At 34.4% G+C, this 129,516-nt stretch overlaps 17 protein-coding genes and 1 pseudogene across 30 annotated transcripts; 10 read left to right on the forward strand and 8 right to left on the reverse strand.

Annotated features, from left to right (window-relative positions):
• Positions 1–487: 487 nt before the first annotated feature.
• Positions 488–1,351, forward strand: LOC118035651 (uncharacterized). Its single transcript, XM_035041260.1, has one exon. The coding sequence runs from the start codon at positions 488–490 to the stop codon at positions 1,349–1,351; it is 864 nt and encodes a 287-aa protein (XP_034897151.1).
• A 3,883-nt stretch (positions 1,352–5,234) lies between these two features.
• Positions 5,235–9,285, reverse strand: LOC118035667 (serine/threonine-protein kinase BSK1). The gene is made up of 9 exons (XM_035041277.2): positions 8,742–9,285; positions 8,498–8,633; positions 7,863–7,996; positions 7,637–7,742; positions 7,412–7,497; positions 6,951–7,139; positions 6,250–6,414; positions 6,051–6,164; positions 5,235–5,687 (listed from the first exon to the last, which is right to left on the reverse strand). Exons 1-9 carry the CDS (start codon positions 9,054–9,056, stop codon positions 5,433–5,435), a joined length of 1,500 nt encoding a protein of 499 aa, XP_034897168.1. The 5' UTR covers positions 9,057–9,285; the 3' UTR covers positions 5,235–5,432.
• Positions 9,286–13,936: 4,651 nt separating this feature from the next.
• On the reverse strand, positions 13,937–19,623 carry LOC118035665 (uncharacterized). Of its 2 annotated transcripts, none has more exons than XM_035041274.2 (4): positions 18,080–19,623; positions 17,719–17,912; positions 16,956–17,179; positions 13,937–15,342 (listed from the first exon to the last, which is right to left on the reverse strand). In XM_035041274.2, the coding sequence occupies exons 1-4, from the start codon at positions 19,380–19,382 to the stop codon at positions 14,598–14,600; spliced, it is 2,466 nt and encodes an 821-aa protein (XP_034897165.1). In that variant the 5' UTR covers positions 19,383–19,623; the 3' UTR covers positions 13,937–14,597. The 2 variants fall into 2 exon arrangements, with proteins under 2 accessions (XP_034897165.1, XP_034897166.1); XM_035041275.2 differs by having other exon boundaries at positions 17,719–17,909; positions 18,080–19,620.
• A 15,066-nt stretch (positions 19,624–34,689) lies between these two features.
• LOC118035652 (protein HIGH CHLOROPHYLL FLUORESCENCE PHENOTYPE 244, chloroplastic-like) lies at positions 34,690–37,545 on the reverse strand (annotated as a pseudogene).
• A 1,775-nt stretch (positions 37,546–39,320) lies between these two features.
• Positions 39,321–43,939, reverse strand: LOC118035671 (protein ROOT HAIR SPECIFIC 17). 2 transcript variants are annotated; one of them, XM_035041282.2, is made up of 11 exons: positions 43,500–43,939; positions 43,271–43,336; positions 43,072–43,153; positions 42,625–42,701; positions 42,392–42,480; positions 42,111–42,294; positions 41,150–41,331; positions 40,849–40,951; positions 40,428–40,759; positions 39,606–40,079; positions 39,321–39,496 (listed from the first exon to the last, which is right to left on the reverse strand). In XM_035041282.2, the coding sequence occupies exons 1-10, from the start codon at positions 43,689–43,691 to the stop codon at positions 39,638–39,640; spliced, it is 1,749 nt and encodes a 582-aa protein (XP_034897173.1). In that variant the 5' UTR covers positions 43,692–43,939; the 3' UTR covers positions 39,321–39,496; positions 39,606–39,637. The 2 variants fall into 2 exon arrangements, with proteins under 2 accessions (XP_034897173.1, XP_034897172.1); XM_035041281.2 differs by having other exon boundaries at positions 39,321–40,079.
• A 4,871-nt stretch (positions 43,940–48,810) lies between these two features.
• Positions 48,811–52,624, forward strand: LOC118035645 (glycerol-3-phosphate acyltransferase 9). 3 transcript variants are annotated; one of them, XM_073411338.1, is made up of 13 exons: positions 48,811–48,997; positions 49,145–49,202; positions 49,664–49,782; positions 50,083–50,182; positions 50,343–50,438; positions 50,552–50,648; positions 50,970–51,057; positions 51,139–51,235; positions 51,320–51,405; positions 51,540–51,659; positions 51,810–51,908; positions 52,347–52,396; positions 52,479–52,624. In XM_073411338.1, the coding sequence occupies exons 1-12, from the start codon at positions 48,879–48,881 to the stop codon at positions 52,393–52,395; spliced, it is 1,128 nt and encodes a 375-aa protein (XP_073267439.1). In that variant the 5' UTR covers positions 48,811–48,878; the 3' UTR covers position 52,396; positions 52,479–52,624. The 3 variants fall into 3 exon arrangements, with proteins under 3 accessions (XP_073267439.1, XP_034897146.1, XP_034897145.1); XM_035041255.2 differs by having other exon boundaries at positions 52,499–52,624; XM_035041254.2 differs by having other exon boundaries at positions 48,812–48,997; positions 52,347–52,624.
• Positions 52,625–53,170: 546 nt separating this feature from the next.
• On the forward strand, positions 53,171–58,324 carry LOC118035646 (lysM domain-containing GPI-anchored protein 2). Of its 2 annotated transcripts, none has more exons than XM_035041257.2 (4): positions 53,171–54,376; positions 57,541–57,661; positions 57,765–57,955; positions 58,080–58,324. In XM_035041257.2, the coding sequence occupies exons 1-4, from the start codon at positions 53,731–53,733 to the stop codon at positions 58,181–58,183; spliced, it is 1,062 nt and encodes a 353-aa protein (XP_034897148.1). In that variant the 5' UTR covers positions 53,171–53,730; the 3' UTR covers positions 58,184–58,324. The 2 variants fall into 2 exon arrangements, with proteins under 2 accessions (XP_034897148.1, XP_034897147.1); XM_035041256.2 differs by lacking the exon at positions 53,171–54,376 and adding an exon at positions 55,479–56,411.
• Positions 58,325–59,124: 800 nt separating this feature from the next.
• LOC118035662 (protein DETOXIFICATION 45, chloroplastic) lies at positions 59,125–65,798 on the forward strand. Of its 8 annotated transcripts, none has more exons than XM_035041269.2 (15): positions 59,125–59,190; positions 59,668–60,080; positions 60,485–60,627; positions 60,738–60,881; positions 61,006–61,181; positions 61,368–61,503; positions 61,723–61,819; positions 61,912–62,012; positions 62,161–62,324; positions 62,739–62,810; positions 62,907–63,023; positions 63,125–63,220; positions 63,305–63,426; positions 63,667–63,747; positions 65,484–65,798. In XM_035041269.2, the coding sequence occupies exons 2-14, from the start codon at positions 59,728–59,730 to the stop codon at positions 63,731–63,733; spliced, it is 1,788 nt and encodes a 595-aa protein (XP_034897160.1). In that variant the 5' UTR covers positions 59,125–59,190; positions 59,668–59,727; the 3' UTR covers positions 63,734–63,747; positions 65,484–65,798. The 8 variants fall into 8 exon arrangements, with proteins under 8 accessions (XP_034897160.1, XP_073267544.1, XP_034897161.1 ...); XM_073411443.1 differs by lacking the exon at positions 65,484–65,798 and adding an exon at positions 64,224–65,135; XM_035041270.2 differs by lacking the exon at positions 65,484–65,798 and adding an exon at positions 64,285–65,135.
• A 160-nt stretch (positions 65,799–65,958) lies between these two features.
• Positions 65,959–68,305, reverse strand: LOC118035663 (probable flavin-containing monooxygenase 1). Its single transcript, XM_035041272.2, has 5 exons — positions 67,727–68,305; positions 67,347–67,584; positions 67,089–67,264; positions 66,657–67,015; positions 65,959–66,524 (listed from the first exon to the last, which is right to left on the reverse strand). The coding sequence occupies exons 1-5, from the start codon at positions 68,165–68,167 to the stop codon at positions 66,182–66,184; spliced, it is 1,557 nt and encodes a 518-aa protein (XP_034897163.1). The 5' UTR covers positions 68,168–68,305; the 3' UTR covers positions 65,959–66,181.
• Positions 68,306–72,324: 4,019 nt separating this feature from the next.
• On the reverse strand, positions 72,325–74,269 carry LOC118035653 (beta-amyrin 16-alpha-hydroxylase CYP87D16). Its single transcript, XM_035041262.1, has 5 exons — positions 74,266–74,269; positions 73,812–73,864; positions 72,924–73,244; positions 72,686–72,835; positions 72,325–72,540 (listed from the first exon to the last, which is right to left on the reverse strand). Exons 1-5 carry the CDS (start codon positions 74,267–74,269, stop codon positions 72,325–72,327), a joined length of 744 nt encoding a protein of 247 aa, XP_034897153.1.
• Positions 74,270–81,142: 6,873 nt separating this feature from the next.
• Positions 81,143–84,346, forward strand: LOC118035666 (zinc finger protein WIP3). The gene is made up of 2 exons (XM_035041276.2): positions 81,143–81,782; positions 83,425–84,346. Exons 1-2 carry the CDS (start codon positions 81,210–81,212, stop codon positions 83,857–83,859), a joined length of 1,008 nt encoding a protein of 335 aa, XP_034897167.1. The 5' UTR covers positions 81,143–81,209; the 3' UTR covers positions 83,860–84,346.
• Positions 84,347–88,811: 4,465 nt separating this feature from the next.
• On the forward strand, positions 88,812–89,775 carry LOC118035668 (early nodulin-93). Its single transcript, XM_035041278.2, has 4 exons — positions 88,812–89,107; positions 89,196–89,257; positions 89,371–89,446; positions 89,543–89,775. The coding sequence occupies exons 1-4, from the start codon at positions 89,014–89,016 to the stop codon at positions 89,638–89,640; spliced, it is 330 nt and encodes a 109-aa protein (XP_034897169.1). The 5' UTR covers positions 88,812–89,013; the 3' UTR covers positions 89,641–89,775.
• An 841-nt stretch (positions 89,776–90,616) lies between these two features.
• On the forward strand, positions 90,617–95,919 carry LOC118035677 (protein ADP-ribosyltransferase PARP3). Its single transcript, XM_035041287.2, has 18 exons — positions 90,617–90,962; positions 91,382–91,683; positions 91,775–91,970; positions 92,056–92,163; positions 92,252–92,309; positions 92,403–92,472; positions 92,904–93,078; positions 93,167–93,300; positions 93,382–93,619; positions 93,736–93,863; positions 93,951–94,027; positions 94,100–94,260; positions 94,342–94,551; positions 94,641–94,743; positions 94,826–94,908; positions 94,985–95,128; positions 95,213–95,395; positions 95,490–95,919. Exons 1-18 carry the CDS (start codon positions 90,867–90,869, stop codon positions 95,535–95,537), a joined length of 2,514 nt encoding a protein of 837 aa, XP_034897178.1. The 5' UTR covers positions 90,617–90,866; the 3' UTR covers positions 95,538–95,919.
• A 131-nt stretch (positions 95,920–96,050) lies between these two features.
• Positions 96,051–97,840, reverse strand: LOC118035673 (beta-1,6-galactosyltransferase GALT29A). The gene has a single exon (XM_035041284.2). It carries the CDS (start codon positions 97,450–97,452, stop codon positions 96,310–96,312), a length of 1,143 nt encoding a protein of 380 aa, XP_034897175.1. The 5' UTR covers positions 97,453–97,840; the 3' UTR covers positions 96,051–96,309.
• Positions 97,841–101,277: 3,437 nt separating this feature from the next.
• On the reverse strand, positions 101,278–102,374 carry LOC118035670 (zinc finger A20 and AN1 domain-containing stress-associated protein 3). Its single transcript, XM_035041280.2, has 2 exons — positions 102,154–102,374; positions 101,278–102,054 (listed from the first exon to the last, which is right to left on the reverse strand). Exon 2 carries the CDS (start codon positions 102,017–102,019, stop codon positions 101,540–101,542), a length of 480 nt encoding a protein of 159 aa, XP_034897171.1. The 5' UTR covers positions 102,020–102,054; positions 102,154–102,374; the 3' UTR covers positions 101,278–101,539.
• A 4,668-nt stretch (positions 102,375–107,042) lies between these two features.
• Positions 107,043–112,139, forward strand: LOC118035664 (protein SUPPRESSOR OF K(+) TRANSPORT GROWTH DEFECT 1). 2 transcript variants are annotated; one of them, XM_035041273.2, is made up of 9 exons: positions 107,043–107,732; positions 109,066–109,171; positions 109,430–109,628; positions 110,068–110,136; positions 110,223–110,297; positions 110,410–110,508; positions 110,616–110,771; positions 111,156–111,318; positions 111,735–112,139. In XM_035041273.2, exons 1-8 carry the CDS (start codon positions 107,267–107,269, stop codon positions 111,279–111,281), a joined length of 1,296 nt encoding a protein of 431 aa, XP_034897164.1. In that variant the 5' UTR covers positions 107,043–107,266; the 3' UTR covers positions 111,282–111,318; positions 111,735–112,139. The 2 variants fall into 2 exon arrangements, with proteins under 2 accessions (XP_034897164.1, XP_073267453.1); XM_073411352.1 differs by lacking the exon at positions 111,735–112,139 and having other exon boundaries at positions 107,044–107,732; positions 111,156–111,561.
• Positions 112,140–113,572: 1,433 nt separating this feature from the next.
• LOC118035655 (subtilisin-like serine-protease S) lies at positions 113,573–116,316 on the forward strand. The gene is given in 8 exon segments (XM_073411258.1): positions 113,573–113,581; positions 113,643–113,734; positions 113,818–113,870; positions 114,118–114,150; positions 114,153–114,272; positions 114,396–114,507; positions 114,727–115,273; positions 115,406–116,316. Coding segments are annotated over 8 exon segments (1,086 nt in total). The 3' UTR covers positions 115,526–116,316.
• A 1,085-nt stretch (positions 116,317–117,401) lies between these two features.
• Positions 117,402–118,728, forward strand: LOC118035672 (uncharacterized). The gene has a single exon (XM_035041283.2). It carries the CDS (start codon positions 117,796–117,798, stop codon positions 118,663–118,665), a length of 870 nt encoding a protein of 289 aa, XP_034897174.1. The 5' UTR covers positions 117,402–117,795; the 3' UTR covers positions 118,666–118,728.
• Positions 118,729–129,516: the final 10,788 nt, after the last annotated feature.

Consider the following 129,516-nt stretch of genomic DNA (forward strand, 5'->3'; position numbering starts at 1 on the left):
ACATGTTAGACTCAAATTCCAGTATATTGAAAGAAATGAAAAATTAGATGGCTGTCTTTCGGTTAGGGGGAAAGTGGAATCATCCAGCGATGTTATTGAGCGGCTACCCGCATCTCTTATCGTTATGCTACAACTTGGCTAGAGATACTGAAGCCAAAGTTGCGGATCTTGTCTTCCTTAATCCCAATAGAGATTTCAGGACTTGGCATTGTATGCATTAATAAATGACCACTCGTGTGTTGCAGATGAAATGCTAGTATTCAATTCAAGAGAGTTGCTGAATTATTGAGCAAGAGACAATGCGTAGACATCAGGGCTGCCATTTTTCTGAAACATGTTACCGCCATTAATAGTTGAAGAGGATGAGATTCCTCATGTCTCCCTCGCCCCAATATATATTCAGTAGATGTCAACAGATGGAAAGCACACAGAATTGAACCAATATTTTCAGCCATCAAAACTTCTTTTCTACAAGAAAGAAATAAAAATGGCTGCCTCCCCCATCCGTCAGAAAACTAGCTTCCATGCTCGATCCAACAGTCTACCCTCTAGACTACATCCAATCATTTCGGAATTTGATGAGAATATTTGCAGAGTAAGAGATTCACAGGCCACCTCTAAATCATCTCCATCATCATCAATAGGACACAAACTAAGTAGCCTTCAGGATTTGTATGATTCTGTTGATAAGTTCCTACAACTTCCACTTACCCAACAAGGCTTGGCACAACAACGCAATCAGAAATGTGTCGATGAGCTCCTAGAGGGATCTCTCAGGCTCTTGGATACGTGCAACTCTACCCAGGATGCACTGTCGCAATCAAAAGAATTCATTCGTGAGCTTCAATCTGTTATTCGCAGAAGACAAGGAGGCGTTGACAGCGAGATCAGGAAATACATTGCATCCAGGAAAGTAGTAAAGAAGTCAATAAAAAAGGCCTTGAAGAACTTGAAGGGCATGGAAAACAGGCGCACCTTCTCTAATGAAGAATACCCTGAGATTATCATGTTAAGACAGGTTGAGTCCATCAGTCTTGCCGTGTTCGAATCATTACTATCATTCATTTCCGAACCAAAGTCACAAGCAAAGAGAAGCGGCTGGTCATTGGTTTCCAAGCTGATGAACCACCACAGAATAGCTTGTGAGGAAGAAGAAACAAATGAGATTGGATTTGCAATGGCTGATTCTGCTTTACAATCTCTTATCAGTTGCAAAACAGATAAGATGATGGATGTGCAAAAGAAGCTAAAAATTTTGGAGTTGTGCATTGAAGATCTTGAAGATGGAATTGATGGCATCTTTAGGCGCATGATCAAAACTAGAGCCTCCTTTCTCAATATTTTCAGTTAGTGGCCTGCAAAATCAGCCAAAATCATATTTTGTCAATGGATGAAATATTCTTGTAAATATTTTTTATATATAATTCACATACTTTTTAAGAAACTATATATATGTGCTCCTTATGAGGTTCTTTCTATTATGGTTTTAGGACATCCATTTTTTAGGCCAAATTATTCATTACATTTAATTTGCACTCACTTAAAAATTATTCATTACTTTAATTTGTGTTTAGTTAGTGTTTTAGAATACAAGGAAAAACTATATATATATAAAAAAATAAAAGCATGTTTAATTAAAAAATAAAAACAAAGATATAAAATAAATATATTTATAAGACAGTTTTGAAATGATTTTTTTGTCCTTTTAAAACAGAAATGACAATGAGACATGTCTACTCTGTCTCCACTATCTTCCTATCTTTAGTTCAATATAAAAATTCAATTAATAAGATCTTTTCAATGCAAAATTCCCAAAACAATTGAATGCAAAATATTTGGATTCAATTTCTTAATGCCTGGGAAAAACTAATTGCACTTGCGTTTTGGGAAAATAAATTAGTAAACTTTTCTATTGCAACTTGGAAGTAATCTAAGAGTTCTGAAATATTAGGCCAGTAATGAATGCTGCACTACTAAGTTTTCTTTAAATTTACGTCAGTATGGTTACTGTCAAGACTGTATTGTCTCAAAAGAAAAAATCTTTGACAATAGATTGTCAGAATAATGAAAGCTTTTGCTAAATACTCTACAGTTTATGTTTAGTATGTGGACTGTATGTATGCAAGTAGTTTGCACTGATATTTTGGAACCTAATCTGATATAAAACCTGATGTGCATGGAGTATGGTTTGAGATTGTAGGAGATGGTCTGTACAAGCTGCTAAATAAAAGCTAAAAGTCTGTCAGATTTGGTATTGATGCAGGGGATCTGAACAGTTGTATATGGATCTGTTATAATAGCAAAGATAAGTGGATCATATCTCAAGTTCAAGAAGAGACCTAGTCATTCCAAATAATATATCTAACAAAAACAATTATAATTTTTTATTTAACTATTTGATCACCCTCAAATTTTGACAGGAAATTCTATTAGCTGCGTTCTACAGGGGGCAGCCGACTTCAATGGAGGACATGGGGAAGGCCTTATAAAAGGGTTAGAAGATACTGTTTGATTCAGTTTTATTATTTTTCTATTTAATTTTGGATTTCTAACCTTAATTTTGTTTTTATTTCTCCTATCTATTTAGGTTTCTAATTTTTCTTCTTTGTAAGGTCATTAATTTCATGTAAATCTATTTGGAGAGGCAAACAATCAGAGAATAAATTATTTAGTAATAAAACACGGTTAGGGTTCTTGCTTTAGATCATTTTCAGAAATGATGTCTTCTTTGTTCTAATCCTAATATGATTAGGTTCAGCTGCGTCAGGTATTGACTTCCATGTGTAGAACTGTCTCTTCCTAGCTTTCTCTATGTATTATCAGCTATGTAACCTGCAAGTGGTAGAACAGAAATGAAAGACTTGGAAATTTCACTCAACTTTTCTCTCTGGTTTCTGTCTTTCTTGTTCAAAAAACCAACAAAGGTAATCGCTGGCCTCGCAGTAATATCTAAATTCTAATATAGCAGAGAGGCATCACCAAGTCATGTATACGGATCTTGCCTGCCTATTGAGCAACAATCAGACCTGTGATTTAAGAATTTTATAAAGGAATTGCATGTTTACATGAATTTTTATATGACCAATTTGATTTTCAAACAGTTCTCTCGTGCAGGCATGCTTGAAAAATGGACGTTGCCAGGCCACCTGTGTCTAGAAAATTGGTGTCAAAGCCATTCATGTGCGCGATAATTAGGTCAGTACTCTACCTTATCTTCTGTCAATGGGCTATGGTAGTTGTCTTGTGAGTTGGAGGTGTGGTGAGGGAGGAGGCATTGGCAAACATAACTGATATGAATTTTTTATCCAAATCGAAATCGTGTAGAAGAGATTCCTCGTGTCTCCCTTACTCCGCGGTGTATATTGAGGCAATGATAACACAAGAAAGGCAAATTACAATGTGGTCTCAGATTTGAACCCTGGATTGCTCATATGATGGTCACTGGAGGCTTATATCGTCGTTAACTTCAGGGCCCGTGGGATTAGTCGTGGTACGCGCAAGCTGGCCCGGACACCCACGTTAAACTAAAAAAAAAAAAAAAGCAAATTACAAGACTGATATTTCATATTCACCTTCTTTAATCTCCCCTATGAGAAAGAAAAATGGCTTCATCTTCTTTAAAAACTCTATTTAAGAGAGTTATGCAATCAATAAAATATTATCTTCTATACAAGTTGTCCTTCCTTAGGTGTTGTTCTGCACAATCTATTATAGGGTTCAACAGCCTCTACCTTCTTGGGTAGAAAACTAAGCAGCCTTCAGGATTTGCATGATTGTTTCAACAAGTTACTTTTGCTACCACTGAACCAACAAGCAATAGCCATGGTATGTAATTCTGATATGCATATTTTTTTTATATATCATTTGATATATATTTTTTGTTTGGTATTTAATTTATATAATTGTATTTAATTATCTTAAAATATATATTAGCATGTATTATAATTATTACATTTTACTGAGTGTTTGGATTCACACTTCCATTTATATTTTTCAAGTCTTTAGTTTAGTTTCGGTAACAGGATGTTTTGATTGTGTTCTTCTTGCTTTTTGAGTCAATATGTCTAGTTTGTTTTTCAAGATCATTAATTTATTCTTTATTTGTTATTCATAGATACTCCGCATAATAATTTTAATTATGTTTTGAATTTGTTTAGAATTATTTATGAAAAAGTTGAATTTTAATTTATTTGTTAAATTCCTTAATTTTGAATATATTGTTTTATACTATGTTATTTTATTATTTTTATGATATTAAATGTGTAAGTTCTGGGATATACCACAAATAAAACACATTAATGTGCTACATTTATGTTACTATTTATGAGTTTGAGAATCGGGTTGTGACACCACACCATCATCTCACCATGTGATGAGTGTATTGGCAATGTAAGAGATTCACATGCCCCCTCAACATCATCATGAACTATGAGTAGATCTAGAAGAGGGCATTGAAGGCTTTTCTAGGCGCATGATAAAAAAAAAAAAAAAAAGCCTCCTTCCTCAATATTTTCAGTCAAATAACTGAAAAATCATTGCAAATCATACTTTGCTAATGAATTGATTCACTTGTTTTTTTTAAAAAAAAAACGATGCCTACCACCCATGCTTTCTTCAAACCATGTGCTGCTGCTTATGATGCAATGCGATGAATCCATATATGTGATCAATTTAGTCCCACACGGACCAAGCTTATCTAATAATAATAATAATAAATAATTATCTTTCTTCAGACAACTTCATATTTCACGATAAATCATTTCATGGATCCGGTACTTCAGTCCAAGGAATAGAGCAACATTATGCTGGTGTGCAAGGAAGGCCAATATTGTAATAATTTTGGGTATAAGAGGCAACTACGACCTAGAGCAGATTAGTCCAAATTACATGAAAACTGGAGGGCAGAAGTAGCAGTTTTAGTGGAAATGCGATAGGGTTGCACTTGCGTTCAGCGGCCGAGAAAGACCTCAAGATTACATTTCTCATTTTCTTCCCTGGCAGCTTCATTAGCCACAGCTATAATCTTACCTTTGTCTAAATCTAATAGACTTGAACTTAACAGATACTTTGATTTGGGGTTAATCAAGATAGCCAAAACAATTCAACTGCTAAGGATCAAGCTCATAAATACAAGTAAAGCAGAAACGTCTCGGTCATCTCCACATAACATATATCCATAACCAGGCTCATTGAAAAACTTGTAACAAAAGCTCCATGAAAGAACAAATCAGATCTTCAGAACCCCAGTAGAACGGGAAAAATTATACATGCATTAATGAGCAAGTGTTTTTTTCTTTTCTTCTCTACATTACATTGATGAAAACAAATTCAATTCACGGCTCAAATTTTACACAAACTTGGGGTAGCCTCGATGACAGTGGCTAGTGGTGTGTGGATATTTTTTATTATTATTATTATTATATATCTTATCCTCATGATCCTTTTCCACCTCTTTGCTTCTTTTCTTCTAATGCAGCAGCTTCATTCAACATATCGGCGGCGTCATTGTGCATGTCGAGTTTAGCAAGGGCAACTGACTGCATGTAGAAGGCTGTTGGCCAATCTGGATAAACACACTGTGCTTGCATTGCATCTCGAAGAGCAGCATCTGGTTGATCACACAAAAGAAAACAAAGACTGCGCCGAGCAAAAACAGTCGGGGAAACCATGGTTCCTACATCGATGAACTGCATAAAACACAAAGCTAGAGGTTATGAGAACATATGTTCAAAAATCTCATGTCTTACTAATGCTTGTGCATATTAGCACATAGGGAAAAGTTGAGCTGTTCTGAGCACTGCTTGAAACTAAATAATATAACATCATTTTCTGAGAAAACCAGTACGCTCCGTAACTCATTGACAAAAATGAAAACAAAGTGTCTGAAATACATGTCTCAATGAACAAATATCTAATCAATGAAGATGTGGAATATAAAATGAAAAGGCATGCTTCAAACATGCGTTACTAGTTTGGGTATGAAGCCATCCTAAAAATAACCAACTGGCTGAAAGTTCCAACGAGTAACCAAGTACCTTTCAAAAACATACCTGAGAATAACAGTCAATGGCAGTTTTAAAATCTTTCTCACGAAATGCAAAGTCCCCTCGCTTCCTCGATTCCAACATATCTCTCATCTGCTGCGTCCACTCTTGGAACGATAACTGAACCAGACCATGTTTCACAAAACCTATCAGCATAAAATTCAACAATATAAATAGACAAGATTTCCTTTTCTAAAACAATTACCTCATTTGTTCCCTCATCATCTTTGTAGTGTGTCATAACCAAGATCTGATGAATTGCTGTTAGGTCCATCCGTGAACAGGCCTCCCCCATTGGGGAGAGGGGGCGCTGAGGAGTTGCTGGGGCTTCCTCATGCTTTGATATTCCGAGCATTACATATGATGGAACCTGACAGCCCAGAACTACGATTATTAGTTTCTCAGCACAAAATGATGCTGCTTTGATCTTCTTCGAACAACATGACTAATATGTGAAGATGATCCCATATGAAAGGGGAACAAAAAAAAGGAATGGGCATCAAGGAACTTAATTCTATCTGTAAATCTTTTTCTTTAAAAAAAAAAAAAAAAAAAAAAACAGAAGAATATAGTATCTTTTTATCAGAATGTGATTTACTCATTGGTGTAAGATACTTCAAAGTCTTTGAGTTGTGATTTGAAGCTTGAGACATCCAAGACATTTGTTAAATTGACAGAGTAAATAACCTAAGGAAAATCCAAAAGTATTCTGGCACTGCATTGAAAGTGTTTGTAGATACATGTTATTTCCAGACCAAGGTTTTCACCAACGCCAAATAAGAAAGCAAAATATCTTCCAAATACATCCAGTGACAGGTCCAGAATGTTTCAATCTCTTTAAAGGAAGGATAGCTTAAATTGATAATTGAAAAACCAAAATAGATGACATCCATTGAATTTCCTTACATCAGGTTTCGTTTCCAGTGGAGCTAGTGTTGTAACAAGGTCCTTTGTACTAGGCCGTTCCCTAGGTTCATATTGCAAACATTTAGAGGCAAGCCCAACAACCACAGTTGCTTCTTCTGTAGAAAAGTTTCCTTCCAAATGTGAATCCATCAAGAGAGTGATGTTTTTTTCCCTTATCATATCAATTGCCTGCAGTGCAAACATTAAATTAATACCCAATGATACATCTTATAAAAATCAGCAAAACTTGAAGAAATATCATCATATCTATGTGATCCATGTATAGCAACCAGCAAAACCAAGGTGAACTTTTGATCATACTAAAAAAAAAGAGATGAATTTTGGTGATGCCTGATGCTTTTGCTGAAAGGCATAGCAACATTAATATATGCTTTTTTTATTAATAGAATTAGTACAAGATTGAATCGCAATGCAATCTGCTATGAGCGAAGGTCACTTACATGACTTGGAGGGATATGCTTTCCACTTAGCAAATCCAGAAGGACAGTACCAAAGCTGTAAATAACACTTTCAGGTGTGACCCTTCCTACAAAATTCAAGTTAAGGCAAAAAACAAGAAGCATTGAGCCAAATGCATGGACAAAATACAGCTATTCAATTTGAAGAGATGAAAAATATCATAACACGTAACAAGCTTGCCGATATAAAAATTTGACAGTAATTACCATTTCTTAGATACTCTGGAGGGGTGTAAGCAAGATTTGTACTATAACTTTTCCCATCTCTACTATTTTTCATCAAGCCAAAACATGAAAGGCGTGGATCACCATCCTATAAGGTCCATTAAAGAGGATTTATAAGCACCCTAGATGGCAATAAATGCATGGTATTTATGAACATAAAAGAACCATGATACTGAGTGATAAGTTCTTAGAAACTGAGAAGGAATACCTCATCAAAGAGAACCCTATAGGCATTCAAGTCATGGTATAGTGGACGGCCCTCAGAACTACAATAATCTAAGGCTTCAGCAATGTAGAGGGCTACTCTTAAACGCATTGCCCATTCAATGGTTTGATTTTCCCCTGTGAAGAATGAAAGAAGACTCAAGTTTAGACTTTGATATCTCAGCATAAAGCTCATATCAACTAAATCAAGGACCAACCCCAACAATGTCACAACACATGGAAAACATTTTCTAACTGCAACCAAAATCAATTCTGCAATGAAAAGGAAAGGACCAACCCCAACACTGTCATAACACATGGAAAACATTTTGTAACTGCTACTTGATGTGAGTAAATTCAATAATGCATTGATTAGGAGCGGAATTGGCATTATTGAATACATTACTTGAACCTTGAACAACAATTCAAGATTTCAACAAACTAGAAATGTAGCAACAGGGAAAGAAATCTATTCCTCGCCGCCAATCAAACAATCATTTCATTCATGGATAAATAATGCCAATCATGATTATACTTCAAGTTCAACACAATAAGACTATAACAAGCAATCAATAATGGAAGAAAAGTAGTCAAACCAAACAAAAGATTCAAGAAAACCATACACACACAAACACATACAATGGAATAAATGCTTAGCTAGGGTGTCATTAGGCATGTACTCAGCAACAAGCAGCCTCTCATCTCCATCACAGCAATACCCTATCAAATTAGCCAGCTTTCTTTGCCTCAACTTCCCCACCCCCCATGCCTCCTCCTATAACGACAACAACCCAATTCACAAAAGCCATCAAAAAATCACGAAACCATATAAAGAAACGAACTTGATAAGCTCAAAACTCAAAGCAAGAAACTTTATGGATACCGCAAACTGTTTAGGATCAGGCCAAGCCATCTTAGTAAACTTTTTAACAGCGATCCACCTCCGGTTTTGAAGCCTGCCTTTGTAGACAAGATTAGGTGCCTTTTCACCACTTTCAGAGACTATGTTATCAGGACTGAAGTTATTCGTAGCTGTTTTGAGGTCAGGGAAAGAGAATTCACAGAAGGAAGGGATTCCTGTTGCGGGGTCGAGTACAATTGAACCTGATGGATTAAGAGGATGTTGTTGTTGATGGGTTTTTTTGTGGTCTTTTTCTGGATGAGTTTCAGCTAGAATTGAAGAAGAACAACAACCCATGATAGTACTATGTGTTGTTGGTGATGACTGGTGATGGGTTTCTTTCTTCCTTGATTTTGATTTTGGCTATGGATAGAGAGAAAGACAGATGAATTAATTATTATTATTATTATTATTATTACAAGAGTTTTATAGTTTTAAGAAGTAGTTGTTGTTTGTTGTTGTGTTCTTTCTCTTTGATCCTTTGCCATGTTTTTCCTTTCCTTTCTTCCTTTTTGGTAATAAAGGGAAGGGCTTCGCAATTTTAACAGTAACGGAATATTATTACAAATAAAACTAAAAATTCATCGGTGTTTCACCGTAGATTATGCACAGTATAATTTATAGTAAAACGACTGAAAAGTTTTTCGACGATAAAAAAAGAACACATACTTAAGGTAAAATTATATTTTCTCATGTTTATTATATAATATAATTATTTTTATGTCTTTTTAAAAAATAATTAATATTTGAGAAGTATTTTTGGATTTTTATATTTTTTTGTATAGTTTAATTACCACATAACCCTTGAATCAACTTTCTTTTCTAAGGTCAAGAGCATTTTAGGTTTCTTAACTTTGATTTTTTTAGAATTATTTTGTGGGGTCAAATATATTATGGTCTTTCTATCATTCAAAAAATAAAAAAGGGTGGTATCTTCAATCTTTAAGCGACGTGTGTGGCACCTCCTAGTGGTCATTGGTAGCTTCTGTGACTGCATTCAAAGTATCGTGCCACCTTCAACAAGGTAGGTCGCCTGGTGTTGGCCTTCATAGCACAAAGAAGCTTTAGCGATAATTTTTTTTTTTTTTCCTCCTAGTTAAATTTGATGTTCATTCTTATGATTGCAATTCTTTTTATTTTAAGTTCTCTTCTTGATTAATTATTATTATTTTTTTAATTTCATCCCTTATTTTTTTAATTTCTTTGAATTTTCATATTATACTTTGTGATTTTTTTATCATACTTTTAAAATCCAGCCCAGTTATCGACCTTCATCATATCCTAGGGTTACTAGAGTCAATCAGAGTTTTTATTGTGCAGGAAGTAAAAATAACATTATTTTGATATAAAAAAATAATGACAAAAAACAAATTTATGGATGTTGACATGATTTTTTCCTAACTAATTGCTTGATTTTTTTCCAGCTAAAAATTAAAAATGGTATTATTTTAATAAAAAAAATAATGGAGAAAAAAATTCAAGTATGAACCTCTCTCTTTTTCATTAATCTTAGGTTTTGGATTATGTTTTTTTAGATTGTTTTTTCTTCTAGTTTCACCCCTTTTAATTTGATTTTGTTTTGTTTTGTTTTTATATTAAATATGGTGCTTATTTTTTTTATTGTTGTTTTTTTTATCCTTTTCTTGTTTTTTTTCCCTTTCAATTTCACCCCTCGATATTTTATTTCATTTTTTTTTCTAGATTTAGTTCTTATTTTTTTAATTGCTCTTTTTTTATTATTTTTAATTTATCTTTCAATTTTTTCCCTCAATATTTTTTTTATTTGTTTTTTAATCTTATTTTAATTCTCATTTTTTAATTGCTTTTTTTTATCCTTTTTCTTTTTTTATTCTATTTTTTTATTAAGTTTCTCATTATTTACTTTCATTTGTTTTTATAGTAGGTTTGGTTGTCGTTGTTTTGATTACTATTTTTTTTTTTTGTCTTTTGTATAGTTATCTTAGTTGCATGACTAGAATTGTTGGTTTGAAGATTAACCCGATTTAACTTCTATCTTTTTTAAAATTTTAATTATTTAATATTTAATTATTGAACCTTGAGCTTTTTATTTTTTTTATCTTTTCTTTCTTTGGGATTATCCTAATAGCGAAATAGTTAAGTTAACCTAGTTTCATTCATGTTATCACTATTTAAATATCTTTTGTATATTAGAAAAAAATTGACTCACCTCGCAGCAAAGCATAGGCAAAAAAATTTAGTTAGCAGTACTATTAGTTAACTTCTTACTTTTTAATTGTTGTTTTCAACAATTCAGAGGTAAAGTTTTTAATAGGTATCAAACATGACTCGAGATAACCTAGGACTTGGTTGGAATTTTAAATCTATAGGTTAACCCGGATTTATCTTAAAATAATATTGTTTTGGATAAAAAATTTTAAAAAAATCATTAAAGTTAACCTGATAAGTTTTATTTAAATTTGACAAAATTAATTAGGTCTCAAATTGACTCACCAGATCATCTATATTTGATTTAGCAAACTCACCTTGAATTAGGAGGATCCATATCGGCCAGATAAAACTGTATTTGGGAACTCATTTTTATAGGATTACAACATTCTCTTTTTTTTTAAACCCAGTTTATCTATTTTCCTGATAAATGTGTTATAAGTCTTACACATTTAATCATCTTGCTTTGAAGATTAATTAAAATTAAAATAACTTGCTATAATTAAAACATTTCCACTTGCATAATTAATTAATTAATTTCCATAATTGAGTAAAATCCCCATCCCATAATTCAATATTGTTGAACATAGAAATTAAATTATATCATCCTTTAAAAAAATATTAGGAAACTCATTTGATTTCCATAGAATTTTTCTTATTCAAGTGGTATTTGTTGTTGTTAAAGGAAAGAAAGTTTCAGAGTTGCCACCAGGGAAATTATCCATAATCATAGTGTAATCTCAAAAATTATTTCATGAAGTATTTGACCACCCATAATGGATACTGAGGTTAGGCTTCGTTTATATATCCTGTTTATTTTTATATTTTAAAAATTTTAATTTTTTAATTTTTTATTTATTTTTAGATTGTTTTGATATATTAATGTAAAAAATAAATTTTAAAAAATAAAAAATATATTTTTTCAATATTTTTTCAAATAAAAAAAATATTTTAAAAAACAAGCACTATCATAATATCAATGAGCTAAGAACCCATGTTTGACATAAAAAATTAATAAATTTTAAATAAGTTTTATCTAAAATCAACTAAGTAATGAGTTGACCGGGATTTTTAACTAGATATTGTTAAATTACTCTTTTTTTTTTTTTTTCAATCTCATTCAAGAAATATTTAATCCTTAAGCACTAAATTAATCAGCTCCTAGGCCGTCCCACCATACCTGATTAGTTTTAAAACAAGGATTAATGGAACCAGGATTAATCTCTTTATGATATTGTTGGAGAGCTTTTGTTGGGCAGAATCATTGGTGTACGTATTAAAAAGGTAGAGAAAATTTTGGTGTTCTTTGGTGTCCTCTGTTCTTGTTATTGGCTCTTATCGTTAGATACCCAAGAATGTCATCGTGTGATTTTTATTTGTTTTTAATGCGAATCATGACACTTATTATGCATAAATTGATTGAAGGCATATATTCTGTAACAGGTGGTCTTATTTCTTTTTTCAAATTACCCTACGCCATCTCGCATATCTAACTTAGAAAATTAGTATTTTGATATATTTTTAATTTAAAATTATTTTTTAAAAAAGCTTCTACATAACCAAACACGCATGAAACAAAAAATTTGATTTTATGATCCAGGTTATAAGACTAAGATAATTTTATATCAAATATATTGAAACAAATTACGAAATTTAATTCTCAATTAACTCAATGTTAAAGGATGAGTTTAAAAAAATCAATTGAAAAAAACAATTTGAGTCAATTCGCCAACTCATGACCTAGATTATCAGACTGTAATAACTTTATATAAATAAAATAAAATAAAAAATAACTTGATTTAACTCAGGTTAACCTGCTAAATCCACGCTTTGATAATAAGACTAAGATAATCTCATTAAGAGAAAATAAAAAAAAAATTATGAAGTTGGGTTTCTAATCACCCTTATCGAACTCAATATTGAACAATTAAATTTATAAAAAATCTAATTAAAAAATGGTAGAAAAATGAGTCAAGCAACAGGGTTAACCTGTTAAGAACTATTACTATGTCATAAGATTGTAATAACCTAATAAAAAAAAATAAACAAATCATTAAACCTAACTCTCAATTAAATACGACATTAAATGATGATATTGAAAGAAAAACCAATTAAAAAAATTGAGTCAATTGGGTTAACCTGCAAAACTCGCAACCCGGGTCATAAGATGAAAATAACCCAATAAAAAAAATCCAACATTGAAAGACTTGTGACCTAAACTATGAGACCGGGATAACTTTTTAAAAAAGAAAATAACCTGATTTAACTAGGGTTAAAATGCAAGAAGCCGCAATTTTGATCATAAAACCAGAATACATAGCAAATAAATTAAAAAAAAATTATGAATTTCAATTCATAATTGATCTAATATTAAATAAAAAAATTAAAAAAAATCAATTAAAAAATAACACAAAAAACCTTGAATGAACTCGGATTAATATGTTAAGCACTATTTTCAAATTATTAAATTAATTTAACATAATAAAAAATAAACAAAATAAATCTCTCTTTTTCACCCAAGAGGCGAGATATGCCATGAATGTTAATTTAAACCTATATCAATTTGTTAATTTTTTTAATTATCCAATTTATCCTAAGCTTAGTCGTGAATAGATGATGCACCGTACCCCTTTCAAATCTATCACCAAAATAATGGCATTTGCGGGATTCTGTTCTAGCATAGCATTAATTTTTTTCAAAAAGTTGGGTGGGAGAGCCCTGCATTTTTTGTGCAAAGCATACAAGACCAGATGTTGGCTTGTTGCTAGTATGTCAGCGAAATGCCTAAAATGAGAAAACATAAGTCATCAGTGTGGGACCAGCAAACATGGATCCCTTTCCATAGCCACATACACCTACCGCCCAGAGCTGCATAACCTGTGCCTGTGCAAGGGCTAAAGCATATACAGCCCTGCAATTTAAAATGTGATGATAACAGCCCAAAACTGCACTTAATTCTGTGTCTGCTACATTGTTGTGTTGGCAACAACTTTGAAAAAAACTATTTATTGAAAGCAGTTCATTGAAAAGTTATGTACAAAAATAAATAGTGTCAATAAATATTCTAAGGAAAGAAGTTATTTTACCATACATAAGATGTCTCTGGGCATTTCCATGACTTGCGTCAGACATGCCGGTGAAGCTACAGTAACTCATCCTCTTTCAAGATACAGGGGAACGATCGTGAACTTCTCAAAGATTGGTCCTTAATTCCTTCCCGAGAAGGGTCGTTGCCGAAACTTCGAGAATGCCAGAGTGGATCGATTTGGTTTTATAACATCATGAGCTTACTGTCTGCTGCCCGCCCCTTTGTATCACTTGCACATTGTTACCCAATTGTAATTGTTACATGATGCAGTTAAATTCTTCAGAGGTGCGAGAAGGATGATTCTACTCACAAACTTGGCGATCCTCCCAAATCTAAGCTACAAAATATGGCTTACCCCCTGTTGAAGAATTGAACAACCTGGAGTAGTCCATTATGGACCACATTTGGAGTAAGAAAAATCCAGTGAGAACTGAGCCAGTTGAACCAATTTCATGGATTGTTGAAGATCCACCACCTTATGCAGGTTCTCATAGGGCTGCAAGTTCTGGACTCAAAACAAAGTAATGAATAAGAAGAATGAAAGTCAATTGCACCATGCAGCTCTATGAAACTCTTTCATGTTCTCGAGCAAGCCTTTCTTCTTCACTACGTTGCACAAGCTCCTCGTAGGCCTTCATTGAATCAGCCATGAATCTCGCCATGGCCTCAAAAATCCGTTGCAGGCTCCCCTGGAGACTACTATTACTAGTGTCACTTTGATATACAATTTTTCCAGTTACTGATGGACCATTACCATCCCCAGCAACCAGGACAATTTTCTTGTCCAGTGCCTGAATCTTCTTCTGTATCTTTTGATCCTTTCTATCTAAGTCCCTGACTTTACTCTCCAAATCCTTGTTTGTCATCAGTCTCTGATGCATTTCTAATTTGTCATGCTCCCAGAGTTGAAAAACACTCGAAGCAAAAATACGCATTGCATCAATTACTTCCTTTTCAGATATTCTATCCATAGCTTGTGCCCACTGATTACAGATTACAAACACGGGGGGTGCACCCATCCTACCAGGAGAGAAAGGAACTATGCCATCTGGTGTTTCTTCTGGTTCGTAAAGAAGACACTTAACAAGCCAATTGTTCAAGGATCTCACATAACCTTTCTGGGCACCAATCCAACTAGAGAAACTGGAAGTCCAATTAAGCAGTTCATGCTCCAGCTGCATTGTGGTATATAGATGATCATCACCGTGCTTCTTACCTGATCCAATGGGACCTAAGCCTCTGGCTTCTCTAATTGCTTGACACTGATTGTGATGACATTCAAGCATGCTATTCCACATTCTGGTTAACCTGAAAACATAAATGGCAGAAAAACCATCATCAAGACTATGATGAATATTAACATTGAGTCACATCCACATGGAAATTGGAGTCATAAAGCTTAGCATCCAAAGAAGAGGGCAATGATATGCACGTAGGTTTGCTCCTTAAATTTAATTAACGACAATGCAATCTACAAGACCTTTCCATAGGAATCAATTTAGCCTAGTTCTGTTGTGCCTGATATTTGTGATTAAGACTTTGCAGATAATGTTGTGGTGGTGGTAGTGTGCCTGTAGAATGCACAGTTAATGCAAACATCATCATAACCATCATGTGCACCTGCCCATATATACATGACTAACATACAGTTCAATGATAAACACCAACACCTTTCTCTAGACTTCAACCCGCCAACGTATTTCCTTTAGTAAGCATTTACATTAAATCATGTCTTCTAGATGATTAGGCATATTGAAGAACATCAAATAAATTCAAATTTTTCCAAATCTTCTAAACTTACCTACGTTGAATTAGTTATATCACTGTATCTATTGATACGAAGCACATCTACAGAACATAAAGGAAGGGCTACAATAACAGTGCTTCCAACACTAAACAGACAGCTTCCAACAATTAATAACTGAGGTAGATTTTTCATTTCCACGTGGTCCCTGCCTAATGTATATATATGGAACAAAGCTTGGCTCATGAATATGTTCAGATCAAGATTCATTAATGCCAAAACAAACTTCTATTGACAATAGTTAAAGTTAAATAGCTGCTAACCTCAGCCAGTTTCTATATCCAGTTTTGCTGGAAATTATATGGGCAAAGCAAATTACACTTGCTTACCCCAAAATGAAGCTTAAAGACCACCTTCTGCCCTTTCTCAGAACAGATTAAGGACCTCTCACTCCTACACCAACTCCCCTATGACGACAAAACTGATTATAAGCCTTCTCCTGCTAGATGAATAAATGCCTTACAATAGCTACTTAAAAACAATGATGGGATACAAATGTTTATAGCCCATGGCCACTCATATTTGCACTCAAAATAAAGTCCTCCATCTCTGATTCTTGTTTATAAATTCTAATTTTGACATTCTGTTCAAATATATCTTTGTTAAGGATGTCCCTTGTTACTCACTCTACAATGAAAAGTCAAAACATTTTAGCCTCTTCAAATGTCATTGATTGCAAGTGTAATAAACAGCCCACACTTTATCAAGAACTTTTGCTAGCTAGATCAGCACCATTGGATTAGGGCACCTGCACACATTACACCCTCTGTTCTTTCAAGGCCTTGAGTATAAGAACCTTGGCACATTTGTTATTAAAAAGAAAGAACCTAGATTATGAAGAGCGAAGGCGAAGTTACAAAACGAACTCTAATACACTCCAAAGACAACTAGAGTGGAATCCCATGTACAGATTATGTAATTCATATAAGAATATTGAAATACATACTGGCATCAAGAATAAAATGGAAGATTAACATCGCAATCAGTCCAATTTGGTTATAAGCACATATGCTAGTGTTAGAACTAAGAAGTCAATAGCGAAGTACACAGCACATGGTAAGATTTGAAGCAGCTAAAAAGGAAATGGTTCTTAAAAAGAAGGCGCATGTTTACATACCCTTGAATCAATTCATTTAGCTGCGGCCATAGCTCTTCATCCCTAATCTTGTTTATTGTAACCGATATCTTGTCTACAACTTGAATTGCCATTCTTATTTTTGTTGACAAACTCCTGATTAAAGTTTGAGTTGAGTCAACTTTGTGAGCTTCAGCACCCCTCTCATCCAAGTGCTTCAGCTTACGAAACTTTTTCTCATGAGCCACCCGCATTTTCTCCTCAGCCTGCAAAAAAGCAAAACCGTGAAACTTCAAGTCCTCTAGCTTCAAGATAAATATTCACAAAAAGAGATGAATGGAATATTAAGTGCTGCAGTACTGTGCTTTCCGATTCCACCAAATGCACAATACTGCCAAAAACCAAGTAACGTGCATCACATGAGATATTTAGCTATTTGAACTTCCTGATATAGCAATATGTTCACTGAAATGAACCGTGACAGTATTTGCACAGAAATAGCATAGCTTGGCTGGTAAGTTCTACTCGTTGGAACAAAGAATTTATTCATTGGAAAACATTCTAAGAATGTACTTCCCGGTCGGGTGATTCATCAGATTCCCAAGCAAATAGGTTGGACATGAATCGATTCTTTACATTGTTTATGAAAGTGTGGGGAGGGGGAGAACAGATCAGGAACCATGTATTTATCATGTACAATCTATTGAAAACGTATGAATTAGTCAATAAAGTTAGCAGCCTCAGTCAATTTAATCCAAAAGGATGATTCCCTGGTAATGATTGCAAAGAATAAAGCAGAACGCACCTTAACTTCTTGATAGAGCTTCTTCTCCCAAAGATATAGCTTTTGTAAGGTAGAAGAAAGATTTTTCGACCTCATCATCAATTCTTCATCAATCTCCAAGGAAGGTGGACCAGCCTCAGCATTTCCAGAAGTAGACGGCTGTGAAGATGCTGCAGGTAATGGCGGAGTTACTCCTTGCAACATCTTGGAAGCTGCTTCACACGGATCCAGAAAAAAAAAAAAAAAAAAACATAAAAACTATAATCCATTTAAAAGAAAATTTCTCTCCGCTTCCACATTTAGGACAATAAATAAAGCACCAAGAGAAAAACCACTCGTACAGATCACAATTATGAGCAATCTATTATCTTTCCACGCCTACCATGTTTGCGCTGATACGGGAGCTTTCCCACTTCAAGCATCTTTGCAATTTCATTCCCGCACTCTGAAGCTCTCTCAAATTGAATCTTAATTTCAATTGCCACTTCCAGTGGCCCGCCACCCTTAAATCCAGCATTGCCACGCTCCTCCGATCTCTCATTATCAACAATTTTCTTATCCACCACATGTACCTCATACTTCACTCTATCTTCCTCAGTACCCACACTTGGCCTAGCTTGATAAAGTGAAGCCTCAGGTTCACCTCTAACCTTGCCATCCTCATCATTCATTACTGGCGATTTTGAATAACTTTTATCCCCGTCCATATATTTCTGATCCCCATGAACTTCCTTCACAACCTCATGTTGGTAATCCTCATCTTCCAAATCCGGAATCCCCTCCTCTTCTCTCAACTCCTTGGAATCCCTACTCGGCGTGTACTGTGGATAACTATCATAACTCTCAAATACATTCAAGAAATCCCAAGCTGAAGCTCGCACAGGTGAAGGCGGAGCCGGAGGCGGCTTCGACGAGGAAGCCACAGCTGCAGGCGGTGGAGATGAAGATCCATACTGATTCCCAGGCCCATAATAACCACCACCACCACCACCATAACTTGGATATCCAGAGTAACCGTAAGTGCTTGGGTTAGTCATTCCATAACCGCTATTCGAATAATTACTATGATAAGCAGAGGACGAAGATTCACCAAAATGAACAGTCTCAGAACTCACTGGCCTTTGCTCATAAACAACAGACGGAGTGGTGCCTTTATTCTTCATATAATTCGTATGAAAAAATGTACCTCCGCCGCCCGGAAACGAATCTTGATCCATATTCATATACTCCGAGCTCATATACTGAATATGACCTCCTCCTCCACCCCCACCATCATCACCACTCCCTTCACCGTGGCTATGCAACGGCGAGGAGTTATCAGAATAGTGAAGATGAGAAATATCATCCTCATCATCTTCATCTGAGTGAAATTGAATATGAGAGCCAGAATTAGAATAAGAATGATGGTGTCCTTTCTTCGGCGAACTCGATTTAACAGCTTTTAAATCTTCACCTTTTTTATCCGGAGGTAAATTCAGCTTAGTAGAGACGCCGGCGGAACTAAAATTTTCTTTCTCAATAAAATCATGTAACGAACTACCAATTCTCTTCAAGGAATGTATATAAGCAATATGAGCTTCCGCCAACGCAAACCGCTGCTGTATAGCTTCGTCAAGAGAAGCACAGCGCTCACGGCAAAGCGCAACTGCCGGTAGATCGTCGAGTTTCGAAGTAGCACAACCCATTCGAAACAAATAAAATAAAATTTTTTATAATATTAATAACTATTGTTATTAATATTAATGTTTAGTTGGTGAGAGAATGATTTAGGGTTTGAGAAAGGAAAGGAAAGTTAGAGGAGGAGGAGGAAGAAGAAGAAGAAGAAGAAGAGAGAAACGAAAGATGGAGGAGGAAGGAGAATCTTTTTGCCAGCGGGGAATGTGCGTCGTTTGTATTGTAGCAGAAAAGAAGGAGAGAGATAAAAAAAAACAGGAGAGAAAGTGTGTTTGTATTTTACCTTTTTTTAATTTATTTTTTTTTAAGTTTTGGAGTTTTTTGTTTTTTTAAAAAAAAAAAAACTGGAATTTGGTTAGTTACTAGAAGGCAACGGATAGCTAATTTTTATGGAAAACTATATTTTAGTCCTTGTAAAGGTAAAATGTTTACTTCGGTACTTTATAGTTTAAAATTTTTCAATACGATCCTGGCGTGTCCAAAATGTTTTGAGATTGTGTTTTATTGCTAGATAGTCTCCATTTCCAAAATGTTTTCAATAGGCAATGGATAAAAGATGTTTAATGCTCAAGTAGTATATTACTAAATGTAGAGGGACTAAAATAAATTTTAGCCATGTTCTATTTTTGATGGCGGTGTTTGGTTTTGACGGAAAGCTTGACGTCAAGTTGCCACCATGACGTCTGATTTCTTCGATCTTCAGTCTTATCATAATGTTTCATGTATTTGTATTGTTCGAAAAACAACCTTATTAGTATTTGAGGAACGTAACTACATGGACGGTTCTTTTCTCTCTTTTTTAACGTCAGAGCTATGAAGTTATGCAACGGTGAAATTGTTAACTTGTTGCATTTTTGTTAAACCTTGATGCATAGAGAAATGTTGTAACGGACATATGATCTGTTGAATTTATAATGGACTTGTGATTTATTCAGCATTTGAGTTATTAATGGAGATATTCAGCGTAGTTATTAGAATTAGCTATAACTTGATGAGGGCTTGAAGTCACTGAAACGTATAATTAATTTGTGACTCGTTGAGTTAACTCTGGTAAATTATTTTTTATAATGAAGAATCAAATATTTTGTTCTGAGACAGCTCTCAATTACTGCCTGTTTGAGATTTTTGTTATAATTATTTTTTAAAATGTTTCTTGCTTAAAAATATATTAAAATAATTTTTTTTTTATTATTAAAAAATTATTTTTAACATTAACATATCAAAATATCTAAAAACATGAAAAAAAAATATTAATTTTAAATAAAAAAAATATTTTTTTTCAAAAAATTTTTTAAAACAAAAAAAATTAAGGTAATAAAAAAATCCACTTTATATCTTTTGATCAAAATAAAATTGCATTTGAAAAGATTAATCGAGTTGTGATTTAATTTATCAATTCATCCAGATTTAATTGGATTAATTTTTAAATTGACCGAACTCAACTCAAAATTGAAAGGGAAATCATGCCTACTTTCCTTGAATAAAAACAAAAATAAAAAAAGGATTTGTGCATGGATCAATGTCCGCCGCGATAGAGAAGGTAGCGGAGGCTTTCGTCAGTCAGGGCTCCATTTTGTTGAATTCCTGCAAAATCCAAGGAGCCACAAACCGTCGCCGAGAAAACTGATTCCTGGGGTGGGCTAATCCTGCTCCAGATTCTCTTCAAAATTACTTGTGTCCTGGTGGATCTCTTCGTGCAATGATAATTATGCCAATAGCCTCTCCATTTTCTCAAGGCTTCCCGGCCAAGTAGTTATTTTAACAATTAAATTATAGCTACTGATCCCAAGAAAATGCAGTCATAGGACCAGCTCGAGAATTACCATATGGTGAGTTAATGATATACCGTATTAAAAATAATTTTCAAGCATGTTCAAATTATTATCCTCTAAAACAAGATAAGAAATAAAAAAAATAATTTCAAGATCAATTCCGTTACACGTAGACGATGACAAATTACGTATACATCAAATCTCATCAGACATACTTATCAATTTAAGAGCGATTGTAACTAGAATATAATTAATGTTCACTAACCTAGGAGTTAAGAAGTCAACAATGTACAAAGTCACTATCAATCACTGTTCAGCTAGACGTGTTAAACTGGGTGTTTGTTTCCTGACCATAGGCTTTGCTTGGCATCTTCCCAACTTTAAAAAAAAAAACAATTAAATATTTATTTTTATATTTTAAAAGTATTTAAATTTAAATTCTTTTATTTTAAATAAATTCTTTTAGTTTTTTTAGATTGTTTTGAATGTAAAAAATAAATTTTAAAAAATAAAAAAATATATTTTTTATATTTTTAAACAAAAATTATTTTAATAAATAAATGTGGTTACGAAGACTGGGAGGTGGGAGTCTAGCCTTGCCTTCTGGGACACTTTCTTCAACAAATGACTTCATAAAGAAGCAAGTTCCTGGACATTTCTTCCCTTTTCTACTCGTTATTCAAGATTTTCCTGGAAAAGATTACTTCCACATTCTCCACGAAATCCCTTTATTATCAGCTTTTACTGTGAAACGACCATCAGGTTTTATGCCCATCGTCTTGTTATTGACAAGTTTGCCACTGATAATTCCAATATTTTATATCCGCTAAGAATCCAGAATTTAGAAAGGTTTTAAATTTTAAATATCATTTTATTGTAAGATACAGTTCATCTCGACAATATAAGTAGATTATAAAACAATAACTTCTGATGAGTTAATTTTTGGTTAAGATTTTTATTTAAAAAATCTTTTTAAATAAAATAAGTCTATCAAATATACTATACACAACATATTTGGATTTATTAATTAATCAAACTCAAGGTTATATAAATTTTACAAACATATCATATTCGAAAAAAATAAAATTGATAATCAATCAAGTCTAAAAATACATGAATCTGATAAATATATCACATTTATAAAATTCAAAACTTGATACTTAATTAAATTCAAATATGCGTGAGTTTGATAAATATATTTTAATTATCAAATCCAAGAATATATATCTGATAGCAAATAGATTTGTTCTAGTTAACAAAACAATGTGAAATAATACAACCATGCAAGGCAAGATAGTAGAAAATGCTCTAGCAAGAGACCAACATTTACACAAGACATCCTCTAAGTACTTTTTTCCTCTTTATCTTTGTTCTAAGGAAGGAAGTGGTAGGCGTGACCGGGGACATGTTCTAAAGTGGCCTAAAGGACTTTGGCAGGTAAGATTTGGTGAAGGCCGGCCTCTGCCTCGGAACATTCAAAGACAGAGAAACCTCTAATTGAACCAAATTCTATGGATTACTTTTTCTATCTCGAAACCTTTGAATTGGAATATTCAAATTCTTCTCCCACAAGTACACGTGGGGAGGAGGTTGCCTCACAAGAATTCCTAACGAAGATTGACCTGTTCTACATTGCACAGCAGCACCAAATTGGAAAGTTAATTTGAACTCGAATTCCTGACGAAGAATTTGAAATATCCATTGTAGAAAAGTGACGAGCATTACAATACTTTTATTCAAGTGTAAAGCCCAGTCTTCTCTCTTCAAATATTTGTCATCTTAATCTAGTTATTTACGAGCATTAGAACACTCACTGTGCCCAAACTTAGTATCATTTTATTAGTTATTTTCTTGTATTTGTTTTTTTTTTTTAACAACTCCATGATTGATGGCAGTGGCATCATATGAACTCTTGCATCAATCCCCACTAGCTCATGCTTCAGATCTTTAAAGTCTCGTGCATAATTAGAAAAAAAGGAAAAACGAGAGAGTGAAAGTAACAAGTATTTACATTGTTTCCGGAGTTGTTGAGCATAAAGTGATTTTTGATCAAATTGAGTAATTTCTTTCTAACAAGAGAGTGATCAAGGATTCCTATGGTTGTTAATCTACTACTATGTAGTTTCTTTTTCACTCCTTGTATGGCTATCCTTGCTCTAATATTCAAGAAGTTAATTTAGCCAAGTTAGCGTAGTTTGGTAGCTGAGAGCTGGACTTTAAAAAAGGTTCTCCTTTTTATTCCATGGACAGCTATGATCTCTTGCCTTTAAGATGGGCAGAAATAAATGGTTTCTGTTCTTTTCAAAGGCAAACTTTTTTTTTTTCCTCTCTCGTTTTATTACAATCTGCAAGAAAAAGGTTTCCTACGTATTTACACTATTGAAATCATCCAAACCACCTATCAATTCTCAACGGAGTCTCTAAACTATTTATTAATCTTTTCAATTGGATCCCTAGTTTTTCATCATTGCGTATCTCATGCAATGAGAACGATATGTTTCAATGAAAAACTTGACATTTTATGCTTGATAATGGGGATTTTGAACGGGAGACTCGTTTTGAAAACCTACGATGGATCGAAGACCTGATTGATAATAATTCGAGAATTATTCTAATTAAGAAATAGTATAGACTCTGAAACCACAAGCAACCTATTCTGGACTCGCGTATCAAGTGCCAAGGATGGGACAAATAGATTTCCATTATTTCTTCCTTTTTAAAGATGTGTTATCCAGCAAGTGGAAAGAGTAAGTTTGGTGTCAAAGATAACTATATGAGAGTGGTGTAATTTAATTAGTTAGATTTTAAATTTATTTTTTAAAAGATTATTAATTCAAGTGTTACAAATCTCAGGGTTATTGAAGGTTTATATAATTGTTAATTTTAAAATTTATTAAATTAATTGAGATACATATAAATTAATATGAAAATCTATATTAATTTAAAAAAAAAAAAAAAGGTTTCTTGTCAAAGATTTTACATCACAAATTTTGTCGAGTCTGGCATCCTTGTCAGCTGGCCAGAATTATATTTAGTGGGGTGTCGAGAAATAATAAGTTTTTTTATCATTTTATAAACGTTGTAGATCTTCTTGGGATCCCACAGCTTAATTTTGCTAGCACACTCTATTTAATATATGCTGGAAATTATTGTCATCCATCCAGTCCACAGCAATACTGCCTCGTGCAAAAACCCTACATTAATGTTGGACCATGAGTTAGATACATTAACCAAATCGCAATGATGTCTTCTAGCTAGTTCAGTAATTGTATTGAGCATTATAACTCGTACGTAGCTTGTCTTTTCCTTTGTGTGTTTTCTTGTTTGTCCTTAGCTTGACAACACTCTTCAGGGTACGTAAATCTCAACTTGCCCCAAAAGTGGTTAAATTTCATTTTCATCCCTAAAATTCATGAAACATTTTAATAAAATCATGACAATACACAGACCATAAATAAATGACAAATAAAAAATTCCTCAAGATCTTTATTTAATGTGCTACCTGAACTTTCCCTTTATCCTATTTTAGTATTTTCTTCCATGGACGTGGCTTCATGTCTCAACTTTCCTGCAAAATCGATATTTGTTCTTACGTCTTAAAACTATTAATTTATTAATATTAAAAATAAAATTTAAAAAATAAACAAATATTTTCAAAAACTATAGTTCTCCGGATTACATGGACTGGGAAAGCTATAGCCAGGTAGGAGAGACAGTGACTCGATGATGGTAGCCTTTGTGTGGTGAATACCTGGGGTGATTTTGGACCTCTTTTTTGCCTGTTTTTGAGCATTAAACTCGTTGGTCACCTACTCCTACTACTATAAAAGAAGAAGGGTCAAATGACATGATTGCAAAGAGTCACCAGCCAAGAATTTAATGCCATAATAATATTATTTATGTCCTTTTAACCTTTGCTTTGAACACAGCTCCATGCTTTTCCTTTTACACACAGTACACACGCTATTCTTAGAAGATCATAATGGTCATGCGAGCCGCAGCCTGCAGGAGATACATCCCACTCCGAAGTGTGCAGAGCTCGTCCTAGCCTTGATGATCGTCAGCCCCCGTCCTACACACCGAGCTCAAATGGGTCCTAGAAGTGTTTTTTCTTTCAATTGGGTCCTCAATGTATATATATACAATGTAATATTGTAGTTGTTTTCTTATATTCTCTGGGTGTAAAACTCAGATTTTTCTAGTGATTGTAGTTGTTTTTCTTGTTCTCTCTTCGTATAAAATTCAATTTCTTATAGCGATATTGGCGTTTTGTACTTCTGGACCTTTTTATAATTAAAGTGCAAAGTAAAGGACTCACATGAACAGCTTTCGGTAAATGGGTATCAATGGAAAAGTCATCACCAAGAATAAAACTTTACAGTTTCGGTGTCCAGAATTCAATGAGAATCCTCATGTGGTGCAACAGGATAAAAGGGTTGCAGTCATCAGTCTGGTGTCGAAATTGAAAACAGGGCCATTCTGGCATATATATGAGCAGATGGCTAGGAGGACAAGCCTCGTTCTCAGCCAACATGGTTTAGATTTTAGGTCAGACTGGGAATAAAATTGTGCTGAATATTATAATCCAATGACTTCTTAATTGTAATTATAATTATAAAATATTTCAAGTAAAAATAATATTTTCCCATGTCCTTAAACTCATGTGCATTATTCATGTCATTTGTAAAATATACTAAAAGGTATTTTTTACCGTATCTCGAGACCCATGCGCGATGTTCATGTTACTACTATACATCGCTGTAGCGCATATTTTATCATATCTCAAGATTTATGCGCATTATTGGTGTTACTGTATATTTTTATACGCATTATTCGTGTTATTGTACATCACAATGATATATAGTAACACGAATAAAGCGTATAAATCTCAAGATACAATAAAATATTATTTTTAATATTTAAGTGTGTGAACAAATTATTTTTTCATAACTAATAACTTATTTTCTTCGTAATTTTATATTTAAAGTTTTAAATTTTATATGTATATATTTTTTTTTGGTGTGGACATGAAAAGTTGGCAAGTTCTTTTATATGCCAACGAGAGTGTCAGCTACCTAAATGTAAAATAAAAGAAAAAAATAAATCTAAAAATGACCTTAAAATATAGACAGTCTTAATCTTTCTCTCTAATGAATTTTTATATTAATTTATCTCGTTTTCACTATAAAAACAACGTTATTTTAAAACAAATTTAATGTTTTTGTTATAATATTTTAATAAAAGATTCCAAAAAAAATGAAAGTTATTTAAAGATAAGATTGATGTAAAAACTTGTTTAAAGAAAAATCGATACCAACCAATTCCTGTAGGCATTTTTGTTAGGATTGTGCCAGAAAAAAAGAAAGCAGAGGTATCTTCAGTGGCACAATCAAATCACACAACAGTCAGGCCAACAACGATCGGGCATCATGACATGATCTGTTTACTTTCTTTTTTTTCATGATTAGATGTGTTGTTGGCAAATGGCAATTGACCACGTACAGAAACATGAAATCTTTTCCTGGTAGAGCCAGAAAAAATCATTTTTATCCTTGTTGGGAATCTTCTCTTGCTATGATCTACCATGATTTTTCCTTGGAGAAAACCAGGGCTAGAAAATGAAATCTTCCTGGAGAATAACATCTTCAAGGTACAAGTACTGATCATGAAAAAGAAAACCAATTAACCCATCACGTTGATTGCCTCGTCAATCGGCAAGCATATTCACTGTTTGCATGATAAGGCCATGACGACTTCTTATGGCTTCATTATTTAAATCAGCAAGAAAGCTAGACCAAATCTCACGCTCAATCAATTGCAAGGAAACTTGTCCTCTTCTCTCTGGGCTAAAATATACCTGAACGCAAACATGCTACTTATTATATTTTTGAAACCCGACCTACTCGATCGGGGATTAAAACTAAACTATATTAACAAAAAAAATTGGTATTATCTTGTTAATTCAATGATTCAATTGATCTAGTTAAAAATTCGGTTATGACTTGTTAATTTTTATTTTTTTATTAAAATAATATCGTTTTAATTTATATAAAAAAAAATAACTTAAACGACCCGGTCAAAATCTAGAAATCTGAGTCTTGAACCAGGCTACTCACGTAAGAAAGTTTTTCCTAAATACTTGCATCAGCAAAGAGAATATCGTTGTAGTTGTTGTTTTTTTAATATATTAAAATATTTTTTTTTATTTTTAATATATTAAAATATTTTTTTTATTTTAAAAATTAATTAGTATATCAAAACATCAAAACAATTAAAAATTAATTTAAAATAAAAAAAAAAAATAAAATATAGTAAGACACAATTTCGAATCTGCCTCAAAGTAGATAGCTCACATACTATGGAGAGCTTGTTCATTCATTGTATATTTAGGTATACAAGAAATTCAATTGTGCCTCGGCTCCTTTGAAGTGTACAACCTGTCACACTACAATAGAGCTTGTTTATTCAGGAAATTGATTTCTTTTAAAAGTAAAATTTGGAAAAGTATTTTTTGATATTTGGCAGTATTATAGAAAATGAACTGGAAAATATTTTTCAATTTAATTTATGAATAAATTAATTTTTTTCTCAAGTTTATCTAATATATATAAAATATTAATCACTTACAATAAAAAAAATGAGATGACATAAATTATCTCACAAAATAATAGAGATCAAATCTAAAAAATTTAAAAAAAATGAAAAATGAAGAAATTAAAATAATAATAATCAACATTTCATAAATTATTTCAAATAAAGAACAATCAAAAGAATCAAATAGCAATTATAAAAATAAGGACCAAAGTTAATCAAAACAAAATATATATACCAATCAAAAGTTTGAGGATTAAATTTAATATAATCAGCAAATAATGACATTTCTAAATTTTTCACAACTTCCAGAAAGTGTTTTAATTTTCAGGAAAACATTTTTCTGAAAACCAAGCCAAATTTTCCTTTTACTGAAAAGTGTTTTCCATTGACCAACTTTCCTACCGGCAAACAAACACAAGAAAGTTTGGAAAGTGATTTCCTAAAAAATTTTCTGGAAAACAAACACAGCTAAAGGGAAAACACTTTCCTGAAAACTAAGTCAAAATTGTTTTTGACTGAAATTGACTGAAAAGTGTTTTCCGTTGACCGAGAAGTATTTTCCGTTGACCAGAAAGTGTTTTCCGTTGACCAACTTTTCTAATGACAAACAAACACGGGAAAGTTTGGAAAATGATTTCCCGGAAACTACTTTCCAGAAAACAAACATGACCTCATTGTATATTTAGGTAGCATTTAATTATTTTTTTGAGATATAAAACATAAAGATTGTAAAGACACATGTTATATATTTTTTTCCTATATTTCATGGTTTTTAAAATATAAAAATGAACTCTGAAATTAATCCCAAAAAAAGACATATTTTATAGATATCATTGATATTCTCCTCTGGTGCATTATACTTTTAGGTAAAACCCTAAGCTCATACACTCAAATTTCTCCATTCTATTCACAATTCATCCCTCTTAACAGCACATAAGAACACACCACTCCATCTCAATATTAAAAAACTATATAAATTCAATAACTTAAACTATCAGGTAAAATCTCAATATATAATTTATATTATTCTCCAACACATATCTTTAAGTAAAGTTTTTTAAACTTGAAACTTACATAGTCTTATATTATCTTGTGTTTGATTTTTATCAAATAAATAGAGGTAGTGAGATTTAAATTCATAACCACTTGATAATTAAAGCTTTTAATATCATGTTAAAAAACCATTAAACTCAACAACTTAAATTATTAAATAAAAATTTTAAAATATAATTTATATTATTTACTCGTAAAAATGCCATATTCACCCTCCGAGAGCATAACCATCACTTAAAAAGAATCCAATGTGTCGCCACTCATACTCCATCAGTGGGCCACCAGGTCCTGGACATTGATCAGCCATGGCAGGTGGGAGCATATTATTACTCCATTGATATAGTATTAATCAAAGATTACTCAAGGCAAGACAAATCTACTAATAATATAATTGAGTGTATGTGTACGGGCGGTCATGCAGTCAAAGAAGAAGAGAACATGATCTCAGCAAATCATGTTTGTGTCACGTGCGTGAGAGATGCTTAGAGTTTGTACTGAACCATTCACGTGCCTAAACTCCCCGGATCTAGCTTTGAGCTCTTAAATAAACCAAAAGGTTCGACTTCCAAATTAAATAAACCATAATATGACATGTTCACGTAAATTAATATGATATGCTCATAATAATGCTATTTTATTTATTTAAAAAATATATTTTATATTTTATTTTTAATTAATATGAATATTCGAATTAGTTTATATGTATTTTAATTAATCTTATAAATTTTAAAATCAATAACTATTTAAATCTTTAATGACTTAAAAATTTAGAAGGCTTAAATAAGTGATATTTAAAAAATAAATATAAAATCTAACAGTTGAGAATTATTTTTTATTTACTTCGTGTGCTTGTGATCCAAATTCTAATACAGGTCCTATTAATTCAAATCAAATGTAATTATAATTCTTTATTAAATCCAACTCAAATAAAAACAAAAGATTTTAATTGCGCTCTGTTTGCAAAGATCCCGGGCCCTAACCCATCGGGATTGGTATTGTTTTGTTTCGAGTATATAGTTCAGTAGCATGGGACCTCACCTCTAATTTCATGAGTGCTGTCACATACATAATTGAACTTAACAGAACTTTGTTTGAATATTGTCACATCATTTTCACAATTATCTTTTGTTTTTTTGGAGCGGTGGTGGGTAAATATATTATTTTTAAAAAGATATTTAAATACTATTTTTTATTTTTTTAAAAAATTATTTTAATATTAACATATTAAATTATCTAATAAATAAATAAATAAATTATATATTTTTAAAAAACATCATTTGTAATAGAATTTCAAACAACTACGGTGTTTGTTTCTGAACATTTACCCTGTCTAAGGAATTGAAGTTTGTGCCAGTCGAGTGGATAAAGAAAATAAAATCCATTTTATCAAACGAAAAAGAATTTAGTTTCAAGCCATACACTGATTGAATAAATTAATCGAATTATCTGAGATATTTTGTTAAAATTGATTTGAAATTAATTAAATTGAATGGATTTTAATATTTTTTTGATAATTTTAAATAAAAAATTAGATTCAGTTCAATATTGGTTTATAATTTAGAAATAAAAATATCAAACTGAGCTAGAGTAGAAAAACCCACTATAAAATAAATATTAATAGATCAAAACCCGTCAAAAATAGCCCAATTACAAGGCTAATAAATTAAATTAAACTTATTCGGTTTTTTTTTTTAAAAAAAAATCAATTATTTCGTTCAATTCTGTTCTGTTCGGTTCAAAAAATTTCAACAAAATTCAGTTTTGAATAGATTTTTTTTTTTAATCAAAACTGAACCGTTTAAACCGATAATCACCAAAAACCCTCCCAGTCAATGGTGCCCTTCAAGAAGTCTTTACACAGAGCTCCTCTCCCTCTCCTTCTCTCTCCTCCTTCTCTCTCCGTGCTGATCCTAGTCATTGACGACATGCAAGAAAAACCAAAAGAAGGACGGACAGCTTAACATGCAGTGGGGGCAAAGGGGGTCCTTCGAGAGGGAAGTATGCATGTGACAAAGTATACTTGTTTCTTCTTTTGAGTAATTAAGAGCCTATTAATCTGTGAAAAGTACCGAGTGATCAGAGAGATAGGTGAAGACTCTTAACACTCACTTTCACTTTGCATCTCTGCACCCTCACGTTCAAGAAGTGGAGCAAGTTGCCATGAAAATCTTCGTTATTGGAAACAATGCTAGGTCTTTTCCTTTTTTTAAGGTTCAGTTTCCTATTAAATCTTAATCTGTGGTCTTGTCTTCCACTGCAGTTCTTCACCTCGATCCAAACTAATCTTGATCCCTGTCTTCCACAATCTTTCTCCTGCGAATCGAAAGGTGCCGTTGGGTATGCGAGGTTTGAGTTATGGATATGCACCACCGACTGGTTCTTGAGATTAATTCTGCTCCCATTCTCAAATAAATAAACAAATAAATAATCTGATTAAACTCCCTTTTATTGTAGCTAGCTCGCCAATCTGAAAGAACTTTTTTAAAGATTTTATGCAAAACAATGCCGTTCTAACTTTAAAATAAAAAATGGTAAAACAGACAGCCCTAGTTCAATTAAGCCGGATCATAGGTAGGGTTAAGTTCAATGACTCTCCTCTCTCTTGCAGTAAAGTTTAGAAATGGGAAAAATATATGTATTTAATATAAGCGTAGTACTACTGTATAAAACATGTCATGATGAAGAGTGCTGCGATGATGTTCTTAATCAAAGATTAGCACAGTGAAGTCAAAACAAAACATAATCAAAGTCAATAAAGGAATATTGAGGGTGAGAATATCCATACCGACCTACCAATCTATAGAAAGCCTAAAGTATAATGGGGACTTTATGCAGAATCCTCCATAGACATCCACCTTTTCAACCCCACTAAACCAGATCGTGAGGCCAGTTTTAATCATATTGCTCTTTTAGGAATATGGGAAAGCTGAGCAGACCGATCAACATAATTTTTTCATTTTTTCTGGGCGCTTCTAAACTCTAAATCTTAATTAGTTAATGTCTGGCTTCTTAAGGGAACGAAGTATTCCTAACGCCATGATTACTACAGCATCAAAAGCTGGAAAATTTTGAATTCTATTGTATACCCTCGAGTTTGGATATCTTAACTTAGTACTGCATGGTCAGGACTGATTTTTATCTTGTTTATTTCTATCAGTTTTTTTTTTTGTAATCCTCGAACACTAATAAGAGGCAACTACAAATCTTATTACAAGGACAGTCTCCACATGGACACACAAGACCTAAAGAAAGAGTGCTTTGCTAGGGAGACCAGGGCATGTGTTGTCGAGTAACGGTGGCTTTGTGCTGGCATTGCATGCGCATTTCAAGATAAGTCCTTGTTAATTTTGGTACGTTATGCATGTGAGAGAGAGAGAGAGAGAGAGGTACAAACAGTTCACTAAGCATACAAAATCCTTCCGAGCCTCTTCCTCAGTCTCCTCGTTACTCGTAAGTTGTTGTCATTTGGCCTCCGAGAAATCAAACGCCAGACCCTGCAGGCCACGCAGTGGCGAGGCCTTCTACAGCAAATCCACAGTCAATATTTTCTTTTTTCTGATGGAAACCTATTTAGATTTTTGCTCAGAAAGACAATGTTACATATGATATGGGAATTAGGATGTGTTTGGTATACAGTTGCTTTTTGCAAAAACACAATGGAGTCTAAAATGATCACAGCAGTACTCGTTGCTTGTTTATGACATCATAAATTAAAACGATCGAGATTACTCGCAAAATTATACAAACTGTCCTGTTGGTGTGGTGATAGAAACTTGCTCGAGGGCTCGGCCGAGAAAAGGTTCACAGACAAGGGACCTTACGAGGTTTGCCTTTCGCTTTCCTTCTTTCACCAACCAAAGTGATTGGTTTTCATAGGGTCCATTGATCCAATAAATGAGATCATTTGTAGTTATTGAGGAGGAGTTCTAATCAAATCACCGATTACTAATATATTTTGTCGGTTAGAGTCATAGTTGATGCACTAGAAGATGTTTTTCAAAGGTTTTTTTTTTAGACATTAACATAATAAATCGATTTGAAAATATATTTTTTTTTTCCATATCAATAGATAAAAAGAACAAAAAAAACATAAAAAATAATTTGAAACAAAAATAAAATTCAAAAATTTTAAAATCAATTGTGAAAACGTTGTCTCAATCACCCTTTAAATAAATCAGACTTCAGCTTGGATTTAAAAAGATCACGATTACTCATTGGGCCAACTTGATTTGACCTTTTTCAACTTGGAGATGATTTGATATCAAACCTAACTCTAACTCGGATTAACTCTTGAGTCCAATAATTATTAACCTTCCGAACAGCAGCAGTTAAAATCTTGGAAGACATGAAAGCTGGCTTCCAATCAAGTTCGTGTAAGGACCTCCAAATGATTTTGACAGTGATAGAGCGAGTAGTAGGCTCCTCCTCTTTGGTGCGGTATCAATATTTGATGGCCCTCTCCATCTCCTTATCTTTCAGGAAAAACGAAAGAAAAACAGAGAGAGCAATCATTTCTCTATAATTTATTTCTAGTTGCTAATCATGCACCACTCCATTCAATATATTTTTGTTCATTTCTTATCCATTTTAAGATCTTTTTTTTTTCTTAATTTCTATTTCTTGCTATAATCTTTGCTAGCCAAGCTAAATAAAAACTTGCGTAACATAATTGAATGGAGGGTTCAACTAATTAAGGGGTTGACATCCTGGGATTTTCACCTCAAATCTGGAAGAAAAGTTAATTATGAGAGAAAAGAAATTGAAGATTATACGCTTTGTTTATTTTTACATCTGTATTTTGTTTTAATTACATACTTAAAAATATTTAGTTAATTAACATATAGTACAATTTTACAGGTTATACCATAAGATTCATCCGCCGTGTGTCATTAAGATGGCCGCCTCTGAGGAAAGTTTTTAGTAATGGTGGTATTTAAAAGTATAGTAATAATTATTTAAAAAATATATATTTTTAAAACGAAAAAATATACTATAGGTACCAATCATAAGATTTTCGAGGCCAAACTGGGCACGACATGTCAAACATAAAATGGGCGTGGACAGGTGTAGATAGCAGTCCTCTTTAGCTCATTCCTTGTGGATGACAGATAGAGCATCATTATGAGTGTGGGGCTTGCCCCTGATATGGACCACAGTTTCATAGTAGCCACGCTCTACAAGAAGTCCAGGCCCGTTACAGAGACATAGGTGGCCCTTTCTGCTCTTTTATAGTCTCTCTCTTTTTTTTTTTTAAATAATTTATAAAATCATAATTTTCTTTTAATTTTAATATTTTTCATATTTCCTGTTTGTTAAATTTAATCTCTATTATTTTAATTATTATTTATTTTATTTAAAATAATTTATGAAATTAGATTTTTTTTCAATTTTATTATCATTCAATTTTTTAAGGTGTAAGATTTATTTTTTATTATTTTAATAAATTTAAAAAAATATATTAATAATTTATTTTCCAACTCATTTTTCATAACATAACCAAACACTAAAAAAAAAATCAGTTTATTTTTTATGATACTACTAAATATCAAAAAATAATTTACTTTTCAAGAATTTATTTTCCAAAAAAACCAAACAAACAAGCCTTAATTATTTGATTTTGGGGAATTCCAATTCTCAAAAGCTTAACCTAGGGTTCTTGAGCTCTAGACCATGCCTTAAAGCATATTAAATTGGAGAGTGAAGGATTAAGAAATTACTACTGGGCCTCAGAGCCAAGGCATTCAAGAGAATTGAAAGAAAATGCAAGTGGGTGTTTCCCACAAGTCCATAGTCCATACACACAAGTAGATGGCAAAACATGTTACCAACCAACCAAAATTTTCTCTCTGATCAACTCTTACGAAAGAAAGCATTGTAGTTTCTATTTTCCTTTGGTCCCTTTAACCAAAAGAAAGAAAAAAACGAGTGAGATAGAGGAAAGAGTGAATGCCAAGTTGAGGAATATGAGTGGGCTTTACCTATTCATATATTTTGCCAAGCATAAAACTTGTGCTTACATGCATGGTTATAGCTTCATCTAAACCGGTTTTTCTTCATATGTAGAAGTCGCTTTGCTTTGATTGTGCTTTGAGGTCTTTCAATTTCTTTAGAATGTTTGTGAAGTAATCCTGCAGATATTTCTCCAGTGTAACTATATCTTTCTGGTCCACCCCAAGAAGATTGTATGTCCCATTCATTGGAACGGAGAAAACGATATCACTCGTACGAACCTGCGAATTCCCCGTAGGAGAAGGGAAAACCTCAGTTTTGCTTTATTCCATATAAAGCCGGAAGGAAAAAAATCGAAAAAATCATTAGTGTAGACATCTGAAAATTTGTGAGCTTATGATGCAGGTGAAACTGAGACTTTATGTAGTCCTCAAATGGAGGTGATGTGAATGCAGCAGAATAACGGCAGGTGTTCAGTTGATCTCTTGAAGGTTCATAGTATGCCCCCACATATCAAGAAGACTACTAACGATTCATTGTTTCAACAATACAGTTTGCATACTTTAAGAGATCTTCCATAACTATAGTAATCTTAACATGCTTCAATGCAGGACAAAAAATGCTAACTGATAAGACGCTTGCTTTATGTAACATGGCTAGAAGGTGAAACGAAAGATGAGAACTGGTTAACTCAGAAAATGCTAGTCTGTCAGCAACATCATTTGTCCACTCAAAAAACCCAGTCAATTGACGAGTGAATCTCAAGATAGAAACCGGAACAGTAGTAACATTTGCATCCTGCCCTGCCAGCCTCTCACACAATGTTATGACCTAAAACCAAGACAGCATGTTTAGCACAGAACAGGTAAAGTGTCTCACCATTCACTTTGGTCCAACCCAACGCATTGAATATTCACTTCATCACTTGAGGTAAGAAAACCCGGAACTAACAGGGCCTTCTAGCAACAAGACGGATGAATAGTCAAGCATCATCATTAAGTTGGCAAAAAGATTTCAGAAGAATGACATTGTTGGTCTTTATTAAGGGTTAAATTTTCTTAACTATCTCTTTACCTCCTCAGTAGTCCAAGCTCCAGGTCCGGCAAACGTGAGGAGCTTCCCATTAATTTTCTCATTCCGTAATGCGATTTATGTCAATCGACCTATATCCTAATAACACACGAAAGATAGCAAATAGGAAAAAGAAAATCTCAGCTTTAGCTTGACTTCACAAAATTAATTACCCAAGCAATTGAGAATCTTTAACCTGGGTGTCCATGTAAGCAATTCTTGTGGGGGCATCTGAAACAGATTTCTCTTCTAGTATAGTACTGCATATTGCCCAATAAGACCCTGGATAAATTAGCAACAGGCATTTTCAGCTGGATCAATAACATCAGAGTTTGCCGAGGCAAAACCAAAACCATAAAATTAGAAAGAAACATCAACACACGCATACTCAAAACAACTACCTTTTCATATTAACATCATCATCCTGGAACTTCAGGGTGCTTGTCACAGTTGTGAATAGAATAGAACACATATTTCTGTATTCCCATTGCTTTTGCACATTGTATAAGAGCAACTTTTCCTTCCCAGTCTACCTAAACAGAATATATGGATCAGATAAGGCCAACAAGAACATATTAAAACACAATCAGGAACATCCAGAGTCCTAAGAAACTTCTCGGTGCAATTACCTTCAGAGGAAAAATATATAAAGGTCATCGAGGATATTAACCTTTCTTAGACAAGTTCATTTTTAAAGAAGGCATATGCTACTCAATTCTTCTTAGAATCAAAACACTGTCCAGATGGAAAATATTATTAACTGTGAAAAAAGAAAATTGAGGGAAAGAAAAAATATCGAGCAACACATAGAAGATGAGAAAGGTCTATGGGTCGATCCAATCATATTCAATGTAAAAACTAATAGAAGCGGGCATCACCACACCATCTCCAGTTTATGTGGAAGACTTTAGCAGACAAAAGGATTTTCTCTCTCTCTCTCTCTCTTTTTTTTTTGCATTCAATTTCAATACAAGGCAGATGCTATTGCTTTCTTAAGACTATGAACAAACAAACGGTTGCTATTGAGGCAAGGCATTATGCACATGGACATTTCTAGGCTAATAGAGTCCTTAATAGAAACCAAAAATGAAGAAACTAAACAGATATGAACCTTTCAAAACATTACATACCGTTTTAATGGGCTGTTCTGGACGCCCAGTAGCACAGTCAATAATCGTATGAACCCCAACCATTGTCGCAGGTGTAGTCTCGGGTTTACTAAGATCTGCCTGCCATCCACATTTTGAAAACAATATTAAAATCTAAATCAATCCATTTACAACACCATAACAAAACCTATACTGGCAAGCAGAAAACGAGAGTAAAAACAGCTCACATTGACAACAGTGGCACCCCAATCACGAAGGAAGTCAGCAGGAGCAGGTCTTGGTCTAACAAGGCACCTAACATCATAACCTTCATCAAGGGCTCTTCTAACAATTTGCCTGCCTAAAGTACCTGTGGCTCCTACAACTAATATACTAGTTGGCCTAACAGGAGTCCCTGGTCCTAAATTCACTGCCCCTGTTGCCTCTGCAGTTCCACTAGCACTGCATTTGACATGATGCTTTACATTACATTTCCCTGAAGGAAATGACGTGGAAAGAGAGAGGAGAGGTTCTGGTGATAGAATCCTACGCTAGGAGAGGGGGTTAGTTGTGGATCTGGCGGTGAATTTACGGTGGTGATGGATTTTTCCTGGGGTTGCTAGCTGAGTTGGGAGTTTGCATGCCATTGCCGTGGGAGTGAAGCTGAGGGGGGACACCGAGAAGACAGAAAGAGCAGAAAATTATGGACGGTGCAACTAAACGACATCGTTCTACAACTCATGCTCGAAGACACATTATTTGTTTTTCTATGGGAAAAGTATTAAATTATGATAAAAAAACTAAAAAAAAAACTAATTGAGGTATGTAAATGAGCAAGAAAGTTACATAAAGCTAGGGTTTCACTGAAGCTAAGTTCCTGCTGCACGGATAAAATGATGTAGTTTTAGATTATTATTTTTGCTTGAATCGACTTTTTTTTCCAAAAAATTTAAGTGATTTCTTGGGGCTTTATGCATATCTTTTACTTTGGTCCTTGAGTTTTTACTAGACAATCCCTTGACTTTATTTATATTACAGCAAGGTCTATGAGGGAGAAGGTTCGAAATAGAGGGATTTTTTTGTTGGATTTTTAGGGTTATTTTGAAATGTGTTATGAGTTTAAAATAGATTTTTACATGTTTTGAAATGATTCAATGATTTTTTTAATTGAAAATAATATAGAAAAAATGTTGAAATAAAAATTAGTTTGACCTTATAACATACTTCTAAAGCGTGATTTTTATTAAATATTATATTTTTAAAATATAATATTAATTAAATATTGTGTTTTTGAAACATTACAACTTAAAATGTTATATTTTATAAATACAACATTAATTAAAATTTAAACTATAATTTTATAAATTTTTTTAGGTTTAAAACATGAAAATGATCCAAAATCTTATAATAATCAAAATGATCCGACCGTTTTAATTATAATTTAACTATTTTATCAAATATTTAATTTCTTTTTATTTCAAAATATTTGTGAACTATGACATTTAAATAATATTATAATTTAAAAACATGATATATATTAAATTCATATTTTTAAATCATAATATCACATTTTTATAGCATGATATATTTAAATTATGATTTTCACCCAAAATTTTTTAAAAGCTAATTATCCCATTTATCCACAGTAGTGACGGAGTGTTGTTGTAACTGTCATTATTGGTGGCTTGGTTGACAACACGTTGTACACTTTCTTTTTTTTAAAAAAAATTGACCGTATGTTTCCAATTCAAGCACTCAAGCCTAGATGTCACGAAGCCCATACGATCAGCCCCCAGGTATGCCCGGCTCATCTTTCTTCTTTGGTGTTTTTTTTTTTTTTTTTTTTTTATATATATATATATATTATTTTTTTCTTTATTTTTCCCTCATCTACTATTTTATTATTTTCTCAATATTATTTTTTTTTCAAATTTTTTTTTTAATGTTTCCTACATCCTCACATAAAAATAATGATTATTCTTTATGATTTTTACCTTTTTATGTTTTTTTTCAAAATTAGTATAAAAAAGTCATTCTTGTCAGAAAATAATGATTCTTCAGGCAAACTAAAAGAAAAAATGATTAATTTCCAGATTTATTTTCATAATAATCGAGGTTTGATAATTGATTGATCTAAAATATATAGTTTTAAAAAATTTAATGACACTAATACTGAAAAGAAACTGATTATTTTTTAAACATCAGCACTGACCATAGATTAATATATATTAGAAGAAAGAATCTAGGTAACGAGAATTTGATTGTTAATAATTAATCATCATGTGGTTTATATAGATTTTTAGTTGATTAAATTGACGCGAAATAATAATAATAATAGCAAAAATTGAGAATACGGGGATTTTTTAATCAATAGCGATGGATCATTGATTAAAATTAACCACCCTTCCAACATAGATTACTCAAAACAAAACACCCTCGATTTTATTTTCCTTGCTGAGTTGTCTGTCTGGTATATTCTCCATGCTCCTCTACTTGTATGTACCCATCCTACCTTACGGCAAGAATCGCCGACCAATAAGGAAAAACAAATGGTTGCCAAGGCCTCAGTATATACAAAGTTTCTTCACACTATGCCAGCTGCAGAAGATGATGAACTGTTGACATTGAAAAGAAAAGGGGAGAAGGGGGCAAGATGAAGACCCAAAGAATTTGTTGAAGAATTGGGTTAGGTTAAAGAATTCATTACTCTTGTTATGTGAAGAAATGCAGTCTCCTTCCTCAGTCAGAAAAGAATTCCTCCGAAAGCATTTCACCAGCCAGGCCTTTACCTTGGACCGCATTTCCATTGTCCACATAATCCATGTCGGCCGCATCCTGATCATGATCGTCCTCTATTGTGTGCTCATCACTCACATCATTAGTCCCATTCCTCTTGGTATTCTCTTTAACATTTTTATGTCCCTCGTGTGGTAGAGTCTGAGGAGTAGGATTCAGACCTGCCCCGGCCTTAGCTACAGGATCCTCACATATGCAGGATGAAGGATTTTCATGGAACTCACCTCTGCCAGGCTTCACTTCATTTGGCTCTCCCATGAATCCAATTTGGAGAGATCGAACCCTGGACGCAAACTCTTCCCATGTTTTGTTGTGTCGGTTTATGAACAGTTTGTATAGTTTTTTAGCATTTGGACGAATTGTTGGTTTGTGCCCAAAGTATCTCCTGCATTAGAAAAATATGACAAAGTAGCCATGGATAAGTGGGCTGCCATAGCCATAAAGCAAGACTAAAGGTGTCTAGAAAACTACAAGGATGTAGTGTAAAAGATTTTGAAGGCAAATGTAATATACACCAAGAGAACTTTATAATTTTTCCAGCCCCACGAATTGAATACTTCAATGTTTAAGCCGTTTGGACTTGAAAACAAAAACAGGAAGAGAGCATAAACATTTCTAAGAGAAAATTATTCACCAGTTAATAAGGCCTTGGAATTGCTTCTGCACAAACTGTAGGCATAAAACAAAAAGAAAGAACGAACTTCATGCCTTCAAGAAAGAAAGGACTTCATACCTTCGACCAGCTATTATTTTGGCCATGTTTCCATTGTTGTTGGTAGAAAAAACGTCACTTTCATCACAAACAATGAAATCCAGTGCAGCCATTCGAGAAGAAAATGATGAAAATGGTGCCAACTCTCTCTTGCTGGCTAAAGTCTCTTTTGAATGAAAATTCGGAAAGAGAGCTTTGAGTGGTGCTAATGTTGCTTCACCTCCATATACTTCACCTGAAGCCACATATAAGTGAACATCACTTCCGAAACCCAAAGCTCTCAGCGTAAGACCAACTTCCTCTGGTGTGAGAGGGCATTTTCCTTGCCTCCGTTCTTTGTCAGGATTACTTGCCTGCGTTCACATCAAAATAAACATATCAGCCATGCTTCAAAAACCATTTAGGATATGCAATGTGTTCTGATAAACAACAGGGGTCTCACATGCAAAGATTTCCACCTTCTCCGGATCTTGCCGAGTTCCATCCTTTCTTTTTCTCCCCCGCCAAAATAACATCCAGAGAATGCAAGCATGTCAGGTTCAAACCTATAACATGATAACGTTAAATTTGTGTCAATGTTCTGACCCTTTCCTATGTTGACTATTCTAAGCTTAGCATAGGTGAAAAAAAAAAATCCCCCAACACAATTCTATAATAATAAAAACTTGCCAGACAATGATTCAAACAACAATAAAGTTTCTAGAAGAAAACTATCATAAATCAAGCATTCAGAAGGATATTACCTCAAGTGCAGGGCAATAAAGTGCTCACTTTTCATTCTCATTCTCTGAACCAGCTTTTTGCCCATTTCAAGAATCGAGTCTGTGAATTTTAAAGCATGGTAGTTGACTCTACATCTTAGCTTTTGTAAATCTGGGCTCAGCCTATTTGAGAGCCTGTAATCAAACTTTCCGAGCTGAACAACCTATAAAATCAAGGGATGGCCAGCAAATGTGAGTTAACATAAACAAAGAATCAGGAAGCCGAGCAGTATTCAATCAACATAAGTAATGTGTCATTAAAGTTCATGAGTTTAAAATCTCATGAATACCCTGAAACTAATGCTGCAAAACAAGAAACTAACAAAATATTTCAAAATTTTGAAACCAAAATGAACATCCAACAGTTTCAGATATTCTGTCCCTGCTTTCCCTAATTGGTTTTCAGTTTCACAACCGCACAAATATTGTGATCGTATGTCCCTGCTTCTATGTATATCAAATTCTACATTGAAACTAGAGTTTGGCCAAGGATGGTCGCTTTCCAAAATTCCCGGTTTCACCCAAGTAAATACAAACACCGAAGTTGATGAAACTGTAGTAATATTATTTTCCATTTTGTGCATCCTTTCATGAATTCCAACACAATCATGATAGATTGAAATTTTAGCTAAACATTAACCATAATACAACTCATTATACAGATATGTTATGGTTAGCTTGACATATCAAATTCCTCTAGCATCTATTGCTGGTGCAAAGTTGAAAGAATTGAACTCATAAGTCAGTGATTTATATCCATATTCAACCTTTTCATTAATCTACCAAACAATACTAGAAAAGTAAGAGTGGTAAATTTGTTTCCTGTTAAAGCTTTTCATATTATTAGGTTGCACCGTGTACAATCATGAAGTGAGAAAAAATATGAAAACATAGAATTTAAAGAAACACGATTTTCAAGCTCAACTTTTACCAGAAAGCTTACATGCTTCTTATTAAGAACAGGTAAAACTTTAGTCAGATAGCATAATGGAGTACACTTCCTCGGAGCACGCGTTCTATACGGGGTCAAAACTTTCCCATCCTTTGTGGGGAGCTGTTTGATAATAGTAACATCTTTTGATAGGAATGAAATGAACCAGTCAACATCAAATATTTCAGCAAAATCACTGCATCAAACACCAGAATAATATGAACATGCTGATATTTGAGCAAAAAGAATTGAGAATGTTAACAATGAATACAAGTTGTTATCTGCGGACATACCTGCTATCATTCCAGAAAGATTTCTGATCCAGCTTAGGAACAACAAGAGTAGCATTCAAAATATAAGCTGCAACAACACCATCTGTTATCTGCGGCCATAATGGTTATAAAAATCTCAGAATCACAAACTAGTTTGCCGTCCTATCAATTTTAAGGCAAACCACCATTGGCAGTAAACTATCAGCTAAAATTGCATAAGTTTATTTCCAAAACTCAAAATGTAAGAAACTCACCCCTGTTCTCTGTTGATTTAACCCTCCACTTGTAGCTATCAACAAGTACCGATTACTATTCGTTTTCAAATCAGCAGCTACATCATATAACAACATAACTCCAAATTAATGTCTAAAGTCTTCTGATCAGATTAGCAGACAAAAGTAAAAGAAAAGAAAAAATACTCCTTGATATATCTCAAAAAATTAAAAAGATTGCGTAGCATAACTCCATAAATGAACAAGATTAGACATGAAATCTGTTGCCACTCCCCGATTAAAACACATGGCCGCTTTCTAATTAAGACCAACTTCGTCATCTTTTTTTAATAAATTTCTCAGCGTGATTAATATTTAATATTCTAAGCATTCCTCCAATAATTCATAAACAAACACAAGATTATCATCAAAACCAAAAATCTCCAAATAAAGAGGAAAAAAACAGATATTAAAGCCACTAGAATTTACTTTGAAAGCTATCGTTGGCGTTACTGCAGCCATAGTAAAACTTCGATGACCTTGAGTTCCATAAATGACGCCCTGCACTTCTCTAACCATTTCAGAAAACCAAAAAATAAAAAATAAAATCAGGCAAACTAAAGCCAAACACACAGACTGACAGACACGATATGTTAAAGAACAAAGACTGGTCGTATAAGTTACATACCGCAGCACGAAACGGCGACGTCTCTGTACTAAACGTTGATTCGTCTACTTTAGCTCCATTTTTTAACTACCTCACAACACAAAACAGAAAATCATTCTCATTAGCTTGGTAATTACTAATTAATTAATTAATTAAAACAGTAAAAAGAGAAACGTAAACGTCCAGCTCAAATGAGAACGAACAAAATAAACAACCACGGCCGCGAAAATCGGAAAGGCAGAGACAATACCTTTGAGGAGCGGTGGTGGTTGATGATAGGAGGAAGAGGAGAGATGACAGAAAAGGCGGCAAAGAAAAGGAGGAAAGCGAAGATAGCGGAGAGTAACGGAAACTGAAGCAAGTAGTGACGCGTAAAGAAAATCCAATGGAGCACGGCGGCAGCGATGTTACGCTGTTTAGTTTCTCTCTTCTTTTTCTTCATTGTAGAAAAAGAGAGAGAGAGAGTTGTTGAAAGCTGGCTTTCTGAAAGGCAGGAGAAAGAGAGTGTCAAAGCTGATGAGCAGAGCGGAGAAGAGGACAGAGCAGAGCGGAGGAAGGTGATATCTTGCTGTTGCTCTAGCTGCAGTTACGAAAAATACATTTTCGTATTATTTATTTTATTTAATTTTTTTACGAGGGTTCCACGGCAGATTGAGTTCTAGACCCGTTCAGGCGTTCCCTGGAAATGGACTGCGCCGAGACCTTTCCATCTAGTATATTTATACGGGGGTGGTTGGGTGCGGGTGATGTTATGGAAACTGGATGCCGAGTTGGAGTGAGATTTGGACCGTGGGTTATGGATGGTAATGGCTGGTTTGGTTTAGATGATTTTACAGGAAAAGTTGCCCCAATTTTATTTTCTATTCTTAGATTAACGTTCACACATTTAACATGCGATAATTATAATACAAGTTTGCGAAAATATTTTCATAAGTTAATATAAAAAAGCTCATTCAAGTTAAAAAATAAATAAATAACATTTGTGTGCGCTACATGTAATAATTTCAATGCACTTCGAATTCTTGCACCAACACACATATTATTAACTTAAAAAATATTTTTATACTAAAATCGGTCACATACTGCACATGTGATTTTATAAATTGATATGTGATTTTTATACCAAATTTTGACACTAACGAAAAATAATAATTCCACACGAAGCTGAAACGCGTGTAGTTTTTGAACCCGTAAGATGATAGAGATGTTGCCTCACGTGCTATGGAGCGAGTGGGAAAGGGTGTTCGGGGGATTAAACATTGTCGTTCTGGCCACTTTAATAACGCTTTTCGATGTGATTTAAGTCCGTGCTTTTGTTTTCTTTGTATCCGTAAACCCCATGCAGTCCTGCTATTTGTTTTTCCACCTAAATTAAATATTAATTATCTCACTAATCAAAAGAATTTTTTTACTCGACTCGATTTATATCATATTAAAATAAGAAACAATAGTTTACATACAGATGAAAGAGCATTAGAATTCATAAAATTTATCAAATAAAAAAAATAATTCTATCAAGATGGTTTTTCTAATAATATTATAATAGATGTTGTTGACTGAACTATAAATGATTTTAGATAATAGTAGTTTTTTTTTTTAATTTATAAGGTATTTTAGATTTAATCCAAGGAAATAATGAAAATTTAATTTTAACTTTAATGACTAGAATTTTTTTTGAGATTTTTGTAGAGGATAAGGTGTGACAGAGTGACTCTGTTTTGGTGGTTAAAAGAAGTAAATCAAGTCGACTGTGATAATATCTGGAACGAAGCTTGCCAGATAAAATTTGGTGAGCTGTGAGCAATGTGATTTAGATCAACCAGTCATAATTTTGATCAAGACTCGTGATGTGGACCCACGTCACGTGCCAGACTGGAGATAATCTTTTTGTAATTAGTTTTAAAATTAGTGCTGATTAGGTGATGATGTAGGTGGTTAGTTGACGGACAGAAAAGATACTGTACTTGCACATAAACCCACCCCACAATAGCCTCCAAAAACAAATTGAGTTGTTAAACGATGCAGAATTTGTCAAAAGTGATGAATTATTGTTCTCTGAAAATGAAGTTAGCTGATTAAAGTAACTCACTGGATAAAAATTACAATATTGTCCTCGTAAATGGTAACTCGTCCACCACAACCTGATATGTTTTATTTCAAATCTAGATGAGTTGTTGTAGAGCCAATTTTGTTTTATTTTATTTTTAAAAAAACTTCTCTAGAACAATCATGTTTAAGTTAAAAATCCAAAACAATAATATTTTAAGATCAATACAGCAAACCTACTGTTGAGTCAACTTTAAAAGGTATTATTGTTAATTTTAGAATTTATGAGATTAATTAAAATAAACACGCAAACTGAATCTAAATATTAATATTAATTAAAAAATCATTTTCTAAATATTTTTGTTTCGTTTAAAATCCCAAAACAATTATTGTGGATATTAGGCTTATTTTGATAATGTGACATGCATGGTGAATTATTATATAATTGAAAACATCAACTTGAACAAATTTTTCGTCAAGAAAATGGATTGATGTTTTTCTTACAATTGCCGCAAGCACGTTGATGTTGTTGACATTGATGCACTGCTGGGCGTTATGGCTATCATAGTCACAGACTCACAGAGGAGCAACGATTATTGTTTTGAGTATTACTGGTGGTAAAACTATTAATCATGTCTTTTTGTTGTTTGTTTTTTTTTAAAAAAAAAATCACGACGTTGAATACGTAAAGAGGAGAGGAAACATCATATCCAATCTCATACGATACAATGTTTTTTATATTTAAAAAAATTATTTTTAATTCTTTATTTCTTGCTTATCCCTGTTCTTTATATCTATTTTGTTAATTGTAACTTAAATATTATATATATTTTCATACAATAATAGCTCTAATAATTGAGGATTTTCTTACTGAGACATAACTTACAACTAAAGTAACTTTTTTTTGATACATCAGCTTGAATATAAACTATTAGTCTAAAATTAATCTGATATAAGAAATTGGTCTGTTCTTTGATGATTAAGATAAATTAAATGATAATCTTAAGATTGAATTTCAATGAAATATTTAATTCCGTATTAGCCATTCAATTATGTAATGATGATCCGGAAAATGCACTTGATTAGCAGAAGGAAAAGGGATATTAAGAATGACATCCATCATGTATATTTTATATATTCTGTAAAACCCTGTGAACACCTCATTGGTAAGATATTATCATTTTTCTTGAATACGTGCAGCCATGATCGTGCCGCCATCATTCTCACTAGTCACAGTGAAGAAACTTTATGAAATGCGATGTGTGAAACATTATGAAATGCGATGCCACACACACACACACTTCTCTCTTTTCTTTTCTCCATCCCCCCCCCTACACACACGCGCGCGCGTGCGCATACACTTTTTCTCTCTTTTCTTTTCTCCATTTATATTCATATAAATTAGTGTATGAAGTAGAAATGTTAGCAAAGGAACTTTATACTAATTAAATTTAGAAATCAAATTTTACTAAGAAATCTTTTAAGGAAAAATAGAAATACAGATTAAAAATTAATATTTATTTATATTCTAACCATAAATCCATAGTTGTCAAACCTAGAATCAACACGAGAGATAATATAGATCATTGAATCAACATTAATTAATTATTTTTATTAAAATAATATTTTTTTAAAATTTTTTTTTATGTTAGCTTGATTTAGTTTGCAGGATCAATTGAAATTAAATCAACTAAATTTTACTAAGTTTCTATCTTATTCCATTCAAATAAAATTCTGATCTAAATTAAGACTATATATCCTTAGATTTCTTGGATCAACCCGCATAATGGAATCATGTTTAATAACTATGGGTAAACCCATGGCTATTAAGGTAATAATATATGTGAGCAATCTCAATAATAGTCGAATCCAATTTCTTTATCACCTTTTATCATTCCAATGGCAAATTCAGCCAGTCCAAGTCCATCACCATATCCTGGGCCTAAGCCCATAAGGCTCGTTTCTGGTTCGGCTTTTTTTTTTTTACCTGCAAAAAGCATCGGTTTTTTTCGCTTCTCTTCCTTGTTCATTTTTGTTCCATCATTTTCTCCCAGCCTTTTGGCTTAGTTCAACCTGCAAAAAAAATCTGGTTTATTAAATCATCAGGTCAACTCATGAGTTATTAAATCAATTCAAAATAATTATTTTTATTAAAATATTATTATTTTTATAAAAAATTACTGGTATTAACCTAACCAAGTTTAATAAACCGAATTATTAAAAACCTAACCAAATCAATAAAGTTTTACTAGTCAATATCTTTTACAATTTAACTTAAAATCCAACCCGAAAACAGCTCTAAATCACTGGTTTTTCTGTTAATTCATAGGGCGAGGTTAGGTTTGGCAACTATGAGTTAATTAGATGCCATTAATTTGTCTGCGAAATTGACTTGGAGCTCTAGCAAGTAGCAGGGTTAACCCTGATGAAGCTGTTGCCTTATACACTGCCATCTCACTTTCTTTTGTCTTCCATTCTCCTCCCCTCCTCCTTCCTATCAAATATAAACATGAAAAATTCATCATTAATTCATAGTGGTGGTGGTGGTGGTTTAATGCTCAGACTATTACCAGTAAAATGACGTTGGCCTACTCTCGAGACTCCTATATAAGGAAACGGAACGGAGAGGAGTGAAATCTTCAAAATAAATAAATAATAATAATAATAATAAAATGAAACATGACGCCATTTCGACACTACCCATGACAGATATCATGAACGACTAGTGCCAGGGTACAAGAGGGAATAAAAAAAAGAGAGAAAGATATATCGTTAAAAATCTATTTTAAAAGGCATGGTTTGATATTTTATTTACTCCGCGCACGCAAGATATGTCCACGACAATCAATATTATCTGTGGACTTCTTCTTTTTTTTTCATCGAGGTATTTCTCTGAATTATTTTTTCTTATTAAATTATATATATATATATATCTTTTAAAATTTAAATTTTAAATATATTTCATTAATAAAAAATTATTTATTATCAGTGCAATTTAGATCCCACTATTGTAAACCCCACTCAATTTAGTGGTCAATTTTTGGAAATGAGATCAGATAAGTTTTAGATAATAATAATTTATCTGATTAAACAAACTTATATATGAGCTTATTGAATTTGATTTTTTTCTATAAGAATTTCTAAATAATCAAAATAAAATTAATATAAAAATAATTTAATTTTAAGAATTTTTTGAATTAAACAAATAAAATAAATTTAATGATAAATTCTCATAATTTAATTAAATATATATATATATATTTTAAATAACATTATTTAAGATACAAGTGTAAAAAAATAGGATGGGGTATATGTTCTGCTTTTTTATACATATAAAAAGAAAAAAAAAGTGTATGGGTAATTATTTTTTAAAATATATTTTATTTGAAAATGTATTAAAATAATAATTTTTATTATTTTAAAAAAATATTTTTAATATTAATATATTAAAATAAATTTAAATTTTTTAAAAAACATTTTTGAAATATAAAATCATGCTGACTTAAAATAAAACAGGAGTGCCTCTTCTGTTAATCTCTCTCTCTCTCTCTCTCTCTCTCTCTGCGCTTATCAAAACGGAAAAATGGATACTCCTGGGAACTTGAAGACATCAAGCTCCGAATTAGACCTCGATCGTCCCAACATCGAAGACTACCTTCCTTCCGGATCCTCCATTCAGGAGCCTATTGGCAAGCTTCGCTTGTATGAATTCTATCTCATATCTTTCGATTCGGGTTCTGTTTTCGGATACTCTTTGATTTCAAGCTCTGTTTTTTTAGTTTTTTTCAGAGCTTTAAAGATTTGATTCTCAATGGGTTTTGCTTGATGGGCTTTCTTTTTTTTGTCTAGGCGTGATTTGCTTGATATTTCACCTACTCTCACAGAAGCAGCTGGTGCCATTGTTGATGTGAGTTTTGTTGGAATTTTTTTCGTTCTTAAGAAAAAAAATGCGTGAAGGAAACTGTTTTTTGAATGAAAAGAAAGGAACTTTATGTGAATTCTGGATGAATTAGTCTTAATCATGATAAATTCGAGCTTAAACAAGTATTTTAGGCATGCACTGGGATGGCTAGCTTGTTTAAAATGTCTTTTTTTAGTATTATTGAATACTCATTGACATGATGAGGGAACTGTGTATCGGATGGAAAGGGAGAATTTTGGGATAAATTAGATGAATAGTTTTGATCGTGATTAAAATTCCGAAGACTAAAGTAGGAATCTAGGCATGCAATGGTTAATTAACTTTAGCTAGTTGAAAATGACATGCCTTTCTTGATTCAGTATCAGGGAAGTGAATTTAGTGATTTTTTTTTTCAATTTAATTTAACCTGTTTGGATTCAACTCATATTTAACAATGAATGAATCAGGACTCGTTTACACGATGTTTCAAGTCAAATCCTCCAGAACCGTGGAACTGGAATGTGTATTTGTTTCCCCTTTGGTGCTGTGGTGTAGTGATTCGATATGGGATTTTGTTCCCTGTCAGGTTAGTTATTTGCTGACTATAAAGGGTGTTGTCCTACACTCAAAAGGGGTCATAAAGTGATTGGTCTCCATGCCAATTTAGATAATCTGGTTTCCTGATCTGATTCTTGACTTTGTGGAGTTTCAAGATGTCATAATGAAGATATGAAATGATGTTCTTTATCTGTTGCTTATCTTTTTCAAAACTTTGCGGCTCCTGTGAAGAGTCTGATTGATATGATGGTTTATCTTTGAACAAGTTGCTACATTGGTGAACTTGTGTTCATTCTAGCTGGTTGATGTATTTCAATGAAATCTGCAGGGTTCTCGTACTGGCAATTGGGTGGATCATTTTTCTTTCATCCTACATTCCAGTGCATTTGCTGCTGAAAGGGCAAGACAAACTGAGAAAAAAGATAGAGGTGCCAATAATTAATTTGTCAAATCTTTTGCTCTATCCTATATATATATAGAACACAATTGTGAGAAGTTCGCTTTTTCTATATCTGAAAGTTCTAAATTTCTCTACAAGTGGCTGTTACAAACAGGCTGAATTTATTCCTAATGTTAATTTATTGTCAGAGGAGTTTGGTGGAGGTAATTTGTATGTTTTTTGTTGCATCATGGACTGGAGTTGTCAAGTACCATGGACCGAGACCTAGCAGGCGGCCTAAACAGGTTCGTTTCAGTATAAACATTTTGTTGTATGTATTTATGTCCAAGACATGTTTAATTCTTTGTTAACCCTTTGTTGATCTGAGACATAAACTTGCTTATCATGGGTTGCGCAGGTTTTTGTGGCCAACCATACTTCCATGATTGATTTCATCATCTTAGAACAGATGACACCATTTGCTGTGATCATGCAGAAACACCCTGGTTGGGTTGGTAAGTGAGAACTGGCTTCATAAGTATTTCAGATATTTTATCCAATTAACAGTTACACCCTGAATTATATGTCTATCAACAAATATTGAAGGATTCCTGAATTATGTGTAACTGATAATATCCCACGAGTAATTTGTGCTTTAATTTTGAATGAAGAAATAGTGAAACCCCAGCTCTTATCCTAGTTATTTTGTTTTAAGTCCCTTCTGGTGTTTGCTCATAGATAGTAAGCAACGTGGTGGACAAGCTGAAATGATTGTCACGTAGTCTGGCTTAGTGTATTTATTAAATTGAATGGATATATGATTGCTCTAAATGCAGGACTTTTGCAAAGCACTATATTAGAGAGTGTAGGATGTATCTGGTTCCATCGTTCAGAGGCAAAGGATCGTGAAATTGTAGCAAAGAAGTAAGTGTAAATTCTGTTGGTAAAATAACTGTTCATGAAAATGATGTTTGCATCATGATTATATGGAATTGTATTTTTCAGATTAAAGGATCACGTTCAGGGAGCTGATAATAACCCTCTTCTCATATTTCCTGAAGGAACTTGTGTAAATAACCACTACACTGTGATGTTTAAGAAGGTATGAATATTCAACATAAAACATATTGTTTCTATAAGCTTGTGATGAATGTTTCTTTAATTTCTATTGTTTGATGATGTGCAGGGTGCGTTTGAACTAGACTCTACTGTCTGTCCAATTGCGATCAAGTACAATAAAATTTTTGTTGATGCCTTTTGGAACAGCCGAAAGTATGAAGCTTTTCTTCTAATGATTGTATTATATAGATCCCATTGAGTTCCTAGAGACTACGCATTTTTTCAAAATGTGAGGAGGTGGAGGTGTTTTTATGGTTGAGAAACATGCTTAAATGTCTCATTTGCAGGCAGTCCTTCACAACGCATCTGCTGCAGCTGATGACATCCTGGGCTGTTGTTTGTGATGTATGGTACTTGGAACCCCAAAATCTGAGACCTGGAGAGACTCCCATTGAGTTTGCAGAGAGGTAATTACTTTCTTCTGAGCTGCAAACAATGAGTGTTGGCTGTTTGCAAGGGCCCCCCTTTCCCAACTTTTTTCTATTTTACAGTGACAAATGTATTGTGTATTTCTTAATTATAAGTTTATCCAGTTCAATTTCAATGCATTAATGCAGGGTTAGAGGCATTATATCTGCGCGAGCAGGTCTGAAAAAAGTTCCTTGGGATGGATATCTGAAATATTCTCGCCCTAGCCCAAAACATAGAGAGCGCAAGTAAGCCAAACTCCCTTCACCGTCTTCTTTTCCTTTCTGCTTTTGAAACACCCGATGATCACACTTTTTGACTCTGCTATTAGTTTTGTATATATGCATCACAATATGTTTATAACCTGCTTTAATTCTGTCCGGCAAAATAATTTCCAAGTACATATAACAGAAAGGATGATGCTCACCGGCCTATGACAATGTTATTCCAAGTTTCTCTTGGGGTTTGTATGAGCATCTTTTGCCAACAATATTCTGTATCTACCTGATTCTGCTGGCTGTACATGTCCGAGAATGGTTGATGACATGTAGCTCCTGATGACACATATCTTATTACCGTCATTAATCACTTCGTCCCATGGTCAAAAATAAATATAATTGCTGAGTAGTTTCTGAAACTAAGAATTCTGTATAAATCTCCGATCTCATTCTCCCTTTTCATTTCAGGCAACAAAGTTTTGCTGAGTCAGTACTACGGAGTCTGGAGGAGAAGTGATGTATATTCTTCTTTTCATTTGTTGTATTTATCCAAGAGATTGCTTCCCACGCTCCCGCTCCCATTTTATTGTTCACATGTAGAATTTGTTTTTTATCAACAGTTGTGCTGTGGGTATCAGAGAGAAGCAAACTTTTGAGGAAATTGCAACACTTATCACTTTCTAGGTTTCTCCCCAGAAAATGAGCCAAAATGTTGTGAAAATCTAGTCTTGATGTGCCTGGTTCAATTTTTCTGTCTTCAATTTTCATTTTCATTTTTGTGCCTTTTATCTCCAATGGTCGTTCCGCTGTCTTCGGTTTTCAGCCATAGAACGTCCTTTGGATGGACGAAACGTTTCATCTACATCCAAAATTTCTGGCGGCTCAGGACTGAGTTCGGATTGTTTGATTGGATGTCACAATATCCAGTTAACCAATGATGTAATTCTGGAATAAAAACATATCAGTATGATCTACATCGATACGGTCTATAACAAATACTACAGAAAGTTTTCGATAATGCTTACCTGGAGTCGATTGGACTCGTTGAACTGATGATAATGACCCTGTCCATCTAAGGATAGTATAAAACGAGCACGAGGATGGAAAAAACAGCCAGAAGTATTTAAATGTTCACACGTTTTTTCTTCACCATATTATTATTTAATTGCGGACCGCAAACGATTTTGTGAAAGATTACCCGGCTTATCTTCTACGCGGTGAAGAAATTTTGGAACTTTGGCGCGTGATTGCAGTAAAGGTCATCGAGCATTCAGCGTCTTAGTGCTTTCCCGTCCACTATATTTTCCTTTTGTCAAACCTCCACCCAGAGAGGCAGTGGAGAACATAATCTGAGGGCAATGGAAGTAAAGAACACAGCCAGCAACAGAGCAACTTAAAAGGACGTTAAACTTCACCCGTCACTCCCTAATCGAATATAAGACCCCCTCTTTTTGGCTGCAGTGCAAGCTATAAAAACCAGGCATAAGAAAAGCAAGGCTCTAAGGCTCTGCCACATCTTTCTAGCCATCCAAGTACTCTTGATTACAGTCCTCACCCTATTGGCTGTACATAGAATTACAGCTGAGGAAAGCCGACATCTCTCCGTTTGAACACACTGCAAAACTTCTCTTGCCGTGTCCAAGGTGAAACTCTGGAAGTAGGGCAGGTCAAAGTCTCCTCCAAGTTGTCCAAGTCAATAGTGAAATAAAACAAAGCAAAGCCCAATTTTTCCCAAAAAACCAGTCCTTCCGTTCTCATCTCTTATATTCCTCACCTACCCGCATTTGAATTTATATATATCAAACAAGCACGACACACCTCCACCATTTGCTACCTTGAACATTTAGACAAAATGGGGTTTGCCATAATTCTAATGTGTCTGCTCTTCTACTCTTCTTTCACCACCATATCAGTAGCCCAGCAAGCATTCAAGTGCACAGAAGGAACCGCATGTCGTTCTTTGGTGGGTTATAAGTCCCCTAACACGACCTCCATCTCCTCCATCCAGAAACTCTTTGGTGTCAAAAACCTACACTCTCTTCTAGGAGCAAACAACCTTCCTTCCTCAACCTTACCAAACCACACGATCCAAGAGCAGCAAGTAATAAAAATCCCAATCCCATGCATATGTTTTAACGGGACAGGTGCCTCAAACAAGATGCCCATTTACACAGTCCAACCAGAAGATGGGCTGTATTATATTGCAAACAATGTCTTCATGGGCTTGCTTGCACACAAAAGAATCCAACAAGTTAATAGGATAGAAAACCCTGATATGATCGACGTGGGTCAGGAGCTCTGGATCCCGCTTCCATGTAGCTGTGAAGAAGTGGACGGCGAGAGAGTTGTGCATTATGCACACTTGGTGGAAGAAGGGAGCACCGTGGAAGAGATCGCAGAAAAGTTCGGGACAACTAATGATACACTGTATAGGCTTAATGGGATTTCTAATAACAGTCAACTTATTGCAGCAACTGCATTTGATGTTCCTCTTAAAGGTTAGTTATCAACCTCTTCTTCTTTAATTCTATGAATTGTAAGACTTTTTCGAAGTTTCATTTCATGGAGCTTTTTGCTTCGCTAGTCGTTGCCTTTTGTTTTACTAGTTTGGTTCCTTGGTTTCGTTTGATTTGGTCACGTGGAAAATGTAAACTTTACCATTTTTTCTGGACAAAGACTCTTCCAATTTAGAATAGGTTCTTTCAACTTTTGGTAACATTTTAGCATTTGTCAATTCCACATGAATTTTTTACTGGGTCATTCAATTCTAGCTATTTTTGTTGTAGTTATAAGAACTAACGGAGGTGGATTCGGCATAAATCATGGATGGGGTTGATTAACTAGTGAATTGACAAATCAATTTAAATTATATATTTCTTTAAAATTTATGAATTGTTTTATAAAAAATAAATTGATTTAAAATAAATCTGACCGAACTAAGTTCTCAAGTCAATAAATCATTGAATTGACCAGATTTTATAATTATATTTTTTCATATAATACACAGAAATGTTACTATGTGCATATTACAAACAAGATCATTGAAAAATAAACAATTGCAAATCATTATCATCTAACCAAAGAATTTAATTAATGCAAGCTACATGCTCATTAGTCACATTTGTATTTTTTTTTTTTAAATCTTTCGAATGGTATTAGGTACCAAATATAATTTCTCTTTTTGATATTATTTAATAAAATTAGAATCAATGAGAGATTGTTAAGAGATTTTCTTGTGATTACACGAATCTTGACATAAATAGTTTGAACTAATAGAAATTTTATTTTTCATATCATTGCTCTAAAGCTTACGAAGATTTAAGAGATTTATTTGTAATCAACCTAAACCCTTTAATATTTTTTTTTTAATAATGAAATTGATACAATAATCTCATTCTAAACTATCATTAACTTAAATTTTGTTTGTGTTTGCGTTTCAAAAGTGTTTTTAAAAAAATTAATTTTTTTTATTTTAAATTAATTATTTTTAGCATTTTTAAATTATTTTGATACACTGATATTTAAAAATAATTTTTTTAAAAATAAATAAAAAATATTTTTAATATATTTTTAAAATAAAAAATAACCAAACTCAACGTACAAGTTTCTATTCAACCCCACAGTGCCTAGTTTGTGACCTTTTTTCAATTAATAATAATCAATTAAAATAATCAAATTATTTAAAATCCTAGGACCACATCCTTTGCTGGCTGTGTAATAACACAACAGCCAACCAGGAATAAAACACTTCTACAAGTCTTCACTTCAGTCAATGCCCTTTGTCTTCCTGCCATAGCCCGCGGAATTCCCCAGTTTATCCCCTCCTCCTCCCTCCTTCCACACCTTCCAATATCCAACCTTGAAGAAATCACACCAGAGCCAAAATGGGTTTCCATTTCATTCCTCTACTTCTCACCCTACTCTTATTCTCTACACTGCCCACAAAATCTTCATCCCAAACCTTCAAATGTAGCTCACCTTTAACATGTCGTTCCCTCATTGACTACATCTCTCCAAACACAACAACTCTTTCCCACATCAAAACCCTCTTTTCCATCAAAAACCTTCGTTCCATCTTAGGCGCGAACAACCTCGCTCTCTCCACGTTACCAAACTTTACAATACCTGCAAAACAGCCCATCAAGATCCCATTTACTTGCTTGTGCATCAACAACACTGGTCTCTCAAACAAGCAACCAATCTACACCGTCCAAAAAGATGATGGGCTTTATCATATAGCAGCAGAAGTTTTCTCAGGGCTGGTAACATACCAAGAAATTGCTGCTGTTAATAATGTAACAGACGTTAATTTGATCGAGGTTGGACAGAAGTTGTGGATTCCTTTGCCTTGTAGCTGTGATGATGTTGATGGGGTTAAAGTGGTCCATTATGGACACGTGGTGGAAGCTGGGAGTTCTTTGGAGGTCATTGCTCAGGAATACGGGACTAGTAGAAATACACTAATGAAGCTTAATGGGATTGCCAATGACAGCTCTCTTTTGGCTGGTCAAGTTCTTGATGTCCCTCTCCAAGGCCAGTTAATCTAATTCCTGCCTTTGATGCATCATTTAATTTTTATTTTTAGGTATTCTCGTGACAGCTTTCGTTATTAGTCTCTAATCTAGTCAAAATCAAACTATTCATGATCCCACACGTTCTTAGATGCTAAAAAAGGAAGTGGTTGAAGAAGTGGGCATATACTATATGTTTTAGGGAGTTTAGCTGAGGATAGTTTTTAAAATGTCAAACACCATCATTGTAAAATTGAATTTTGCTTTCTAAGTGGATATTTTTTTTCCTAGTGGTATTGAGTTGGAAATGGTAGAAGGTGGGAAATCATTAATGTTACCCGATAGAAAAGGCACCATGTCACACCGTGTGGCTTGGCATGATCTACAAATAAATAGCTGTGAGCCAGTCTTGTCAATTTATTGAAGTTTGTATGGTCCCCCGCCTTGCTTGTTTGCTACCTTTCCTGCCCACTGATTAAGCTGTGCACAGTTCTGCAGATGTAGATAATAATCTTTGGGTCTTTTGTTTCATACGACATGTTAGTCTTCTTGGCTCATTATGTTTCCTAAAAGATATGTCCTGCCATCCTGTGCACTATGTGTTAACACTTGTGCTGGGAATCAATCCTTTGATAGTGCTAGGCAATGTGCAATGGCTTTGATTCTTTATGCTGTAAGGATATTTGATTCCTATTTTCCTACTCTATCCCTCGGAAAGCAAGGGAGAGGATCGAATCCGAAACTTCTTAGGGAGAGGGGTACACGGGACGGATGCCAGTTGAGCAACAACCTACAGGCTCATTGGCATTAAACGTGCAATAATATTTCTAACTTAGCAATAAGTGATCAAATATTTCTATTTGCCAAACATTTTTAGGAATGTGTTTTTGTGCATTTGAATTTCAAGTTGGAGATTGAATGGCAGTTTTTAGCAGCTCATCCTCATGAGCTTATTGTTGTTTCCTACTGTTAAGTTTCAGAATTCATTTTGGACTAATCACTGGGTGTATGTATCATGACTAAATTACTTACCACAAAATTCTGTGACAGTGCACTGCTCTTTCTTGATCTTGTAGCTGTCTTCAAATGTTTGTGTTATTCATTAATGTAGTTATCCGAACTAATAATGCTCTAATCATGCCAATTTACAGCTTGTAATTCATCGGTGAGAAGTGACTCTGTGGATTCTCCGTTCCTTGTTCCTAATAACACCTATTTCTTCACTGCTAACAATTGTGTGAAATGCAAGTGTGCTGCCGCAAACAACTGGACGTAAGTTTGATGTGCAAATAGCTTTGCTGTATTGAAATACTCACTCAAGTGGATATTGTGGGGATTCTTGATTTGGTATGATTCCTTTTCTCTTATTCTCCAGATTACAATGCGAACCGTCCGGAATTAAACCATCCAATCAGTCAACCTGTCCTGCTATGCAATGTGAAGGTGGCTTGTTAACAATCGGCAGCACTACAACTTCTGGTTGCAACACCACAACCTGTGCCTACGCCGGTTTTAGCGGGGACCAAAGGATCTTCACAACTCTAGCCACACAGTCCACTTGTACAGGTAATTGCTCACAATAACACTCTTAACTATAGTAACAAACAGCTTGATATAGTATTCTTTGAGGGTTGGATTAACGTGATGATTGGGAACTTACTACGTTGTCTATTGATGGTGGACAAAACAGCTCCCGGTGGAAGTCCTGGCAATTTCGCTTCAAGGATTGGTCCGAGTAGGAACTACTTGTTCATCTGTATTCACATGATTCTGCTTCTTGTATATCTTCTTTAATTAGTAAGAAACGGTGCTTCTCTCTGGGTGTTTTGTTTTTGGTTTATTACGGGGATGTAAGAATACAATTTCGTGATATTGGGTCATATGAGAAATCATTTATTCAACAAATAAAGGATGATGAAGGCATTACTAGCTTTAGATTCTCCAGCTTACAGAGTTGAATCTTAGCTTAAGGCATTGTTTTTAATTTTATCACTAGCTGCTGCTCGTTTGCATTCATGCTTGACAAATGCTGGAATTGAATTGGGCCACCAAGAAATACCATTAGCTGGCGGTTTTGCCACTGCTTAAAAGTCAACAAGAAGAGAAAGAGGCGACTTCAAGAGCCCATAGCATTGCTTCCCACGCCGAGGGATGGGATCGCTTGGGGTTGAGTTTTTCTGTTCTTTGTAATATTATTAATTCACGTGTAGTAAATACGATCATTTTAATATTTAATTAATATATTAAATTACCATTTGACAAAACAAATATTATTTTACAATTATATAGATTAGGTCGGGTACTGGTTAAAACAGGAAACATATTTATCCAATTAATTGAATTAAGCGTGATTATTAAATTCAGCTAGGTGATTTGAAAAACTCTCAACTCAGAGCATGATCTAGATTAAGTTTCAAATTAATTTGAAAAAGATATTACTCTATTAAAATTTAGTTTAATCGGTCATATATTGTTTTTTAAAAACAAAACTATATTATTTTAATTGCAGATATTAATCCGGTTTAATCAATAATTCAATGACTCAGACCCACTTCCCGCGTCAATCCTCGAATTAGGGAACACATCTATTAGGACAGGTATCTACATAGTGGGCCCAATTATCATCTCTAAGAAAAGCCCATGTAAACACAAAAAAAGCCCATAAAAGAACAGCAGCTAACTAGTACGGCCACTATTTTATAGTATATATAAACACCGATCTTTTCGTAAGTTTCAGTTCAGTTTTCAGCACATAAGACCGAGTGACAGGCACTTCGGTCATGGCGACGTTGATAAACCACGTAAGTTGTTAAGGATGTCTTCTTTTGTTTTTATCTCTTAAAAAGAACCCAGAAAACCCTAACTAGGAAAGGTAAAGCCTTTTCTCTCATCTGTTTTTCTTTTCTTGTTATTCTATCTGACTATCATTTTCCATAACTTCCTCCCTTATCCTTTTGGTCGAAACCAAAGAAAAATTTCTCCAAAATTTCACTTCTTTGAATCAAATTCCCTTTCTTTATGTCATTCTATGGCGAAAAGTTAGTTTCTTTGTGCCCTTTTGTGTATAGTTTCATTTCCTTGATCATTTTGTTTTTTGTACTCTGTTTTTGAACTCCATCTTTGTTTTTCTGTACTCTGTTTTTGTTTTCATTAACCCAGTTAGAATCTTGTTATTTTTTTGATAAACTTCAGAATAATATTACTTTTGAATGGAAAATAAGAGCTACGTGTTTAATTTTTAAAATTTGGCAGTCATTTTTGTCTTCTTGCTGTTGCAGTGATATAGAGGAGTTAATGATCTGTTATTGAAGTTTAGAGGAACAATTAATTTGCTGATAATGGCTAGTACTCGAAAATTGAGTGGCAATACACTTTGTAGTGGATTGACAAGTAGAAGTAGTGGTGAACAGAGTAAATTAACAAATGTAAAGAGGCAACTTTGTTTGCCGAGTCAAAATGAGGTTCCTAAAAGTTTGGGGGGCGGGGATGCTGCGTCGAGAAAGTGTCATTTGTGTGCCGAGCAGATGACTTCTTTGTTGCCTCTGGTGATCAGACGCAGGAAGACGCGGTTTGGGGTGGTTTATAGTCAGTCAAGTTCTGGGTATGGTGTGGATTCCACTGGTGTGCAGGAGAGATTAGTTTTAGAAGAAGAAGAGCGCGACATTGTTAATGGTTCGAGAGATGAAGAATTGTAAGATCAAAATTCCATCTTTTCATTAGTTTCATTATTTTTTTGTGCTGAATATGAAGAGATTCTTTAATGTAGTAGTTGTTTGTGGGGTTTCATGAATGATGATGCTGTAAAAGTCTGCAAATTGGCTGGTTTTTGAATGTCATTATTGTAAAATTCATGAACTTTTTGAAGCAAGATATTTTGTACTTTCCTTTTCTTTTGTATTGGAGACAAATTAGTTATAATCATGCATCGTAGGTTACAAATATCATCAAAATTGAAGAAGCATTGAGATTTACAATTTTTTTCCGTGAAATAAAACTAAGTAACATGCTTTCTGCCTTCTAAGATTGGTAATGTTCCTTCGGAAATTTTAGGATTATTCATATGTGCTGGTACTTGTTTTCTTGATTTTGTTGCAGTGAGTCAACCGGGGTTCCAATCAAGCAACCACATTCTTCAGATGTCAAACATGAGCTTATAATGCTTTCTTTGCCTGCAATTGCTGGACAGGCTATTGATCCCTTTGCCCAGTTGATGGAGACAGCTTTTATTGGCAGATTAGGTATTGATCTGCCCTTGCATTTATAGCTTTCTTTATGTATTTATGCTTACCTGGTTCTTCATCCCTGATTACTGATCTGTTTAACTTTTTCCCTGCTTTTTCTTTCTTAGGTCCTGTAGAGTTGGGTTCTGCTGGTGTTTCTGTTATGATCTTTAACAATATATCAAAGCTATTCAATATTCCTCTTCTAAGTGTTGCAACATCTTTTGTTGCTGAAGACATTGCAAAGAATGCAACCAAAGATACTACTTCAGGTATAAATTTATACCCGCACTTGATGTTATGAATGCCATTTTGAACACGGGCCTCATCACAGTACAGCAAGTACTGTCTGATAATTTTATATGATATTATTTATATGGATGGCTTGTTTTACAGAAAAGGACATTCAGGAAGAAAACAGTAATAATGGTAAACCTATTGGGCTGGTTGAAAGAAAGCAACTATCCTCTGTGTCCACTGCTTTACTATTAGCTATTGGGATTGGAATCTTTGAGGCTGTAGCTTTGTCTCTGGGATGTGGATCATTTCTTAACTTGATGGGCATAACAGTGGTAAGTTTTAAATAAATTAAATTCATGTGACATTTCGTTTAATTATGAGCATCTTTCTCTGCACCCATCTCGAGCTTCCTATCAAGACTCACTAAAACTAGCGATTTGTCATGTTACCTCCATTTGTACATTACTAGATTGATCATTTATGGAGAGATTTATCCAGCGTTATCATATTTTGAACAGGGTTCACCAATGCGCATTCCTGCAGAACGATTTCTCTCACTGAGAGCCTTTGGTGCCCCTGCTGTTGTAGTTTCCTTGGCTCTGCAAGGCATTTTTCGTGGCTTCAAGGATACTAAAACCCCTGTTTTTTGTCTTGGTAAGTGCTTAATTTCACTGTTGATTTTCTCACTAAATCTTGATTTAATCTGTGGCACTTTAACTGTTTGGAGGGCAAGAGAAATTCTTATGATGAGTGCTTGGAATGATATTGTTACTTGTTCAATCTCTTTCTTTTTGCTGTCTCAGCATTTAATCTAGAATGGCATACTCTTTTCATTGTCTCTTCCAATTGTTAATGTAGTTCTTCCACATGCAGGTTTGGGTAATTTATCAGCTATATTTTTATTTCCCACACTCATGTATTATCTTAAGTTGGGTGTCACTGGGGCGGCTATTTCCACAGTAGTGTCGCAGTATGTTCTCTATGCTCTCCAAGCATTAATATTCTTCTTCAGTTATGGTATTTTGATACATGTTTAACAATAATTGATATTTTATATTCTAGATACCTTGTTACTATTTTGATGGTGTGGCAGCTAAATAAGAGGGTTATATTATTACCTCCAAAGATTGGAGAACTCCAATTTGGCGTCTACATGAAATCTGGTGAGTTTTCTCCTTAAATTAATATAAAGAAACTAACCAAATGAGACGCCAACTCCTATTGAGTTATGTTGTTTACCGTTCTCTACTTCATGTCTATATATTACTATACTTTTATCTTGTTTTGCTGAGGTTCCTTTTTATCTTATAGGTGGCTTTCTTATTGGAAGAACTCTTGCTGTTTTAATGACCATGACATTGGCAACATCAATGGCAGCTCGTCAAGGTGTGGTAGCAATGGCTGCACATCAGATATGTATGCAGATATGGTTGGCTGTATCTCTTCTCACAGATGCATTCGCTGGATCTGGTCAGGTACTTATCACCACAACTTATATCTACTTGTTTATACTCTATTATCCATTCTAGCTCCTTATTTTCCCCTAAAAGAAGTTCCTCGTTTTTTAAAATTCTAAAAATGGGTGAAGCAGTATAGATTCATTTGAATTGCAATCATCCAAAGGTATATTTGTGTTTAAAGAAAGACGCCCATTTAATAACAGAAGTATAGCTGATGGGATAGTACTAAAGGGAATATGTGTATCCAAAAGAATTGCATATGAACTAATTCCTTATTGTGCATATGGAGGTTTTGCATTTCCAAAAAGTTGACGTGAACTTCCATTTGACATGTCTGTAATTTTTAGTTCCCTTCCACATCAAATATCTAGCCAGTGATTCAACACATTATTTCTTGAACTTTTGATGCCTGATTTTTCTGTTTTGTAGGCTCTAATTGCAAGTTACTCATCAGAAGGTGACTACATGACTGTGAAAGAAGTCACAAACTTTGTTTTAAAGGTGGGCTTTCCTTTCCTTTCTACTGTGTTCTGAGTTTATATCTTGGGATAACTATTTTCTCAGTTTGCTCATAGCTCAATGCACATGTTTTCCTAGATTGGACTAGTTGTGGGTGTTTTCTTGGCTGTGATTCTGGGTGTATCTTTTGGTTCCGTAGCCACCTTGTTTACCAAGGATGCTGATGTGTTAAGAATTGTGAGAACTGGGATATTGGTATGTGTGCCTATCTATATTGGTGTTTCTTTCAGATTTTATATGGTTTTATTTGTCTGACTGCTCCATATTTGTAGTAATTTGATTTCAAAATTTTTCAGTTTGTTAGTGCTAGCCAACCTATCAATGCCTTAGCTTTTATTTTTGATGGTCTACATTATGGTGTTTCTGACTTTCCATATGCAGCGAAATCTATGGTAAGCTGCAACTCTGTAATTTCCTTTTCTTTCCCGGAACATCCATATTTTGTGTTAATCTTCTGCCTGGTAAATGATCTACAGATGTTGGTTGGATTAGTATCATCTGCCTTTCTGCTCTATGCTCCACCAATTATGGGGCTCCCTGGGGTTTGGTCTGGTTTGGCTCTCTTTATGGGCTTGCGTACAGTGGCAGGATATATGAGGTGAGGTGAACGACATTTGGTGAATTATTTTGTTTCCATGAACAAAGACCGAGTTTGCATCTATCGTTTTGGTTTAGGGATGATAAACAACTACTTTTTTTCTGTGCTTTCTTGATCTTGTAGTTGTCTTCAAACCTCTCCAATGCTTGTGCCCAAAGCATGTTTTTGCGCAGTGCTATTTTTCTATATATACAGACACATATTTCTTCATCCTAACTGTGTATTTATTTGTGTTTTCAGATTACTATCAAAATCTGGTCCATGGTGGTTCATGCATGAGGATTTGGAGGCTGTTCAGGTTGGCTAGTGTTCAGGATACGGGTAACCCTTTTTCCTGTTTAATTTCCCCTCGCTGTAATTATTTACTTGCTTAGTTTTGATTTCCACTGGACTTAATTCTGCCAGAAAATTATTAACCAGGCAATTTAGCCTTCAGAAAGGCAACGTACAATCATAAAAAGGGAGGACAAAAACAGAACTTCAGATGTTGGATTAATGTCCAGGTAGTGCAGGTGAAGAGTTATGAGACAGGGTAGAACAACATTGCTTGCTTCTTTATTGTTGTGAAGGTCATTGTTTTACACTGCTGATTAAAGAACCACATTGAATAGCAATTTTGACTCAAAGTTGTTTTGTTTCCCCTAACCTTAATTCACTGATGATCAAGAAATTTTAGTAAAAAAAAGAAAAAAACATTCAAATCATGCACCTGCTGGCTATTACACACTGTATTGAGTAGAGATCATTGGTTATTTTTCATCTGCTTTATTTTTCTTTTGATTCAATGCTTGTTTCAGGTTTAACCATTTCTTTTCGAGCTTGCTAATTGAGCTTGTAACAAACTCCAATCAATCGCAGGATAGTTGGGGTAATGCACACGGCTTGAGAAAATTTTCAGCTGTTTCTTGCGGCTATGATTTATTCTCATGGCCAACAATTTTTTATTATTTAGTTTATCCTTAGATATACTGAACAAAGCTGGAAAAAATCCCCCATTTTGTAGAAGATATTTAGTTATTCGATGATTTTTAATCATTGATTCGTAAAAAAAATATGAATCTACATTTAGATTCCTGCTTCCAGTGCTTTCCTGACCTGGAGTAGATCAAAATGATGTTATCAATTTTATTTTATTTTATTTTTAAATCAAATAAAGTTTTAACCAGGTTACGAGATGACTAGTCGGGTTGGCTATGCCAAGTTTATTTTAGATTGATTTTTTTTGGATACCCAACCCAGGCAACGGGGTGGGTTAGCCAGGTATAGGTTTAGCTACTGGCCAGTTTAATAACTGCTGCATGTAAGCTGTGTGGTAATCATTATCCTTTTATAGAAATCTTTGTAGTCTAGGATTTTTACCTAAAATAGACTGTCTTACGGGCTCCATAAACAAGACAAGCCTCGTTTTGTTGACAAAGGAGGATGATCAACAACACCACAACGCCTTCATGTTTTACAAGAAAAATATTTTTCTGAAAAATGTATCGTGTTTCATTATTTGGCTATGTTGATAGAATTTGCTGGGAAGCAATTGTTTAGTTTTGGTTTTATATAAAAAGTAAGCGTAAGAAAGAAAAACACGAACTAATTAGTGGTGGGATCCCTAGAACCGTAAGTTGTTTTTTCTTGTTTTTGTGTTTTTTTTTATTATAATTTTTTTTTATCACCAAGTTTTCTCAAATGAACCAAACATGAGAAAATGAGAAAATGAGAAAATAAAATAAAATTTCGAAGCATAGTTTACGTGAAACTAACGTAGTCCTTGAAAATTTACTGAATCACTTATTTAGTCGAGCGTAAATCTCACTTGAGATGGAAAAATCTGAGATCATCAGATGGATAGTCATGCATCATCACCTGGGATGGTCTGCTGGTCCGTAAGGTTCAAACAATTCAGCAAAGAATCCCTTCTTTCTCTTAGGGTTTCATCCCATGTCTTTGCACATTCGATCATTCTACAATATATGAAGGGCGCTGATGCATGATCAACCAACAGGAATATTGCTTCATATATCGATCTCATTTTTGGGCATTATTTTCTGTCTCTTTTATGCAACGTATCTTGAAGTACTGATCCAGCCACCCGCATCTCATCTCTGAGGTGTACAAGAGTGCAACACTTTCTGAAAATCCAATCACTTTGAGTTGTGGAATTTGCGGATGAATGCGCGCATTGCCAGTTTTACAAATCACACAGTATTAGTCCCTGTAATATTCTCGGTTAAATTCTATAAGGCCACAAAAAATGGTTAAATTTAATGTTTGATCATCAACGTGGATCAGTGCTTCTTTTGGGTCAGTTGTAGGGGACATTGCGTCCAGAAGTTATTGTCTCTTTAAATATAATGCCATCAACACATATTGCAGCCTAACAGTACTCTTTCCTGCAAAGCATACAAGGAGTCACTGGGTCGGGATCTCAAATATCCAGTCCTATTATTCCTTAGAAATTGAGAGAAAAAAAAAGAGGTTTTAAATGTTGTTCATCCTACAGTAATGATCGGTTTCTACATAACATAAAAGAAAATCAACTTTTGTTGATAGAATAATAGCTTTAAAATTTAGATTGAAAGAAATTACATAGACAACTTTATTTAAGAACAAACCGACAGACATCTTTTTGGTTTAAAAAGATAACTTTATTTCAAATAGACTCTGAACCGACACGATTCAACAGTTCATATGCAAAATACTGTATAAAATGCTCAAGATACATTGCTGTATCGATTCTGCATGCTAAGGCCTCTCCATGTCTTTAAGGTGAAACATAATCTGCAGGTCCATAAGGCTCAAACAATTCAGCAAAGAATCCCTTCTTTCTCTTTGGGTTCCATCCCATGTCTTTGCACAGTTGATCATTATACCATATATGAAGGGCACCGATGCATGATCTGCGGTAATATCGACCAGAATATTGCTTCAGGTATTGGTCCCATTTTTCAGCTTCTTTTTCCATCTCCTTTATGCTAGGTAACTTGAATGTGCTATCAAGAAGCTCCGTTATCCACCGGCATCTCATTTCTGATGTGTACAAGTTTGCAACACTTTCTGAGAATCCAATCACTGCTAGCTGTGGAATTCGCGGATGAATGCATTCCCTGAAGAATAAAAACTCCCTAAGAAATTTTGGCCCTCGTACAATTTACACATCATGAAACTTACCGACTTATCCTGTTTTACACGTAAAAAAATTTAGTCCTGTAGAGAGGGAAGGGAAAAACTATAGTAACCTGTAGAGAGGAACAGCTGAATCAGGGGACCCAAGTATGCAATCTTGAAACATTTTGGACTCAAAAATGTCTTTGAGCTTCTTTTCACCTTTAAATCCTGTAGCCAATATGACCAAGTCGGTCTCCAGTGGTGTATCCTCACCTTGAACTTTAATGCCTTCTTTGCAGAAGCTAAAACTGGGAGCTTTCTTCAGTATGATGCTTCCCTCATCAACTTTATCATAGAATCCTTGTGGAACTGTTGCAATCAAACAAGAATTAAGTTCTTGAAGAAAACTATGCTTTGGAACCATTCCAAACTTTGCCAAACGGAGCTTCTTCTCGATATCGCTTTCGACGAATTTTGAAAATGCCAATCTCTGTGAATTTATTACAGATAAATCAGTCCAAAAGGAGAACAACCTTTATGGTATAAAGCAAAGGGAAATTTACCAGAGGTGCAAGAATTGTTGCCAGCAGACTGAGTAGGAATCCTTCACCAGGCTTATGAACCATGAGCTCCGAGAAGCGGTTGAGATACAAATAACGCAAGGGCACTCCCCATGGATTGTAATCAGGGACGTTCCAATGTTCAGTCCTGTATAAAACTCTGCAAGGATGTTCAAGCCCTGCATATATAAATACAATAACGACCATAAGATAAAAAATTTCTTTGCCAAATCTCAATAAAACTCGTGCTATTTTTGCTACCATTTGCTATAGAGCACTCCATTGCAATATCCATTGCAAATTTTTGGAACCCCACGACAGTAACTCGCTTGCCTCTTACAAAGTCTCTAGCACTTTCATAATCCATGTTGGCATAGTCCATAGAATGTATCACGTCACCATGGAATGCTTCCGGGCCCTTGTCAGGAGGGAATTCAGGAATGTTTGGAACATCACTGAATCGTCCAGTGCAAAGGATCACAAAGTCCACTTGGTAAACCTGTGTTTTTGCTAAATATTAATTAGGATCATAAGGTTTTAGGAAAGAGCATGACTGGATTACAATCACTTGATCAAAACTTGCCGAAACCATGCACTTAGATCATACATGCAACTATCACTAACATAGTAGAGAGACATACCTGAGTTGAAAGCTGGTTCTGTGTGTCCTGTGCTTCAACTATCCATTTCCCCCTTGAGCTGAAGGGCTCCCCATGTCCACCCCACAAGCTCCATGACTGCATCTCTTCATCGGATGCGCCTTGATACTTGATGCTAAGTACTTTAGTGCTGAACTTGATGTGCTTGAGCAAGTCAAAATGATGTGCATATGACTGCAGGTAATCCAGGACTTGATATTGGTTCGGAAAGAGTTCCGTGACTGAATCTGGCCAGGGAAAATCTGAGAACTGATATGCTGGTTTTGGAGTCTGCAGCTTTGTAGTCTCCACTGTATTAATCCATACTCCTCCAATGCTGTTTCTTGCTTCAAAAACAATTGGTTTAAAACCCTTTGAGACTGTGTATTTACAGGCAAGAAGGCCACTAACACCAGCTCCAATAATTGCTACCTGTTTCTCCATTGCTTCTTTTTTTGACTTTCCTACAGCAGCAGCTAGTCTCTTATGTACCCGTTTGGTAACGTTGCACAGCCACACATATTTTCGTTTCGTAAGGAAAACAAACTGTTTTTCAGTGGTAGAGCCCACTAAAATTTAAAATAAAATGAAGGTTTTGGAGAAGCAGCCTTGCTTCTCCTAAAGGAAGAAGCTGAAACAGTGAAGCATAGTAAGAGTAAATTTTAATTCACTTGCACTCGCACTGTACATTAAATTTAATTATTTTTTTTTTTAATTTGAAAAAATCAGGAAAAGTTTAGTTTTTTTTCTTCTGAAAAAACAGTATAGTTAAGTGATTTTATTCGTATTATTTATGTGAATATAAATAATATTTTTTTTGTTTTTTTAAAATTAGTTTAAAATAAATTAAATTTACTCGTTTATTATAATTTAATTTTATTATTAATAATATTTTATTTAATTTTATTACATGCTCTAAAAAAAACCTACATAACACCGATCACAAGAGAAGTTTCTACATAATCTGCCAACCTTATCTACTTTTACTTTCCTCGGTTAATGAATTCAGTATGTCAGTGATAATCCACTAGACTCTATCTACTATATATATATATATATATATAAAGCGGCGTAGTATACATGAGAAAGGAAAAAAACTAAAGTGTAACAAATCCTAGAATTATAGTTAAATAGTAAAAAACTCTGATCTGATAAATTTATAATTTCAATTATTTTGACTAATTTAAAAATTATTATGTCGGAAAACTCTATTTATATTAATTAGAGACCTAAACTCTAAATAGTTATAAGGTTAATTCCTAAACTAAATAAATAAAAAGTGAAACTACATGAAAAATAAAGAAAATTTTCGAACAATAACTCATGAACCTGATTTGAGTATGAAAGCAACCTTAATTATAGCCAGCTCTCTAAAAGAATAGGGTCTAAAGAATATCCTCACATAATTTCTACCCGAGTGAATAATTACATTAAAAATTATCAGTTTCTACCAATAAACTTGTTTTACTTATCCAAAATTTTTTTTTTTCACTTATATTAGTTTTTTCTTTGTTTACAAGAGAATTAGTTGACTCGATGCCTTACTTATTTCATGATGTTTTTTTTTAATAATTTTAATTTAATGTCTTAAATGTTTCATTATTATTTTGTTTTAATGAAGTTTGAATTTTGAAAATATAATAAATATTATAGATTATTATTTTTATTTTAATTACATATGATAAATTTTGAATTATCATTTACTTTTATTAGTTTTGATAAATAATATAATATTTTAAAAGATTATGAAATAGTTAAATAACTTTTTTTTTTTTTTTGTCATGTCTGCTGTGAGACGTGGTATAGACAAATTATCCTTACAATACTACTCTTTCATTGCAGGTAATGAGATTCGGGTCGTGACAAAACTCCATGCATATGAGATTAGGTCTCAAAATATCAGTACATGCATTCTACCTGCATGCACACAACAGTCCACATACTAAACACATATTGCATTTACGTACCACAGCCTCTTTTTTGTAGAAGTTGAATGAAAGTGCAATTCTCAACAGGTTTACCTCTATATATGTTGATGGTAAGGGACAAAAACAGATGTAAATCCAAATTAATTAAATGTTTTAAGAACATAAGGGGTGCTGAAAGATGACAGGGTCTGGTCAAGATTAACACAGCAAAATTAACATGGTAGACTCGTAAATAAGTCTGTTCTTCTAACATCAAATCTTGCTCTCTTAGCTCATGAATATTGTTTAATCTTAATCATTAAGCACCAAATGAAATTTAATGGAACTCACATGTTTACTGAAATTCCTGCGTATCGAAAGCAATGAAAAATTAGAAGGATGTCTTTTGGTTAGGGGGAAAGTGGAATCATCCAACAAAGTTATCCAGTCACTACCTGCAGTTCTTATCGTTATGCTACAGCCCTGGCTAGAGATACTGAAGCCACTGCTGTGGATCTTGTTTACCGACAGAGATTTCAGGACCTAGCATTGTATGCATTAATAAATGACCACTCGTTACTATCTCATAGATGTTTTAGTAATAAAAATTTAGTATCAAAATTTTTTTTGTTTTAATAATTTCAGATTTGAATCCTATAGTTATTAATATGATGGACATTAAAAGCTTGCATTGTCATTAACTTCAAGGCTCGTAAGATTAGTCGAGATACATGTAAACTGGTCTGGACATTAATATTAATAAAAAAAAATAAAAAAAAATGACCACTCGTGTGTTGCATAGAAATGCTAGCCAGATTAAAATAAATGCACCTTATCTATCTCTAATGGAGATCATGACTCAAATTCCAGGATATTGAAAGCAATGAAAAATTAGATGGCTGTCTTTCGGTTAGAGGGAAAGATGAATCATCCAGCGAATTCCAGGATATTGAAAGCAATGTCGCAGCTCTTATCGTTACTCGACAACCTGGCTAGAGATACTGAAGCCACTAGTGTGGATCATGTCTTCTTGTTCACCGACAGAGAGTTCAGGACCCAGCATTGTATGCATTCATATAAAGATAAATGGTATATTAAATTGATTTGCTTAATATAAATATACTGTTTCTCTATATTTATATCAAGAAAAAATATTAATAATTAAAAAATATATTAAATATTATTCTTTCATTGAGCTAGTTCAACATACCCTTTATTTTTAATATTATTTTAGGTTTTTAGTTTTTGTTAGCAGGTAAAATTTATGAAGTGTTTTTATTTCTTTAGTTTTGGTCGGTATATCTTATTTTTTTTTTTTATAATTTTGATTTAATGTCGACTTAGATGCTCAACTATTGTTATTTTACAATGGATTTTTGTCTTTATTTATAACTAATAAAAAAATTTGAACTATATCATAGATTATAGTGTTTTTTTTATAACATTTTTTTTACGTTGTTGGTCATGAAACCAGATTTCGGATAATGAGAAATAAACTTGTTTAACTTATCCAATGTTTTTTTCACTTATAGCTTTTTTTTTTGTTGATAAGATTGACGTGTAATCTGTTTTTCACTTATATAATTTTTTTTATTTGTTGACAAGAATGAGTTAATTGACATGTAATTTGTTTTTCACCTAAAAGATTATTAGAAATTTCTTCCCAAAGTAATTAAGACCTCATTACATTAATTATACTACCTTTTTTTGTTTTCTATTTTTATTTTATCACAACAATGTACATGATTGGCCTCAGGTCCAAAGATGATTTCCTTGAAAAACTTGATAACTTCGACTTCCAGACAGAAGCCAAGTCAAAAAATGTGTAAGAAATTAATTAGTCAGGCGCCTCCGTACAAGAACAGCCTTGACACCCTTTTGTGTTGATCTCAGGAAACTCAAGTCATGCAGCTGTCCTTGATTTTTGATAACCATAAATGGCTCACGTTGGCATTTAACCATTGATTTGAAGTACATTTCTGGGTCAAAGCTGAAAGACATTGCTTACAACTGCAGTGACGGACACAATCTACAGCATCTGATGTCAAAGGTTCTGGCAACGATACAGCCTCGCCCAAGCCACTGTCTGCACAGGAAATGCCTACTGCGAAAGCTGCACCATATCGTACATGAGGGTTGGTAGGATTCCAATAGCAGCGAGACCATTTGAGGAGCATGCAGTTTCGAGGTGCGGTGAGATTTAACACAATTTACAGCTCCAGTGATATTAAAAGCAGAACATGAAAAATGTGAACTGAGGAGAGAACTAGAAAGCTAAAATCCAAAGAATAGCATACTTAGAACAAGGAAATGAGTAATTATGTTAATCAGACATGAGAAGCAATCAATCAATTTCTGTGCTAGAAACTAGAAGCCAAGGAGCAGGAGTGCCAAGGGGCATATACTCGATGCCGGGCCTATGGTAATGAAGGTGAATTAAGAGTACGATTTAAACATCTTTGATAGTTGAAGGATAGTATTATTGGAATTGGAACATTAAGGACTGTATCAGGAACCTGGAGAAAGAAAAGGAACTACTTGATGTTGAAACATGTCAATAGAGGAAGGATTGCGTTTATATTTTGTTGAAACATCCTGCTTGCATGTAAGGTTAAAACATTTCTCAAAAGATGAGACACAAGATACAAATTTGGTTCTGAAAGCCAATGTTTCTACCAATGTTTCCTTGCTTGATTATATTCCACCTATCAGAATCCAAATTCCGAAAGCCATTAGCAATCTACATCCAATGATCAGTGCTGTTGAAATCGACTCAAAACTGGCGAACAAGATTCCAAAGATCAGATTGACAATAAAATCCTCAGTCAAGAACTTCTCTTTATCCATGTCAGCTATGACTTGATCAAGAAAATCTCCTTGCCGCGATTCGGCTGGTGAACTCATCCTTTCCTTCAGTGTATTCCTTCAGATGTTCAGCGTGCTATCTTTCTCCTGAACAATGAATGTTAAGATATAAAAATTGATTGATCCTTCGATTTAGAAAAGAAAAGAAAAGGTTTTAAGGTGATGGTACCTTTTATTTTATTTTAATTACCTTTAAACATTTGTGGCATGTTGTGCCAGGGATATTCAAGGGCAGGCACATGAAAGCGTCGATGACCTTTTTGAACTTTTCGCTTATCTTGTCCGATGAGTTTTCTGCATCATAACTAAAAAGTTGTTTGGCGGTAAAGTCACAAACCATCTGCAGTGGCAGGAAAATTATCAAACAGCATGAAAAATGAATTTGTTAGAAGGGATCAGTGTCTAATATCAGTGAGCTTGGAGTTTACAATTGAAACAGCTGTTTTGACATCGATCGATCCGTTGCTTGACCACATTTGCAGGGACTTGCTAACAATGTTTTCAACTTGAGGAAGCAGCCTTTCCTTAAGGCTCTCAGAGCCAAAATGAGTCAGGGTCAGGCTTCTTGCATATTTGTGAATGATACCGAAAACATTAGTCCTAGATTCACCACTTTGTGCCAAAAGCTTAGAAAATGAGTCCAAATACCACATCTCAACCAACTTCCCTTCATTTTGAAAGATGTAATTGTTGATTTCAGGATCAGCAGTCACCACAGCAGGTCGTCCAAGGATGTTTGTTCGAAAAATCTGTTCAAACATTCACCATTGGCTTAAAGTAGTGACAACCTGAGGAATCTCGAATAAAGACACTGCAAGGTAGCTGGTGATATGTTCAAGGAGTAGATATGGACTGTAAGTCCATGTTTTTTGAAGTTCTTGCTAAAAGAACGACAACAAAAGATAAAAGATAAGATTTTTGTATTATCCTTGTTTTGTACTCACTATATGTTGAAGAACAATGAAAGGTGATAGATTAGTTTAGTCATGTCCAATTCTCTATGTTGTTAGCAGGAAATTTCAGACTAATTTGGAGATAGGACTCTTTTGGAGCTACCATTTCACTCGAGATTCTGACAACGGATTTCGATTTAAATTCTCTAAAATGGGGCATTGCCAGGGGGCTGGCTAAGTGCTAAAACAAAGACAACTGAATAAAAACCCAGCCTGGCCCAAAGTCCCTAAATATTTTTGTTCTTTTCGTTGTTACATTTTTATTCTCACTTTATTATTATGCCTTATCCAGACCCAAATATATATTCTTAATTTTTTCTAACTACTTTTTTCAGTTTTAATAATAATTAAAAAAACCAGTACCTGAGCCCGAAAGTCAGGACTGAAGTTCATCTTGGGCTTGAACCCAATCAGGCCTGAAGTTCATCTTGGGCTGAAACTGATACATATTCAGTCTTAAGAAGCATTAGAAACGCATCATTCTGATAATTTAGTTCCAATAAATCATGATGATATTGCAAGGCTGCCCCACGCCCCCACCCCATAAAAACCAAATCATGGTGATGATCCTCAAACCAAAATCCATCAAATCCGATCCATTCATATTTTCTTCAATTTCCCATCAAAACAACACTTCTTGCATCGCAAAGAGATTGTTTCAGGCAGATTTGCACTGCGTAGGTGAAGACAATTCAAGGCTTCTTCACGTCATATGAAAAGCTTCTCCCACCAGTCATGGGTATAACAACCCTAACCCAAAACAGAAAGAAAGGAGAGAGGGAGCGGCAAGTTGCAACTTAGTCAAGTCAAGGTTTACCCATTGCCGTTTTTTACAAGTTAGAAACAAAGTCTTTCCTACTGGTATAGTTAAGAGATTAATCAAAAAGGTAATGATGGAGATTTAGAACAGCTTAATTACGCGTTAAAAACAGTCGACCATCCATTAACTGTTAGATTTCAAACAATCAATAGTTAAGCCAAAGAACTATTGAGACACAGAAAAGGAGGGGAAAAAAAAACGGGGACTTGCTATGACACCTAAAGCCTTTCCACAGTTTAATGATCTCCCGGTTGAACTGAACTCGGAGTTTGGTATACTTCCACTCAGAAACTCAAGGTCGTCACCCCTTCGAACTGCCATTAATTTTGAAACAGAGATGAAGAAATTGAAATCAAGTCAAATGGGCAACCAAAATCTTGGTTTTGTTGTTAATCTAGTAGCGAGACCAAACAAATGCAGGATTCCCTAGAGCAAAGTGTCATTAAGACTTCGATATTGATATGGTTAGTATGCTCACCATTGCTGAGAGCAAAACTGACCTAACCCCTTCTGATGAATCACACTAATGGTATATTCTAGCGGTCAGTGGGATGAGTGGTCTTACTAGGTGACATGGTGCATTTTCCATTATTCTCATATTATCAATCATTTAAATCTCTCGTTTGTATCAAATTTATACATGTTAGATGGGTTGGAAAAAAGAAAAAAATGCTTCAACAACTACCGCATTATTTTGTATTGTAATCCAATTGTTATTTTTAAAAATTTTATTTTTTAAAAAAATAACTTTAAATTAATTTTTTTAGTATTTTTTTTTATCGTTTTGATATATTAGTATAAAAATTATTATTTTAGTTTATTTTAAATAATTTTTTTTTAAAAATAGTTTAAATGATTGTTTAATTATACTTACATGTGGTGATATGAGTTTATTACTTATTTTATATAAAAAGAAAATAAGATATTAAATGAATAAATATCTTTGCTTATTTTTATATCTATATATCTATGTAGTGACAAGAAATTATATCCTTAATAACGATAATCATACATACCATCAAAGTTGTAAGTGGAGTAATGAGGATTTTCTTCTGATCCATCAAGCCATGTGTTTGATTTTTATCCTTATAAAGTTCCTCTCTTCTTTATGTGATATTTAGAGAATGACAATGGCGAGTGAGTTTCTATATATTTATAGCCTATTTATTATTTTAAAAAAATTAGATATTTATATTTTATTTATTGAGTTTTTGAGTATTTATATGAGTATCCATATATTATCCAAGTATTATTTATTATTTAATATAAAATAAAATAATACATACACACACTTTTGTTTCGAGTTATTTGAGTTGGTAATTATTATATTTTGAATTAAATTGTTATTCCTACAGCATGAGTTATTGATGAGTTCAACAAGTCGAGTCCCTATAATCGATTCAAAACTAAATGTAATCTAACACTGGCATATCCTAAAAAATGATTAACTTAATCTTGATTTGATTTAAAAGTTTATACAATGATACTTGGAACAAAAAGAAAAAAAAAAAAAAAAAAAACAGGGGGAAGGCTCTAAATGAAAATCGTAGTTTGAGTTGTGAATGGGTTTAATTCGAGCTGGCCAGCCCCTTCGAGTCAACTCCACAACATGGTGGACAAGTGCTCATAGGAATATTGTAGACTGATGCTTTCTGATTCAACACCTGTGACTCTCCAACCTTGAAACCATTTTTACATGGAAATAAATTGAGTATATATTATAAATGTGATTTACACACGGTATACGTTTATCATGGTCTAATTAAGTTGTTTGGTTGACGCAGGACATAGCAACGATGAAAAATTTGTGTTTACTTTGATATAAGAAGCTCAATTGAGGACTTTTAGATGAAAGAAATGATGATAAAGAAAAATAATTAAGTTCAAATTAAATTTGGAAATTGATTACATTGCCCTCGATCTTATACCCTTTCCATTAATCCACTTTTTAAAGCCCTCATAACACTTGCCCTCTTTCCTTCTTGTATAATTGATAAATTCATTATATCCCTTCATCTACAGGATGAAAATTGTTCTTAAATTACTATATGAACTCATCTCCATGGCCGCATCTCTTAACACATGAATTTTCTTACTTCCAAAAGGCGATCACACCATATCCATGAGTTGCCTGCAAATTCTGATTGCCTCCTGCTACCATCTTAAAAAGGTTGTGGGATCGATGAACACCCTACGTGTAACTCCTTCTACGTACTACAAATACTATAATGATATTAGAGGGCAGTCATCGTATCTAAAGATTAAATACAAGCAGTGGTTTCTGGGTTGAATTTGCATTAAAAATAAAATAACCTTTACATGTAGAGAGATCGGAATTAATTTGGAAGCTTTATGCCTATCTTTGAAATAACATATTTTACAGTTATATGATGAGGAAGAGTTTTACAGAAATTCTGGAAGGCTTCTATCATGTCCATTCTCACATTGCTTGTGGAGATCTTCCTTGTTCAGTACAGAGCAAAAGAGACAATTCAAAGCATATTCATCAAGGTAAAAACAACAGTTTAAAACTTTTGTGACCATGCTCTAACCTCTACCATGCATGGATAATATCAAATGCACGGCCTTCTGAACCTGGTAGCTAGGAGATGTCCAGCAATGGCTAATTATAGTTGTCCACAATTAGTCAACTATATAATCTACTCTCTATGTTTCTGAATATGTTAACATGCTGAGACTTCCAAAAGTATGTACAAAAACTAGATGTGCACGGCTTGCTTCATGTGCAAGAAAGGGTCGCATGAAAATTAAATATCAAATTTCTTTCTCATATTCATGAATTTGGCGACCTTCAACATGACATCTTATGCGGGGGGTGACTTCAAATCCTCTTTGATTAAAGAGAAAAGATCACCCACGTCCTCTTTATTACAGCGACGATATGATTAATATGAAGCCCTTGACAAAAAAAAAAAGAAAAAAAGAAAAAAGGTTTACCGTAATAAAGTCACAATCCTTAAAAAGTTGTCTCTTAGAGATCACTACCTAGTATCTTCACGGGAGAGTTGTTTTGCAACTTGCCGTGGAAATTAAAGAGGTGTTCAGGTAAAGTGTATAATATTATTCACTGGCTAAGCTCTTCTTAAATATATTTCCGATCTAAACATCAAAATCCAAGGAATAGTTTGAAGTGAGCCTAGAGACACTAGCAATTGATAGGTATAAAAGGCACAAGGTCATCAAAAAAAGTCTTTCCGGTGGATAAGATTTGGATTTTCATTAGGTCTCAGATTCATTCGAATTGACCTATACGGTCCTTTTTCTTTTCTTTTTTGATGTTTTATGGGCATGAATGAAGGGGTATAATTAAGCTATGTGTACATGTTTGAAACGGTGGATCGATGGAAAGGAGATGGTGTGCTAGAGAAAGAGAATCATAGCTGGTGCACGTAATATACATAAAGAAAAGGTTAAAAGGAAAGGAAGGACATTGTTCTTATCTCCTGAAAATCCGGCTCATGATTTCTTGCTTGTCGGCTACATTTCAACATTCAAGTTAACCTATAGTTATCAAAAAAAAAAAAACTTTCAAGTTATTTTAACTTCCTCAATTAAAGTAGAGCATGTTGTTGTTTGCATAATTTTGGAGTGGGGTCTCCTAAATTATGCTGAGATGTTCATTGCACTTAATTAACGAGCATTTGGTTACAAAGGGAACGCTTTTTTTATACTTTTTATTTTAAAATAATACAAGTTCACTCAAAAATCATCATAAAAATAGATGTATTTTATATCTTAATCTCTCTAACAGGTAAGTTTTTGTCCTATATACTCTAGCTCCCCACACAACCTTAATGATTTAATTAGTATGATGGGTAAATAGGCTTCCTCTATCTAAATTTTAGGGATTATTTGTTTCGTATTTTTAAAAAAAATTAAAAAAATTTAATTTTTTTATTAATTTTAAATTAATATATTTTTTAGTGTTCTCAAATTATTTTGACGTGCTAATATCAAAAATAATTTTAAAAAAACAAAAAAAAAACATCATTAATATATATTTTAATATAAAAAATTATTTAAAAAATAACAACCAAATTACGTTTTCAAAATAAAATTAATAGAATCTGAGGTGGGCTGCTTAAAATTCAATGAAATACACACACATATTTGACATACGTTCTGTTATGACCGTAACACGGTCAAGATGCAGTAATACACGATACAAGAAAATAGTGTAAACAGTGTTCATAGCAAGTTTAGACTTTAGAGGAGATTTGTTTTCTTCTACATGTAGTTTTTGTCTTCGCCTAATGTGTTAAGGTCATCTTTTAACGCGGCTTGAGAATCAAGAGAAATAAGGTGGATTGGAGATCACTGTTCTTAAGAGCACTTCAATTCACATTAATTTGATTCTTCCATTAATTTGCATCAAATATTGCGATCGAGCTATATATATATATATATATATATATGTCCTAGAAATGGGTCGGTTTCTCTTCAGCTCATGATTCAATGCTCGGATTACTGTTAAGGGTTAATTATGACTGAGGTACGTGTGACATTGATTCATCTTATAATTTTTCAACAAAACAAATTAATTAGACATGCAGCCGATATTGAAATTTAAATTGTGGGCAAGTTCTTGCGTCAATTATTACCCTTTGAACCTTAGTTTAAACTTCATTATGCATATGTTGAACATTTACGTTCTTTCTATGTCTTTAATTTTGTTCGTCAATATTCTATTATGCTCAAATGATCCATTTCTAAACAAAAAAACAATAATAGGCATCATTTAGTTTTTATTTTCTCATTTACTATATATGTTCTTCGATGCTTGTGCTCTTCTTTGAACTTATTTCCAAATTTTAGTTCTTTTGATCGCTTACTCTACTCTCCATGGCCATGGACCTTCAATTTCTAATGATAATTGCTAATTACTTAATTACTTTCGATTTTTTTTTAGAAATTTGCATGTACTCTCTCAAAATTTATTTTTTTTAATAAAAAAATCATCTCAAATTAAAAATTTAAATTATTAGATAATATTTTAAAATATAATTTATGTTATTCTCTGACAACTTTTTTTTATTTGATTTTATCAACTATTTAGCAAATACTGAAATTAATTGAGTGGAAACAAATGAATGTTATGAATTTTAATTTAATTTTTCACTTTATATTAGTTGTTTTGACCATTAACACTAGCTTAATTTTGGTTAATTTTTATTGGTTAGAACTCCATGCAAAGTTTAATCCGATTTAAAATAAAGAATGTAATTTTTGTTTTCATTCAATAATAAAAATATATATTGAATTACATATTTTATATATCAATTAAAAAATGAATAATTTTAAAAGAACGCAAATTAAGTGAAGGTTTCCTAAAAGACTAGATGAGTATTGGAGCCCTCTATCAAATGTTTTTATAGTATATGTGTGTGGGTGCGGGTGGGTGGGTGCGGGTGGGTGTCCATAATTTGCGTTTTAAAGCTAGTTAACCAATTTTCTGGTCTAATATATATATATATATATATATATATATATATAGCAAGACTCTAGTAAACCAATAATAATTTCAAATTCGAGAGCACATCTCTACTAAAGTAATGGTACCTTTCACCTCGCCATCTCAGTTAGGAGGTTAGAAACTCAAAGTGGTGTCCCTCTATTTATTGCATTTGGTCAAATCAAACCCTTAACTTTAAATACAATCAAATTAACCCTTCTACCCGAGGTAATAAAGCCCCCTCGTCCAAATCAATTAATAATTAAGCGGTCAATTGAGTGTTGTGTCTAACTTAACTGAACAAAGGATTTCAAATTATACTTAATTGGAATTTCAAAATACTAATCTCATCTATAATCTGATAGCCCTGTACTCTCGCATAATTTCACTTGGAGATTTGTACATGGAGGCCATTGCTTCCAGAACTAAGAGTAGGTGCAATTAATTTATAAATTCAGAATTATGAAGTTAATTAATTTTACTAATTAGGGTTCCATGTATATCAAAATACAAATGTTATGTATGCTGGTGCAGGTGGAAGAAAATGAAAATTTCTTTGACGGACTGGTAATTTTGCATCCCCTTCATCATAGACTTTTCTTTTTCTCCTGAAGAAAAAATAAAATATGTGTAGCAATTTGATATAAATATTGATGTAGGTTGAATGATGAAAAGATGACTTTTCTCGCTGCTTAGATTGGGATTTAACTAAATATATACCTCATTGAGCTCGTTAATTTAGGACTAATCTGCTCATAAAATATTATGATTAGGAAGTTAAACTGCACTGAGCATAGATTAAGGATTTAATATCATTCCTCCTAGTTACCTGATTAGTTTTTATATCATTTTCCTTTCCTTTTAGGTATTGACCCGATCCTCTCTCCGGCTCCTTTATCCTTCCATCTTATTGAGATTAATTGTGCACTCCTATGTCAATTTATTTTGTGAAAAAACGTGTGCATGCGCGTATATGGGTCGAATTCCACGATCCTTTCCTAATAAAAAAATTTATAGAAAAATCTAGTGTATTTGTTTATTTATTAGAGAATTTATATTGGGTTTTTTTTTTAATTATTAATCCATCCTAATAATTCTCTTTATTTTAGGCATGAGCAAAATATTTCATCTAAAGCATTAAAGGGAAAGACTATATATATATATATATATCCAATCCTACAGCTCTGCATGTATAGTTTGAAACTATTATAGGATTCTCTTTTATTAGTGAGTCTCAATTTTTGCAAGTCATTTTCTCTAACCCCACCACTAATCTCTTTCTCTCAATCTCTCAAAGCAAACAAACTTGGGGCAAAGGTTGACAAGAAAGAAAGGGAAAATAAAGACAAAACAAACAATGTATCTTTTAAAACAGCGGCCATATACATGAAGTGCAAAAGCTAGCTTTCCCACATAAAGTGTGGATATAAACCATCTCGGAAGAGAATTCGAGGAATACCCCCACAAGATGGGTTTACGGAACTACCATGTAGAGGACAACAATCTTTGCTTTCAAGCTCCAAATTTCATTGAATGGCTCAAGCCATCTTCGAACTCTCCTTCTCCTTCTTCTTCTTCTTCCTCTTCCTCTTCTCTTTCTTCTGTAAGCACTCAACAAGTTCAGCTCACAAATCCCATGAGCATACTGAAACTTGCAAGCTTTTTCCCACCTCGACAGCAAGAATCAACGAAAGAGACAATTCAATGCTTGCCTCTTCTAAACAGGTTAACAGAGAAGAAGACATTAAAAGAGGAAGAAGATATGGAAATGCAAGAGAGTACTGTTGGAGTTAAAGAAGAGAAGATAGAGAAGGTCACAGTGGCTTTGCACATTGGATTGCCTAACAGTGGAGATTCTGGAGTTGAGACTGGGGTTTTTGACCACAAGGAAGAAATATCCATGAAGAAAAACTTTCAAGGATATACTTTCAACTCAGAGAGTAGGTTTTGGATCCCAACTCCTGCACAGATCCTAGTCGGGCCCATGCAATTTTCTTGCTCTATATGCAGCAAGACCTTCAATAGGTACAATAACATGCAGGTTAGTAAATTAATTCTCAGTAATTCTCTTTCTAATCTTGTATATTATGTACCAATCAATCTTCTCTATGGCCAATGAATGATTCAGGCAAAGATCGATTAGTAACAAACAATATTTTTTGTTATTTTTCTAGACTATACGCATGCATTCTTTTTTCCTTTTTTTTTTTTCCATGATCACTCTGCACATAATTTGGAATCAGACATGAGCTCTTTGATTAATTTCTTCAACTTTTTTTTTGTTCTAACAGGACAAAATCTTGGTAAATGGTGTTTCTATCATACCTCCCCAGTTTCATATTGTTTTCATAGGTTTATTCATGTATCTAGCTTGAATTGAATTCAGTTTATTTAAACTTTAATTTCTTGCCATGGGAAAAAAATTATGGGGAAAGTCGTTCTAAATTATTGTACTTTTTGGAGGGACAGACAACTAACTAACACAAATTTTCTGTGGAAAAAATAGGGAAAGCTTGATACTTAAATCAAGGATTATTTGGACTTAATTATGGTTAAAAAAAGGCATGGTAAATAAACACAAATGCCTCGGAATAAAAAATGAGGCGGTGCAAGAATACTTGGGATCGTATGAGACTTTTTTTTTTTTTTGGTAAAGAGAGCTTGTCTTTGAGGAATAAATTTTAACATTAGTGAGTTGATGATGTAAGTGATCTAGACCAAACAAATCATTTGATCTACTGAAATAGGACATTAGAAATTTCGGCCATATAGTCTAAATTTCATAGGAGAGAAGCTTCATGTTTTCAAACAACCTCAAGGACATACTTTGGTGCCTTGGTATTACTCCTATTATGTGTGTGTGCGTGTGTGTGTGTTAATTGGACTCTGACCTGATCAGTCTTATATCCCCGCATCCATTATTAATTGGGAGAAAATCTAATAATATGCATGGAAGTTAAGGTAGCTTCTTTGTTTTTTTATTTATTTATCAAAAAGGATCTATTAAGCACCAAGCAATTAGCTTGGAGAAAGGGTATGTAGATCAGTTAAGGCAGCATAGGATGCCAGCTCGAACAAGAAGAACAAATAAAAATAGATCAAAAGGATAGCAGAGATTTCTTTTTCTTTTTTTCTTGAGCTTCTAGCTAATTGGATCATCCTTATACTTCCATCCTTAAAACTTGGCGTTTGATCATCTTTGCTGTTTTCTTGATAATTAAGAAAGATTATTATAAAGGAGCAAATGAAGCATTTATGTGCCCCCCTTCACCCAAGCAAAGATTTCTTCTATGATTGCATCCTCTTTGGGTGGAAAGATAAAAGAAAGTTATTTGGGGTAAGTGGAAATTTGGTAGACTTTATAAAAAGATGGGGACGAGAAGTTGAAAAATGATTAGAGGCAAGATAAACTATACAAGCATGCAGTTGTAAAATTGTCTAAAGATATATAAAGAGGAGGTGGGGATGAAGGTTACGACTTTGGATACTCTTCCTTTAATTATGATTCTTAACCTTTAATTAATTAAAGATTAATGATTCACAACTTTTGGCTAGAAGAACAGAAATGAGTAATGACTTAATTTTTACTCGTGCAAGATTGAATCAATGCAAGTTAAGAGAAAACTAGGCAGCATTATAGCAAGATTGTAATCGAGTAGTTACTTTATTTTTCGTGTGTGCAGATGCATATGTGGGGGCATGGGTCCGAGTTTAGAAAGGGACCAGACTCACTTAAAGGAACACAGCCAGCAGCAATGCTGAGGCTACCATGCTATTGCTGTGCACAGGGGTGCAAGAACAACATCAACCATCCAAGAGCTAAACCATTGAAGGACTTCAGGACCCTTCAAACCCATTACAAAAGAAAGCATGGTGCCAAGCCATTTATGTGTCGAAAATGCAGCAAAGCATTTGCCGTTAAGGGGGATTGGAGAACCCATGAAAAGAATTGTGGTAAGTTATGGTATTGCACTTGTGGTTCTGATTTCAAGCACAAAAGATCACTTAAGGATCACATTAGGTCTTTTGGTAAAGGCCATTCTCCTCACCCTTCTCTTGAAGGTTTTGAAGATGAGAAGGAATGCATCACCGGATCCGAAGATGAATTTGCTCATTAGGGTGCGAAAAAAAAAAACACTGAAGGCTTTTTTTCGATTTTCTGCTTGATTTGGTGTTTAAGGAAGTATTAGCCCTAGCTAGCTACTAGGCTTATCTAAGCTTGTGCTCAGTAACAAAAAATTCTCAAGAACATGCATGAGGCACACAAGGGAGCGGTTTGCTACAGAGCACTTGCTGGGCGATGAGCATTATAATAACTTTAGACAATTTGCAATGTAATAAATGGATTGCCTCAAGTGGTGAAGTGGATGAATTTTCGTCTCTTGGAGATCACACAAATTAAGTTGCTATGGTGAAGCCTCTGTTGGCATCACTCTAATGGAGAAAATTTGTCGACTTCATTGCTGGCTATATTGTAATCTTAATCTGAACATGGGTTCACTCATTTGTGCAAATGAGAGGGCATCGGAGTCATCTTTGTTGCTTTTATTGTTGTTTGTCTTCTTGCTACGTTGTATATGGTTAATCTAATCTGCGTTGGGTTTCTCTGCTGGTTTTTTCATCTTAATTATATCTCTAATGCCTAGTCTTAGAGGATATAATTATAGAGAAATATGTCTTTAATAATCAGAATATTTTAAATTAATTAAAGCCAGCTAGTGATCTACCACTGCTCAACGTAATAGTATTAAAGAGCATGATTGGTTACAATCTTTTAGATTATCAATCGCTAATTGGCTATATGGATCAGCCGGTGAAAATTAAACGGCAGCTAAGCTAGAGTGTTCAAAAAATTACCGTTCTTACCAAATTTTAAATATATTTTGAGAAAAATTAGATAGCGGTGGTCCATGTCGACAGCAGACATCACAGTTGAGACCGATATGTACACGTCGAGCTGTATATTCTGTGGTGTGACGCTATTTTCAAAGCCAAGACATCAACAAGTTTGTAAGAGTCCAAACCGGAGGCCACAACAAGTCATTCAACAACCGAGCGTAACATCAACTAGAGAATGATTAGGCATTAATTAAGCTTGAAAGGTGAGCTCTGTAGACTTTATGCGTATGCATATAATCGATCCCAGGAATGGAAAAGGAAAGAAAAACAACCCAAGAAAAGGGTTTGGGTTTGCTTATATGTGTGAATATAAGATATCCACCATGACTTTTTACAGAGAAGACATAAGAGCATGATGATCACGACACACAAACACACAGGGAGTTTAAAGATAGTTCCTTTTGAGGCAGCTACCTAGGCTTGACCAACTAAAAAGTTGAAGGGGGTAATGTGAGAGGGCCGTGCTTTGAAATTTTTTTGAAGATAAGGATCTCCCACTACGTTTTGTCGGGGGGAAAGAGAGATTCAATGTTGATGAGAAAACTACTCTTCACCGTCATTGATTTAGCTTGAAATCGGCTAATTAACCCTCCTTAATTCCTCAACCACCTCCATTTAAATATAAATATTGTTAAATTTATCGAGACTTAATCAATTCACTCATGATTTAATAGTCTAGTTTAAGTTAAGATTTTTTAAAACAAAAAACATAAATATTGACCTAGATAAATTCAACATAAACTTTCAAGTCATGAAAATTTAATTTGATTTTTAAAAAATATATATATTTTTAAAAAGCAATTCAATGTGATTTCTTTTGAAGATTAAAACAAACCATTTTAATTTATTCAAGTTGATTTTGACAGTTGAGTTGCATAAAGGTTGTCTTTTTCGCAACAAAGAATTACTTGTTGTGTTACGATCTGGGCGATTAATTAATTACTAATTCTCGATGAAGACGAGATTTGAACTTAAGATTTTGCCCATTTTTGTATTTGAATTCTATGTATTGATAAAGAATATACTGTTTCTGTTTTGTTGCTTCGTGCTTGATCAGCTTTAACATACATAAGACCCGTTTCTTGTCTCTTTAGTACATGCATGTTGATCTAGGTGTTACTATGTCGGTGTGGATATAGCTTGCAGCCATTTTCCTACATATTGATAATATTTGAAAATTGTGTGATGATAATTAATCAATGCTTAGGAACAAACATAATATTAACTTAAATTTAAAATTTACAACAAAGATGAGCGTTGTTTAGATAAATTAGATTATTTTTTTGAGGTAAAGAAAAAAAAGATAGAAATAATATGAAAATAAAAAAGAACATGTCACCTTATAAAAATATTTTTATTTTTTAACCAAACACGTTTGTATCCTAAAACATTAATTAGACATAATTTTAAATTATAAATAAATAAATAAATCCAGTCACGCAAGTGCACTATAACAAGATAGTAACTGCATGTATACATGTCCTGCCAAATTAAGAACTATTTAATTCAATAAATAAAATTAACTATGAAGTGAACTTTAGTTTTTGTTTATAGGATTGTATAACCTTTCTTTAGTCAGCTTTTACGAGCTGAACACCTTCACAAAAGCGATAGTATGTCAATACATACAACGTTACAAATAATATCATTTGGTCTAAGAAAGAATTAATTAATAAACCACCTACCTCGACTTCGTTAATTTGAATTCATTTATCTATAATAATCATACAAATAAAAATGAATTTTTTAAATAAAAAAATAAAATAATTCAACTAAAGCATTGAAAATAGAAATTTTAATATTTAATTGAGCTTTTATTTTCATTTAAAGCTAATTATCAGTGGTTGTATTACTATTAACTTGAAAGGCCCACGTTGAGCAACAAAAAGGTCCTGAAAAGAATCCATGTCTGCTGATTAAGAAACTTAACTCGTGATTAGGACTGGCTTATATTTGATAATTAGCTTGGACCAAGCCATATAGGCCCAAATTGGAAACGCCCATGACGTGGCCTCTCTCTTCAACTTGGCATAGAGCGATGCTGAGGCCCTTTTCTTTTCTTTTTTTTTTCCTTTTTTTTCTTATAACCTCTTTCCATGTGCTTTTGTAGAGAATATTATATTAAATCTTCCATTACAAAACAAAACAAAAATTAGAAATTAAAAGTTATGTGAGTAATAACTTCTGTTTTTTATGTTTTAAAATTATATTTTATTTAAAAAAAAACATTAAGGATTTTTTTAATATTTTTATGGTTTTGATGTGTTTATGTTTTTTAAAAAATGATTTTAATGTAATTTCAAGTAAAAAATACTTAAAAAGTAACTTAAAACACAATACCTAACACATATCATGGTCCAAAAAAGATTTAAAAAAATCAATTAATTAAAAAAATATATTATTTTAATTATCATTTATAAAAAAAATAAAAAAAAAGAATCTTTATTATTTTTCAATTCTTGAAAACTTTGTGCAATTAAATAAAAAGTTTGTTTTAGACTAAAAAGGTATTTGAAAGTGGGATGATGATTATTTTTTAAAGTATTTTTTGTTTAAAATACATTAAAATAATATTTTTTTTATTTTAAAAAAACTATTTTTGACATTGGAACATCAAAAAAAAATATGAAAATAACAAAAAATAATTAATTTGAAACAAATAAACAAATAATTTTAAAACAAACAAACAAAAAACTAGGAATCAAACAAACATAAATAGGTTAAAAAACATCACTTCCTAAAATAAACCGTCACAAACAAATGATGCTTAGTTGCTAGAAAACCTTTAGACTTCAGAATATATATATTGTTCACTACAAAACAACATTTTACCGACACGAAGCTCAAGCATGTCAAGCCATTTGCAAAAAGCCTTCGCTCTGGTAAATATTTTATAAAAAATGTGTTTAGATTGACAGAGTTTTTTTTTTTTTTTTTTTTTTTTTGGATTCGAGGAAACCACACCCTCCGGAAAGCGCACTTTGTGGGCCCAGATAAGCAAGTAAAAAGGCTCTTACAAGAAATGCACGCCCTGACTCGAACTCAAGACCTGCTGTGCAGATCTTAAGCCCTTTGCTGTGCAGATCTTAAGCCCTTTGCCACCACGCTATATCCCTTGGGGATTTAGGTTGACAGAGTTTTTCAAGAGTAATTAATATTTTCAAGATTATAATTTCAAAGTCATAAAAAAATGTAAAATACTAAATGAAAACATCTCAATCTTCCCAAATATACTTTAACACAACATAAACATATTGCCAGCCACCCACACTGCACCAGGCTAAAAAAACCGCTGAAATCGCAACCCAAGCCAAAACCATGACCTGAAACGGAACCCATCAACAAGAAGCGAAGTGACATGTTCTTAGACTTGATGGCTGTCTCCCTCCCCTTTGGTAATTGGCGCACGTACGTTTGCATCCGAAGCACATGAGAGGCTTTTTAAAACCAGTGGCTTTTTACCTGCCATGAGGAAAAGAAAGATCATGCGTTGTTTCTCTCTCTCTCTCTCTCTCTCTCTATTTTTTCCTCTGAGAATATGTGCCTTTATTAAAATAGAAAAGTGCTAAAGAATGGATTTTCTTTTCTGTAAGTGATGCTTTGGAACCTGTAAAACCCGATTCCAGTCTGAATTCAGTGAATGCACTCGTTTACATGTTTTTCTATTAATAAAGTAAGAGCTGAGTCTTTTTTTTTATGAAATTAAATCGGTTCAAGCTTCGACATGTGAAGTCCATACAAGTTTTATAATTATTATTTTTTGAAGGAAAAAAAAAAGAGTGTATCTCAATGCCCCTTGTTTTTATTAAACAACCATGCTCTCAATTGTTTGGAGAAAGACATATCGTCCCCCAACTATCCCAAGCTCTCAATTGGATCCCTAATAAGAAAATTCCTAAACAATCCATGATTCAAATTTATGGTAGAAACGATGAGTTTTTAAGCCAAATAAGTCCTCGGTTTTACGATTTTAAGAGGGGGGAAAATTTAAGGTGCTGATTAATTGGCTGGTGCCCGTAGGTGAGGAATCTAATTGAAAGAAAATTATTTTTATTTGAGGATTCAATTGAAAATTAGGTGATGATTTCAAGACAAACCACCCCCTCCTTTTATCATCAATCAATACATAATGGGACGAGTAAAATGGAATCAACCGACCGTAGCAGAAACCAGAGTAAAAACAAGTGACTGATGTTAGAAACCATCAAACACTAACCTTGAACACCTGGGGCTGTCCCTCTATGCAACTACTACAAAATCTATATAAATATGCAACAAGATCTTGCTCATTTCATCATGCAAAACTTTCCCCAAACTTCCTCTAACTTCTCTCATTAACCAGCCAGCATTGATCTGTTCACTTACCTCTTACAATGTCTAAGAATGTTGTAGCTCAGTCTCCTCTTCAGAGAAATAGCTTAGCCTCACTCGACCAAAAGCTGGCCATGGCAAAGCGCTGCTCTCATGGTACCTTTTAGTTTGCTTGTTGCTAGTTTCTAATGCTAGAAAATTTAGTTAAATCTGTAAAACTAATTTGTCTTTGATGGATCAATAGAAGGAGTAGTTGCAGGAGCTAAGGCAGCTGCACTTGCTACCATTGCCACTGCCATTCCAACTGTAAGCCAATCCTTTATTCAACTCGTTACAAAAATAAATAATTCAATCAATGAATAACAGGAGAATTCTTTTATATATTCTTATGAAGTCTACCGTGTTTATATGACATGTAGCTGGCTAGTGCAAGGATGCTGCCATGGGCAAGAGCCCATCTGAATCACACAGCTCAAGCTCTCATAATTTCAACAGGTGATTAATTAATTGCCATCCAAATTAAACAAGCATTATCCACATGGTAATTGTTATTTTCTTCTTTTATTGATGAAATTATACATTTCCTTGCAGTTGCTGGAGCGGCTTATTTTATAGTTGCTGACAAGACTGTTCTTGCTACTGCAAGAAAGAACTCCTTCAAGAGTCGCAGCTCTAGCATTGAGGCATGATGACTTAATTTTTAATCTGAGGTCTTAGTTATATAGACCTTGCTTGTAGTTCATCAAGCTATTTTCCTTATCTGTAAACCATTATCTATATGTATGAATAAATAAAGATGGAGTTCACATTTTCAGCCTATGAAAGTATTTATTGTTTTCTTGTGAAATCAAAACTCAACTGAGTGGAGAATATGATTAATCTCATGTCAAATGAAGGGTGTGTTAACCTTGTTTCCAGCCTAGAAACAGAGAAATTATTCAGCCTAGAATGAATGATGAACAGCTGAAATTTCATAGGCTGGGTATAAAGAAAAAGATGTTTCTGTTGATAGGTCTCAGAGTAATATTATTACAAGAAATAACCCCTCTCAAAACCAGCATTACATGCCCACAGAGTTATTACAAAAGCACCGTTTTACTGTAGTTATAATTTCCAGTACAAAGCTTTGGTCAAACCGCGAGTTGGTTGGATAACTCATGAGTTAACAAATGTTTCCTTAAAGTTGATTGAGTTAACATACTAAATCATTTAAATTTAACTGAGTCAGGTTCCAATTTAGTTAGAAAACAAACCTGAGTACCTGACCCTTTGCTAAATTGATCACCGAGTAGACAGGATTAGATGGCGTTGCGTTTTACTACCAGTTCTCACGCTTGTTCTTTTCCCATGTTCCAAACACAAGCAAGAACCTCAAAATAATCGCTACAAGTCCCATAGCATTGGATTGGCATGCCTAGGAAAGATAAATCAAATGATCCCCTTTACTTTTCTTTTACACTTTTTTTTTTTAAAAAAAAAAAAAAAATGAAGACAGCAAATGATCTACCATATAAATTTTATAAAATACTCTTGAAAATTAAAGAAAACGCTTAAAAATTGAATAAAGTATGAAGAGGCTAAAACCCACTAATCAACTTGAAATTTTCTTGATTTTTTCGTATAATTAAAACTTTAATTTTAGAATAAAAGTTAAACGAAGTACGAAGAGATCAGAAACCTCCTCTTACAAAAAAATGTGATAATCATCCTGAGAGTGCCTTGACTTGAACAATCGAATATAACTCTGCCTTCCGCTTAATGCTCCAGGTGTTGGTCCAGAGAGGTACGAAGCTGCTAAGTTGCGGAAGAGAATCAAACCATGCCCCAATGGGCTCATGCAGAGACTAAAGAAACCAGATGAAACTCCCATCACATTAAAGTAATAGTTTAGATCACCACCTGTCAACGGTTGAAGATGTTAAAGAAACTCAATTGGACAAGTGCCAAGTTCTTACGCCCCCTTGATCCACATGTCGTGTTTCGAGGAAGACAGAGCATGAAGAGCTACGAGGTTTGTAACAGAGCCATCATTATACGTGTCTAGCTTAGAAGGTTGTGTCATTACAAAAACCTGGGTATAATAATGTCAAGTAAAAAGGGTTTATAAAGTTTGTCTAGCTATATCGTTTTGGTATATTGAAATGCAAGTAAGATTTGGTTTTAGTGTTGGAAGTTGATCGAGTTTGAATACAGAAAGGATCCTAAAGAAAGATGAAGGTTAGTTCTTGTTCCTTGAAATTCTCAGCTTGGTTTACCTCAAATTAATGGAAATTAATTCCTTGGTTTTTACTTGGTTGATATTTTCAATCTCTCAATTCTAGCATATTGTACGTATTGAAATATAAGACATGTATTGTTTGATTAGAGCAGGTAAGGGACTCTGTAATTCTGTATGTTGTACTAACACTACCTGCATGCATGTGTGTAAAGGTCCATGAAACAAGATCTCAAGCTCATGCACCATCTGATGAAAGCAGGAAAATGACAAGGAAGCAGAAGGTAGGTCAAAGCAAGGCACATGAAGGAGAACAGTCACCAAAGAAGAAGGCAAAGAATGGAAAGGATCAAAATGATAGTACAAATGGGAAATCTGAGGATAATATTGCTAAAGAGTATGGAGAGTTTTGTAAAGCAATTGAAGAGCACCTTTCTGTTGAACAAATGAGAGAGATTTTGGATATGAATGACAAAGATTCCTCCTCTGGCTCTGATGGTGTTGTCACTGCCAAATGGCAAGTCAATCCCAGCCTAATTGAAAACTTTTAAGAATATGAGAATTGGCTGGGTATTATCACTGATAATGTTGACTTTTTTTTTGGGCAGCCAAGATGTGCTCTATTTTGGGCCACTGGACAAGTGCCCATTATGCAGCAGCAATTTGGAATTTGATGGTAAAAGGTGTTCTTGTAAAGGGTTTTACAGCGAGTGGTCTAGTTGCACATTCAAAACAAGAACTCCACCAAGGAAAGAAGAGCCACTCAAATTACCTGATTCTGTTCTCAACTCCTCAGTTGCAGAAGTAACTTGCACTTCTATCACGGAATATTTTTGTTTTGTACTTCCACTTTCGTTTTGTTTAATGTACTTGTTCTTTAATACTTCAGTTGCTAAAGAAGCATCAGGATCCCAGTCGCCGGCCTTGTCAGGGTGCCCCAATTAAACCTTTGGCAGGAATAGTGGTCTCTTTATCAGGCCGTCTTTCGCGAACACATGTATGTTCACTGTTCTAATTATTGGTTCTGTGGTTTCCTGGTATGTCTGCATTGCTAATTGAATTTGAACTTGTGTTGGTTTATGCAGCAATACTGGAAAAGGGAGATTGAGAAACATGGAGGGAAGGTTTCTAGTTCATTCAAAGGTAATTAATTCACTCTGAAAGGTGTGGTTTATGAGTTTGCATGGATTCTTATGTTGATATCATTTCTCTCACCAACATTTTTTAACTCCGCAGGCATTACTTGCCTAGTTGTGTCACCTGCTGAGAGAGAACGTGGTGGTTCTACGAAGCTTGCTGATGCCCTGTGAGTTCAGAAATTTGTTTGGGCTAACGACTGTATCTGCAGACAGATAAAATATGGGATATTCCTGCTCTCAAACAAATCTCTAATGCAGCACATTTGGTCTTTGTTGTTTCGACAAGTTAAATTAAATATGCCTTTTCCATTCATACAGAATACGTTCTCTGTATTTATTAGTCTTCATGATAGATTTCTCTTATCATCAGCTTTTAAGAGCTTTTTGGTATTTGGTATTGTGATAGTAGTTAATTTTTTAAGTTTTTTTTTTTTGTATTTTGTTTTTGAAAATGTATAGAAATAATAGTTTTTATTTTTTTTAATTTATTTTTTAAATTATTATATTAAAACAATCTGAAAACACTAAAAAGAAATTAAAAAAACTTTTAAAACACAAAAATAAACTAGCTTTTAAGGTTTTTTTTTTTTCCATGAAGGGAGGCGGGCATTCCTGTAGTAAGGGAAGATTGGTTGCTTGACAGCATTGAAAAGCAAGAACCGCAGCCAATGGAAGCATATGATGTTGTTTCTGATCCTTCTGTGAAGGGAAAAGGAATTCCATGGGACAAACAAGATCCCAGTGAAGAGGCTCTGGAGTCTATTTCAGCCGAAGTAAGGACTTTTTGACTCTTAGCTTCTAAGAATGACTCCTAGGAAATAAATCTTCTCCTAATCAACAGATCGTTTCTGTGTATTTCAGCTCAAACTATATGGCAAGAGAGGAGTCTACAAAGATACTAAAATGCAGGAACGTGGTGGACAGATATTTGAGAAAGATGGGATCTTGTACAACTGTGCCTTCTCACTTTGTGACCTGGGCCGAGGACTGAACGAGTACATAATATGAAAGAGCTGTTGATCTTAACTGATTTTTCTATAACTACCTGAGCTTATGTTTCATGTTAACTGGTGCAGGTATTGTATCATGCAATTGATCTCAGTACCAGATAGTAACTTGCATTCCTACTACAAGAAGGGGAAAGTAGGTGATGATGCAAATGCGGAGGAGAGGCTTGAAGAATGGGAAAATGTGGACAGTGCTATTAAGGAGTTTGTCAGGCTCTTTGTGGAACTTACAGGAAATGAGTTTGAGCCATGGGAAAGAGAGAAGAAGTTCGAGAAAAAACGACTCCGTTTCTATCCGATTGACATGGTACAAAAATGCTTCTTTTATAACTGATTGGGAGGATTAATTTTCTACCTTGCGTTTTCTTTTATATATATGTAGATGGATGGATGGTTGCTTGATTGGGAATTTTGTTTGGATAGGATGATGGTATGGATGTGAGACATGGAGGGCTTGGACTAAGGCAGCTAGGAGTCGCAGCTGCGCACAGCAGCCTTGAACCCAAAATTGCTTATCTTATGAAGATTCTGTGCAGTCAGGAGATATACAAGTATGATCCTTCTATAGATAGCTCCATCTCCATCTGCTTTCTGCACAATTTCTTTTGTTTTAGATAATCTTGTTTCCTGTTTGGCAGGTATGCTATGATGGAGATGGGTTTAGACTCTCCCGACTTGTCAATGGGGATGGTTTCAGATTTACACTTGGAAAGATGTAAGGATTTTCCTTTCGTCTCCACCCTTTCTTTTTCTTTTTCCCTCGCGAATAACAAACTAATATCATCAGGTGAGGAGGTCCTGCTTCAGTTTGTAGAAGCCGTGAAGTCAATGAAAGAGACAGGACAAAAGGCTGAGGCTGTTTGGTCAGATTATAGCCAAAGATGGTCTACTCTTCTGCATTCAACTAGGCCTTTCGTCTTCAGAGACTATCAGGATCTTGCAGATCATGTAAGGCCAACCCAAGCTTCCTATCATTCTAAAGTCCCTCTAAATTGGACACTAATGCACCATTACGGATTGGATTTTTAGGGTGCAGCTGCATTTGAGACTATCCGAGACATAAATATGGCATCACGCCTTGTAGGAGACATGTTTGGCTCAACCCTAGATGATCCGTTGTCAGATAGATACAAGAAATTGGGCTGCTCAGTTTCTGTACTAGAGAAAGATTCTGATGACTACAAGATGATTGTGAAGTACCTGGAGACAACTTATGAACCAGTCAGAGTCGGAGACATTGTGAGATTACACATCTTAACATCGCTTATGCAATCAATTCTGATCAATACCATGTTATCAATTTTACAATGTTTAAATTGTTGATGTAGGACTACGGTGTATCAGTTGAGAATATTTTTGCCGTGGAACCAAGTGCTTGTCCTTCTTTGGATGAAATAAAGAAGTTGCCAAACAAAGTACTGCTATGGTGTGGTAAGATTTCTGCCCGAATCGACCGTCGTGCATCCTTGGTCTAGCAGAGACTACTACTAACTTTTGTTTATTGCTCTCTTAGGCACTCGAAGCTCAAACATGTTAAGGCATTTGCAAAAAGGATTTCTGCCGTCAGTCTGTTCTCTTCCAGTCCCCGGTTACATGGTAATATCAATGGCTTACAATTTAAGCATGCATCAATAATCTAATCTTGGCACTGAAATATTCGTTTGGCTTACAGTTCGGGAAGGCAATTGTTTGTTCTGATGCTGCTGCGGAAGCTGCTAGGTATGGTTTTACCTCAGTAGAAAGGCCAGAAGGATTTTTAGTTCTAGCTGTTGCTTCTCTCGGGGATCAGATCATAGAAGTGAAGAGCCCACCGGAGGTATGTTAATGTTATTTCCAGCCTGAATGAAAAAACTGGCTATAACTCTCCTGGGATCCTGAAAATTTGTTTCGATCGAGGCAGGATACGAAGTCGTTGGAAGAGAAGAAGCTTGGGGTGAAGGGATTGGGCAAAAAGAAAACAGATGAATCTGAACATTTTATATGGAAGGATGACATCAAAGTTCCTAGTGGTCGCTTGATTCCATCAGAGCATCGAGACAGCCCTCTTGAATACAATGAATATGCTGTTTATGATCCAAAAAAGGTATAATATGCTGAAAATACAGCTTACAAGCAAGTTTCAGTGACAGCAGCTTCTTTTATTTGGTATTTACTTTTGTGAAATGTTTGAATTTCAGACGAGAATAAGGTTCTTGGTGGAGGTCAAGTACGAGGAGATGAGCTAGATACTACAGAGCCTCGAGAAAAGGGAAAGGCCAAGGAGCGAGCTGGGCAAAGAGCAAAGAAGGGTTCTGTACAGACCTTTTTGTCTTTGTTGCCGCTTTTTCCCATCTTCTTGGATGGGCCGGCCCTTGCTGTAAAATCCAAAGCTTTTCAATGGGGGTGGATGGTGATGGATTTTGTGCTCCATATAATCATCAGAATCTGTGCTTTAAATTGTTGTTACAATAGCATATCCGTCTGTAGCCTTTCTACTTCTGGGGTGAAGCACAAAAATTTCTTGGTTCATCTCTGAGTGGATCATTTGGCAATAAAACACTTTTCAACGTGAAAATACATTTTGCTAATTTTATTCAAAAGAGAGCATTTTTTAGGTTAAGATATACTTAAATTATTGGGTTAAATTAATTTTATAACATGATATTAGAGTCGTGATGATCCAGCAGTTACGAGTTTAAATCTTAATTAAATATAAAATAAATTTCAAATTTAAAAAAAAGATTACTTAAAAATATATATTAAAAAATAATATAAATCATTTCAGCAACATTTTCAATCATACTAAAAGCAAATAAGACAACAGATCTTAAAATCATTTTCTTAGATTCCAGTATTGCCCTAGACTATCTTAGATAGCACAGGGTCAGCATATGCGACAGAAATATTCGACTACAGTGTTTTCATAACCAACTCGTAGAACCAGCAACAATACAGAAATTTGAGCTTGACAACTAATCAATCAATCCCGCATAAACAAAAGATCCAGCATCTGAAAGATCATTGATAAACTATAGCAGTAGGAAACTTAAACGTGTCCATAATGAAAGGTATTGCCTGTGGATTGCTCACCAAATCGTGATAAAACTCATACTCTGCCTCGTAATCATGTAACTTAAGCTCAGCCTTTTGATTAGTATGGTAATGATGCCTAGCTGAAGCTGATTTTCCAAACCCAAAAATACCAACTTTATCACAAATCCCCACCGCAAGCATTACAGCTTGCAAACCAGATGAGTAGTGGAACATGGAACCGTCATGAACAGAGCCCCATTCATCCAATGACTTCCTTGTCTCCTCCACAAACCGTTTCAGCGAATAGTATTTCACAATCCTCGCACACAGCACGTCAAAGCGCGGATCGGTGACAATCAAAGGAGCGTTGTGAGATGAATTGCAAACAGTATAATCCAAGAAATGTGCTGGTTGACAAATATACATAACCATGGGGACATTAGGGCCATATGGATGACAAAAACAACCTTGCCTCCTTCCACAAAGATGCAAAATATTGCTATTTACAAAAGAAATATTAGTTTTGACCCCCACATTTCGCTCATATCTCTCCGTCCTCGCATTGTTCAATCGGATTACAACCTCATGACCATCAATCAACTCTCCATATTCTTTCTGCATCAAAATCCCACTATTCCCAACCACAGCACAAGAACCATACCGCCTTTCCGAAACCACCAATCCATCATGACTGTCGATAGGACCCTTCACAAGCCCTACTAATTCATCCATTATTTCAGGCTGATACCTCTTCTTTCGCGACCAATCATGTAAAACCCCCCTAAAATCTAACCAATTCCTATAAAACTGAGGGGACCTGAGCATTCCTAAAATACCCTTAGACTTTCTTGCCTTAACACTAAACCTATACCTTCCTCGACTATCAAAGTTCCCTTTTAATAACTCTTCTATTTCATTCTTGGCTTGTGCTTCTCCTACGTCAATAGCCGCGTATTTCAGCAGCGTAGAATTAAAAACCGGAACTTTTTTCCGTAAAATCAAACTGGGTTCCTCCACCTCAATGGAGCTAAACCCACCACCGCGTCGGACTAGGATCCTTGAACTGAGGGTCAGAGAAAATATAATGAGCAGTAGAATACTAAAAAGTGGAGGAGCTGACCTTTTCATTGGCACAATGAAAACCGAGTTATGGGCACTGCTTAATTTTCCCACAGATTATTTGCGTCAGATTCATTTTTAGTTTCAAGGAATATGTGCATCGCAAGAGAAATCAAGAAAGTATAAAGATCAATAAATAAAAATGAAATTTTGGATGAGTTTGTAGAACAAAGACACGTTTTTTTTTCTTTGTTAGCTTAATAAAACTAAAATAAATATTTGAAAAGAAAGCTTGATGTCACAAGAAAGTGAAGGAGATAATTGGGAGTGAAGAGGTTTGGTTCGGAGATGGGAATTTCATGACTGGCTGTGGAGAGGGGGAGTGAAAGATGAGGAGGAGGAGGAGGAGTGGAAGTGAGTTGTTTGGTTGTTTGTTTTGCTGGGAAATTGTGATCGAACTATCGAAGTCCTTTGTTGTTTTTATTGGGATGGAATTAGATTGTATTTTAGTCCTTGTTTTTTTATTTTTTTATGAGTTAATCCTTCTAGCTTAGAAAATTATAAGTCATTACTTTGATCGTTAATTCTTTTTTTAATGTCCAAAACTCTAATTTCACTCTTTAGTGCTTGGAAATTTTGACCTAGGAATGGAAAATGTGTTTGGAAAAAATAAATAATTTGTCATGGAAAATTAATAAGAGGATCATTCTATAAATATATGTAAGTACAAGGATTAAATATATTTTTTAAACTAAAGGGATTAAAGGTTTGTTGAGATACTATTTAGATATATCTAAATCTAACTTTTTAAGTTATTGTTTTTTGTGTTTTAATAGATTATTTTTTATTTGAAAAATATTTAATTAATATTTTAAAAATAATACATTTTTTAATTAAAAAACATTTTAAAAAATATCATGGATTACAATACTAAAACACATAATTAATATCTATAATCTCTGATTATCCAACATGACGTGTTTCTACTTTACTATCAAAGAAGATTTTATTTGATTAATAAGATACTTATATGTAATTATAAATTGGTTAGTGATTAACTAGGAAAAACTTATACTTGCTCTTATAGTATATGTTATTTGCTTTATCAAATACCGTAATTAAAAAATTACAGCTTATTTTGTTTTTCATTCTATTTTAAATCAAAAGTTTTTATGCTGACCCGTTTATGATATTAAATTCTTTTTCAATATCTTGTCTATTTCGTTGTTATATATATATACCATTCATTTAAATGGATTTTAATCCCGTAATTTTAACTTTTTTTTTTTAGTATCGAGTACAAATGCAACTCATTAAAATCCAAAATTAGAAGATGTGGATGTGAAAATTTGTAGACATTAAATTCATCTCTTGTGTTTAAAATGATGCTGCTTTTTTGGACTTCTCGTTTTTATTTGTTTATGTATTTTAAAAGTATTTTAAAAAATAAAAATAAAATTTTTTTATTTTTTTTATTTATTTTAAATTAATATATTTTTAGTATTTTTAAATTATTTTGATGTGTTAATATTAAAATTAATTTTAAAAAATAAAAAAAAATATTATTAATATATATTTTAACATAACAAATTATTTTAAAATAATCATAATTACACATCCAATTAGTTCACCGCTTGACCAGGCCTATTAGCTTGTTTGTTTGCATGGTGCGGTGATTATTACAAGAGAGAACCTCCTGTAGAGATTTGTCATCGTGCTAATTTAGATGTGTCGTTTGCATAACATGCCATGGTGGGGTATGAAAAGGACACGACCTGCCGTCTAGACCAAGTCTTCCACCACTTGCACGAGTCAACTTTGGAATCTACCACAATGTTTCCCGTTGACCAGTCTTCGTGGAAAAAATAAATTATCAGAAGAAAAGGAAACTTCTACATTACTTCGCATTAAAGTGCTGATAATTGACGTTATAGATCGCTGCATTTTTCCCCACTCAGAATGGCTACTCGCACAGCTTCCAGTTCGTGTGTGTACACGACTGTGGACTTGCTTAAAAAGGAATTGGATATTTGGATTGATGAGTTATTGAGGTAATCGATTAATTCATAAATTATTTTTTGTTAATTATTTTTATCAAAATTATGTTGGTTTTTTTAAGAAAATATTGGCATTGACTGATAAGAGTTTGAATCAAAATTAGGTTAATTATTTTTATTAAAATTACAATTAATTTTTTTTAAAAAAATAAAGTTTAAATCAGGTTTAATTGAAACCGTTCAATTAGTTATTAAAAACTTGTGTGGTCAGTTAAATTTATCTTATTAAATTTAATCAAAAATTTAATTAGATTAGATTTCTTAAAATTTTGATGTTTAATCCACCTACCAAACGAAGCTGAATTTAACAGATTCAAGAACAAGATTAGTCGGTCTTAGAAAAAGAAACTTCAGAGCACATGATTTTATTGCTTTGAGAGTCACAATTATACCGTAATCTATACACAGTCACTAAGAACCCAGAAGAAAAAAAAAAAAAACACGAAATAAATGAACTTGATGGTATTTAGAAAATCCTGCATAATTGATTTTGTCCATGAATATAGAACTCAAAGGTCTTTTAGAGTCCAGTTTCATTGATGCTTCATCCAAATATTTCCTTTTTTAATCTCTTCCTGTTCAAATTAGTGTCATGTTTGATAATTTTCCCGTTCTGTTCTTCCTTTTTTACTTCAATGGTGGATATTTTACACTCCATTTTCTCCTGTCTTGGATTAAACACCTGAAAGATTAAAGAAAAGGTTGTCTCAAGATACGAACAGACTCGTAGATTTCTGCTGATGAACAAGAAAAGGTTTATTTTTTTGTTATAGATGGAAAAGTGGAAAAAAAGAAAGCTTTTTGGGTAATAAAGATGGATTTTTGTTGTTTTCACCGGCAATCACATGCAAGAAAGGAAAAGAAAAGGGAGTTTGATTACGATCTCCTTCCCTGTGTTTTCTCAGGAAGAAACAAGTACTATATGGCTCTTTCCGGTTTTTGGTCCCATCCTCCTCTGTGTGTTTTGGTCGAAGAAACAAATATATGTGCATTTTCTTGGTTAAATAGCATGCTCATGACAAATTTTCTCTTATAAACTAAGTTTATAGCATAGATAAAAGAAACATGAGATGTAATTAAAGAGTAATTTTTGAATTGGGTTAGTGGGATAAAATATTATTTTATCTTCTTTTTTTGTTTCTAGTTTTTATATATTATAAATATCAAGTAATTACACCTGGAGAACAATATAAAAAAATTATTAAAAATATACATAAGATATAATTTATTCTAAAATACTTATATATATATATATATATATATTGATTATCTTTTAAAGAAGACTATATCTCTTGATCATTGAATATGAGAAATTGCTAATTAAATTTAATATCAATTTAAGGCTGGTTTGGTAGAACAGTGCACCATTGCTAAATGTACTCTGAATAGCTTATTGCAAATTCTTTTTCCTACCAGTATTGATGATCTATTAGAGAGTTTGATAGAGATTTTTAATAAATATTTTTTATTTAAAAATATATTAATATAATTTTTTTATTTTTAAAATTTTTATTTTTAATAACAACATATTAGAATAATTTAAAACTATTTGAACAATCAGTTAAAGGAACATGAATCGATGAATTATGAATGCATATATAATTGAAAAATATAAGAAACAAATACTAGATAGAGAGAGAAGTATTAAAAACAAAGTGTATTAAAAAATAAAATATTTTATGATTATTTTAAGTATTAAAATAATTTCATGATAATGAAAATAATTTTATGATTATTTTAAGTTGCTTAATTGGTTGATTTGTTTTTATCACTAAGAATAATCAATTTGATAATTTTATGATTAGCATAGAAGAAGAATAAATCAAGGCAGGCGGCGGACCAATTTAACATCTTTCCAATACCCGTTAAATAAAATCATCACCCCGAATTATTCAATAGAAATGATCAACCCAAGTGAATTTTTTTCTAAAAAGGAAAATACTAAAATCTTATCATTAAATATTTGAAATTTACACAAACCACGTAACTACAACAATACCCCCAACAGCCACCAACCCCACGACCACCACTTCCTCTTAACACCGCCACCAGCCGACATCACGATGGAATTCGTAAATTGCAGAATTAGGAGACCTCCATTAAATCCTTTGAAGCTTCTCACCCTTAACAACAGGATTAGCCTTAGCGATCTGTTCTTTACCTAAGCTCTTAAAATCAAACTCGCAATCATGTTGTTCTGGGTACCTATGCGTTCCACAAAACACCATACCACACCTGCAATTAAATCCCGTCAACCCTACGCGCCTCCTACATGTCAAGCACCTATTTGGCTTCTGCTGTGGAACCACGACCGTAGGTTCAGCCTTAAACTCCCCCTTTTCATCACCGTCCACCACCAACACAGGAGCTATCTGGTTCTTTATAACATCGACGGTTGGGGATGAAAAGGAAGAAACAGAAGCAGATGATGATGGGGCTAGGAGCTGATTCAGGGGCTGTGATTGACGAAGATCACCATAACATTTAGAACACAGATTTTGAGTTGCTGGGCTTCCAAAAAAACCGCAGTTGTTTACGCAGAGACGTGGTTCTTGGCATCGGTGTTGTTCTTCTGCCATTGTCTTTCAAGATTTCTTGATTTCCTTGTTTTAATCTAACACACAAAAAGAAAAAAGAAAAAAATCCAAGATTTAGAAACAGACAACAACAACAACGCTAGCTGCGCTCGGCTACAACAAATCAAACATATTACCTGTTTTGAATTCGAGGGAAGAGCAAGAGGCAACGAGAAAGAGAGAGGGTAGAAAATTATAGATGAAGAGAAGGGAAGAACTTCTGGTGTGGCAAGGGACAAGGAATCCTGTTTCAGAGAGGATTCCCACACACCTTCTATTTTTTTTCCTCTCTCTGTCTCCTTCGGTTTTCTTTGAGGTTAGAGAAATGTTGATTCTCTTTATATCGTGATAATTAAGATTTAAGAAGAAGATTGTAGCCGTCAAGATGTTGGAGAAGCCGTTTAAGTCACGTATATTCAGGGGTGAATTAATTAAGGTTATTGTTAGGAATTATGTTTTTTTTTTATTTTTATTTTAAGGATGAGTTGTTGAAGTTGGACCCTTTTTATTTACGCGTTGGATAGAGATGCTGCTGCTAGAAACATTGAATGCATACAAATTAAAGGTTTAGATTTAGATTTTTTTTCATGTGTTTGCAATATTAAGATTGAAAGGACAAAACCAATTACAGTTCAAGGTGGGTGTTGTATTTGTTTTGCAAGTTGTCTTGATGAAAGTTAATGAAATTAAAATGTTTTTATAAAAAAATAATATAATCCAAGATAAAATTATAGTTGTGAGAGTAATTACTAACATTGTATCTTATTAGTTACTCTTTAAAAAAAACTAACAAAAAAAATAATAAAAATATCTACATCTAATTTTTTTTTTTTAGCTGTATCTATTTTTTAAAAAACAATTATAGAAGTAATTAATAGAATAGCACTAATTATTCTATTAACACAATAAAATTTCTTGAATAATTCTAGTTATTTTTTAAATGATTCGGTTAGTTTTCTTTAAAAAAAACTATAAATTAAATCAAATTGATAGTTTTTCTTTAATCCAGTTAAATTCAATTATGTTTTTAAAGAAAAAGTTAATTGACTTAATCTTTTTAATCCACTCCGAATCTTTGAACCTGTACCCACACCTTACCCCACTTATTTTTTTGTTTTCTTGAGATGAGCCCCTCCACAGACAAACTCATGTTTTTTTTTTCAAAGGTATTTGAGAGTATTGTAATAATTATTTTTTAAAATATTTTTTATTTAAATATTTATTAAAATAATATTTTTTTATTTTTAAAAAATTATTTTTAATATTAACATGATTAAAATTATTTGATAACAATAAAAAATGTTAATTTTAAAATAAAATAAATAAATAAAATTTAACAAACCATTGTTAGCCATCTTAGACGTAGGCAGTGATTTAAGGTGTATTTGTTTGAATAAACCTATTTGAAGCCCGTTTGGGGCTGAGGTCGAACCTGCTTTTGGACAAATTTTGAAATTTTTTTTTTTTTTTTTTTGCTAAAATTGAGTACGGTTTGTACTTTTTGGATCGTTTTGATGTGCTGATATCAAAAATGATTTTTAAAAAAATGAAAAAACATTATTGGCATGCTTTTTGGCACGAAAAGCTATTTGAAAAGCAACAGCTATCACACTCCCAAACACCCTCTTGGATAGTCAATGTCATCCCTATAAAGGGATCTAGACATGTTACCTATTTGGATCCAAAATTCATGTCCACTTGAATTGAATCGATCTGGAATCTCTTCGCCGGTGACGACAACATGGGTCTCTATCAGTGAACAACTCCTTGATGCTTTGATAGGCGAAACATTGCCAGCTGCGATCTTACCGATGACTTCCTTCAATCTTCCAGTTCAGATGTTATCAGAAACAATATTTTCATTTTTGTCCATATTTATTTAACATAATTAAAATCAAACTCCATTGAATTTGATTTATCCAACATAATTAAAATTTTAAAGAGTAATACGTCAGCAAGCTGTCCATATTTATTTATTATTTTATAAATTCAATTCACTTCCACCATCTAATCAAAACACAAATAAAATCAAATGCTTGTACAAATCATTCATTCCACAGAAGAGTGTTTATGTCCGCAGCAGTACCGTGTTATCCATGAGATTATTGAAGGCACATTCATGTTTTTGTATTCTTAGCAAAATCTTGTTTCCCTGCAAATCAAATCAACCGGTTAGAGAAGAACCCTAAAATTTGTGAAGCTATCACTAAAAAATTCGCCGAGTGTCTTCTTCGGGCGGAGGAGATCGGGACTGTCCTTGATGAAGGAGGTCCTGGCCCTAGTTCTAGAGGGGATGCTGCTGTTGCGAGGAGGCTGGGGACTAAGCCTGAAGATGGCGAGGATGGGGATGATCCGGGGAAGATAAGTTGAGAGCTGGATTGAATTCGGCGATTGTGAGGGAAAAGCCTGATGTGAAGTGGAGTGACGTGGCTGGGCTTGAGAGTGCTAAACGGGCTTTGCAAGAAGCTGTTATTTTCCCGATAAAATACTAGTTCTGTTTGCTTTTTTTTGTTTTAAAAGTATTTAAAAAAAATATTAAATGTTTTTTATTTTTTTATTTTCTTTAAATTATATTGTGCTGAATGGACTCCGTATTGTATTGTGCTGAATTGAACGTGATTTCTTTGTTTATAATCTATTATAGTGTCGGTATTTTGCTAATTTGTTTTCTCCTCGCAGCTGCTTTGTGGGTCTAGTGTTTTTATTTTGCTCATAATGAAGTTAATACTAGATAATTCCCCTTGCGGTCTAATTAAATTTTTGTTTGGTATAATCATAAATAAACTATATGATGGTTGATTCAATGTAATATAGTTAACTTTACATGTTTAAAAATAATTCAAATAGCTGTAAAAATATAACTTACCTAGAAAAATCAAGATAATATTATTTTTTAAACATTGAGATTAAATCACATTATACCTACTTGGATTTACTTAGATCAATTCAAACTCATTCGAATCAACTCAAGTTAACTTGTTAAATTTTCAACCCATGTCTTGAGACCCATATAACCCTCTAGAAAGAAAAAAAAAATCATTAAACCTAATTCACAAACAATCTAGTATTTAATGATAAAATAAAAAACAAAGTTCAATTAGAAAAATGAGTTGAATCAACTTGGATTAACCTGCAAAAACTTAGTTATGATACTAGGATAACTGCATATAATAAAAATTAAAACAAATTATTAAACTTAATTCTTAACCAACATAACGTTGAATGATGAAATTTATATATATAAAAAAATAATTAGAATAAAGAACATGAAAAAACTACCATAGTCAATTCAAGTTAACTTGTTAATTTTATGACTCGAGTCATGAAACTGGATAATTTTCTAGAAAACAAATCAAGATAAATTATAAAGTCTAATTCTCAATTAATTCAATATTAAATGATGAAATAATAAATAAAAAAAACATCGGACCAACTTGAATAGCTTATAAAACTTGTGATATGGATAATAAAATCGTGATAACTCTATAGAAAGCATATAAAAAAATATATAAAATCAAATTCTTAATCAACTCAATGCTAATATATAAAGTTAAGAAAAAAAATTATTATAAACAATGACAAAAAAAAATAAGCCGAGTTAGCCTATGTAACATGTTAGACTCAAATCATAAGACTAGAATAACTACATAAAAAATAAATCAAAATAAATTATAAAGTTCAATATTCATTAAATCCAGTGTTTAATGATGAATTTGCAAAACAACAAATTAAAAACTGAAAAACATCAAGGACCAAGCTGTAAAAATTGAAATCAACCAATTATTTTATTAGTTGAAATTAGTGTCAACAATTGTGATAAAACACCATATCATTCTAGAAAAACACCATATAAATTATGATAAATCTTTCCATAACCTAAAAAAAACTAAAAAAAATCCCAAAACTTGAAACCAACTAAGTGTTTTAGTGGCTGAAATTATCATCAACAACAATTTTCTCTCTCTACATTGAAATCTAGCAATCACTCTCTCTCCTTTCTCAGATTGGGAATTTTAAAAATAACAAAAATAAATTTGTATATCAAAATTGAATTAATAAAATATTGAGGCACCGGGTATTTTCTTTTAAAGTACGAGGACTAGATTAAATATTTTATGTGAATTTTAAAATGATTACCCATTTATAATACTTTTTTTTTATTTTGATTCTCTATTTTTTAATTTTATCTTTAGTGAACGAATTTAATTTGAATTTGCAAAAAAAATAAAAATTAGTCACGCCCAAAAAAAGGTTTAAGAATTAAATAAAAAAACAAAATAAATTGAACAATAATTCAATAGTAAAATGCGGGAGTATCAACAATAAATTTATGCTATAGAAAAACACCCACGTGTTTTAGTTTTTTACTTGATGAATGTCATTGGTCTTTTGTTATGATTTAGATACAGTGTAAGGGTAATTCATTTTCATGTTTTTGGTAGCATTGCTTTGTATTTTTTTATTCCATGGTCATTACACTGAATTGCTGAATTCATTTTAGAAGATAAACGATGGATATAAAATTTTAATTTTTTCATGTATATTAGTTGGAAATTTGACGGACATGATGTAATTGATAATTGAATTATATAGTATTTATTATTATTACTACCATTATTATTTTATATTTATCCCATCTATATTTAGTGATACAGTGTAATTTTTTTATAAAATAATTTTTAATTAAAATATATATTAAAACAGATTGTTATATTTTTTAATTTTCAGTATTTGCATATCAAAAGCATATAAAAAAATATTAATTTAATATTTTTAAAATAATTAAAAAACAACAGATATAACAAAAAAAAAATACACAGGCTTATATACCTTTAAATCCAATTGAGATTTTTTATATAAATCGAGGGCTTACATGAAATTACCTCTTCAAATTTTGAAAGGAGCAACAAATTCAAATTTTCAATGCTAAATAGATTTTATTTATTTATTTTTTAAATTCACCATGGCCGTCATTGACTCGCAAACGAGTCATCGGTGAACTTAGCAAACCTAAGTTTTAGATAACAACCCGCTTTCCTTAATCCTTCCCTCCTTCCTTCCTTCCTTCCTCCATTCCTTCCTTTCCTTCCTCTCCAACCCGTCCCTCCTCTCAAATATCCCATTCCCAGTCTCTCCTATCAACAAAATCCCTAATTTCCAGGGTTAAAACTTTTTCTCCAAAATTGGAATCTCTCATGCAATCGCCATCATCAATCCTCTCATAAATCGAATCAAAATCAAACCCTAGCTATGTACAGCAATTTCAAAGAACAAGCAATAGAGTACGTGAAACAAGCGGTACAAGAAGACAATGCAGGGAATTACTCGAAGGCGTTTCCTTTATACATGAACGCACTTGAATACTTCAAGACCCACTTGAAATACGAGAAGAACCCTAAAATTCGTGAAGCTATTACTCAAAAATTCACCGAGTATCTTCGTCGGGCGGAGGAGATCAGGACTGTTCTTGATGAAGGAGGTCCTGGTCCTAATTCCAATGGGGATGCTGCTGTTGCGACGAGGCCAAAGACTAAGCCTAAAGATGGCGAGGATGGGGATGATCCGGAGAAAGATAAGTTGAGAGCTGGATTGAATTCGGCGATCGTGAGGGAAAAGCCTAATGTGAAGTGGAATGACGTGGCTGGGCTTGAGAGTGCTAAACAGGCTTTGCAAGAAGCTGTTATTTTGCCTGTGAAGTTCCCTCAGTTTTTTACAGGTCGGTATTTTGCGTTTTTGCTGATTTGGGTTTTCTTGGGTCTGGCGAGTTGTGCTTGAAAATGGGAACTTGTATTTGTGTGGTGTTTTAGGAGGAAACATTTATATTATGCTAGTTGTTTTGTGAATTGGTTTGGATTGCTATGATTGATTAATTAGAAATCAGTTTGTGATTTTTCTGATAAATGGGGATTAAAGACTGGGTTCATTCTGTGCTACGTGAGAGTTGCGTTGGTGTGGTTATTAGTCGGCTAATTGACTCCGTATTGTATTGTGCTGAATGGAACGTGATTTCTATGTTTATAATCTGTTATTATGTTGGGTATTTTGCTAATTTGTTTTCTCCACGTAGCTGCTTTGCTGAGTCTAGTGTTTTTATTTTGCCCAGAATGTACAGAGGTAGTTTCATCATTTTCTTTTCAAGTCCTGTATCCCTCAATTACCATATAATTTTGGAATTTATAATTTGCATATTATTGCTGTCAAATATATCACCATACTCTGTTAGGACAACCTTCCATCAGTGAAATCCATGCTGCTTTTCATTTGATCTTTAGATTGCAAATATTGGCCATCTGTATTTGTATGACAACCTGTTAATTTGTATTCATATTATCTTTGATATATCATCAATGAGAAAGTTCCATGTTTGCTGGTGACCGTTTTGAATTCTTGGCTCCATCATATGAACTAATTTAACAAATCCTTTTAAGAATCTAGTGACACCATTCACAGACACACAGAGTCACACATGCATTCTTGTAATTCTCACCCACCTGCAAGCAAGCACACCAACCCGCCCGCTCGCCCATGCACTTTTCTTTGAATGTGGATACTGGAACATGTGTCCACTGCATGCATATAAGAACCCATATTTGTGAACGTGGTAGACATGAGAGACCTCTGATGAATGATTGACAATTGCCTATGGAGGTGCTATTCATCTGGCTTCCACGAGCTGCTTATTCTGCCTCAAAGGAAATTAACTGAGCCATGTACTTTATCACCACATAATGTGGGGCCATCTTATTGGCATTGTCATTTGATCTTGTTGCTCATCAATTCACCCATGTACTTGGTAATGACTTTACATGTTGTAGCATAGGCTTTGAATAGCCGACGTTCTTCATTTTGAAAGAGCAGTTAAAATGAGGGCATAGAAATGGTTATTGCCTTTATGCTTCATTTACACTACTGCTGATTACTGAGAAGGAACTCGGTCACACTTGCAGCTATTCCTTCCTTTGTTCTATTTAATTTGTAAACATTTTGATTCACAAATTTGACTTATTTTGTTTTGTTAAACTGATGCATCCTCCATTTGCTCTCTTTAGGTAAGAGACGACCTTGGAGGGCTTTTCTTTTGTATGGGCCACCTGGAACTGGAAAGTCATACTTGGCCAAGGCTGTTGCAACTGAAGCAGAGTCCACTTTTTTTAGGTATATATTTTCTTAATTACAAAATAAACCTTTCTATGTATGCCTTAAGATAAACATCTGTCAGTTTGATGTTTAATTTCCGTCTTAGTCTCATACATGCTTTTCTCCTTTCCCCCTTCTAAAGGGAGCAATATTCTTTGCTGCTGCTGCTGCTGTCATGTTTCTTGCCTTTCTGTAAACATCTCACCTGTTCCGTTGTTGGTTATGTTTGTGATTAGACCGTAACTTGCTGGTTTTGAACCCCCCCACTCCCCACAGTGTTTCTTCATCAGATCTGGTTTCAAAGTGGATGGGTGAGAGTGAAAAGCTTGTTTCAAACCTTTTCCAAATGGCCCGTGAAAGTGCTCCTTCTATCATTTTCGTTGATGAAATAGATTCCTTGTGTGGTCAACGTGGAGAGGGCAATGAGAGTGAAGCTTCGAGACGTATCAAGACAGAACTTCTCGTGCAGATGCAGGTATCTGTTTTCATGTGTTGGAAGTTGATGAAGGACATTACCATTATGTTTTTCTATGCTATTATAAGGCTCGTATCTTGCCCTCTAGCTCATTGTAGCTTATTTTGGTTGCAATTGTCAATGCTTTTCATTTTATGACATAAAATTTGATTTAACTATGTCTGAGAGAATTGTTAAACACAATTGCCAAAGATTCTGGTTGAGAGAAGTTCTTGGCCTTAGAAGTAAGAAGATTAAGTGAATGTGGTTTTTTGTTATGTCAGTTTTAAGTTATTAACATAAACTTGACACCATGGTTTATAAATTCCTTATTTCTAGTATTTTATTGTATCCTGGAATTCGGGATGGTTATGTTAAATCCAACTAACATATAGGTGAACATTCCCCACAATTTCAATTTTATTGTGAAGAAGTCTGACCTTATTTTTCTGATATATAGGGGGTAGGAACCACTGACCAGAAGGTTCTTGTTCTTGCAGCAACAAATACTCCATATGCTCTAGATCAGGTAAGGGGGTTTCTGAGATTATTTCTGGTATTTAATTTTGAATCATGTGGACTATTTGGCACTATTTCTAATCAGTGTGAATACAGGCCATCCGACGACGTTTTGACAAGCGCATATATATCCCGCTACCTGATTTGAAGGCTCGTCAACATATGTTCAAGGTGTTAGGACTTGTCGTTGATTTTGTAAAACAGTATTCTATTATGAGACATATTTTGATATTAGATCATTTTTATTGAGCTGCATATGATGTTGCTTAAATTATTTGCCCAGGTGCATCTAGGAGATACTCCTCACAACTTGACTGAAAGTGATTTTGAAAGCTTGGCACGAAGGACAGAGGGCTTTTCAGGTTCAGATATTTCTGTTTGTGTAAGCACAGTGCCACTTCAGTCTTTCATTTCAAAACTTCATTTTTTCTTGGTTGTAATGGTTGAGTGGCTAACACCATGCTTTGTGCCTATTTTTGCTCCCCTCAGGTCAAAGATGTCCTCTTTGAACCAGTTCGTAAAACCCAAGATGCTATGTTTTTCATACATACTTCTGATGATATGTGGATGCCTTGTGGACCGAAGCAACCTGGTGCTGTCCAAATTTCCATGCAGGAGCTTGCAGCACAAGGGCTTGCAGAAAAGGTATTAGCTGATGCTTTAAAATAAAACCTGTTATTGCTGCTCTTTTTTTTGGGTTTGACAGGGAGAATATAGGATTAGGCTTGCCTTCAGCTTTTTTGATGATTTGGCTGCTCATAACACTTGAACTTGCAGTGTTATGTTTGGTGTACCATGTATTTACCACTGCACAGAGCAATGGCTCTGGGCATGCTTTGGATCAGATTTTCTAATTAAAATCAAAGATTTCGTTTTCTCTCTCTCTCTAAACATGTATAAAAAGGATATTTATTTGTGGGGAAACATATGTAGACCTTGAGAGATAACAAGTGGGGTGTTTTCATTTTGATGCTTTGTTTATTGTTATAGTAACTAAATTTTGTTGAATGCTGATAACCACATCTGCAGATCCTTCCACCCCCTATCATGAAAACAGATTTTGACAAGGTCCTAGCAAGACAAAAGCCAACAGTGAGCAAAGCTGATCTAGATGTCCATGAGAGATTCACAAAGGAGTTTGGGGAGGAAGGCTAATGAAGATGATGACAGAGACACACTGGCCAATATGCCTGTGAGTGCAACCTATGTGATTAGTTATTGCTGCTGGATCCACCGAAATATTTAACTTTGTGGAAGGTGACTTGACCTTCCCTTTGTATTGGGATGGAATGACTGAAAACGCTTGTTTGAAATTGTGTGAAAAGAAGAGTTTCAGAAATATTGTCCCAGGATTGTGGACATGATGCATATATTATGCTTCTTGCCAACTTATGTTTGTGGTGTTATATTGCTTACTAACAATGTTTTTTTGCCAGTTGGTCGAGTTTCAGTGATATCTTGGAGCCCTAGGGTATTGCGTGTCAATAGTTTTGTTTATACGAGTTGTGGGGCATTAGTTCTTAGCAAGTGCATCATGTCCAATATTATGCTTCTTGCCAACTTATGTTTGCAGTGTAATATTGCTCACTAACTATGTTTTTTTGCCAGTTGGTCGAGTTTCAGGGAAATCTTGGAGCCCTAGGGTATTGCGTGTCAATTTTTTTGTTTATACAAGCTGGGGGGCTTTAGTTCTTAGCAAGTGTATTTATGAATACATTTGCTATTCTCTTGTGTTTTTGACCTTGATGCCTGGATGAGGTGAATACCAGCCAAGGTAAATGCATGCATTGCCTAGAATCGGTGAAACGAGCACCAACAAAAAATGGTTCTGTATAGTGATTTATTATTCTCTTATTGTGTCAAAGGGTTCTGAGGAAAAGTTGCAGTTTGGATTTTTTAATATGGAGTCCTTATCTCTGCAGCCGTTTAGGACAGGCAGCAGCTTGTTTATTTGAGTTATTTTCTTTTGTTAACATTATCATTACATATGCTCAAGTTTCAATTGATTTGGTATTCGGATTAGTTACCAGGAAACTCCCTCTATGCTTTGTCTTGGTATGAATCTTTGGCCAACATGGATCTTGGTTGGTACCTGCGGTTTCACTTTGCAGACAAGGAAAAAGTATACGAACACAAGTAAATCAATAAACACAAAATTTATGCCTGTGGTTGCTGTGTTCCAGAGATGCATAACTGCTTTTCAATGGATGCGGCAGTCATGTGGATGTAGTTGGGTTCTGGACACGCTTTTCTGTCCTTTGTCAGCTAATGAATGGAAGTCATAAGAGCCAAACACTTGATTTTAAAATGGATCTCTAGCCAGGTTCAAGCAATTAAGTCACAGCACATTTGAAATATCATCCATGTCATTCCTTGGAAGCTGGACCAGGTCTCAACTCGGAAACACTTCCATTTGGGGAATGCAAAGAGATCAGACACAAATATGTGATCGATTTTCGTTGTTCACAAGCGCACCACAGTTTATTCTTCGGCTAGGTAGTGATAAAAACCCGATGTAATTCGCCTTCCATTTGGGTCTTCGAACGTTGAGAGTCGACATTAATTTAAACCATCCAAAATTTGGCATCTATCAAAAATGGGAAGAAGTAAAAACACAACTGTGATGTGCATGTTTCACCAAGTTCGAACTTCAAACATCACCGGACAGCTAAATAATACTATATGATAGAGAGATGCCATACCCTTGAGTTGCTTATCATACCAGGCCATACTCCATGTGTATTATGTTTTAAAGGATACATTGTATAGAAACATGCTCAAAACTCCAATATGTCAGCATATTCTTATGTGCTTAAAATACCTTTTCAAGTTCACACCTCTGCCAAGTAGAAATGGTCCTCGCATAGACACAAATACTCTTTGTTAGTGTCGTAAAGGTTATCCGGCTAACGAAATATTTGGGCAAACTGCAGCCGGCTTCAAGACTTCAACTAGAAACCAATGATACACAGCAACATGTATTTTGAATGCATTATTAACTTGGAGTATAGTACCTATCATATATGCAATTGTCCCCCCTTTTTCTGTAGCCGGCTTTGGAATGTTAATATAATGCATAATCTTTCTTCTTTGGAACTTGGATTTGGGCTATAAAAAGGCATGTATGATGTATTCAGTTATCTGAGTTCATACTTTTAGCCACTTAATAGTTTTTCTTTCTATCACCTCTGCTTGCTAAAGCTTGCTTAACAATCATGAGAGTTGACAATTTTCTTGCTTTTTTCTCTTATTCATCACAGTTGCACAAGTTCATGGAGCCACAGCCACTGAGAAGACAAAGGCAAGCCTGTGAGACTATGAGATAGTAAAGTTATGAAAAGCATGTTTGCCTGTGAATATTGGTAATATTCATGGGATAATCTGATGGCATTTCATTGCCTCAAGTACTGAACAAATTGCATTATGAGTGTCTTGCTTACGCAATGATGAAACAAGTATGTTAAAATGGTGACTTATTGAGCTTTCTTGTTTCTTTTGCTTTCTGTCAATATGCAGCATTATATAGTTTACATGGGAGAGCATTCACGCCCCAATGAAGAATCCGTGATCAATGATAACCATGAGATACTTGCTTCAGTTACTGGAAGGCAAGGACCTAATTACTCTGTTTTAATGCACTAAGATTTTTATTTTGATATTGACATTGCTGAAGAATCTGTCCATTTTTCAGTTTCAATGAAGCGAAGGAAGTAGCACTTCACCACTATACTAAAAGCTTTAGAGGTTTTTCAGCCATTCTAACACAAGAGCAAGCTCAGCAACTTGCAGCTACTGTGTTCTCAAGATTTTTCTGATGTTTTTGTCAACCAGATGAACAGTTTTGCTAAGAGAGTTTTGGAGAGATACAGAAGGAAAAACACAAACCGAAGCATGTCATCTAACATTGCACATACAGATTTGTTTTGAACTACACGGATAGTTTACTAGTAGATATAGCTATACTGATTTATCACATTCACTCTTGCTGCAGAAAGTGATTCAGTTGTTTCTGTGTTCGATAGCCGAACGATAAGCTCCACACAACGCATTCATGGGATTTTTTAGGAGTAAACTCTCCCTATGCAAATAACCAAAGGCCAGTGACTTCGTCAGTGTCTGATGTTATTGTTGGTGTCATTGATACAGGTAATTCTTTACATTCAGCTCTTTTTTGTTGCCAATTATATCCAGCTCTTAATGGACTCTCTCTTGCTCCATTTTCAGCACAATTACAGTATATCATTTTTCATCAATAATTCATTACTGCAGGATTTTGGCCCGATTCTGAGAGCTTCAGCGACACATGCTTAGGCACTGTGCCTGTGAAATTCAAGGGAGAATGTGTTGCTGGTGAAAATTTTACATCAGCTAACTGCAACAGGTATCTAGCATTTCCTTCTTCCCAATGTACCAGCATTCTTTCTTTGAATGGTTATCAATTTTAAATCATGGCCAACCATGAGGCACAAAAGTTGATTTAAAGGACTATTTTGCTAAAAAAAGAAAAAGGACTTTGATTTTTAGTTTCATGATTAATACCGGAATTTCAACGAAATATAATCATGAGTTGTAACAATATGTATTGGATTGGAAATTGCAGAAAAGTTGTTGGAGCACGGTTCTACTTCAAAGGATTTGAAGCAGAAAATGGGCCCTTGGAAGATTTCGGTGGCACTTTCTTCCGATCAGCACGAGACAGTGATGGCCATGGATCCCACAGTGCCTCAACTATAGCAGGAGCTGTGGTGTCTAATGTTAGCTTATTTGGGATGACCAGAGGTACTGCAAGAGGTGGTGCACCATATGCCAGACTTGCCATCTACAAGGCTTGCTGGTTTAACCTGTGCAATGATGGTGATATTCTTTCTGCCATGGACGATGCAATCAATGATGGAGTTGATATCCTCTCTCTTTCCTTTGGTGCTAACCCTCCTGAGCCTATTTACTTTGAGAGTGCAACTTCTGTTGGAGCTTTCCGTGCATTCAGGAAAGGAATAGTTGTGTCTTGTTCAGCAGGGAACTCATTTTCCCCTAAGACTTCAGCCAATGTTGCTCCTTGGATCCTCACTGTTGCTGCTAGCTCTTTGGACAGGGAATTTGACTCAAACATTTATCTTGGAAATCTTGGAAATTCACAAATTTTGAAGGTGATTTTTGCAAACGTTATCATATTTTTTTCCTTTTCATTTCTTTTTGCGTAAAAACAAAAGATTGGGGCCAAGAAAGCTACTATATTTAGTAAGAACTTTCTTCACAAGAAAACATTGCTGTGCTCTCAGGGTTTTTCACTAAATCCTCTGAAACTGGAAACCTCATACGGTTTGATAGCTGGAAGTGATGCAGCTGTACCAGGTGTTACAGCAAAGAATGCACAGTCGATGATTAAATACCAATCATAGCTAGATGTTACTGGAGCTGGATTGCAAGATTATGTAGCAACTAAAGCAATAACTGTGCAATCATGCAACTAAATTATAGTCTCGTTCATTGAAGAGCCAGTTACCATAGCAGTTAGCAAGACCAGCAGTTAATCTGCAATCATGTATTATCCGACACCGTTAATGTTGCCCTAACACCTACTCAAACGAATTCCATAATAGCTGGAGAGAAGATGTCTCAGGGCAAGACTCTCTCCCTTCCAAGGTTAGTGTATAGACCAAGACTCCCGGCCCCCAACTTTTGCATGGATAATACTCTAGACCGTGCAAAGATTAAAGGCAAGGTTGTGGAGTGCACAACTGAGAGGCCGCGCAAGCTGATTTTCAGAGACAAAAGCCATATCAGTACAGCTAGGTGGAGTTGTCGGCATGGTATTTGATTGATCCATCTGTCTAAGATGTCGGCCTTCAAGGCACAACAATCGCTGGAGTATAAAGAAAACAACAGTGGCCTATATCATTTTTTTTAAATTAATGTAGGTGTTAATGGCCTATATAATTAATTTGTTTCCTAGAAGTCATTGTTGAAGGAAAGGAAAAAAAAGAGGCTTAGGATGGCATTATTGAAATGAATGTTACTGTTTAATCAATCTAACAAAACTAAACATACTTCTCTTACTATACGTACCCAATTGCAAGAATTGCTCCAACAGCTACTGTTTTGAACATAGAATTACCCTGCACCACACGCGATAAGATGTGATTACTCCGGATATTATCAAGGGAATCTAAACATTACGCGTGATTTTTAAAGTTCATGACAAAATGAGGGAGACTAAAAAGGAGATAATTAAAATGGTTAAAGTATAACTATTTCAATTTATATTATAGAACCATCTCAATTCAATCATTTAAATTTTTTTATAAAATATTAAGATATAATTCATATTATTTTCTAACATATTTTTATAAATAAAAGCTTTTTTAGATTTAAAATTTGCATATACTCACATTACTTTGTGCTTAATTTTTATCAAATAAATATAAATAAAGAAATTCAAACTTATAACCGCTTTGTGATTAAAGTTTTAATACTATGTTAAAGTTTTATTTTAATTTAATAGTTTAAACTTATAAATAAAATTTTAAAATATAATTTATATTATTTTTTAAAAATTGATGATATGTACAGCACCTGGTCTTGGCGGCATGGTTTTCCAGGCGATGTGTGAATTACAGCATGATGTGTCTTGCCCCATGTTTCAGCAATCTTGAAATCTTACAGGCCATCTCGGAGTCCAGCGGCAAAAACCCTGCAATAATCAATGGCAGTAAGTTAGTTGTTTCAACGAAAGTCACAGCTCGAACAGTTCTTTCTTAAATCCCAAGTAATTTTTGGCTAATCCCAAGCAATGAATATGATCACATGGTTAATTACAATCCACTTTCAAGTGAAATCTCACGGAAATCCCATAGGTTAGTTAGTGGGCTCCATAGTTGTTAGATTCAATTCAAGAATTGACCTGGGAAAAGACCTCGGCAACAGGTAATTTACAGACCATCAGATTAACTTTATTATTAAAAAGTTTATCAACATATCAATATTTTATTAAAGCTAATAAAAAGCACGAATGGAATTAAATCTCAAATTTCTCAAATGAAGACAGCAAACTTCACAACTAGGCTCCCCAGCCCTCACCCTTCCTGCCCTGAAGAGGCAGGCACCCTAATCTAATACCCCACCATATCTCTCGATGCGTCTCCATTAAATCCACGTTTCAAATCATGGCCCCACCAATCACTGCAAAATCTTATCCCTCCATGTAACCTACTAGTGCAACTGGAATAAACCCTAGGTGCCGTTGGATATGCTTGCCACACACTCCTCCCTAATCGGATACCACCCCGTATATCCTCTCCTTTCCTCTCAAGAGTTAACTCTTTTTCTTCGAGTAATTCATCCCATTTTCCAAATATTAAAAAAAGTAACGAATCCCAATGAGTTAATTACACTTCCACCGAATATTCCCAGCCACATTCCTTTCCCAAAATTAATTTATCTTATCTTCTTAAAAAAATCATTAAGTTTTTTTATTTTTCCCCTTTTCTCTTTATAAAGCTTCTCACATCACATGTTTCTTGTTCTCCATGTTCCCTGTCTTGTAAGCTTTAATTTATGCTTAGCCACTCAAACCCTCAATTCTTCTCCTTATACACAACTACATCAACTTGCTTTCAAAAAAATAAAAACAAAACTTTGAAAACAAAAGGATAAAACTGGAAAAAAGAATATGTCAGGTTTTGTGAGAGCTAAGCGAGTTACCGATCCTCTTGACGATAAAGCTAAGGCTCGACTCGTCGGTAGGCAACTCAGCTATGTCAGTAGCGGTAGCGAACACTCAGCAGACGAAGAAGACGACTTACCTTGTTTGTCCGAGCTCGTTCACGGCTTTCTTGAGAATGACGACTCAGATTTAACTCAAGACTCAGTTAATGGTTACGAGTCGGATTCAGATCGAGTTGACTCAGTCGCCGATTGTAAGGATTTCGTGGAAGGTATCCTGAGATCAGGTAGTAGGGATTCATACAGGAATTTATTATCCGCTCATGTTTCGAAAGCGATGGAAGCTTTTTCTTGCTTGATTAATCCAAGACCGGTTTTGAGGCGCAAAGTGATGTCGTTCTTGAGAGAGTTAGGACACAATGCAGCGATCTGTAAGACTAAATGGGAATCTTCTGGTGGCGGTGGTTTAACCGCCGGTGGATACGAGTTCATCGACGTGGTGCCATCAAAATCCTCCACATTGCAAAACCGTTACGTGGTGGATCTCGATTTCGCTTCTCAATTTGAGATTGCGAGACCTACGAGTCAGTTCTTGAAGCTTCTGCACTCTCTTCCTCGTGTTTTTGTAGGCAGAAGTGAGGATTTGAAGACGATCGTGAAGAGCATCAGTGACGCCTCCAAGAGATCGTTGAAGAGTAGAGAGCTCTCTCTACCTCCTTGGAGAAAAAACCGTTACATGCAAAACAAATGGTTCGGTCCGTACCGCCGGACTGTCAACCCCTCACCGGCGACACCGCCGTCGGTCGACGTTGTGAAATGTAGGTGTGTAGGTTTCGACGACGCCGTTAACGGCCGTTTGTTTGTTCGTACGAGATGATCATGGCTGCAGAAAATTTCCAGAAAGAGAATGATGGTTAATAATAATTAATCTTTTAATTTATTTTTATGCAAAGGATAAAAATTTAAAATAGGTGACTGAGAATAGTGTAACGCGGCAAATGAACGCTCTTTTAACGGCGTTTTTTTTTTTTTCCTTATCATGTGCACACAAGGACGTTTATCTGGTAACTTGAGAGCTTGAAATAGAATAATCTTGGCCGTTGGAATATCACGAGGGTCGTGATCACAATATCAAACGGTGTGCTAGCTACATCTTGATAAAGTATGAATGACGATGACGTGGCAGAGTATGGGATGTGAGTCAAGATGGTGACGACAGCTTAGTGGCTATTGATAGGACTGTACAGGTGGCGTGTTGGTAGGGAAAGTTTATTGATTCAGGAGGGGAACAGACAGGAGTGAAAAAAGAGAGTACGTGTTTGGATAAGGTTTTCTTAACGTGATGACTACAAGTTTAAGGAGACAAGATTGATAAGAGCTTGAGGAATCAGCAAGTCAAAATAATTTAAAAATATTTAAAATTTTAATTTTTTTAAAAAAATCACAACAAATGGGCTCTATGAATATGAAGGGTCATGTGCAATTATTTGTTGTTCTTTAACTCTATTATTTTAATTGTTTGATCATATATTTTTATTTTTTATAAGAAAATTATATATAATGGTTTTTCAATGCATTTATATAATTTAAAAATCTAAGCTCAAGTAAAATTTTTTATGTATACATATGAGGGTGTTTGGGAGTGCTTTTCAAAAGTGCTTCCGAAAAAATTTAAAAATTTCTTATTTTTTTTTGCTTTGAATTAATATGTTTTTGATATTTTCAAATCATTTTGATGTGCTGATCTCAAAAATAATTTTTAAAAAATAAAAAAACATTATTGACATGCTTTTCTGAGTGAAAAACACTTTGAAAAGCAACAACAACCACACTCACAATCATGCTCATAATCAAATAAATTAAAAACTATATATAATTATAAATAAATAAAAAGTTATTAACAATACCTAAAAATAAAACTTGAAAAATAAAAAAACAAACATAAATCAAAATATTTAATTTGAAAAAATAAAATATTCACCTGATTGTGTTGCTAAATTTATTTGTTAAAATATTTTTTTTATTTAAGCAAACAATAATAGAAATAAAGACACAAATTAAATTCATCAAATAAAATAAAAGGAAAGAAAATCATACAAAGTCGCACATATTAAAAATATTATTTGAAAATAAAATTTTTTATTTTAAAAAATAAAATTCATCCATACAAAAGATAAAAAAAATTATAAATGAATAATAAAAACTCTTTGAATTTAAATGGATAGCTAAAAAAATATAATTGTTATTTAAAAGAAATTATTTAAACAAAATAATAAATATAAATTAAAGAAATTTAGATAAAAAACATAAAAAATCATTAATTGTGATTTATTATTAATACTCAGCAGAACATTTATTATTATACCAAGTATCTTTGACCTTCATCCAGAAGTCCAGTATGCGTGCTGGCAGAAACGACGTCGATGAGTGTTACACCATCAATCTTCAAGTTATATGCTTCTGCATCTCCTCAAATATTTCAAGAGCTTTCCTCCCGTAGCCATGCTGTGCACATCCAGAGATGGTGGAATTCCATGGCACTAAATCTCTCTCCCTTTGCCCCTTGAAAACTTTATAAGCACTGTTGTAACCCATTTTTTGGTCCCCACATAAAAAATAAAAAAATAAAAAAAAAATTTCAAAAAATATATTATAAAAAAAAAAAACGCAAAACGGTGCCATTTGGAAACGGCACCATCGTCTTCTTCCCTGCGCACGCAGAGAACAGGGGAGAAGAATTTTTCTTCTCCACTTTTCGCCGAACTTCTTTCCCGGATTTGGCGCAATAAGACGCCTACCATTCGACGCCCACTTGCCTCCTTTTTATCCATTGAACAGATAGTGCAGGGGCGGCCAACAGTGGCCGCCCCACCATTCGCCCCCCTGTTTTCCTATAAATACAGGGGAGGGCTAGAAAAAAAAACAAAGAAAAAAGAAAGAGAAGACCAAGAGAGGGGGAAGAGAAGAGAAGGGAGAGCAAAGAGAGGGAGAAGAGGGAGAAGAGGGAGAAGAGAGGAGAGAAGGCAGAGAAGAGAAAGGAAGAAGCAGAGAAGAAAACAGAGGAGAGAGAGAAGGAAAACGCAGAGCCACCGCCGGCCACCCCACTGTCAGCGCCGCTTCCTGTCGCCACCAGCAGCTCCGCCATCAACGACAGCCACCACAGGTCAGCCCTCAACCCCTTATCTCGTTTTACTGTTCATCTTCTTGCATGCAGAACGTGCACTCTGCACGTTCTGCAAGCCATGAATTAATTACCCGGTTACTGTACATGGGCACAGTAACTGGCTAATTAATTCACTGGTTACTGTGCACACAGTAACCCGGTTACTATGTGCACAGTAACCAGCCCATTTGGGCCTGGGCTGGGACGTCAGCCAGCCCATGTAAATGGGCCAGGTTTGGCCCAACCCATGCAATTGGGCCTGATCCGGCCCATTGTAAAAAATAGAAAAAAAATATTATTGTTTTTAAAAAATATTTATGATGTTCCCACTGTTGATTTATGTTATTTTTATTAATATTGGGTAGTATTTTTATGTCGTAAAAATACAAATCTGGTATTAAACTACCCGGTTTTTCATCAAAAACTTCCAAAAATACAAAAAAATTAAAAAAAAAGGAGAAAAAATGTTTTTGTGCATACGGCCAAGTGTCTCAAAGCTAAAAAATCATATTGTATTTTTCATACACCAAAAAAACAATGTTTTAGCATGCATTTTGGCTTTAATAACCAGTTTATTAAAGTCAAGAGAATATTGGCCAAAATTTCAAAAACAACAAAAAAATTTATTTTGTTTGTCTCTTAGTATTCGAGGTATGACATTATATGTAATGCATATTCTGGATATTAATTCTTTTTTTCCGGACAATCGAACCTGGGGTATGACATTACATGTAATGCGTATTCCGAACAATTACAAACCACAACAAGACTTTAGATTTTATCAGACAAAACAATGCAGCTTACCTTAGGTAGGGCGTAGTTGGGGTGCTAATACCTTCCCTTTACGCAACCAGTCTCCGTACCCGATCTCTAAAGACCAGTTAAGGTTCCTAGTAACCAGAATACTAGGTGGCGACTCCCAGTCCATATTTTCACATATAGAGACAAGAATTCCTTGTCTCTCCTTATTTGCCAGGAATACATATTCCGATTATTTTTCCTTGAGGGTGGACGATCGCCGCGCCGCCGCACACGTGCGACAAAATGGCGACTCCACTGGGGATCTTGTGGACTAAGCTTTGTTTTTGTCTGATTTATTGTGTTTTTTGTTGTGGTTTGCGTGTTTATTTTTAAATATGCATTTCCTTTATTTATTTCTCACGCGCTTTAATTTTGTACATATTTGTTCATGCATTGTATAGAACTGCCTCATGTATAACATGCTTTATATTTGTCAAGCACACACAAGCTTCTAAGTTAAGTGGGGAATTAACGATCTGCCTTATGACTATTGGTCGGGTTCAGATGCGTGAAACACCCAACTCATATCTGAGTGCCTGCTTGGTAATGGTGGGCATACGTGTCTTAACTGTTCTTTGCAACGCCCCCATACTGCCTTTACGAAGGACGTCACTGGGCAGATATGAGACCCTTTTGAGACCAGGTAGAAAACCTATGCATGAATAGACGCTGTCTTTAGTTTGTATGCGTTATCTTTCTTTACAGAATATGTCATACAAAAAAAAAAAACAAAAAAAAACCATGTCACCCCTTGAAGGGCAAGTGCATCACATAAATTACATGTTCATACATTTAACATGCATACATGCCAGATTGAAATATAGGTCCCCAAAAAGTCTACAACACCCGACTTCGAGCAAGAAACATGGAAGATGAAAAGTGTGCTCAACGTGAGGCCTATTTGCACGAAGAGTTGGAGTCTCTGAAAATAAGTGTGGCTCACCTCACTAGCTTACTCAAGCAAACACTAAGAAATACCTCTGATGAAGGTCCTTCTAAACGACCGATCACCTTTGATCCGGCTCCTACTACAGTTCAGCCTGAGGAAAGAATGAGCGAACATGGTCAAGAACCTCAGCAAAATCCAACATTTGTGCAGTCAACGACACCTGCACCATCCCCAACAGTCGTGAAGGCATATGCTAATGAGTCCCACAAGGCTAAGTCATCTGATAGCATTGATCAAGCTAAGATAGAGGCGCTGGAAGCCAGACTCAAAGCCATTGAAGGGATAGACTTATATGACCCGGTACGGGCAGCAGAGATGTGTTTGGTCCCAAATGTGGTTATCCCAAAGAAATTTCGTGTTCCTGAATTCATCAAATACAGTGGAACACAATGCCCCATGACTCATCTCAGGTCCTACTGCAATAAAATGGCTGAGGTAGTACATGATGAAAAACTACTAATGCATTTTTTCCAAGACAGTTTAAGTGGGGCAACTTTGAGTTGGTACATGAGATTGGATAACACAAAAATTCACAACTGGAAAAATCTTGTGGATGCTTTCGTCAAGCAATACAAATACAACATGGACATTGCGCCCGACAGAACCAGTTTGTCCAATATAGAGAAAAAGGATAAAGAAAGCATAAGGGAATATGCTCAAAGATGGCGAGAATTAGCTGCTCAAGTACATCCCCCACTTCTGGACAAAGAGATGGTCTCTTTATTTGCCAATACACTCAAAGCACCATATTACGAACATATGATGGGTAGTTCAGCCCAACAATTCACTGATGCTGTGATAGTGTGTGAACGCATAAAGCAAGGTGTCAAGAGTGGTAGAATTGCTGCACCAACCGAGAAAAGAGGCATTGAAAGAAAAGAGGTTCACCATGTTGAAGATGGCTACATGGGCAAAACAAATACATCCCAAAATTACCATACTCCATCCCAAATTACCAACATCAAAAAACCTGAACCCCAAAACTTTCAAGCCAAAAGCCAAATTGGAAATTTCCAAAGGGTTCAAGAACAACTACCTCCACTACCGTTACCCCTGAATGAGATGTATCAAAAGCTATTGAGCATTGGGCAAATAGCTCCAGAACCTCTAACACCTCTGCAACCACCTTATCCTAATTGGTACAAGCCAGAACTCAATTGTGAATACCATGCCGGTATTACTGGGCATAACATCTATACCTGCAACACCTTCAAGAGAAAGCTTCTGCAATTAATCAAGGCTGGGTGGATAGAATTGGTAGACACCCCCAATGTGAATACGAACCCGCTGCCTAATCATGCTTGAAGCATATTAGGATGGAATGTTTGGGGAATTGGAAAGCATCAATGGTCCAACATGATAGCTTGAATTTTGTAGAACTCAAATTTTGATCGTGGTGTTGTTCCGCATTGTCTTTGAGTCCTCTACGCAGAGCTTTTGAGAGGAGGTAGCCTATGAACAGATTCGCCAAAATAGAGGAATGAAGCCTGCCTTGTTATTGCCTTTTGTTAATGCTTTTGAACAAGACTCTCTCTGTTCATGAGCTTCTCTTGTGAAATAAGATCATGTGTTTTCCTTTGTTCACATCACATTCTTCTTTGTTGTTATTACATGTAAATAACATTTTGAGCGCAACTTTGCTCACAAAACTACAACATGAAGAACCCTTTGGTGTTCCTTTCTTCCAAACCCATACATTAATCTCATATGTTTTCAAGGATATTTTTTTGAGACCTCCAAAGTGAGTACAAAAAAACAAAAATCGTGTTGATATTTGTCCAAAAACAAATGCATTTTGAAAATTCAAGTGATTCCTTACATAGGTACATATACACCTAGAAAACTTGAAAGAAAAAAGACAACAAAGACAAACAACACTATGAGGTGACTCAAAAGCTGAGTTTTATTTGACTGAATAAATCATTTGGCATACGCGCATGAAAGCAAGACCTATCGATCCTCAATGCATGAGTTTGAGATGAGAAAAGACCATCTTTGATAATCCTTTCACAAGGCTAAAATATATCCTTTGCAGTCCCATTTTGAGCCTAGTAATGTTTTTTGAAAATAACCTTGACTAGGATCACACCCCACACTGGGGGGGGCAAAATAATAGAGTTTGTACCCATCCAGACAAAGCAGTGAAGATAAATACTGTGATTGGTTAAAATATTTGAGCTTCTCATAAAAACCAACGAATATGATTGTGCTCAACGAAACAAAAACAAAGAAAACAAAGAGAACATCCCACACCCGACACTGGGGGGCATGAAGACTATTTTGAAAAAAACAAATCCAAAAGACAAAAGGTCAGGAAACAAGCACAAGTGATCCCTAGTCGTGAAATCCCTTAAACACCTTTTGAGCCTGCAACATATCCTTTTCTTCGTAACCAATAGCCAAAGCCTACATTACATACTTGATAAAGCCCTTTCTGATCAAAGGCAAGCAATCTGGATCGATATGCAATGCTTTCTCGTGCAAGTCAAATCATTATTCATGCAAATAAAATAAATGCTTTGACTCAATTCGGTTCTCAATAACCCTCAAATTGACATTTAAACCTTTTATGACCAACCAGATGTCACCTTCATCTTTAAACAAAAGCAAAAAGCTTTCATCACTTCAAGAAACCTGTCCATAGGAATCACTTGAATTTTTTAGAACAAGTTTATTTTGAACCAATATCAAAATCATTTTTATGATTAGAATAACTTGGAAGTTCCAAAAATTTTGCATGAAAACATTTCATTGTACAAAAAACCCAAACTTACTTTCACATATCCTCACCCCAAACTAAACCCAAGTTGAACACTTGGGGGGCATGATCAAGCTGGGGGGCAATCAAACACACATGGTAGGGTTGTCTCCATGATTCCTTTTCTAAGGAAAATGTCGGGCAAAATTGACAACTCTTGAGATAAAGGGTGAAGGACAAAGATGTATGATAATGACATCAAACCCTTCCCAGAGGTCAAGGTCACAATATGTAACCCGAGTAAGCAGAAGTGGAAAAGCCATCGAAGTTTACTACCAACACTACAACTTTTAAGAGAAAAGAAAGACACCATGAAGAAATGGGGGCTTATATTTCTCAGGTAAGTATACATGCATATCAATCATAATGCATTTTTTTTTCAACATTGACAATCATTGTTTCAACATCATCCTTTTGGGTAGTGCGTTTTCTAACCCTACCTCCTTTTGAGTGCGCCTTTGAGCCCTCACCTCCATTTTGAGCGCGCCTTTGAGCCCTCATCCTTTTAGGTAGTGCGTTTTCTAACCTTACCTCTTGTTGAGTGCGCCTTTGAGCCCTCACCTCCATTTTGAGTGCGCCTTTGAGCCCTCATCCCTTCGGTAGTGCGTTTTATAACCCTACCTCCTTTTGAGTGCGCCTTTGAGCCCTCACCTCCATCTTGAGTACGCCTTTGAGCCCTCATCCCTTAGGTAGTGCGTTTTCTAACCCTACCTCCATCTTGAGTGCGCCTTTGAGCCCTCATCCTCTTTTTGAGTGCGCCTTTGAGCCCTCACCTTCCTTTTGAGTGCGCCTTTGAGCCCTCACCTCCATTTTAAGTGCGCCTTTGAGCCCTCATCCCTTTGGTAGTGCGTTTTCTAACCCTACCTTGCCAACATTTTTCTGGGTAGGTCGCCCATTACAACACGACCAATTCTCCATGTTTTTTTTATCTGGGTAGGTCACCCATTACAATGAGACCGCACTTCACATTCTTTTCTTTTTCTTTGGGTAGGTCACCCATCATAATGAGACCGTTTTTTTTCATTCTTTCCACCTGGGTAGGTCACCCATTACAATGAGACCGTTTTTTTTTTTACATTTCTTTTGTTTTGGTTAAATGAGGTTGCCAGATGGGATCTCATGTAGCTTTAGGTAAAGGGAATCTCCATATGAGATTTCAGGTTGACCGAGCTACACACACAGGATTTTGGTTCTGGTTAGAGGGGATTGCCGAAAGCAATCTCAGTCTATCCCAACCACACACAGTTTTTTTGGTTCTGGTTAGAGGGGATTGCCGACAGGAATCTCAGTCTATCCCAACCACACACAGGATTTTGGTTCTGGTTAGAGGGGATTGCCGAAAGGAATCTCAGTCTATCCCAACCACACAGGATTTTGGTTCTGGTTAGAGGGGATTGCCGAAAGCAATCTCAGTCTATCCCAACCACACAGGTTTTTTGGTTCTGGTTAGAGGGGATTGCCGAAAGGAATCTCAGTCTATCCCAACCACACACAGGATTTTGGTTCTGGTTAGAGGGGATTGCCGAAAGGAATCTCAGTCTATCCCAACCACACACAGGATTTTGGTTCTGGTTAGAGGGGATTGCCGAAAGGAATCTCAGTCTATCCCAACCACACACAGGATTTTGGTTCTGGTTAGAGGGGATTGGCGAAAGGAATCTCAGTCTATCCTAACCACACACACATAATATTTTAAGTTTCGGGTTAAAGGGGATTGGCGAAAGGAATCTCAATTTAGCCCAACCACACACAAGACTTTGGGGTCCGGTTGAAGTTTTAGGTCAATCAAATTTTGAGACGACCAGTTTCGAAAGACCAATGTTATTTTATCTTTACAACACTTACTATGCACAGAGTTTTGCTCCGTAAGCATTGTAAAGAGGGGGGCAACTGTTGTAACCCATTTTTTGGTCCCCACATAAAAAATAAAAAAAATAAAAAAAAATTCAAAAAATATATTATAAAAAAAAAACGCAAAACGGTGCCATTTGGAAACGGCACCATCGTCTTCTTCCCTGCGCACGCAGAGAATAGGGGAGAAGAATTTTTCTTCTCCACTTTTCGCCGAACTTCTTTCCCGGATTTGGCGCAATAAGACGCCTACCATTCGACGCCCACTTGCCTCCTTTTTATCCATTGAACAGATAGTGCAGGGGCGGCCAACAGTGGCCGCCCCACCATTCGCCCCCCTGTTTTCCTATAAATACAGGGGAGGGCTAGAAAAAAAAACAAAGAAAAAAGAAAGAGAAGACCAAGAGAGGGGGAAGAGAAGAGAAGGGAGAGCAAAGAGAGGGAGAAGAGGGAGAAGAGGGAGAAGAGAGGAGAGAAGGCAGAGAAGAGAAAGGAAGAAGCAGAGAAGAAAACAGAGGAGAGAGATAAGGAAAACGCAGAGCCACCGCCGGCCACCCCACTGTCAGCGCCGCTTCCTGTCGCCACCAGCAGCTCCGCCATCAACGACAGCCACCACAGGTCAGCCCTCAACCCCTTATCTCGTTTTACTGTTCATCTTCTTGCATGCAGAACGTGCACTCTGCACGTTCTGCAAGCCATGAATTAATTACCCGGTTACTGTTACATGGGCACAGTAACTGGCTAATTAATTCACTGGTTACTGTGCACACAGTAACCCGGTTACTATGTGCACAGTAACCAGCCCATTTGGGCCTGGGCTGGGACGTCAGCCAGCCCATGTAAATGGGCCAGGTTTGGCCCAACCCATGCAATTGGGCCTGATCCGGCCCATTGTAAAAAATAGAAAAAAAAATATTATTGTTTTTAAAAAATATTTTATGATGTTCCCACTGTTGATTTATGTTATTTTTATTAATATTGGGTAGTATTTTTATGTCGTAAAAATACAAATCTGGTATTAAACTACCCGGTTTTTCATCAAAAACTTCCAAAAATACAAAAAAATTAAAAAAAAAGGAGAAAAATGTTTTTGTGCATACGGCCAAGTGTCTCAAAGCTAAAAAATCATATTGTATTTTTCATACACCAAAAAAACAATGTTTTAGCATGCATTTTGGCTTTAATAACCAGTTTATTAAAGTCAAGAGAATATTGGCCAAAAATTTCAAAAACAACAAAAAAATTTATTTTGTTTGTCTCTTAGTATTCGAGGTATGACATTATATGTAATGCATATTCTGGATATTAATTCTTTTTTTCCGGACAATCGAACCTGGGGTATGACATTACATGTAATGCGTATTCCGAACAATTACAAACCACAACAAGACTTTAGATTTTATCAGACAAAACAATGCAGCTTACCTTAGGTAGGGCGTAGTTGGGGTGCTAATACCTTCCCTTTACGCAACCAGTCTCCGTACCCGATCTCTAAAGACCAGTTAAGGTTCCTAGTAACCAGAATACTAGGTGGCGACTCCCAGTCCATATTTTCACATATAGAGACAAGAATTCCTTGTCTCTCCTTATTTGCCAGGAATACATATTCCGATTATTTTTCCTTGAGGGTGGACGATCGCCGCGCCGCCGCACACGTGCGACAAGCACTTTCAATGTCCCTCTCTTTGAATACATGGTAAGAAGAACACTACTAACAAATAGAGCATTATTGAATCTTGATTCCCCTTGTTCTCCTCCTGCAGGAGCTGCACATGCATTAATGATAACAGAGAAGGTATACTCACTCGGTTTAATTACCCTTCTTTTCCATTTGTACAAATATCCTAATGGCACCGTCAGTGTCTCCTATTTGAGCATATCCAGAAATCAATGCCGACCATGCCACATCCTTCTCGTCTGTGCTCTGAAAAACCTTTGAAGCTTCATCAACATTCCCTCGTTTGACATAAGCATTTTAAGAGTGCATTCCCAACAGATGGTGACTTAGCATGACTGCTTTTGATGGCTTGTGCGTGTATCACAAAAGGAGAAACTCCAGGTTGAGACTTAAGTATAGGTAAAGTCATTTGGTCTAACACCAACCCTGCTCACTAGGCAAAACAGAGACCACGGGCTTGTTCTGCCATACCATTCTGCAATTACCCACTAATCATGGCTGACCATCACACCACATTTCGAACTTCAT

This window comes from Populus alba, chromosome 9, assembly GCF_005239225.2.
Source record: "Populus alba chromosome 9, ASM523922v2, whole genome shotgun sequence".
Lineage (NCBI taxonomy): Eukaryota > Viridiplantae > Streptophyta > Magnoliopsida > Malpighiales > Salicaceae > Populus > Populus alba.

Bases quoted from the DNA above. Each gene is read 5' to 3' on its own strand.
- LOC118035651 (XM_035041260.1), top strand. From the start codon at position 488: ATGGCTGCCTCCCCCATCCGTCAGAAAACTAGCTTCCATGCTCGATCC.
- LOC118035667 (XM_035041277.2), bottom strand. From the start codon at position 9,056: ATGGGTTGTTGTTCTTCTTCAATTCTAGCTGAAACTCATCCAGAAAAA. The intron at 6,165-6,249 runs GTAATTGTTTTA...GGTCTGGTTCAG, and splicing joins ATGATGAGGGAACAAATGAG to TTATCGTTCCAAGAGTGGAC. The intron at 5,688-6,050 runs GTATGTTTTTGA...TGTTTTATGCAG, and splicing joins CCATTGACTGTTATTCTCAG to TTCATCGATGTAGGAACCAT.
- LOC118035665 (XM_035041274.2), bottom strand. From the start codon at position 19,382: ATGGGTTGTGCTACTTCGAAACTCGACGATCTACCGGCAGTTGCGCTT. The intron at 17,913-18,079 runs GTAGGCGTGGAA...ATCCGTGTGAAG, and splicing joins CCCGTATCAGCGCAAACATG to CAGCTTCCAAGATGTTGCAA. The intron at 15,343-16,955 runs GTATGTAAACAT...TTATGTTTTCAG, and splicing joins CTAAATGAATTGATTCAAGG to GTTAACCAGAATGTGGAATA.
- LOC118035671 (XM_035041282.2), bottom strand. From the start codon at position 43,691: ATGAAGAAAAAGAAGAGAGAAACTAAACAGCGTAACATCGCTGCCGCC. The intron at 41,332-42,110 runs GTAAGCTTTCTG...TTGATTTTATAG, and splicing joins CTGTTCTTAATAAGAAGCAT to GTTGTTCAGCTCGGAAAGTT. The intron at 40,760-40,848 runs GTGAGACCCCTG...ATGTGAACGCAG, and splicing joins GAAGGTGGAAATCTTTGCAT to GCAAGTAATCCTGACAAAGA.
- LOC118035645 (XM_073411338.1), top strand. From the start codon at position 48,879: ATGGATACTCCTGGGAACTTGAAGACATCAAGCTCCGAATTAGACCTC. The intron at 50,649-50,969 runs GTAAGTGAGAAC...CTCTAAATGCAG, and splicing joins GAAACACCCTGGTTGGGTTG to GACTTTTGCAAAGCACTATA. The intron at 51,909-52,346 runs GTAAGCCAAACT...TTTTCATTTCAG, and splicing joins CCAAAACATAGAGAGCGCAA to GCAACAAAGTTTTGCTGAGT.
- LOC118035646 (XM_035041256.2), top strand. From the start codon at position 55,763: ATGGGTTTCCATTTCATTCCTCTACTTCTCACCCTACTCTTATTCTCT. The intron at 57,662-57,764 runs GTAAGTTTGATG...CTTATTCTCCAG, and splicing joins GCTGCCGCAAACAACTGGAC to ATTACAATGCGAACCGTCCG. The intron at 57,956-58,079 runs GTAATTGCTCAC...TGGACAAAACAG, and splicing joins CACACAGTCCACTTGTACAG to CTCCCGGTGGAAGTCCTGGC.
- LOC118035662 (XM_035041269.2), top strand. From the start codon at position 59,728: ATGGCTAGTACTCGAAAATTGAGTGGCAATACACTTTGTAGTGGATTG. The intron at 62,325-62,738 runs GTACTTATCACC...TCTGTTTTGTAG, and splicing joins CATTCGCTGGATCTGGTCAG to GCTCTAATTGCAAGTTACTC. The intron at 63,221-63,304 runs GTAAGCTGCAAC...AATGATCTACAG, and splicing joins CATATGCAGCGAAATCTATG to ATGTTGGTTGGATTAGTATC.
- LOC118035663 (XM_035041272.2), bottom strand. From the start codon at position 68,167: ATGGAGAAACAGGTAGCAATTATTGGAGCTGGTGTTAGTGGCCTTCTT. The intron at 67,016-67,088 runs GTAAATTTCCCT...ATAAATTCACAG, and splicing joins CAACAATTCTTGCACCTCTG to AGATTGGCATTTTCAAAATT. The intron at 66,525-66,656 runs GTTACTATAGTT...TTTATTCTTCAG, and splicing joins TCAGCTGTTCCTCTCTACAG to GGAATGCATTCATCCGCGAA.
- LOC118035653 (XM_035041262.1), bottom strand. The intron at 73,245-73,811 runs GTACTGGTTTTT...ATGTTTGAACAG, and splicing joins GTCCTGACTTTCGGGCTCAG to ATTTTTCGAACAAACATCCT. The intron at 72,541-72,685 runs GTAATTAAAATA...AATACACTGAAG, and splicing joins CATGCCACAAATGTTTAAAG to GAAAGGATGAGTTCACCAGC.
- LOC118035666 (XM_035041276.2), top strand. From the start codon at position 81,210: ATGGGTTTACGGAACTACCATGTAGAGGACAACAATCTTTGCTTTCAA. The intron at 81,783-83,424 runs GTTAGTAAATTA...TCGTGTGTGCAG, and splicing joins ATAGGTACAATAACATGCAG to ATGCATATGTGGGGGCATGG.
- LOC118035668 (XM_035041278.2), top strand. From the start codon at position 89,014: ATGTCTAAGAATGTTGTAGCTCAGTCTCCTCTTCAGAGAAATAGCTTA. The intron at 89,258-89,370 runs GTAAGCCAATCC...TATGACATGTAG, and splicing joins TTGCCACTGCCATTCCAACT to CTGGCTAGTGCAAGGATGCT. The intron at 89,447-89,542 runs GTGATTAATTAA...ATTTCCTTGCAG, and splicing joins AGCTCTCATAATTTCAACAG to TTGCTGGAGCGGCTTATTTT.
- LOC118035677 (XM_035041287.2), top strand. From the start codon at position 90,867: ATGTTAAAGAAACTCAATTGGACAAGTGCCAAGTTCTTACGCCCCCTT. The intron at 91,684-91,774 runs GCAAGTCAATCC...TTTTTTGGGCAG, and splicing joins GGTGTTGTCACTGCCAAATG to CCAAGATGTGCTCTATTTTG. The intron at 91,971-92,055 runs GTAACTTGCACT...TTAATACTTCAG, and splicing joins TCAACTCCTCAGTTGCAGAA to TTGCTAAAGAAGCATCAGGA.
- LOC118035673 (XM_035041284.2), bottom strand. From the start codon at position 97,452: ATGAAAAGGTCAGCTCCTCCACTTTTTAGTATTCTACTGCTCATTATA.
- LOC118035670 (XM_035041280.2), bottom strand. From the start codon at position 102,019: ATGGCAGAAGAACAACACCGATGCCAAGAACCACGTCTCTGCGTAAAC.
- LOC118035664 (XM_035041273.2), top strand. From the start codon at position 107,267: ATGTACAGCAATTTCAAAGAACAAGCAATAGAGTACGTGAAACAAGCG. The intron at 107,733-109,065 runs GTCGGTATTTTG...TGCTCTCTTTAG, and splicing joins GTTCCCTCAGTTTTTTACAG to GTAAGAGACGACCTTGGAGG. The intron at 110,137-110,222 runs GTAAGGGGGTTT...GTGTGAATACAG, and splicing joins CTCCATATGCTCTAGATCAG to GCCATCCGACGACGTTTTGA.
- LOC118035672 (XM_035041283.2), top strand. From the start codon at position 117,796: ATGTCAGGTTTTGTGAGAGCTAAGCGAGTTACCGATCCTCTTGACGAT.